General features: G+C 42.4%; 1 protein-coding gene across 1 annotated transcript; it reads left to right on the plus strand.

The window, feature by feature from the left end:
• The first annotated feature begins 2,948 nt into the window (after positions 1–2,948).
• Positions 2,949–81,156, plus strand: NCAPG (non-SMC condensin I complex subunit G). Its single transcript, XM_075858479.1, has 21 exons — positions 2,949–3,176; positions 26,007–26,213; positions 29,171–29,399; positions 30,481–30,626; positions 30,725–30,809; positions 30,890–31,082; positions 32,062–32,211; positions 41,521–41,661; positions 45,345–45,468; positions 48,946–49,035; positions 51,981–52,160; positions 52,236–52,346; positions 54,911–55,030; positions 67,666–67,926; positions 69,702–69,883; positions 72,630–72,804; positions 72,925–73,086; positions 75,241–75,370; positions 77,703–77,774; positions 77,869–77,938; positions 80,904–81,156. The coding sequence occupies exons 1-21, from the start codon at positions 3,066–3,068 to the stop codon at positions 81,022–81,024; spliced, it is 3,060 nt and encodes a 1,019-aa protein (XP_075714594.1). The 5' UTR covers positions 2,949–3,065; the 3' UTR covers positions 81,025–81,156.
• The last annotated feature ends 63,023 nt before the right edge of the window (positions 81,157–144,179 follow it).

Raw genomic sequence — 144,179 nt, forward strand, 5'->3', positions numbered from 1 at the left:
ATTTTTATTTCATAAGTCAAAGACCATTTTCCCCCAGATTGCTGAAAACCTATGTCTCATAGGATTATATGAAAGCACTGGCCTAATTAACATTTTAGAAATTAGACATTTTCAGAACAGCGGTGCTATAAGCGAGCACTGTGCAAGTGCAATGACATATTGTGCTAATTGCCTAATTATGTAATAAACTTTAGACAAAGCTATCGTATTATACAAGTATTTAACATTTTCCATAAGCGATCCAAAGCAGTATGACATTCACACATATTGTGGTAAATCTAGTCACCCACAGGAGCATGAAGATACGCAAACATTTAGTGCCATTTATTTTTAGATATTTCAATATATAGCAACATATTAAAGTTAACATTTTATGTTATGTGCCCATTATACAGCCCAATGATGGAATAAAAAGTATGTAATTAACTGAATAAAACTAACTTTTCTTAGCTATGCTGATTTATTTTCCTGGTTCAGATATAGCTCCAACATATTCTGCAGCACAGCACACAAGTCACTCTCTCTAGCTAATACTCCACTCACCTCAGTCCCCGCTACTTCTTTGGAAAACCGTACAATTTTTACGCCAATATATGAGTTTAGACAAGACTGCATATATTGCCACATTCTCACCTACATGAATGTGATAGCGGTTTTGTGGCCACAGGAGTTGTGCCCACATGCCTAGCCGAGATACAGTGGCTGTGATTGACAGACACTCTCCTGCAGCAACAGCAGGCATTACAGATAAACTCTTTTAACCCTGATCGTGGTCCTATCAAGGGGAGGGGGCTTCCTTTAAAGGACAGGTGTCGCGAAAAAAAAATCTATTTGCTTTTAGTGTTTTATTAAAAAATGTTTTATTTATTTGTGTGTTTGTGTTTTACTTTTTTTTATTTTTGCACTTTTTCTTGTCTATGAGGGCTGCCATTTTTTTTTTCATCTCTGTATGTGTCGATTAACGACACATACAGACATGGAATACGGCACATACAGCCCCACAGAGAATGCGAACGGGACCCGTTCCATTCACTATGCTGTACGCCGTCTGTGTGGGAATGGCGCATGCGCCGCTCCCACACAGTCCAAATGGAAGGTCTTCGGCCGAGCGACGTCCGGCGCCATTTTCTTGTGGACCGGAAGCCGCGGCCGGACAGTAAGATTACTACTTCCGGTCGCGGCTTCCGGACTTGTGTTCTAATGCAAGCACTTGGAGCGGAGGGAGCAGACGGAGCGGACGGACCGGAGGGAGTGGCAGGAGCAGGTAAGTTATTTCTGTGTATGTACGTGTTTTACTGTGTGTGATTACTACTGTATGTAAACCTACTACACTGTGTATTAGCTCAAAAAATGGCGACACACAGTGTAGGAGGTTTGACCGTTCAATCCCCTCCTTTCTCCTGGCACTAGCCAGGATAAGGGAGGGGGGATTCTGTGAGCTCACTAGAGCGAGTGTGTATTCTCAAATTTTGCAGCATAAAGCAATGTGGTTGCTTTACCACATGCCAATGCTGCAATTTTGGGAATTGCTCCATCTAGTGACCAGCACTGGGAAATGTTATAAATTAGAATCTAATTTATAATATTTCCTGACTCGTGACAAAATTAAAAAAATTAGAACAATGTTTAAAGAGGCTCTGTCACCACATTATAAGTGTCCTATCTCCTACATAAGGAGATGGGCTCTGTAATGTAGGTGACAGCAGTGCTTTTGATTAAAAAAAACGATCTATTTTCACAACATTAGGAGCGATTTTGGTTTATGCTAATGAGTTGCTTAATGCTCAAGTAGGCGTATTTTTACTTTCCACCAAGTGGGCGTTGTACAGGGGAGTGTATGACGCTGACCAATCGGCATCATGCACTCCTCTCCATTCATTTAGACAGCAGAATCGCGTTCTTACTAGAACATGATCTGCAGCCACATACACAGCGATTCTGCTTGATTAATGTTAATCCAGTGTCCTGATAATGAATACACATGACCATCCAGCCTGGACGTCATGTGTACTCAGTATCCTGACACTTCTGAATCTTTTCTGTGAGATTTACAGCAACGGATACGAAATCTCGCGAGATCACGGAGGTAAACGAGATTTCGTTTCCGTTGCTGAAATCTCACAGAAAAGATTCAGAAGTGTCAGGATTCTGAATACACATGACGTCCAGGCTGGATGGTCATGTGTATTCATTATCAGGACACTGTCAAACGACGACGCGTAAATGACAGATCGTCTGCACAGTACGTCGGCAAACCCATTCAAATGAATGGGCAGATGTTTGCCGACGTATTGTAGCCCTATTTTCAGACGTAAAACGAGGCATAATACGCCTCGTTTACGTCTGAAAATAGGTCGTGTGAACCCAGCCGATCCTGCGTGTCAGAGAAACCCTGAAAGGTACAGGTTTCTGCACTAGATACATCTGCACTCTATACAGGATACAAAGCAGTTGTATCTCAAAAGGTGAAAATAATATTTAATAAAATGTCATTACAAAGTTGCACAAAACACACTGAAAAAATTATTTCTTTTTAGATAAATTAAAAAAATAAATAAATACAAAATAAATAAACAAACATTTTTTTTATCCCTATACATGTAAATATCATAAACGCTTAATGAGGTAAAAAAACAAACTAAAACTATAGCAGAATTGTTCTTGTTTGTGTTCTTCCATTTTAGGCACCGGCTTTGCCAAACATCTGAAAAAAATGTCATGCAAAAAAAGTGCTGCATATACAAGTCCCCCCCACTCCGGCTACAAAACATTTCCGGTTAGACACTGTTTACTGTACGCTATTTCCGCGCTGGACGGTAATTCCATTGTACGATCGTGCAGAAACAAGCTGCCCGCTGCGCATGCGTACCCTTTCTGCTTCGCGAACTCGCCAGCCGAGCCCGTTCCCCTACGTAGTGCGACGTGCCAGTCACGTGATTCGCGTTTAGCATTCGGCAATGCGCAGGCGCAGATTTTGAAAGCTGGCGGGTTCCTGTGTAGCGGAAGGACGTGTCACTGTGCGGTTGTAACGGGAGCGCTGCCGCTCTAATACACTTACAGCAAAAATGACGGTGGAAAAGAAAGGTCTCCAAATAAAAGAAGCTTTTGACCTGGCACAGAAGCCGCATCAGAATCTTGCCAAGCTGGTGTCTTCTCTCAGAGTCACCTATGACCAGGTGGGTGCGTGCAGCCCGGGTTTATGGTACTGTATATTGATGGGATATTGCAAAATGTGTTGTTATCTGTGGCGCTAGGGCTACATGGCGATATATGTCAACTTTTTTGGGGCGTGATTTGTGTGCCACTTGCGCTTTTATTTATTTTTGCCCTGATCTTATAAAGTTAGAATTCACTGTTTATTTCAGTTTCTTATGCATTTTCCCTAGAATAATTAATTTAGTCACTGATTCATTTCTTTAGGGATATGAAAGGTAAATAGGTAGCGATATTAACTGTATTTAATTCAAACACTCTCTGCCTGTCTGGTAAACAATGCAGAGTGTAAGGGTATGTTCACACGGCTTATTTTCGGACGTTTTATGCCTCGATTTACGTCCCGAAAATGCGCCTCGATAGTGTTGGCAAACATCTGCCCATTCATTAGAATGGGTCTTACGATGTTCTGTGCATACGGTCATTTTTTTTACGCCCTGCTGTCAAAAGGCGGGGTGTAAAAAAGACGCCCGCGTCAAAGAAGTGCCTGTCACTTCTTCAGACGTAAATGGAGCAGTTTTCCATGGACTCCATGGAAAACCAGCTCCATTTAACGTCCGTAAAGGACGCCGCAAAAAGCGCCTGCACATGCCATTACGGCTGAAATGCCGGAGCTGTTTTCTCCTGAAAACAGCCCCGTAATTTCAGCCGTTACGGACGCTGCCGTGTGAACATACCCTAATACTTTTTCCTTTTCTAGTGCTATCAGCATTTACATTGTCACTCTTAACCCTGTGAGTAGGTGTTGATCCGAGTTACTATAACAAGACGAGCCTATTTTTATTGTTAATTGATCCAGATACTAGTATCTATAGACTATAATGTTTTTGTATTTTTAACAATAGATGTATTGTAATGGTTTTTAATAATTTTTATGTTTACTTATATATATATATATAGTACTATTGTAGTCTGGACTTGGGCTCTCTGACCATCCGGGATGTGTTACCCCGTTGGTATAATAGTTTATCCTCGTCCGTGCAGTCAGGGTAAATATCCTGAATTGTATTGCCAGGCTACGAGGTTAAACTTCTATTTGATCACAGTGATCCTTGAGGATGCGGTGATATTTATTGAGCCGGCTGTGCTGTAGATCGATGTATATCAGCATAGGATTGCTGGTTCAGTTGCCAGCTGATAAGCCCTTATAAAGGCTAGTGACTCGTACCAGTCACTCTCAGAGCGTGCCCTACGCGTTTCATTGCTAACACAAGTAACTGACACAAATCATCAGGGGCCTTTGGATTATAATATTATTCATCATTTATTTAGTGTACTGTAATGGCAGGGGGTAGGGAGACGGACAAGTGAGCCCTAATCTACCCGCCACTCTGTCCCTGCCTACTTGCAACGACCCGCCCTAGGCGACGGGGTACAACTGGGCGGCGGTCCCTGCGCTCATTAAGTGCACGACAAACACGACAAACATACAAGGAACACAAGCAAGGAAAAGGGGCCGTTGCCCACGGCAACACCGTGAGCAACCAGAGTGGTGAACGAGCCGAGTCAAGCCAGGAGTGTGCGAGGTACAAAACGAAAAGCAGAAGAGTAGTCGGTAAGCCAGGGTCTGTATGGAGCAGGATCAAAAATAGCAGGAGCTGTAGCTGGGCCAGGAAACCACAAGGAGGGAAACACAAGCAATAACAAGCACCGAGGGACAGGAAGTGCAGGCTTAAATAGACCGAGGGCGGGAGCTAGCTGAGTCTGGCCAGGTTACGATAGGCTCTCCCACTCCTAAGCCTGCCAGCCTGAATGGTGGAAGCAGGAGTCAGTCTCAGGGATGTATTCTCAGGTGCTGACTGATTAGTTCTGGGAGTTAACCCCGCTGTGCCTGGCAGATCCTTTACATGTACAATGCATGAAAGGACATCCTGTCATGTCCAGGGTCGGTCCAGTTTGCTAGCCGCAGTTGGCTATAAAGTGTCCACCCCTCCTTGTGAAGTACAGCCTATCGTGGGGCACAGAGTGTTCAGCCACTCCTACCCCCTCTGTAGTGGGCTCGTCCGTTTTTGCCAATCGAGGCAGTCGTGAGACAGGCTACCCCAGAATGAAAATGTGGGGATGATTGGCCAGGCGGATAGCGCTGTTACCAGCGCTAGGGTCCCTCCCATTTCCTCTACGTGAGGGCCATGGGAGGGGCCTTCGGGGACTGCTCTGCATTACTGTATAGGACACGTCGTGCTATCACTGGAGGTATGTTATGTACGTACTGGACGGGGTGCAATTAAAAGTGAAATTAATCACATTGGTTTTGTGTGAGCAGGTTTGTATTGAATTTAGAGACAAGGCCAATGCATTTGGAATAGAATTCTCGACATATGTTGAGGCAGATGAGCAAAACGGAATAGAAGATTAAAGAGTTAAATTAGCCTGCGGACTAATCGAGAGGGAGGACTATTTGGTTAATAGGCCATATGTAATAATGAAGAAAGCAGATAAGATGCAGTGCGTACGAGTCCCTAGCTTTTATATATAGATCTGTAACCATACTACATAATGATTGTGTATATATATATGTATCCGATCTATGGGGACAATAAGGGGATTAGGAGCATACGTTTCTGGATGTCTGTTTTCAATGTTCACAATCCTCATTTGTCAATTTCATGACTAGCTAGATGTTATATAGGTCTAGATTATATCATTGGTAGGTGTATACTGACATATTTATATAAAGCTGGTAAAAGACATATAGTCATTAATCCCTTGAGGGCTCAAAGAGTGTAACCTATAAATCCATCTACACTCTTTCTGAAGTAGAAATTTATCCAAACTACCTCCTCGGTTAGATGGTCTAATGACCTCTACTATCTGAAATGAGATCTCCATCTCCCTATTGTTATGTATCTCTCTCATATGTCTCGCTAAACAGGTGTCGTCTTTACGTAGAAAATTTCCTATGTGATCCAGGCCTCTTCTTTGGAATTCCCGAATGGTTTTTCCCACATAGTTTAGAGGGCAAGTGCATGTGGCCATGTAGACCACCCCTTTGGTCTTGCAATTACCGAATTCCCTGTTGGTGAAGACTTGTCCGGTAGATGCACTTCGGAAACTGTTGCTTTTCACAATGTACTGACAGTACCACATTGGAAGTTCCCTAACAGGGGGTCGGGTAACCAATCCATTCGTGAGGAGACCTCCGAGAAGTGACTATGCACCAAGCGATCTTAGAGGTTTCTACCTCGTCTAAAAGTAATTAGTGGATAAGGTGCCACGGACTGATTGAGGTCACTATCCGCTGTTAAAATACCCCAGAATTTATTAAAGATTCTTCTAATATCTCGATGTCTATCGTCATAAGTACCCATCACCCTAACTTTGTTTTTGTTATTTTCTTCCCCAGTGGTGGCCTGCGGGATTAATAAATGTGTTCTGTTGTAAGACAACGCATGTTGATATGCTTGCCTAAGAGTTTTGTCCGGGTATCCCCTCATTTGGAATCTCTGCCGGAGATGTCTTGATTTCCCCATAAAATCTCCTAGCTCCGAGCAATTTCTCCTCAACCTGAGGTACTGTCCCTTAGGAATTCCTTTTTTCAAGGGGGTAGGGTGATGGCTATCCCATGCTAGAAGACTATTGGTTGCAGTGGTCTTACGATAGTGTGGTGGTAATGTTGCCTGTTTCAGTTTTATTGATGGTGATGTCTAGAAAGTTAATAGATGTTTCTTGTATCTCTGATGTAAAAAAACAATCCTAGTCCATTTATGTTTAAGATGTCAACAAATCGGTTACATTTCTCAGCTGTATCATTCCAGATAATGAAAATATCATCAATGTACCTCGCCCACAATAAAATGGGCGAGGTATGTGATGCAAGGTTATCTGAGAACACTACTTGGTCCTCCCACCAACCTAAATAAAGGTTGGCGTAACTGGGGGCACAGGGACTGCCCATCGCAGTTCCTTTCAATTGATGAAACAGTTTACCCCCAAACAGAAAGATGTTTTTGGTCAAGATGAAGTCAAGCATATTGAGGATAAGCTCGTTATGGTCCTTGTATTGGGTACCCCGAGTTTTGAGGAAGCATCGTACTGCCTCACATCCCTGCTCATGGGGGATGGAGCTGTACAGAGCCTCAACATCTAAGCTTGATAGCATTGCTCCTGAGGGGATTTCCAAACCCTCTATTCTTTTGAGAATGTCTGTTGTATCTCTTATGTAGGAGGGTAAGGCATGGACAAAGTCCCGTAGGACCCTGTCTACATAAATGCTTGTATTTTGTAGGAGGCTGCTAATGGCAGATACAATTGGTCAACTTTTAAGGGGGTTCGTACGGAAGGCTTGGCCAGACAACATCCGGGCCCTAGCTATAGCAATCCAAAAAAGGGTTCGGGATTTGGACCGTCCCAGAGAGGGAGAGGTAGACGCTCTAGGAGGATTTTCCATGGTAGTAAGGAAACAAATTATGCTCTATGAACAAGATCGACGCAACAGGAAAGGGACTTATAAGTGCACCAGACGGTAACCCACTGCACATGGAACTAGAGAGGCATGAAAATAATACAGACAATGCAAATTATCAACATTTCTCAAAAAACTTTAACATCACACGACATCACTTTACTTAAAAAGGGGCTTTCTTATGTTCCAACAACGCGGTTTCATACTTTCGAGTGGATAAAAGATCTCAACCTTTTTGCCCGCAAATTGAAGTGGGTTAAATTCTACAAATACCATGACCTACAAAAATGTAGGGAATTGGATATTGAAGTAACTGATTATCCTGAGTTCTTAAATCTCATGGGTCTAATTGAGGAAAATGAAAGATTGGAAGGACAGGGACCCTTCACAAACCTCAAAAAGAAAAGCATCAAAGCGGCACCCATGAGTGAAACAAACAACGATATATTTGTGAATCTTGTAACCAGGGAAACAGAACAACTGGGCACCAACAGGGAATTACATCAACCGTTTTGTAATTTGACAACAGTGGAGATCACTACATTGCGAAACCTAGAGGGGGACAAATCGGTTAACATCAAACCCGCAGATAAAGGGGGCAACCTAGTGGTTATGGAGGACAGGTATACAAAACGATGTGTCAACGCATATTACAACTACTGTAAACTGTAGTTTGCTTAACATCAATTGTGGGGAAAATGTTTGAGGGGCTATTGAGGGACTATATACAGAATTATGTGACAATAAATAGTATTATAAGTGACAGCCAGCACGGTTTTACAAAGGACAGAAGCTGTCAAACCAGCATGATTTGTTTTTATGAAGAGGTAAGCAGAAGCCTAGACAGAGGGGCCGCTGTGGATATAGTGTTTTTGGACTTTGCAAAGGCATTTGACACTGTCCCTCATAGACATCTAATGGGTAAATTAAGGACTATAGGTTTAGAAAGTATAGTTTGTAATTGGATTGAGAATTGGCTCAAGGACTGTATCCAGAGAGTTGTGGTCAATGATTCCTACTCTGAATGGTCCCCGGTAATAAGTGGTGTACACCAGGGTTCAGTGCTGGGACCACTATTATTCAACTTATTTATTAACCCCTTCCCGCTCCTTTACGTCATGGCAGCTGTATCGTTCGCGCTCCATGACGTAATAGTACGTCACGGGAGTAACGGCCGTTTCGGCCGTCCTCCCGACACATACAGGAGCTGTGACGCTGCTGTCTTGTTCAGCAGCTGTCACAGCTCCTACAGCGGGGACCGATCGCTGTGTCCCCGCTGATTAACCCCTTAAAAGCCGCGTTCTATAGAGATCGCGGCTTTTTAGGGGTTAAGCTGCCATCGCCGGCCTGCTACGCGATAGCGGCCGGCGATGGTGACTATGGCAACCGGACACCAAACAATGGCGTCCGGCTATGCCATAGACGGAAGCCTAGTGGGTCCTGACAACGTCAGGACCCACTATGCTTGCTGTCAGTGAGTAGCTGACAGTTCTAATACACTGCACTACGCATGTAGTGCAGTGTATTAGAATAGCGATCAGAGCCTCCTGTCCTCAGGTCCCCTAGTGGGACAAAGTAATACAGTAAAAAAAAAAGTTTAAAAAAGATGTGTGAAAATAAAAGATTTAAAAGTAAAAATCCCCCCTTTTCCCTTATCAGTCCTTTATTATTAATAAAAATATATAAACAAACAAATAAACTATACATAATTGGTATCGCCGCGTCCGTAACGGCCTGAACTACAAAATTATTTTGTTATTTATCCCACACGGTGAACGCCGTAAAAGAAAATAATAATAAACCGTACCACAATAACAATTGTTTGGTCCCTTCACCTCCCAAAAAATTTAATAAAAAGAGATCAAAAAGTCGCACGTACCTAAAAATGGTCCTGATCGAAACTACAGTTCGTTACGCAAAAAATAAGTCCTCGCACGGCTTTATTGATGGAAGAATAAAAAAGTTCTGGCTCTTAGAATAAGGAAACACAAAAAGTGAATGATTGTTTACAAAACGTATTTTATTGTGCAAACGCCATAAGACATAAAAAAAACTATAAACATAGGGTATCACCGTAATCGTATCGCCCCGCAGAATAAAGTGAATATGTCATTTATAGCGCACGGTGAACGCTGTAAAAAAAAAAGAAAAAAAAACAATAGTAGAATTGCTGTTTTTTAGTCACCACGCCACCTAAAAATAGAATAAAAACTGATCAAAAAGCCGCATGCACCCCAAGAAAACTACAATGGATTCCTCAAGGGGTCTAGTTTCCAAATTGGGGTCACTTTTGGGGTGTTCCCAATGTTTTGGCACCACAAGACCTCTTCAAACCGGACATGGTGCCTAATAAAAAATGAGGCCTCAAAATCCACTAGGTGCTCCTTTGCTTCGGAGGCCGGTGCTTCAGTCCATTACCGCACTAGGGCCACATGTGGGATATTTCTAAAAACTGCAGAATCTGGGCAATAAGTATTAATTTGCGTTTCACTGATAAATCCTTTTGTGTTATAAAAAAAATGGTATAAAGAGGATTTACTGACAAAAAAAAAAATGTAAATTTCACCTCTACTTTGCTCTAAATTTTTGTGAAACACCTAAAGGGTTCATAAACTTTCTAAATGCTGTTGTGAATACTTTGAGGGGTCTAGTTTCTAAAATGGGGTATTTCATAGGGGTTTCTAATATATGGGCCCCTCAAAGCAACTTCAGAACTGAACTGGAACCTAAAAAAATAAATAAATGAGGCAATACTTCGCTTCTTACATTATACTGATAATGAGCCGTGCCCACCCCGAGATGACCCCAGTTTTGACCGTTTGTATAAACGGAGACCCCTATTAGACCGTTCCAGTGCCCGGTTTTCCCCAGCATACACCCCGAGAAGTGTATTTCTATTGATGAGTCCCTGGTACATTTTAAAGGGAGGGTTCAATTCCACGAGTACCTGCCGGGTAAGAGGGCAAGGTATGGCGTGAAGATGTATAAGCTGCGAGTGCATCAGGGTATACCTACAGGTTTAGGCTATATGAAGGAAAGGCCACCCCCAAACCAGACTGCATCCTGGACTACAATAGGTACATGGGAGGGATGGACTTGTAAGATCAAGTCCTGAAGCCCTACAGCGCTATGCGGTGTGGTAGAAGAAGCTGGCCGTGCACATCATACAGATGGCTTTGTACAATGCGTACGTGCTACGTCGATGTGCAGGCCAGACGGGAACTTTCCTGGAATTTCAAGAGGTGATTATCAAGAACCTAATCTTTAGGGACCAAGAAGGGGGGGCACCCAGTACTTCTGGAAGCGGGGCCACACGCATCGTACCAGGGCGGCAACACTTTCCAGGGGAAGTTCCCCAAACTGGCAAGAAGGGAAAAAGTCAAGAGGTGCAAAGTCTGCTATAAGAGGGCGATAAGGGATGACACAATATATCAATGTGACGCGTGTCCCGAATAACCAGAGCTCTGTATGAAAGAGTGTTTTAAAATTTATCATACATCCCTTGGTTTATAATTTACCCCAATTTAACTTACCCTGATGCACTCCGCACAGCTTATCCCCCCTCGTCTTTCCCCTCTGAGCCCTGCTGTGTGCCCAGGCAGCTGATAACAGCCACATTTAGGGTATTGCCATACCCGGGAGAACCCACATTACAGTTTATGGGGTGTAGGTCTCTGGTCAAAATGCTCACTACACCTCCTAGATGAATGCCTTAAGGGTGTCGTTTTTAAAACGGGGTCACTTCTTGCGGGTTTCAACTGTACTGGTACCTCAGGTGCTTCTGCATACATGACTTCGCACTAGAAAATCCCCAGTAGGCCAAATGGGGGTCCTTTCCTTCTGAGCCCTCCCATGGGCCCAAACGGCAGTTTATCACAACAAATGGGGTATTGCGGCCCTCAGAACAAATTGCGCAACAGAATGGGGTATTTTGTTTCTTGTGAAAATAAGAAATTTTCAGCCAAAACTACATATTATTTGAAAAAAATAATTTTGTTTTCATTCCCAGCCCAATTCATATTAGTTCTGTGAAGAAACTATGGGGTCTAAATGGTCACATTACCCATAAATGAATTCCTTGAGGGGTGTAGTATCCAAAATGGGGTCACTTCTGGTGGGTTTCCATTGCTTTGATACCTCTGGGGCTCTGCAAATGCGACATGGCAGCCGAAAACCAATCCAGCAAAATCTGGACTCCAAAGAACACACAGCGCTCCTTCCCTTCTGAGGCCTCCCATGGGCCCAAACGGCAGTTTATTGCCACAAATGGGGTATTGCTGCACTCAGGAGAAATTGGGCAACAAAATTGAGCATTTTGTTCCCTGTGAAAATAAGAAATTTTGATAAATTACATCTTATTGGAAAAAATGTCATTTTTTTTAATGTCACAGCCCAATTGAAATAGGTGCTGTGAAAAAACTGTGTGCTCAAAATGCTAACAACAACCATAAATGAATTCCTTGAGGGGTGTAGTTTCCAAAATGGGGTCACTTTTGGTGGGTTTCCATTGCTTTGATACCCCTGAGGCTCTGCAAATGCGACATGGCACCCGAAAACCAATCCAGCAAAATCTGGACTCCAACAAACATATAGCGCTCCTTTCCTTCTGAGCCCTCCCATGGGCCCAAACGGCAGTTTATCACCACAAATGGGGTATTGCCACACTAAGGACAAATTGGGCAACCAAATGGGGTATTTTGTTCCCTGTGAAAATAAGAAATTTTGATCACAAATGACATTTTATTGGAAAAAATGAAATTTTTTTTCATTTCACAGCCCAATTCAAATACGTGCTGTGAAAAAACTGTGCGGTCAAAATGGTAACAACAACCATAAATTAATTCCTTGAGGGGTGTAGTTTCCAAAATGGGGTCACTATTGGGGGATTCCTACTGTTTTGGCACCTCAACACCTCTTCAAACCTGGCATGCTGCCTAAAATATATTCTAATAAAAAAGAGGACTCAAAATGCACTAGGTGCTTCTTTGCTTCTTGGGCTTGTGTTTTAGTCCACGAGCGCAGTAGGGCCACATGTGGGACATTTCTAAAAACTTCAGAATCTGGACAATACATATTTAGTAGGTTTTCTCTGGTAAAACCTTCCGTGTTACAGAAAAAAAAATGAATAAAATTGAAATTCCGCAAGAAAAATGAAATTTGCAAAGTTCACCTCCACTTTGCTTTAATTCCTGTGAAATGCCTGAAGGGTTAAAAAACTTTCTAAATGCTGTTTTGAATACTTTGAGGGGTCTAGTTTTTAAAATGGGGTGTTTTATCAGGGTTTCTAATACATAGGCCCCTCAAAGCCACTTCAGAACTGAACAGGTACCTTAAATAAAAGGCATTTGACATTTTCTTAAAAATATGAGAAATTGCTGTTTATGTTCTAAGCCTTGTAACGTCCAAGAAAAATAAAAGAATGTTCAAAAAACGATGCCAATCTAAAGTAGACATATGGGAAATGTGAACTAGTGACTATGGTGGGTGGTATAACCGTCTGTTTTACAAGCAGATGCATTTAAATTCTGAAAAATGCAATTTTTTCAAAATTTTCTCTAAATTTTGCAATTTTTCACCAATAAACACTGAATATATCAACCAAATTTTACCACGAACATGAAGCCCAATGTGTCACGAGAAAACAATCTCAGAATCGCTTGGGTAGGTTTAAGCATTCCCACGTTATTACCACATAAAGTGAAATATGTCATGTTTGAAAAATGGGCTCTGAGCCTTAAGGCCAAAACTAGGCTGCGTCCTTAAGGGGTTAATGATATAGAGGATGGGATTAATAGCACTATTTCTATTTTTGCAGATGACACCAAGCTATGCAATATAGTTCAGACTATGGAAGATGTTTGTGAATTTCAGGCAGATTTAAACAAACTAAGTATTTGGGCGTCCACTTGGCAAATGAAATTTAATGTAGATAAATGTAAAGTTATGCATCTGGGTACGAACAACCTGCATGCATCATATGTCCTAGGGGGAGCTACACTGGGGGGAGTCACTTGTTGAGAAGGATCTGGGTGTACTTGTAAATCATAAACTAAATAACAGCATGCAATGTCAATCATCTGCTTCAAAGGCCAGCAAAATATTGTCGTGTATCAAAAGAGGCTGGACTCGCGGGACAGGGATGTAATATTGCCACTTTACAAAGCATTAGTGAGGCCTCATCTAGAATATGCAGTTCTGGGCTCCAGTTCATAGAAAGGATTCCCTGGAGTAGGAAAAAATACCAAGAAGAGCAACGAAGCTAATAAGGGGCATGGAGAATCTAAGTTATGAGGAAAGATTTAAAAGAACTAAACCTATTTAGCCTTGAGAAAAGATGACTAAGGGGGGACATGATTAACTTATATAAATATATTAATGGCGCATACAAAAAATATGGTGAAATCCTGTTCCATGTAAAACCCCCTCAAAAACAAGGGGGCACTCCCTCCGTCTGGAGAAAAAAAGGTTCAACCTGCAGAGGCGACAAGCCTTCTTTACTGTGAGAACTGTGAATTTATGGAATAGCCTACCGCAGGAGCCGTCACAGCAGGGACAGTAGATGGCTTTAAAAAAGGCTTAGATAATTTCCTAGAACAAAAAAATATTAACTCCTATGTGTAGAAATTTTTTACTTTCCCTTCCCACTTCCCCTTTCACATCCCTTGGTTGAACTTGATGGACATGTCTTTTTTCAACCGTACAAACTATGTAACTGGCCAACAATCCAATTGATAATCATGCCGAGGAACTGCTCCACATGCTATAGAAGGCCATCCGAGATAAATTGATTAGTAAACAGGAATTTGACTTTGTGTCCTAACAATCCGCAAATCCTGACTGTCTACAGTGTACCAAAGATACACAAATGTACGAACCCCCTTAACCTCTTCCCTCTTTGGCCACTTTCACCTTTCTGACAGCCTAATCTTTCAAATCTGACATGTTTCACTTTATGTGGTAATAACTCCGGAATGCTTTTACCTATCCAAGCGATTCTGAGATCGTTTTCTCGTGACACATTGGACTTTATGTTACTGGCAAAATTTGCCCGATACATTCAGTATTTAATTGTGAAAAACTCCAAAATTTAGCAAAAAAATTGTAAAAATTAGCATTTTTCTCAATTTAAATGTATCTGCTTGTAAGACAGGCAGTTATACCACACAAAAATGTTGCTAACTAACATCCCCCATATGTCTACTTTAGATTGGCATAGTTTTTCTAGGACGTTACAAGGCTTAGAACTTTAGCAGCAATTTCTCACATTTTCAAGAACGTTTCAAAATGCTATTTTTACAGGTGCCAGTTCAGTTGTGAAGTGGCTTTGAGGTCCTTAGATATTAGAAACCCCTCAAAGTATTCAAAACAGCATTTAGAAAGTTTCTTAACCCTTTAGACATTGTGCAGGAATTAAGGCAAAGTAGAGGTGAAATTTACAAAGTTCATTATTTTTTTCCAGAAATTCATTTTGAATCAATTTTTTTTGTACCACAGAAGGTTTTACCCAAGAAATGCAACTCAATATTTATTGCCCAGGTTCTGCAGTTTTAGGAAATATCCCACATGTGGCTCTAGTGTGCTACTGGAATGAAGCACCAGCCTCAGAAGCAAAGGAGCACCTAGTGTATTTTGGGCATCCTTTTTATTAGAATATATTTTAGGCACCATGTCAGCTTTGAACAGGTCTTGTGGAACTAAAATAGTGGAAACCCCCCAAAAGTGACCCCATTTTGGAAACAACACCCCTCGAGGAATTTATTTAGGGGTGTAGCAAGAATTTTGACCTGCCAGTTTTTTTGCAAACATTTTTGGAACTAGGCCATGAAAATGAAAATCTACATTTTTTCAAATAAAATGTAGGTTTAGCTAATTTTTTTTCATTTCCAAAAGAACTAAAGTAGAAAAAGCACCACAACATTTGTAGAGCAATTTCTCCCGAGTAAAACAATGCCCCACATGTGGTAATAAACGGTTGCTTGGACATACGGCAGGGCTTAGAATGGAAAGAGCGCCATTTGGCTCTTGGAGCTCAAATTTAGCAGGAATGATTTGCGGAGACCATGTCGCATTTGAAAAGCCCCCGAGGGGACAAAACAGTGGAAACCCCCAACAAGTGACCCCATTTTGGAAACTACACCCCATGAGGAAATTATCTAGGGGTACAGTGAGCAGTTTGACCCCACAGGTGTTTTACAGAACTTATTGGAAATAGGCCGTAAAAATTAAAATCTACATTTTTTAAAAAAAAATGTAGGTTTGGGTATTTTTTTTTTCATTTCCACAAGGACTGAAGGAGAAAAAGCACCGTAACATTTGTAAAGCATCTTCTCCCGAGTAAAACAAAACCCCACGTGGTCACAAACATCTGTTTGGACACACGGTAGGGCTCAGAATGGAACTAGCACCATTTGGATTTTGGAATGGTTTCTGGGCGCCATGTCACATTTACTGAGCCCCTGTAGTACTAGTACAGTGGAAACACCCCAAAAGTGACTCCATTTGGGAAACTGCACCCCCTGAGGAATCATCTAGGGGTATAGTGAAAATTTTGATCCCAAAATGTTTTTTTGCTGAATTAATTAGAATTAAGCCATGAAAATGAAAAATTTTTTTTTTTTTCCAACAAGATGTAGTTTTAGATCAAGATTTTACATTTTTACAAGGAATAGAGAAGAAAAAGCACCCCAACATTTGTAAAGTAATTTCTCCCGAGTACGGTAACACTCCATATGTGGTTATAATCAGCTGTTTACGTATATGGGAGCATTCAGAAGAAAAGGAGCGGTATTTATCTTCTGGAGCGTAGATTTTTCCGGGATGGTTTGAGGACAGCATGTTGTATTTGCAAAACCACTGATGTACCAAACAAGTGACCCCGTTTTAGAAACTTCACCCCTAAAGGCATTTATCAAGGGGTGTAGTGAGAATTTAGACTCCACAGGTGTTTTTCAGAAATGAATACGCCGTGGCTGGTACAAAGTGAAAATTGCAATTTTTCCACTGATCTGCCTATTCACCGCACAATATGTTGTGCCCCTGGAGAATCTTACCCCATAAATTGTTAAGCGGGTTCTCCCGGGTATGGTAATGCCATACTTGTGGACATAAATTACTGTTTGGGCACACTGTAGGGCTAAGAAGGGAAAGACCACCATTATGAGCATGGATTTTGCTTGGTAATAGTTCTGTTTGGGGTTTTGCAGGTATTTCAGTTTATAATGTGGGGGCGTATGTAATCTGTGCGGAGAACATCAGGGCATAATAAGAGGGTATAATAATGGGGTAAATAATACAATTCTCCATAGATGTGTGTTACGCTGTGAAGCGATCCGTTATGCACAGGCCGGTGTCACACTGATAAACTGTTTTCTTTCTTATTCCCCTTTTGTAATGCTCTGCACCTTTTGGGGATTTTTTCTCCTTCGTAGTTTGGGAAATATTGCTGGGAAAGTTTTTCGCTGGTATAATACGGGCGCCCTCGCTTCCAGCGGATGTGCTATGTCCCTTCCCTTTCCTAGTTCCTAAATACTAGAGCCCTGAAACTGAAGAAATGTTCCCCTCCGGCCTGCGCATTGAGATGTTTTTTTCGTCACCGCATTACTAGTGCCATAACTTTTTTGTTTTTCAGTTGATTGAGCGGTGTGCGGGCTTGTTTTTTTGCGAGACGGGCTGTAGATTTTATTGGTACCATTTTGGAACACATACGACTTTTTGATCACTTTTTATTTCATTTTTTGGTAAAGGAAATTACCAAAAACAAGCAATTCTGGAATAGTTTTTTATTGGGTTTTTTTTTCGGCATCCACAGTGCGCCCTAAATTACATGTTAGCTTTATTCTGCGGGTCGATACGATTACAGCGATACCAAATTTATATAGTTTTTTGTATTGCAGCTTTTGCACAATAAAATCACCTTTTTTTATAAAATCATTTGTTTTCTGTGTCGACATATTCTAAGACCCATAACTTTTATTTTTGCGTGCACAAAGCCGTGACAGGGATTATTTTTTGCTGGACGGATTGCCGTTTTTATTAGTACTATAAGTAAATGTGACTTTTTGATAATTTTTTGGAAGGAGATGTGACCTAAAAACAAAGATTCTGGCGTTGTTTTTCATGTTTTTTTTTGTTTTTTTTACGGTGTTCACCGTGCGGGATAAATTACATAATTGTTTTGTAGTTTGGGTTGTTACGTACGCGCCGATACCAATTATTATGTGTAGTTTTTTTTATGTATTACGGCTTTTGCACAATAAAATCACTATTTTTATAAAATCATTTGTTTTCTGTGTCGCCATATTCTAAGACCCATAACTTTTTTTATTTTTGCGTGCACAAAGCGGTGTCAGGGATTGTTTTTTGCGGGACGGATTGTCGTTTTTATTAGTACTATTTTGGAGTAAATGTGACTTTTTGATCACTTTTTCTAGCATTTTTTTGGAAGGAGATGTGACCTAAAAACAAAGATTCTTGCGTTGTTTTTCATGTTTTTTTTTATTTTTTTTACGGTGTTCACCGTGCGGGATAAATTACATAATAGTTTTGTAGTTTGGGTCGTTACGGACGCGGCGATACCAATTATCTATAGTTTATTTTTATTTTTACTGTTTATCCCATAATAAAAGACTTACTATGGGAAAAAGTCAGTTTAGCTTTATTTTTATTTGAAATGTGTGTGTTTTTATTGTTTTACCACATTTTTATTAACTTTTTTTTTTACTTGTCCCACTAGGGGACATGAGGGCCTGATGCCCTGATCGCTACTCTAACACACTGCACTACATACGTAGTGCAGTGTATTAGCGCTGTCAGTTATTCACTGACAGCAAGCCTATGAGGACGCGTCCGATTGCCACAGTAACCCAGCGATTGCGTCACTGGGTTGCCGGTCGGGTTAAAACCGATCAGATTCTGTGCTCTATTGAGCGCAGCATCTGAGGGGTTAATCTGCCGGATCGGAGAATAGCTCCGGTCCTGGCAGTTACAGGAGGGTGCCAGCTGTATAATACAACTGTCACCCAACGTTGATGGTGCCGGCTCTGCTCCTGAGCCTGCACCATCACTGCGCCGTACCTATACGGCGCTTTGCGGGAACACCTTCCTGGCAGCGTCGTATATATATGGCGGATGTCGGGAAGGGGTTAAAGGTCGACCAATTGTATCTGGCATTAGCAGCCTCCTACAAAATACAAGAATTTATGTAGACCGGGTCCTGCGGGACTTTGTCCATGCCTTACCCTCCTACATAAGAGATACAACAGACATTCTCAAAAGAATAGAGGGTTTGGAAATCCCCCTCAGGAGCAATGCTATCAAGCTTAGATGTTGAGGCTCTGTACAGCTCCATCCCCCATGAGCAGGGATGTGAGGCAGTACGATGCTTCCTCAAAACTCGGGGTACCCAATACAAGGACCATAACGAGCTTATCCTCAATATGCTTGACTTCATCTTGACCAAAAACATCTTTCTGTTTGGGGGTAAACTGTTTCATCAATTGAAAGGAACTGCGATGGGCAGTCCCTGTGCCCCCAGTTACGCCAACCTTTATTTAGGTTGGTGGGAGGACCAAGTAGTGTTCTCAGATAACCTTGCATCACATACCTCGCCCATTTTATTGTGGGCGAGGTACATTGATGATATTTTCATTATCTGGAATGATGCAGCTGAGAACTTTAACCGATTTGTTGACATCTTAAACATAAATGGACTAGGATTGTTTTTTTACATCAGAGATACAAGAAACATCTATTAACTTTCTAGACATCACCATCAATAAAACTGAAACAGGCAACATTACCACCACACTATCGTAAGACCACTGCAACCAATAGTCTTCTAGCATGGGATAGCCATCACCCTACCCCCTTGAAAAAAGGAATTCCTAAGGGACAGTACCTCAGGTTGAGGAGAAATTGCTCGGAGCTAGGAGATTTTATGGGGAAATCAAGACATCTCCGGCAGAGATTCCAAATGAGGGGATACCCGGACAAAACTCTTAGGCAAGCATATCAACATGCGTTGTCTTACAACAGAACACATTTATTAATCCCGCAGGCCACCACTGGGGAAGAAAATAACAAAAACAAAGTTAGGGTGATGGGTACTTATGACGATAGACATCGAGATATTAGAAGAATCTTTAATAAATTCTGGGGTATTTTAACAGCGGATAGTGACCTCAATCAGTCCGTGTCACCTTATCCACTAATTACTTTTAGACGAGGTAGAAACCTCTAAGATCGCTTGGTGCATAGTCACTTCTCGGAGGTCTCCTCACGAATGGATTGGTTACCCGACCCCCCGTTAGGGACCTTCCAATGTGGTACTTGTAGAGCCTGTCAGTACATTGTGAAAAGCAACAGTTTCCGAAGTGCATCTACCGGACAAGTCTTCACCAACAGGGAATTCGGTAATTGCAAGACCAAAGGGGTGGTCTACATGGCCACATGCACTTGCCCTCTAAACTATGTGGGAAAAACCATTCGGGAATTCCAAAGAAGAGGCCTGGATCACATAGGAAATTTTCGACGTAAAGACGACACCTGTTTAGCGAGACATATGAGAGAGATACATAACAATAGGGAGATGGAGATCTCATTTCAGATAGTAGAGGTCATTAGACCATCTAACCGAGGAGGTAGTTTGGATAAACTTCTACTTCAGAAAGAGTGTAGATGGATTTATAGGTTACACTCTTTGAGCCCTCAAGGGATTAATGACTATGTCTTTTACCAGCTTTATATAAATATGTCAGTATACACCTACCAATGACATAATCTAGACCTATATAACATCTAGCTAGTCATGAAATTGACAAATGAGGATTGTGAACATTGAAAACAGACATCCAGAAACGTATGCTCCTAATCCCCTTATTGTCCCCATAGATCGGATACATATAATATATATATACACAATCATTATGTAGTATGGTTACAGATCTATATATAAAAGCTAGGGACTCGTACGCACTGCATCTTATCTGCTTTCTTCATTATTACATATGGCCTATTAACCAAATAGTCCTCCCTCTTGATTAGTCCGCAGGCTAATTTAACTCTTTAATCTTCTATTCCGTTTTGCTCATCTGCCTCTACATATGTCGAGAATTCTATTCCAAATGCATTGGCCTTGTCTCTAAATTCAATACAAACCTGCTCCCACAAAACCAATGTGATTAATTTCACTTTTAATTGTACCCCGTCCGGTACGTACATAACATACCTCCAGTGATAGCACGACGTGTCCTATACAGTAAGGCAGAGCAGTCCCCGAAGGCCCCTCCCATGGCCCTGACGTAGAGGAAATGGGAGGGACCCTAGCGCTGGTGACAGCGCTATCCGCCTGGCCAATCATCCCCACATTTTCATTCTGGGGTAGCCGGTCTCACGACCACCTTGATTGGCCAAAACGGACAAGCCCCCTACAGGGGGTTAGGAGTGGCTGAACACGCTGTGCCTCACGATACGCTGTACTTCACAAGGAGGGGTGGACACTTTATAGCAAACTGGACCGACCCTGGACATGACAGCATGTCCTTTCATGCATTGTACGCTAAATAAATAATTAATAATATTATAATCCAAAGGCCCCTGATTTGCGTCAGTTACTTGTGTTAGCAATGAAACGCGTAGGGCACGCTCTGTGAGTGACTGGTACGAGTCACTAGCCTTTATAAGGGCTTATCAGCTGGCAACTGAACCAGCAATCCTATGCTGATATACATCGATCTACAGCACAGCCGGCTCAATAAATATCACCGCATCCTCAAGGATCACTGTGATCAAATAGAAGTTTAACCTCGTAGTTTGGCAATACAATTCAGGATATTTACCCTGACTGCACGGACGAGGATAAACTATTATACCAACGGGGTAACACATCCCCGATGGTCAGAGAGCCCAAGTCCAGACTACAATAGTACTATATATATAAGTAAACATAAAAATTATTAAAAACCATTACAATACATCTATTGTTAAAAATCCCCAAAAAACGAAAACATTATAGTCTATAGATACTAGTATCTGGATCAATTAACAATAAAAATAGGCTCGTCTTGTTATAGTAACTCGGATCAACACCTACTCACAGGGTTAAGAGTGACACTGTAAGTGCTGATAGCACTAGAAAAGGAAAAAGTATTACACTCTGCATTGTTTACCAGACAGGCAGATAGTATTTGAATTAAATACAGTTGATATCGCTAGCTATTTACCTTTCATATCCCTAAAGAAATGAATCGGTGATCTTATAAAGCTGTCGCACATGAGTCGCAGTCACGTGGTTTACATTGCTGTCTGGGGAAAGGGTGTTCCACGTGACCTAAAATGGAGCAAATTTGGACTTTTAAGATAGTCGGTTGCAATGTGACCGCGTAGGTGATTGTCCGTTGCAAGCGAAATGGCGCCCTAAGCTAAAACAAAGGGTCTTCCCAGTGTCCTGCCTATATTGTGTGTGACGCTGTAAGGTTGGCTAGTTAGACACGACAGTCGCATGACATCCAAACACGCTGGATTTTTTGTTGCGGTCTCAGCATCACGTGATCCTACCTGCGATGCAATCGGGGTAACCCAGCTGTGTTGCGGCCAAAGTTGCGAGGTAGTCCTAGCCTTATACTGTAGTCAATTGCTTGACCTGGTGATTCAAATGAAGTCCAGTTTGACAGGCAGGAGCCGCAGGGGTCCAAAAATGTAGGTGGTCGAACCTCTGCAGTGGCATATGCTATCAAAATACTAATATATCAATAAGGCTCTGTTCACATCTGCGTTGGAGGCCCCTTTGCAAATTCTACTGAAAAAACCCAGAAACCATAGCGCAGCATGCTGCGCTAATGTTTGTGGTAGATCCTCGGACGTCCTGACGGAACCCATTAAAGTGGGTGGGTTTCGTCAGGCGCTGGTTGTCTCTGTTGTTCAAGGAAACCTGCACTTCCGGCGTCTTTATTGTTCTGCTACTGTGATGGAGCAGAACAGAAAGCCGAACACAGGTGTGAACAGGGCCTAACCTGTGGCGGGACCAGAAATAGGAAACCAGTCGCTGCAAATATTGTGCTATGCAGAATCTTTATATCCAAATCTAAAAATGATCGTAGACCCAGATAGCCAATCGCTGTTTAACGTGGTAATGTTTTGCCAATAGTGACGTCACGGCTGGGGGTCATCTTGTTGCTATGAATGAAACCTTAAGGTGTAGGCGTGGATCAGAGAGGAATTGGAATAATAAAGGTTACTGGAAACTTTAGTCTTGGGGCCCAATTTTTTTTTTAATTTTCAAACTTTTGATCAGCTCCAAAAAGAGACACCCCACTTCCACCTGTAACCCGAGCAATGCATTTCCTTGTTTCGGGGTACAGTGAAATAGGGACATGTAAGGGGTCCGGAATCTAAAGACCATTACCGGTCAGATGATCTCTACAACTGGGGCAAGACTGAGAAGAAGGTGCAGAAGCGCCCAGCTGATCGTTTTGCTCCTTTGGCTGTGATCGTAGCTCGTTAAGCTGAAGGCGGCTTGCATAGAATTTTAATGTGAGGCGTCTTCAGCTTGACAGGAAGTGCCGATCAGCTGAGCTCTTGTGCGGCTTTGTTTTAGCAATGGTGGGGGGCTGTACCCCCGCCGATCCAATCTTTTAATACGGTATGTCTCTGACCTATCAAAAGTTTGAAAGTGTAGTTACTCTTTAAATGCTATGTACACATCTGAAATCTATTTTTTTTATAATAAAAATGTCTAGCAGTCTCTGACACGCAGGATCGAGCTGTTATCAATCACATGTAGGTTCATAACTTAGATGTGATTGATAACAGGTGGATCTTGCTTGTCAGAGATGCGCAGGACCTGCTGTGACTGAACCAGTCAGTGCCACTGACCTGACAGATACAGGTTTCAGCGCTAGATACAGCTGCTCTGTATACAGGATACAAAGCAGCTATATCTGAAAAAGTAAAAATTATTTTTAATAAAGTATTTAGCCTTTAAAGGGAACCTGTCACCAGCATTTCACCTATTAAACCGACTATACCTGGTGGTAGTGGGTGAAAAATCATTTCTATATAACCTATAATTGTCTTCTTAGTCGGCTCTGTAGCTTTAGTATTTAGCTTTTTAGTGTTCCCGCATCATATGCTAATGAGCAGAAAAGAGTCAGATCTTCATTTGAAAAGAGTCAAATCTTCGTTTGGAAACAGTCATATCTTCATTCCTCAAGTCTTTCCAAGTTTACTTCGCCTCCTTACTTTTGATTGACAGCTCTTCGCTTTCCCCCAGCACACAAAATCCTGCGCTTGTGCATTGATGTCCTCTTTTGGTGTGTGCGCACAAAGGGACACCGCATAATTACGATAAAAGGCGCAAAACGTTTGCAGACCGATATTTACAGTCGGAAGAGGAGTTTAGGAACGGGGATAACGGCAATGAACTTTTTATAGCAGTGGCCAGTGAGGGATAAGTAAAGCTCAATAGGTAAAATTCCGGTGACAGGTTCCCTTTAAGACTCATGCAGACAGCCACATTGCAGGTCTGTGCAACCTTTGAGTTGTACAGAGCTGTAATAGGGTACCCATAAACTTGATTGGAGCCCTACTGTACTTCTCTATGGTTGTCAAGGGTTCGGACAGCACTAGGCGGTAATGGGTGCACGAGTAGGGTCCCAATCCAATATATTAGCAAAAAAAGTACTCGGCACACCAGATTGGAGTGAAATTCTTAAATCTCTTTATTTATGCCAATGTCCATGTGCGACGTTTCGGTCAGGTTATGAACTTCATCAAGCACTTATTGCAAATTGTGGCTTAGGAGCAGAATCAAGACTGACTGCATATGGGACGCGTCCTATATGTGGTCAGCCGCGATACCTACACGCCTTGATTCAGATGCTAAGCCACAATTTGCAACAAGTGCTTGATGATCATAACCTGACCGAAACATCGCACATGCACATTGGCATAGTTACATAGTACAGCTGAAAAAAGACACATGTCCATCAAGTTTAACCAAGGGATAGGAAAAGGGAAGGTAAAAATTTCTACACATAGAAGCTAATATTATTTTTTTGTTCTCTGAAATTATCTAAGCCTTTTTTGCAGCCATCTACTGTCCCTGCTGTGACGGCTCCTGCGGTGACTATTCCATAGATTCACAGTAAAGAAGACTTGTCGCCTCTGCAGGTTGAACCTTTAAAAGATTTAAAGAGAATGTGTCGCTAGAATTATTATTTTTTTTTTTCAGTTAAACAATTACTATTTGAGTGATTACACATTGTTTTAATTTTTCACAAGTCAGGAAATATTCTAAATTAGATTCTAATTCATAACATTTCCATGTGCTGGTCACTAGAGGGAGCAGTTCCCAAAATTGCAGCATGGTCACTGTGGTAAAGTAACCTCATTGATTTATGCTGCAAATTTGGGGTGGACACATTCTCCTCTAGTGTCCTCACACAATCCCCCCTCAATTCTTGTGGCTAGTGCCAGGAAAAGGAGGGGTGTGAAGGTCTTCAAACCTCCTACACTGTCTGCCGCCATTTTCTGAGCGACTGCACAGTGTAGGAGGATTAGATACAGGGCTCAGCAGACAGTATAACATGAACATAATACACACCACCTACACGAACATAAATGACCTTCTTCTGCCTCCGCTGGTCTACGCTCCTTGCGCCTTCCCCTCGTTGAACATATGTCCGGAAGCCGCGGCCGGAAGTCGCCATCTTACTGTCCGGCAGCGGCTTCCGGTCCACTTGAAAATGGCGCTGGATTTCGCTCTACGAACAAGCTTAGTTTTGGAATGTGTGGGAGCGGCGCATGCTTCTGAGAATGGAACGGCTCCGGTTCTTATTCTCTATGGGGTTGTATGTTCCGTATTCCATCTCTGTATGTGTCGATAATCGACACATACAGAGATGGAAAAAAAAATGGCAGCCCCCATAGTGAAATAAAAGTAAGAACACAGTAAAAAGTTTAAAGTCACAACACTAATAAATAAAATTTTTGTTTATATTTTATTAAAAGCAATATAATAAAAAAACTAAAAATAAATCATGACACCTTCCCTTTAAGAATTTAACTCCAATCTGGTGTGCCGGGCACTTATTTTTTGCTAGCACTTCTCTATGTATCGGATTTCATAGGGTGGATTATTTAGACTGATTATTTTGGAATGATTTTTGAAAAAATATTGTCACGTTCATTACATTTGAGTATTATGGAGGTATTCTAGGGGAGGATATTTCTCCCATACAGAGCACCCTTATGGTGACACATTCAGTAGTTCGGAGCCGCAGGTGACTTCTGTACACAACGTGGGTGAGGATTTACTGTAGGATCCCGCTAAAAGCTTTAGTTACCATATTCACTAAGATTTAAGTGATCAGACTTTTTTTTTTTTTTTTCACAGATGGAAGATAGGTCAATTTTTCTGGAAGAATTTATTCATTACTTGAAGTACCCTCTAATAGTCTACAGGAGGGAACCTGCTGTAGAAAGGGTGATGGATTTTGTGGCCAAGTTCGTAACGTCCTTCCACAACAGTGACAGCGAGGAAGAGGATGAAATGGATGAAGAGAACTCCCCTGTCAATTATCTCTTTAACTTCCTCCTTCAGGTAGGTGTGAATCCCTTGCTGCTTAACTCTGTATCTTCATCCCACTACATTGGCCGTAGCCCAGAGAATTGTGTCTTTTATTGGTGAAGGTGTGCGTCACGTAAACTGTTGCATAGTAACATCCGGGTCCATAAGAATAAACCACATTACATAATATCACCTCGCTGGTTTTAACTTTATCAAGAGGATATTTCATCTGCCAAAAGACATCTCGTGCTGCTGCAGGACATCCTTGTCTAGGCTACAGATCGTATGTGCAAAACGCGTGTGATGTGTTTGGTCTCCTGACTTCTACCATTGTGCTTTTTCTTATTTATTTGTAGTTGTGTCTCTAGACTTCTTATAATACCTGTTTTGGGGAAACCTTTTGCACTTTATGACGTTGTAGCTTAGGATTCGTTTACATCTGCAATCAGTTTCCGTTGCTCTGCTCCATCAAAGGAGCAGAAAAATGAAAATATTGGAAGCGCCGGATCCGTTGCAGGGTGGACATCAACAGCATCCGATGTAACATGTTGACTTTAATAGTTCTGTCAGGTTTCCGTCATGGTGTCTGTCGTTTTACCGGACAAAATAGCATAACGTGCTGCGCTATTTTTTGCTGCATTTTGGACCGGATCTGTGATTGAGGCCCCTAATGGGCACCCCCTTTTTAGTTGTATTGACACATACTAAATTACTAAATTGTTCTTGTGCTTTCGTTCAAGTGTGCTGTGGATCATAACATTAAAGGGGTTGTCCAGTCCCTAAAAATTGATGGCCTATCCTCGGGATAGGCCATCAATAGCTGATGGGTCGGGGTCCGACTCCCGGCACCCCGGCTGATCAGCTGTCTTGAAGGGGTTGCAGCGATTTGTACGAGCTCTGCCTCCCCTTCATTTCTACTTGCTCACTGGGAATCGTCGACACGGATGTAGCGGCGATTCACAGTATTGTGAATGTGTTTGTGAAGATATAAAAGCCAGACAAAGTTGCTATTTGGGCAATCAGGATGGCAACTCCTGCTTGAGTTGAATAAAATGTATATAATCTATGTAATATATCATTCAGGTGCATATAATTAACTGGAGTTAGATTATAAACATCCACGGCAACTACATTTTCTCATGGCAACTGAAGGTTCACATTAATGGGCCCGCCACGGTCCAGTGATGTGACCTGATGTTACGATTTTCTTCTGTCAATTTAGTAGTAGGGCTGGGTAATTATGACCTAAATCAAAATCACGATAAATTGAAAATGTTACCTCGATTTGTGATTATTTAGTCCACGCCCCTTTCGTATGCCACGCCCCTTTTGCACGCTATGCCATTGAATTTATATTTATCCCCTGTGCCTGCTGTATACCACTGTATATAATATACCCCTGACACTGCCCTCACACAGTATATTGCCCACCATAGCTCTCCCCACACAGTATAATGCCTCTATAACTGCCTCCGCGCCGCATAATGTCCCCCGCGACTGGTCCGCGCCATATAATGTCCCCCTCGACTGTGGTCCGCAGGAGACATTTCGCTCCCCTGTTCTACCATTGGGTTCAACTGTATATCTGTGTCCTGAAGATGCAGATACAGTATAAACTGGGAGAAAATCATGGTTAAAACTGAAATTCGCAAGATAACGCTGATTGCGCGTTTTTGATTTTTCCGTTAATTGCCCAGGCCTACTTAGTAGTACAGTGTATTATCTTTGTATGAGAGAAAAAGGCAAAAAACCACGGCGCCACTTGGTGTGGATCAAAGAAGGTGGAGGTGAGAAAAAGGAGGATAATAAATGCTCACCGTGAGGTTATGAGAGTTGCATTTGAAGGGGTCCACAAGATAGCTGCTGCCAGATCCGGGCCGGTTACCGGGGTGACCGCTTGGGTATACTGAATGTACGGAGGAAAATATGGATCTGTATTGGCGCTGCTGAGTGGTGAAGACAGGATGAATCCAGAAGTCGGGTGAAAGTAAAATAATTGATATTTATTGCTATGCAACGCGTTTCAACGCCGAACTGGCGTTGAAACGCGTTGCATAGCAATAAATATCAATTATTTTACTTTCACCCGACTTCTGGATTCATCCTGTCTTCACCACTCAGCAGCGCCAATACAGATCCATATTTTCCTCCGTACATTCAGTAGTTATCTTTGTATGGACATTGCTATTAATGGTTTTTCCCAGACTTATTTGCATCTCGAATAACTCATTCTGGTAATTTTTGCAATAATTTTATAGTGGGATTATTCTCATTTCACGCTGCACCCTAACCATGTTTTTTAGGAACTGCTCGGTCTGATGAACGACCTATCTCTTCCAGCTCCTTCTCACTGCTTCTGTAGACCAATATCAGTCTGAGGCTGGCTTTACACTTGCGTCGGTGTTTTAGAAAATACGCTCCAAAAACAGCCGTGAAGAACACGAGTTGGTAAAAAAAAAAGGCTGAAAATCAGGAGCTGGTTTCCCTTGAAACCGGCGCTGTGTTTTCAGACGTTTTTTAGTAAGCGTGTGCACATACCTGAAGACTGCTGCTACGTGAGACTTAAAATACGCATTGCATTATTTATTATTCCATGCAGATTGTGTTTTTTGAGCGTGTGAATATGGACTTAGAAGTGTGGAAAGAGGGATATGGGTGACACTGAATATGGGGGAATTTTAGGATGATAATCAATCCTAACAAGATATCTCTATTTTTGTTTTAAAGGGCCATCTCAGAAAAACTGTCTAGATATGGATCATAAAAGTATTTCTAGTTTTTATATCTGAACGTCTTTCCTCAAATCTTTAAGACTCTCAAGTTGTTGTTGAACTCCTCTCCTGGTTTTATGATGCTATAAACACTAGATGGCGTTGATGATCTAAGAAAGGCATATAGAAAGAACAGACCTTTTATTATATATTATGTTATACATAAATACTTCACCTTTTAAACATCTCAACAGTTCTGATTATTTTTTTTTTTTCCAGTCACATGTTGCCAACAGCATGGCGGTGAGGTTTAGAGTCTGCCAGCTGATCTATAAACTATTGGTAAACCTGCCTGAAAATGCTCTGATTGACGATGATTTGTTTGATAAAATCCATGACGCCATGCTTATTCGCGTAACAGACAGAGTACCCAATGTCCGGATCCAGGCAGTACTGGCTCTGGCCAGGCTTCAGGACCCAAGTGATGTGAACTGCCCAGTTACCAATGGTGAGAATAACATGACACTGTTTTATATGGGTATACCGAAAAACGTCCGACTGCTGCTTAGACTAATAGAAAACCTGTTTTCGAATATCCTCTTATGGCATATAAGTTTATATGGAGTAGGATCTCTCATTGTGTCATGTGATTGACCTTCTGATTGTGACTTTTCTAATAGGCATTTGTAAATTTTTGACTATCTTCCTCCTAGGCATGATATTTCAGCGGGGTAGTAAATTGGCACGTCTGCCGCCACTTATTTTCCTTGTGAATAAGGGATCAGATAGGTTGAAACGCAACATTTGTGCTTTTTCCATACACCCAGGATTATCTGCGTGCGAGTCCAGATAAAATATTTATTTTTTTATTTTTTTTTTAAATGCCAATCGCTGACTGGACTTGGAATTTCCATCTCTCTACTTAGAAATATAGATCGAGAATGTTCCAGATTTTTGACCTTTAAAGGGGTTTTCCCATAATCATTATCACCTGTCCACAGGATAGATGATAAATATCTGATCGGTGGTCAGACCGATCAGACCCCCATCGATCACGAGAATGAGTTTACCTTGTTCCTGGGAGCCCCATAGGAATGGAGCCTGCTCAACCACTGCTCCATTCATTTCTATGGGGCTCCCAGGAATGGCAAGTTAAGCTCGTGATCGGTGGGGGTCACAGCGCTCAGGCCCCCACAGATCAGAAATGTATCACCTATCTTAAGGATAGGTGATGAATATTGATGCAATACTGAGACGAATAATAGACAGGCACTTCTCCGGCTCTTGGAGCACAATACGTCCCAGCACCACGCAAGATCCATTAATTAACAGGTGGGGCTCAGTTGTGTATAAGGGAAATATTTGAATTGCACTGAAGAAAAGTGGGTGCGTGCAAAACTTGTGCTCCACATCCATGCTGCCTTCTCTTGCCTATTAAAGAAGATTTCTTTAACTATATGGTGAGTGCTGTGGAATTTCTCTTCCTTCACTGATAAATATTGATTACGGGGGTACCCCTTTTAATAGTTACGTACTATGTGCGTCGTTGTGTCAATATTGGGCCATTCCTGATACTTTTTGTTTTATAGCTTACATGCATTTGTTGGAAAATGATCTCAATGCAGAAGTGCGGAGAGCGGTGTTATCTTGTATTGCTCCATCTGCCAGGACTTTGCCGAAGATTGTTGGAAGAATCATGGATGTGAAGGAGCTTGTGAGAAAGCTTGCGTACCAGGTAAAGTAGCTGTTGCTGAATGTTTGCCATAGAAGAACCACCTCCATATTACATAAAAGCATTTACCAGGTAACCTCTATGATCCCGGTCTCCCACAGGTTTTAGCAGAAAAGGTCCATATAAGAGCATTAACCATTGCACAAAGAGTTAAACTCCTGCAACTAGGGCTGAATGACAGATCCGGTAAGTGTTGTGAATGATGTAGAGTGGACTTGGTCAGTTTTCTATATAGCTATGTGCATTATTTATTTTTGTTTTTATAGAGGCCGTAAAAGAAATTCTGCAGAAAAAACTATTGCAGTCCTGGCTGAAGTACACGGAGGGGAATGTCCTGGAGCTGCTCCATCGTCTGGATGTGGAAAATTCACCAGAAGTTGCTGTTTCTGCACTCAATGCGATGTTCGCTCTTTCCTCTGTCAATGAACTTGTCGAAAAGTGTAAAAACATTGATGAGAGGTAAACAACGGTTGACGCGTTTTCTGTTGATTGCATAGTGTAGGTTAAAATTGTACATTTTTATTATGGCAAAAAAAAAGTATTTTACCTATGAACACTTAACTTCTATTCACAGGGGACTAAGGTTCTCCATTCTAGCTACCGCTGGGGGTCCCAATGGCCAGTCCCCACTGATCTAAAGGTCCTCGTACACTGCCCAATTATCGGGCAAACGAGCATTCATGAGCTAATCTGCCAGTTTATGCAGCCAGTAAAATGGTCGCTAGTCAGCAGCGCATCTCCCTGTGTAAACGGAGATGTGCTGCCTACATGATGGAATTGTTTGGGGACGAGCGATTGTAGTAACGATCGCTCGTCCTCATACATTACCAATCATGGCTCCTTGTGAAATGCAAATTTCGTTGTTTTATATGGGAATCTGTCAACAGGCTACAAATTGTAAATGAGAACCAGGCTCTAGACAGGGGCTTCTGCGTTTTTTCCCACCAATTGCTTGACTGTTGTAGTCCGTCTCATAGAGCTTGAATGGAGCGGCTTAACACATGATTGACCGTTGCATCTGTACACACAGGCTGACTTCACACGTGGCGGGTACACTGCGTAATAGCACGCAGTGCATCCGCCCTGCCTGCCGCAGGGCATTCCGGGCTAAAATACCCACCAAACTGTGGTGCAGTTTTCCGCCCGGAATGCCCGCGGCGAAAAACTGCAGCACTAAAGCCTGCTGGCTTCATGGGATGACGTCTCATTCAAGGAGACTGCTGCAGCCTGTGATTGGCTGCAGCGGCGGTCACATGGGATGAAGCGTCATCCCAGGAGGCCGACCCTCTGATGTCATCCAGGCCGGTCTAATTCCATTTCTGAAAATTTGCAGTATTTACGCAATGTGTGAACTGGCCCATACGATGCGCTTAGCAACAGTAAGTTTTTACTTTTAGCAAACCAGTGTTTGACTTTTGCATCAAAATTTCTTCCCTAGGAAGCTAATTCCCTTGGACTCTTTGAGTCCAGAGAATGTATTGTACTGGAAAGCGCTTTGTGAATACTTCAAGTCAAAAGGCGATGAGGGGGATGCTGCACTTGAACAGATTTTACCAGAGACAGCTGTGTATGCGGAGTATTTGCTGAGGTAAGGCTTTATTCAGACGAACGTAAAATACGCGCGTGCAACGCGCGTGATTTTCACGCGCGTTGCCCGGACCTATATTAGTCTATGGGGCCGTGCAGACATGTGCGTGGTTTTTGCGCAGCGTTGCTCCGTTGCCAAAAAGGCATGACATGTCCGTTGATTCAGCGTTTTCAACGCATCACGCACCCATTGAAGTCAATGGGTGCGTGAAAACAACGCAGGGCACACGGAAGCACCTCCGTACGCACAGCGTTTTTCACGCAACACTTGTTAAGTCTATGTAAATGAGTTGAGCAGACTAGACAAAACAACTACAAACCAGGAAGTGGCTTTTCACTTTCTGAGCACATGCGCACAGTTTAAACTGACATCTGCAGCAATAGTAGTTTTTTAACCTGTAAAACCACCCAAAAACAACAAACACGGGCCAAAGTGTGAGGTAACGTGAAATCTTGATGCGAACATGTGCTCACAGCAAGCAGGTGTTGGAGAAAGTGTATTTTTGTAGGCTGCCCTCTCCATTACTCCACCCTCCGTTGTTTTGACGCGTGTAAAAAAACGCATGCCATACGCGCGTTAAATACGCTATCACGCTGCCCAAACGGATGCCACACGCAACTCCAACGCAACCGAAACGGCGCGTTTTTCACGCGCGCAAAAGCGCAACGTTCGTGTGAATCCAGCCCAACGTTGTTTTTTTTTTTTCTTGCCCCTTCCGTTTCTTTGTTTTGTTGTTTTTCTTTAAATGGTCAGTAACCTTTCAACAAACTGCATAAATCAATAGGACAAGCGAATATAAGAAAGTTGGAGATCTAGATATATATATATATCGATCTACTTTTTTTATTTTATTTTTTTAAATCCCTCTTTACTTATCAAGCTGTTTCCCCTCCTAGCTGTTCACTCATTCTGAATTTACTGCTAAATCCATCTTAGTCTACACTCACACGGCAGTGAAAAAAAATGGCCATTAAAAACTGATCAACTGTCAGTTTTTCATGGCCATTTTGCGTCGGTGTGTCTCTAAATTTTCATCCATTTCTAGTCAGTCTGTGCATTTTTCATGGCCTTTTTTTCTTTTAGATAGTGCTGCAATGTCCCTGTAGATGGTGCCACGATGCCAACTGTAGATAGCTTCACTGTAGGCATGGAATTCCTCTGCCTTCGGGTTCCGCTCATAGAGGAGCCCCTGACGTCTGTCCATATATGGACAGTGACGTCAGGAGAGCGGAATCTCCTGCTAGACCGGCCCTGGGGATTCCGTTCCAGGAGCAACCCCTTTATATATGTCCATATATGGATAATGAGGCCGGGGGCTTCTCCAGGAGCGGAATCCCCTGCCAGAGCGGGGTCTGGCCACTGGGGATTCCGCTCCTACAGGAAGCTGCAGTGGTGCTATCAATGGGGGGGGGGGGGGGGGTTTGCAATCTTTAGGCAGGGGGTGCTATCTACATGGAGGGGTCCTATCTACATGACTGTAGTGCCCGGCTAGAGATCTTGCGATGCTCTGGCCGGGGATTCCATTGTTGAAAGACCTGACTTCACTGTCCTTATATGGACAGTAATGTCAAGGGCTTCTCCGGGCTCAGCGCTCAAAGTAGTGCTGTGTGCCGTTACAAGGATTGTTTCCTGAGAAACGGCGGGTAAAATCGGATCGATTGACTTCTATGGGAGCCGTCTGGCTGTGAAAACGGCCAAAAATACGACACGTCCTATTTTTTGACGGCCAATGTTCACAGGCCGTTCAAAAAATCGGCCATGTAAATACACCCATAGAACTTGTGGTTCTGAAAACGTCCGTTAAAAAGACTATCGTCACATGGCTGTTTTTCACTGTTGTGTGAATGTAGCCTTAAAGGGAATGTGTTGCCAGAAAAACATGTTTTTTTTTAAAAAATTAAACATTTAGTGTGTGGGTGATTAAACATTGTTCAAATTTTTTTTATTTTTTTCAAGAGACAGGAAATATTATAAATTTTTTCTAATTTATAATACTACCCATTTTTGGTCACTAGATGGAGCTAGTTCCCAAAATTGCAGCATTGCAACATTGGGTTAAAAGCCCTCGCTCTAGTGAGCTCTCAGCATTCCCCCCTCCTTTATCCTGGCTAGTGCCGGGATAAACGAGGGGTTTGAAAGGTTTAACCTCCTACACTGTGTGTCGCCATTTTTTGAGGTAACCCACAGTGTAGTAGGTTTACATACAGTAGTAAACAAACACTAACATACATTGAAATCTCTTACCTGCTCCTGCCGCCGCGGCTCCCTCCGGCCCGTCCGCTCCCTTTGCTGCCGCTGTTCCATGTGCACAAGTCCGGAAGCCGCGACCGGAAGTAGTAATATTACAGTCCGGCCGCGACTTCCGGTCCACAGGAAAATGGCGCCGGACGGCGCCAATTTCGAATAGGACTGTGTGGGAGCGGCGCATGCGCAGTTCCCACACAGACGCCGTACACGGACGTGAATGGGACGGGAGCCGTTCACAGTCCCTATGGGACTGTGGCTGCCGTATTCCATGTCTGTGTGTCGTTAATCGACACACACAGAAATGGAACAAAAAATGGCAGCCCCCATAGGGAAGAAAAAGTGTAAAAATAAGAAACCGTAAAACACAAACACACAAATGAATATAAACGTTTTTATTAAAGCACTAACATCTTTAACATATAAAAAATGTATTTGTGATGACACTGTTCCTTTAAGGTACAAGACTGATTCTCAACTTGCTGAAGGATCAGATTACATGCTGCCCATAGAAATCTATGGGGAGGAGGGAGCAGAGTGGGAGACACAGATGCTGCCGCTGCTTCTAATAAGCGTTTTATCTCACACTGCTTTATGATGTCCTCCATGATGCTGTTGCTTCTGTGTGTGTTCTACAAAGAGATAGGGGAGAATGTTTTCTTGTCTGTGTGCTTTGTATGAAAGACATGATAGCGGTTTGGCTCCATCCACTAGCTTAACCCCTTCATGCTCCTTGACTTACTATTCAGTAAGGGTATGTTCACACGGCAGCCTCCGTTATGGCTGAAATTACGTAGCTGTTTTCAGGAGAAAACAGCTCCGGCATTTCAGATGTAATGGCAAGTGCAGGCGCTTTTCGCTGCGTCCCTTACGGACGTAATTGGAGCTGTTTTTCCATGGTGTCAATGGAAAATGGCTCCAATTACGTCTCAAGAAGTGACAGGCACTTCTTTGACGTGGGCGTCTATTTTAATGACTGTCGGCACAGAACATCATAAAGCCCATTCAAATGAATGGGCAGATGTTTGCAGACGCTTTGGTGCCGTATTTTCGGACGTAATTTGAGGTTAAAACCCCCGAATTACGTCCGTAAATAGGGTGTGTGAACCCAACCTCATGCTGACTGCATTGTTCGCTCTCAGTGACGGTATAGTATGTCATGGGGAAAATACAGCGCCATTTCCCCCCGGCGTTTCCTTAAGCTATGATAGGCTACTGTCGGAAACCGCAGTTATTACAGCTTAACCGGTTAAGGACTAGGCTGTTTTACAGCTAAATGACCAGAGCAAATTTCACAATTTTGCTATGCGCTTCTTTAGATGACTATAACTCTGTAGGTGAATAAAGTTCATCTTTGAATTTTACACTCTTTTTAAAGGACAGATAGGGCTTTGTTTTAGTGGCATTTGTCAGTATATATCATTTTTATTTTTTTCTCTAAAGTGGGCAAAATTGGAAAAAAATGCAAGAATTTAGCAAATGCGTCAGTTTAGGCTAGTATTTTTCACACACGGTATAGTCCACGGACAAAATTCATCTCCTTTCACATTCTTCCACTTCTCCCGTGCATGGGGATACCAAATATGTGTGCCTTATTCGCTGTGCGGGCATGTGCCAGGGCTTGGCATAAAAGGAGGCTTTTTGGCCTTTTCGGTCCAGGAATTTTGCATTTGATTTTAGAGCCGCATACTGTTTTCTGGGGGGCCTAATGCTGCTGAAACATTAGAAACACCCCATAAATGACTTCATTCACACAAGTAGACCCCACAAGGTTTCCTTCAAGGGGTTTATCATATTTTTAGCAAGTCCAGTTTTCTTCTGAAAGTTTCTTGAATAAGATGGAACAAAATAAAATCAGCACTTTTTTAGCAAATGCGTCAGTTTAGGCTAGTATTTTTCACACACGGTATAGACCACGGCCAAAATTAATCTCCGTTCACATTCTGCCACTTCTCCCGTGCACGGGGATACCAAATATGTGGCCTTATTGATCACATAGAGATGTAGCAGGGCGGAGGATAGAAGAAGATTATTTCACATATCGCTTTTTTTCAAAGCTGGTTTTACAAAACTCAACAGAGTTTCTATAACACAAAATATCTGCTCTTGAAGCAGAAATCCCAAAATATTCACTTAGGGGTATAATGGGAATTTATTTTTTGGGGTTTTCTAAAATAAGAAATTGCAGGTTAATGCAAATGGACTCTCCAGCAGATGAACTTTAGAGAATATGCAAACATGACATCCACCCCCCACCCATTCCCTCCCTCACCCTTGGAGTAAAATCATGGGAAAAATAAAAACGTAATGTAGGGCAAATATATTTTCAACAAATTAACTAAAATCTAATAATTCAGAACAGTGTGGTATTTTTTAAAACATGGCTCAATGCACAGGCCTGGTTGCGAGGGACATGAGGGACAGAAATATCGGGAATCTTTGCGGTGCCCGTCTTTTCTGCAGACGCGGCACTTTTTCTGGGGGTTGCTTCTGGTTGCTGTTGGGGGAATCCGACTGATGAAGTGTCTTTCCGTCAGTCGCGTGACATCCTCAGACTGGGGGCATTCTCGGGTGTCCTGAACATCAAAAATGAGGCCTTCAATAATTTTTTCCTGGAAATCCAGGTATGTGTCTCTGCCTCTGTTTTTTTTGTAGAGCACAAATGAATTGTGGATGGCCACCTGTAACAAATAAATGGCCACCTTTTTGTACCAGGTTTTAGTTTTGCGTTTTACTAAATAGGGCTGTAAAACCTGGTCGCTTAAATCCACCCCCCCCATGTACTTGTTATATTCGGACACGCTCACTGGTTTGTGCTTGTCCGATGTTGCCCCTCTTTCCCTCACTGCCACTGTTCCTGCGGTATGAATCGTGCTTAGCACATACACGTCTTTGCGATCCCTGAACTTGACCGCCAGCAATTCTTCAGATGCATAAGCACAGGAGTCCCCCTTTACCATGCGCTTCCCCACTAATTGCTGTGGAAAACCAATTCGGTTTTTGCGCATGGTACCACATGCCCCAGTCCTTGCAGCATGCAAATGCCTAAACAGGGGCACACTCGAATAAAAATTATCACAGTACAGGTGGTACCCCTTGTGAAGCAGAGGCTGCATTATCTCCCACACGATCTTACTGCTGGTGGAAAGATCAGGGGGGCATCCAGGAACATTTATTGTGCGGTCCCGCCCTTCATAAATCCTGAAGGCGGTGGTATATCCTGACCCGCTTTCACACAATTTGTAGAGCTTAACGCCATATCTTGCCCTTTTGGAAGGTAGATATTGGCGAAAGCTAAGTCTGCCATGAAAGTTGAGGAGGGATTCGTCCACACTTACATTCTGCTCAGGGGTGTAGAGTTGCAGAAATAAATTATTCAGGGAATTTATTAGCGGTCTTATTTTGAACAACCGATCCCGGTTTGCATCGGTACTTGGGGGGGCCTGTGCGTTGTCATTGAAGTGGAGGAACCTCATTATTGTCTCATAACGAGACCTGGGCATTACTGCAGAATATACTGGGGTGGCTTGGGCGGGTCTTGTTGACCAGTAAGACCTAATGGAGGGCTTTTTGACAATACCCATATTTAGGGTGAGCCCCAAAAAAAATTTTAATTCCTGCAAATTGGTGGGCGTCCAATCTCTGGCATGGGTGGATGAAGGTTTCTGCCTTATATATTGCGTGGCATATAAATTTGTTTCGTGGACAATCTGATTTAGGATGTCGTCCGTTATAAATAAATGGAAGTAATCCATTTGGACGAAATTTGTATTGTCCACGGTTATGCCAGGAGTGGCCGTAAATCCGTGGATTCTAGGCCCAAAAGATGGGGCAGGTGCCCATACAAGAGCCTGGACTGGAGGGACCAGGCTGTCCCGTGCTACAGCGCTACTTGGCCCTGCGCTTTCATGTTCTGCAGTTTCGACTGCATCAGGGACAACGTCCCCTGAAGATGAACCTGAAGTGACGCTGTCATCGTCACTACCTAAAACAGGTTCCATCTCGGACGCCATCTCTGATGCGGTCTCCGACTCAGACCACAGCATGGCGTATGCCTCCTCGGCGCTAAACAACTTCCTCGCCATAACGTAACTAACACTAACACTAACTAAACAAATTTTTATTTTTTTTTTTATAAAACACACAAACTAACTGCTATATATATCTACACTACCGCTAACAAAAAAATAAACCGCTATTGCTATATATATTATATATATGTGGATATATATATAATTATATACTCCCTACCTGCCTATTCTAATAGAATAAAAGAAAGAAAGGTAGATAGATAGAAAAAAAGATAGATGGATAGATAGATTGTATAGATAGATAGAAATCTATCTATACAGAGAATGTTTTAGAGTGTAACTGTATTTTTTTGTAACTGTAATCTTCTGGCAGCAATTCTCCCGAGTCTCTTCTTCTCCTCAAACTGAAACAATGTTTGAGGAGAAGAAAAGAGGCAGGAGATTTACTGCCAGAAAAGTCAAAATAAAACAAATGTGGTCGCTGTGATAGGTTTTCACAGCGACCACATGTTCAGGGACCATCAGATTGGTCCCTGATACTCTGCCCAGTGCCCAGAGCTGTTGGTAACAGCGAGGGCACAGGGCTGTGTGCACGCGATCGCGTGCACACTGTTTTCTATGCAGAAATGCATGTGATCGCTGTGATTGGTTGTCACAGCGATCACATGTTCAGGGGCCAAAAGATTGACCCCTGACATTCTGCCCAGTGCCCATGGCTGTTAGCAACAGCCAGGGCATAGAGCTGTGTGCACGCGATCCCGCGTGCACAGTCTCTGAAGTGCGGCCGTATATATACTATACGCCGGACTTTAGAGACCCTGACCGCTGGCCGTATAAATACGGCCAGCGGTCGGGAACCTGTTAATGTGCAGGGATTGATCGCGGTGGTCCCTGCTGATTAACCCCTTAGAAGCGATGTTCAATAGTGATCGTGGCTTCTAATTGGGTACAACACCATCTTCGGCCGCGCGACGCAATTGTAGGCTGCCAATGGTTGCTATGGCAATCTGAGGCCTAACAATGGCCTTCGAGTCTGCCATCTACAGAAGCCTAGTAGGTCCCGCCAAAGGCAGGACCCACTAGTAACTATGCATGTTTTGCAGTGTATTAGAATAGCGATCAGGACCAAAAAAAGTTGTTACTTTAAAACTTTTTTTTTTTTTTTTTCCAGAAGTCAAAATCGCCCTTTTTCCCCTGATCAACAAGTCCTTTATTATTTTTAAAAAAAAACAGAAATAATTCATGTCGCCACGTCCGTAACGGCCTGAACTATAAAAGTATTTTGTTATCCCACGTTTTGAACGCCGTAAAAAAAAATTATAATAAACCATACCAGAATCCTTTTTTTCTTTTTTTTTTTTTTTTTTTTGGTCACTTCACCTCCCAAAAAATTGAATAAAAAGATCAAAAAGTCACATGTACCAAAAAATAATACTGATCAAAACTACAGTTCGTTACGCAAAAAACAAGCCCTCACACCGCTTTCTTGACGGAAAAATAAAGTTATGGCTCTTAGAATATGGCAACACAAACAGTAAATGAGATAATATATATATATATATATATTTTTTTTTTTTTTAAATAGTTTATTTTGCAAACGCCATAAAGCATAAAAAAAGCTATATACATTTATCACCATAATCGTACTGACTCGCACAATAAAGTGTGTCCTTTATAGCGCTCGGTGAAAGTTGTAAAAAACAATCGTAGAATTGCGTTTTTTTTTAGTCACCACACTAAAAATTAGAATAAAAACGAATCAAAAAGTCGCATGTACCACCTAGTATAGGCTCTGCTCCGGGACTCTGTGGAATTTCCTGACATCTCTGTCCATATATTGACAGCGATGTCAGGAGCACAGTTGGGGTCCCAGTAGGAGCGCTACTAGCGCTCTGCCCCGGACTGCAGCTCTGGGGGTTATTTATTTCAGTTACTTATATGGCAGCGCTGTACGGACGTCCTTTTTTTTTTTTTTTTCTTTTTTTTTTTTTTCTGTTCCCATTGGGGCTCACAATCTCAATTCCCTATTGGTATGTTTTTGAGGTGTGGGAGTAAACCGGAGTACCCGGAGGAAAATCACGCAAACACAGATCGCTATGTGCAGAGTAAATGAATGGAGAGAAGGTAGATTAGGTAGGGGGCTTTAGCTCATATTCCACATTGAAAATCTGCACCAAATGTGCAAACACAACATCACAGACCTTTCTATAGTTGCACCAATCTCAGGTTTAGCAACAGTAACTAACTTCTTTTGTGCTTATTTTAGTGTTCGACTGGGTTCAGGAATCAAATTTTAAGATAAGTCAAAGTCCATGCCAAAATCTTTAAAAATTAACTTAATGTTGAAGCCCAGGCATTACCATGTTCTGGCTAATGAAGCCCCAGTAGAAGAAGATTGAAAAGCCGTGCTATATGATAAATTAAGATATATATTTCTAAAGTACGGTCTGAATTTTTAAGCGGTATTCCCAGAATCAATATTTTTCACCTATCAAAAGGATAGGAGAGAAGTGTCTAACTGCTGGGACCCCCTCTGGTCATTAGAACGGGGGACCCAAGCCCATCCTAATGCTCCTAACTGTATCCCCACAATGAGGAGGAACTTTAATGGAGCGGCAATCACCGTGATTGGCTACAGCAGTCACATCTCTTTGATGGGATGTCATCGCTACAGCAGAAAGTAAAGACAATCGGGGAACTTATCCGCGTCAGTAGTGAAATGGGAGAGGGTCGGTTGAGGTGTTTTTTTTTGTTTTTTTTTTCTTCCTGCACACCATTGTGAACTATCTTAAATATATTTTTTTAGTCTCTAGACAACCCTTTTAATTGCCTGCTGCAAAACTGCTCTCTTGAACAGGGATTGCTCATGGTGGTAGAAACAGGAATTCTGTATTGGCGCGTTTTTATTTCTATGCTGTCAGTATATTTTAGAAACATACATTTATTTATAGCGTTTATTTGTCTTATCTATAAATTTTACTATTTCTATAACGAAGAGATTATTTCACTTTCATGTCTGTCTGTTTCACTGTAGTTATCTTCGTACACTCCCTGCTGTTACTGAGGAAGAGAAGGCAGATATGGCTAAAATTGAAGAGCTGATGACTAAAGCGTTCATAGGCCAGCAGCTGATTCATATAATAGGCTGCCTGGATACCAGTGAAGAGGGTGGACGGTAGGTCAGAATTGCTCGTTGGGTGTTATGTCACTTTACCTTTTGCTATAGAAACCTTCCCACAAGCTCCTGATCTGTTACTATAAAAATTCACTGTAGTATCCATATATGATGTCCTTCATTAATAGTAGATTCACCGCCTGAAAGAACGATTAAAATAATTTTATTATCAATTAGTTAAAAATGGCTCAACCAGCCACTACTTCCAAGAAAACAGGCATAAGCAAGTGCTAGGCGAAAAGGGAAGTGTCCAGGGTAATGGTATATTTCTAACACCCAGGACTAACTCTCCCTATTTATGATATATTGATTCGCTACACTCTTGCCAAAAATTTCAATGTATCAAGATCCTACGCGTTTCAGCATTGCCACTAAAGCAATACCTCATCAGGGATTGATATACATAGGTAGTTAAATTCTAAAGGTAGAACACTGGATAGCACTGTTTATGTGCTGATTTTAACCTCCAGCCGCGTGTATGGCTCTGATGTACTGGCCGCACACGCGCCGGAGAAATCATGGGCTTTTAAGGTTAGGAGCCCGCCCTTCAGATGTAGTCATCGGGGGCAGCCGCCAATCCAAGTTCAGCACTGCACAGCTGTGACGTGCAGGAGGCGGCTTGCCTCCTTCTTGCCGACCAATCAGGGCGACCGGACAACGAGAGTGTCCATAGTAACCAGGGGACGCTAGACGCGGCTCCTGGTATACCGATCGACAAAACACAGAGTGAATGGATAGCGATCGTGTTCCCCTCCTGTACTCTCCACCACTGTCCCAAGCAAGTAGGCACAGTGAAGGAACATCGGGGACATAGCGCACTCACCAGGGGCAAATCTCGGGGCACGGACTGTCAAATCAATGACTGCGATGTCCAGCACCGTAGATATACATTAAGCCAGGGAGTTCTCGAACAGGGCAACGGCCCTGGATGTCATAGATCAATTTGCCCATACAAGACCAGTAAGGATTGATATTTACTACATGGTAACAACCAAAAGTCACCAAGGGGGCTCTGTTCCAAAAAAGTCACTAAATGACACCCTATAGTTGCCCAGGAATTTGAGGTCTTGAATATTAATGAGCTGGGTCTCTTTTTTACTTCTGAAATCCAGGATACTAAAATTACGTTCCTAGATATTTTGATCTCCAAGACGGATTCTGGAACCATACAGACGAACATGTACCGTAAGGAAACGGCAACGAACTCAGGGCACGCCGAAACTGCTCGACTATCGCTGACTTCAGGGTTTCTGCACGGGAGCTGGAGAACAGATTTAGACACAGGGGATACCCCAGGAATATACTAAAAGGGGCATTTCAGAATGCCCTGGGTTGCAATAGGAATGACCTCCTAAACCCTAAACCGAAAAAAATGGAGGAGGAATCCATCAGGATGATAGGTACCTTCGATTCGGCTAATACGGAGGTGAGGGAAGTCCTTAAACGATTTTGGGGTATCTTAAAAGCTGCCCCTAACGTAGGGGACCTGGTGGGGGATTACCCTTTGATAACATACAGGAGGGGACGCAACCTTAGGGATCGTCTTGTTCACAGCCATTTACAACCGCAGACTCGGGTCAATACTTGGCTGAAGATTACTGAAGGGACCTTTTAGATGCGGGACATGTAAAGCTTGCGAGTCTGTATTGTGCAGTAGGAAATTTACAAGCACTAAAACTGGAAGAACATTTGACAACAGGTCATTCATTAATTGTAAGACGAAAGGAATTGTCTATCTTATCACATGTAAGTGTGGTCTACAATACGTGGGTAAGACTGGCAGGGAGTTCAGGAGGAGGATTCGCGACCACATAGGGGATGTCAGAAGGACATGGCGGTGGCGCGACATGTGTGGTCATGCCATGATGGGGATTCCACAGTTCTGGCCTTTCAGGGAATCGAACACGTTAGAGCACTCCTGAGAGGGGGAAATCTTGATAGAAAGATTCTACAAAAAGAGGCGGAATGGATTTTCCGCATGCAGACCATCAACCCTCATGGCCTGAATGAACAAATTTCTTACTCGTGTTTTCTCTAATTTTGGGTATGACCGGGCGCCCTAGTTTTATTGACGGGGCGCTGCTGGGAAACTATAGGGTGTCATTTAGTGACTTTTTTGGAACAGTGCCCCCTTGGTGACTTTTGGTTGTTACCATGTAGTAAATATCAATCCTTACTGGTCTTGTATGGGCAAATTGATCTATGACATCCAGGGCCGTTGCCCTGTTCGATAACTCCCTGGCTTAATGTAGATCTACGGTGCTGGACAACGCAGTCATTGATTTGACAGTCTGTGCCCCGGGATTTGCCCCTGGTGATTTTGCTATGTCCCCCCTGTTCCTTCACTGTGCCTACTTGCTTGGGACAGTGGTTTAGAGTACAGGAGGGCGAACATGATCGCTATCCATTCACTCTGTGTTTTGTCGATCGGTATACCAGGAGCCGCGTCTAGCGTCCCCTGGTTACTATGGACACTCTCGTTGTCCGGGCGCCCTGATTGGTCGGCAAGGAGGAGGCAAGCCGCCTCCTGCACGTCACAGCTGTGCCGTGCTGAACTTGGATTGGCGGCTGCCCCCGATGACTACGTCTGAAGGGCGGGCTCCTAACCTTAAAAGCCCATGATTTCTCCGGCGCGTGTGCGGCCAGTACATCAGAGCCCTACACGTGGCTGGAGGTTAAAATCAGCACATAAACAGTGCTATCCAGTGTTCTACCTTTAGAATTTAACTACCTATGTATATCAATCCCTGATGAGGTATTGCTTTAGTGGCAATGCTGAAACGCGTAGGATCTTGATGCATTGAAATTTTTGGCAAGAGTGTAGCGAATCAATATATCATAAATAGGGAGAGTTAGTCCTGGGTGTTAGAAATATACCATTACCCTGGACACTTCCCTTTTCGCCTAGCACTTGCTTATGCCTGTTTTCTTGGAAGTAGTGGCTGGTTGAGCCATTTTTAACTAATTGATAATAAAATTATTTTAATCGTTCTTTCAGGCGGTGAATCTACTATTACTGATCTGTTACTACATGCAAACTGAAATGATCTCTGAAGATTTACAGTCAAGAAATGAATCTGCAGAAATAAGACATTCTGCCAATTGTCAAGACCAGATAAAATCATGTGGCGAATAAGTGCAGCTTTGTAAACAATATGCCTGTTTTATATCAGATGTAAATATATAAAATGCCTAAACCGAATGGAGGAGATTCATCAAAACTGGTGCAAGGGGAAGCTGCACTATAGCAACCAATGTAGTGTCTGCTTTCAATTTTCAGAGGGCCGCTAAAAAAATGATTCTGATTGGTAACACTTGGCGGCTCCTCAACGTTTCACTTGCCGTAGTTTTGATCATTTAGTCCCAATGAGCCGATTGTGGAACAACTAGGCAGAAGTAGTTGGTGCCTATTATATCATTTCTATTCTCTTTTGAGGTAGTGGTTTTACACGGAAAGTGATGGCCCCGTATACTTGAATGCCAATTCAGTTTACGGAGGATGGTTGCCAGCCACCAGACCTCCGTCCCAAACAAAAACCCCATGTGAATAATAATATCCGTCTTGCCGACTTTCACAGTATCTGTGTTTTTTGTTTTTTTTGGAGCCTCGGCATTGGTAAGTGCTGGGTTCATGAAGAGGTGAATGATGAAACATGTTTACTTAATCTTTTTATTCTGTATAGGAAGCGTCTTCTTGCCGTCTTGCAGGAGATACTCATCATGCCTAATGTTCCGACGTCCTTTATATCTTGTCTGGTGGAAATCTTGCTGGATATTCTGAAAGATGACGACCGCAGAATTCTAACTGTACGTACCTGACCTGCAAAGTGCTGTATCACATGGATTATTGTGGTCTGGTTTTTGTGTGTAACATCTTCATTTTTTTTGTACATTTTCTGTATTGCATATCTTAACTTTTTTTTTTATTACCAGGAGTTTTTTTACAAATTATAGTTATTTAAAATATGTAACCATCTATACTTTTCAATTTAGGGTTAGGGTCTCTGAACACTTGCGGTGCAGGTATCCAAACCATCGCAGCCTGTTTGGTGTTCTACGGAGGCACGTGGAGGTCTTACGAACTTTTACTAAATCCAAAAGAAATGATTGTGGCTTATCCCTTAGCACACCATATTACAAGTGTATGCCCTTCTCGAAGTATTGATTCTAGGGGAGAATATGGCATCTCTCAGAGAAACCATGAGGCTGGATATGAAGAGCCTGCAACTCCATAGTACAGAACCTTAAAGGGAATGTGTTGCCAGAAAAACTTGTTGTTTTTTTTTTAATTAAACATTTAGTGTGTAGGTGATTAAACATTGTTCAAATTTTTTTTATTTTTTGCACGAGTCAGGAAATATTATAAATTAGATTCTAATTTATAATATTTCCCATTGCTGGTCACTAGATGGAGCTATTCCCAAAATTGCAGCATTGCAAAATTGGGTAAAAAGCCCTCGCTCTAGTGAGCTCTCAGCATCCCCCCCCTCCTTTATCCTGGCTAGTGCCGGGATAAACGAGGGGTTTGAACGGTCTAACCTCCTACACTGTGTGTCGCCATTTTTTGAGCTAACACACAGTGTAGTAGGTTTGCATACAGTAGTAAACGTACACGAACATACATTGAAATCTCTTACCTGCTCCTGCCACCGCGGCTCCCTCCGGCCCGTCCGCTCCGTCTGCTGCCGCTGGTCCAAGTGCACAAGTCCGGAAGCCGCGACCGGAAGTAGTAATCTTACTGTCCGGCCGCGACTTCCGGTCCACAGGAAAATGGCGCCGGACGGCGCCAATTTCAAATTGGACTGTGTGGGAGCGGCGCATGCGCAGTTCCCACACAGGCGGCTTACACAGAAGTGGATGGGACGGGACCCGTTCGCAGTCCCTATGGGACTGTGGCTGCCGTATTCCATGTCTGTATGTGTCGTTAATCGACATACAGAAATGGAACAAAAAATGGCAGCCCCCATAGGGAAGAAAAAGTGTAAAAATAAGAAAAAGTAAAACACAAACACACAAATAAATATAAACGTTTTTAATAAAGCACTAACATCTTTAACATATTAAAAAAATGTTTGTGATGACACTGTTCCTTTAACCGCTTAACGACATGTCACATACGTGACAGCTGTTAAGGGGATGTATGGCGCTGGCTCACGGTCTGAGCTCACTCCATACTCAGCGGGTGACGGCTGTGTTATACAGTCGACACCCCACTTCAACGGGCAGAATGAAAGATCACTTTGATTCCACTCATTTAACACATTAAATGCAGTGGTTAATCGCGACCGCAGCATTTAAATTGTTAGAATCAGGGGCGTCCCCTTAAGCATGCCATCGCTTCCCCTCCGCGATGAGTTCCGCCAGTGACTACCGTTGTCATGGCAACCTGGGGGCCTAATGAAGGCCCCCGGTCTGCCATTTTTGTACTTTTTTGAAGCTCTGCCATGGCTTCAAAGGACTGTCAAAATCACGATATACTGCAATACATTAATATTGCAGTATATCATGCAAGCGACCCAATGATCGCTGGTTCAAGTCCAATAAGGGGACTAATAAAAAAAAAACTGTTTCGTTTTTTCTGTTTAAAAAAAACCGATATTTATTTCCCTAAAACAACGTTAAATAAAATAAGTTAACATAACTGGTATTGCCGCGTCCGTAAAAGTCCAAACTATCTCAATGTAGCGTTGATTAACCCGCTCTGTGAATGCCGTAAAAAAAATATATATATATATATCTCCTTCACTCTAAAAGTAAAAAAAAAATAAATTAAAATATGGATACAACTCGCCCCGCAAAATTTAAGTCCTTATACCACTAAATTGATGGAAAAATAAAGTTATGGCGCTCAGAATATGGCAACACCAAACATTATTTATTTTTAGCAAATAGTTTTATTTTTTTAAAAGTGGTAAAACCTAAAACAAAACATACATTTGGTATCATATAATCGTATCAACCTGTAGAATAAGGTGAATATGTCGTTTTTACTGCCTGATGGACACAGTAAAAACAACCCACACCCCGAAAAAAAAGGCGTAATCGCTGTTTTTTTTTGCCAATTTCTCCCCACAAATTTTTTTTTAGCTTCCCAGTACATTATGCTGTACAATTAATGGTGCCATGAAATACTACAACTTGTCCTGCAAAAAACTAACACAACGAAGAAATAAAGTTATGGCTTTTGGAAGGCACGGAGAAAAAAACAAAAATGGAAGAATTCAAATTGGCTTGGTCTTTAAAGGGGTTTTCCCATGAGACCTTTATGACATATCCACAGGATATGGCATAGATGTCAGATAGGTACAGGTCCCAGAGGTGGGACCCGCATTTATCTCCAGAACGGGGCCCGTTAAACCCTGTTCAGCTGCTGTGTGTTGCAGCTGAATGAGCTAAATTCCGACCATGAAAAAGATTATATGGTCGTGAGTTACGTAAACAGCGTAACTCGCTGAGCTACGCTTTATCCGTAACTCCAATAGTAGTGAATGGCAGATACAGCATCCGCGTAGCATGCGAGCTACGCGATTTCCGGAACTACCATTAAGTTCTATGAGCCTTATGGAAACCGCATAGATGGGACCTGCATCTATCTGACTTTTATGACATATCCTTAGGATATGCCATAAATTTTAGATAGGTGCAGGTCCCAGAGGTTGAACCCGGATCTACCGGACATTTATAGCATATCTTGTGGATATTCCATAAATGTCCAAGATGAGCCAACCCTTTTAAGATTCTGTGTGCCCCTGCTGTACAGGGTCTGTGCACGTGTCTTCGTAATGTGCGTGAGCCCTTATGGAGAACTTAGAATGTGAAAACACCTGTGGTATATCTAAGATTTTTATCTTTATAATATTTTAACATGAACTGAAACACTGGTGCCTTGTGTTTTTTGTAGTTTTTGATCATATTCTGTATTTGGAGTTGGAAAGGATTTATCCCTTTTTTTTTTTATCTGAGGACAAATTAGCATACTCTTTACAGGCGCTTTTAGTTTTCCCTTTTTTTTGGATTGACACCGAAAGAAACATCAAATATTAAAACTAAAATATATACCTCCATGAACTTGTCACATAAAGAAGAGGGCGGTGGCCAGGACCACGTGGGAAAAGAAACCCTGTTACTGAAATGACTGGTCACCCACTTAACCTTGAATGGCGATCCTGAATCGCTAAAATATACTGAACGTTTTTAGGTTTTCTTTTTGCCTTGTAACATTGTTTTTATCTGTTTGTGGAATTGCACAAGTCTGTCTAACTTTTTGAAACCTTTGTTAAACAGGTAGCAGAAATCATTTCTGAGCTCCGAGAGCCAATTGTCACAGTGGATAACCCACCAGATGCTACAGAATTTAGAAAACTTCAAGTAAAGGCATGTTGGGCTCGCATTGAATACACTATATAGTTATAAAACAGATTAATTTGTGTTAACAGTACTAGATATGATTTTTGGTGCAGTCTCTGCTGACTTCGGTAGAAAAGTTATGCTGGTCATGGATGACGGGCCAATCCTTCCCAGCCTAGAATTAAGAGTAAAGTGATGTGTCTATTAAAAAAGGGCCAATATCATTAGTTAAGGGGTAACTATTTAAAAAAAAAAAAAAAAACATCTGACCTGTCATAGTCTTGGAATATCTGATTTTTGATCTGTGGGGCCCGAGTGTTTAGACTTGCCAATCACTCAAATGGCCTGAAGTTCTTGGATCTCCTCAGAAAATTTATAGCCCCCACATGGCTAACCTCGCCCCTCCGATGATCGTTGGGGGCATCCCCTTCCAGGCCCCGCCGATCAAAACCTAAGACGTGTCAGAATTTTAAAGGTTGTAGTAAACGTTTAAAAAAAAAAAATTGCATTTTGGATTTTTTTTTTCAAAGGAAGATCTACTTTAACCCATTAAGCACACTGACAATTTTCGGTTTTTAGCACACTGACAATTTTTGTTTTTTTCTTCCCTGCCTTCCTAAAGCCATAACTTTTTTTTTTTTCTCGTAGATGTAGCCAGCCGTATGAGGGCTTGTTTTTTGGAGGACAAGTTGTAGTTTTTCATGTCCGCATTTAAAGTACCATATAAGGTACTGGGAAACTGAGGAAATTAATTTGGGGTGAAATGGGCAAAAAAAATTTGGGGCCGGCTTTGTTTTTAGGCCTTCAGCGTGTGGTTAAAAACTACATGATCTCTTTATTCCTACAGGTTGCTATGATTACAGCTATACTAAGTTTGTTTGTTTTGTTTTTTAACTGCTTTTCCCCAAAAAAAAAAAAAGAATGTTTTTACTGTCTATTTAGGCTTCGTTCACATATTTGTCGGGACTCAGTTCATGGGTACCGTCGGAGCTTTCCGTAAGGGGAATCCATGAATGGAGTCCAAACGTTTTCAATGGTGACTGATCTGGTGCAAATGGTTTCCGTTTGTCATCGTTGTATAAGGGTTCTGTCATTTTGATGGAAGCAATACCGTAGTGGACTGCTCTGTTCATTCTGTCAAAACGACACAACCCTTACTCAACGGTGACAAACTGAAACCATTTGCACCGGATCAGTCACCGTTGAAATCAACCTGTGGCTTCCATTTGTTTCAGTTTGGTTTCCGTTCATGGGTTCCCCGACGGAGATGCGAACAAAGCCTTAGCGGTGTGATGGCTTATTTTTTGCGGGGTGAGCTGTCGTTTTTATTGGTACCATATTGGGGTACATACAACTTTTTGATCACTTTTTGTTCCTTTTTTTTAGGGGAATAAGATGACCTTTACCTGCAATTTGGGCAGTTTTTTAAAATGTATTTATTTTTTAAATTATTTTATTTTTATGCCGTTTACCGAGACAGTTAAAGTTTTATTGTAAATGTTTGGACTTTTATGGACGCGGCGATACCAGTTATGTTACTAATGTATTGCAGTGTGATTTTGACAGGCTCCTTTTAAACTCTGGAAGGGCTTAAGGGTATGTTCACACTGAAAGTTTTCAAGTGTATTTTGGGGCATAAACACCTTGAAAAACGGTAGCGGCATTTAGTTCAAGAGGGGCGTTTTTTTACGCCGCTGTTTTAAAAAAAACAAAAAACGGTGCGTCATAAGATTTCCTGTAAAAGAGAGCATGTCACTTGGGCCGTTTTTGGAGCTGTTTTTCGTTGTCAAAGGAAAAACAGCTCCAAAATCGGCTCCAAAAAAACGTTTTTGGCTACAAAACGACTGAAATCAGGGGCTGTTTTCGGCTAAGTATGGAGCACACTCCGCCTGCTAGCCCACTCCATATTTCCTCTTAATGGCTGCCATGTTACATGGCATGTTGTTAAGGGGTTAAAGGTAGTGTTTTTTTTTTTTTCTTTTTGTGTACAAAACGATGGGGTGCCGCCATCTTGACTGAGCTGCTACTTTACTCTTAACAGGATTCAGAAATATGCTTTACAGCAGCCACATGGACTATAGGAACCTGTAGTTTGGAGATGGCAGATTGACTTCTGGAGACCTTTCTAGGTATTCTCCTACGACCTATGCAGAGGTCGTTGTTTAGGAGGGGAGCAGTGTGCATCACCTAGTGTCAATGGTGGCTCCTGTGTGATCTCTCCTGTCATTGTAATCCTGCCTCAGATGATAATGTGATGACTGTTGAGAAGTGATCTCTGCAGAACAGGAAGGGTCAGTCTATTGTGAGGATTAATCTAGATAATAAACTGCAATATTGGAAGACACGCAGGACAAGTGTTCACCAAAGCATTCAGTCTTGTAGATCCTTCGAATTCAGCTTTGAAGGCAAGATACAGCTATATATTCAGAATACATAGAAGTTGCATCTGAAAAAGTTTATTTTTATTTTTTTTATAAATACCAATTAAAATAGTTAAAAATTAAAACCTTTATTTAAAATAAAAATACTGGGGTACAAGATTGATGACTTCTCCTTAACACCGGGTCAGCAGTTTGATGGGTGTAATCTAGCAATCAGCAGATGGACCGTTGAGCTTACTAGAGCACCGCAGCCTTTTCACTACAAAACACCGCTCCGCTCTCACCCATGAAGTTGTGTCCGGTACTGCATCTGAAACCCATTAACTTGCATGGGCTGAGCTGGCTGACGTACCAGACACTGCTTCACACACAGTCATTGCTGTGTCCGTTACTGCAGTGAAGGGACCATCGTTCTCCAGCAATGTCTGCAGCATCTTCAATCTGCTGATCCTGGAGTTGTGACCCCACAGATCACCCCCAATAGACATGCAGTCAATCTTATATCCTGGAAAACCGCTTTCATTTTTTGTGATGTCTCTTCCGGGTTAGTGCCTGTGGTTGACGTTGGGAAATGTTTGTTCCATAATGCAGATTGCAGATGTAAAAGTGCAGCTCATCGAAGCTAAACAAGCGTTAGAAGATTCCATAACTGCACAAGACTTCAACTGTGCCTCTGAATTAAAGGAAAAAGTGGGGGAGCTTGAGAAATTAAAAGCCCAGCTAATTAAAGAGGCCGAGGAGCCAGAACTTAAAGAAGTCAGGGTGGAAAAGGTTTGTTTGTGTATTTATTTCCTTGCAAACACCTTTGAACTCTGTTTGCAAATAGTTTTATTTCTTCTCTTACAGAATGACCCTGAAACGCTTCTTAAGTGCCTGATCATGTGCAATGAATTACTAAAGCATATTTCACTTTCTAAAGGACTTGGAGGAACATTGAACGAGATCACTCAATCCCTGGTAATTCTCTGGGCGCTGGCAGTCATTGCCTTTTAATAAAAACATTTACAATGTGGTTGCAAGAATGGTAAACAATTGTTTCTAAATGGTTGTAATATCAAGATTGTTCAGATCCAGAGGGAGGCCTCATGCACACGAACGTAAAAACGTCCGAAATTACGGGCCCATAGACTACTATTGGCCACGGGTACCTTCCCATATGCTTACGTGTAGGTGCCCGTAATAACGGCACGGGCAGGCCCATAGAAGTCTATGTGTGTGTGCACCCGTAATTACCGGAGCGTTGCTAGGCGACGTCAGGGGATAGTCACTGTCCAGGGTGCTGAAAGAGTTAACTGATCGGCAGGTGCTCTTTCAGCACCCAGGACAGTGATTACCGCTGGATTTAATAGTATTAAAAGTTAACTTACCTGCTTCTTCCTCAAGTCCGGCCTCCCGGGATGACGTTTCATCCCATGTGACCGCCGCGGCCAATCACAGGCTGCAGCGGTTACATGGACTGCCGCGTCAACCAGGGAGGTCGGACTGGATGTCAAAAGAGGGACGCACCACCAAGACAACGGTACGTATGAACTTCTTTTACTTTCAATTGCTGCGGAAACTCAGCCCGAAAGGGCTGCCCCTTCTATCTTACCAGCACTGATCGAGAGAAGGGACTGCCGATTAGTGCAGAAAAAACGAAGGTGGAATACTGGTGACACCGGACCCGTATTTACGGGCACGGGTCTGTAAATACTGGTGAAATACAGGTCGACTACGTGTAACAAAGGACCCGTATTTACGGGAGGAAAAAAAATACGTTAGTGTGCATGAGGCCTGAATCCTGTTGGTTGGTAAAGGGGAATGATGCATATTTAACAAAATAGAGAGCAGCTTAATTGCCTGTTGTGTCCGCTTTAAATTTAATTGTACTTAGAGGGATGGTCCACCATTGCAACCATCAATTTTTCTTTCTTTCTAGTATTCAAATGCATGAAAAAATGTAGCAACTTTGCAAATTGTATTGATTTTTAAAAATAGACTATTTTTTTGTGCCAACAGCTTCTTTGCGTACCTCTGTATCCCCATAGAAATACTACAAACAATCCCTGTGTAATCTGATATTCCAATTACACGGTCATATTGTTATCCATCTGTTTCCTATTTCTTTCTAACTTACCAAATATATGTTCGTAAAAAAAAAAGACAGACGGTAGAAGTACAACAGCACTATCGGGTCACACAGGATGTTTGTAGTCTGTAACCATAGAGAATGGTTTTTATTTAACATTACTTTTATTTTTTTATCTTTAAACTTTAATGTACTGGCATATATAATCTTTGATCGCAGCATTCAAGGGAATAGCGGCGGAGATGAGAGGTTTCTCTGATATCCGTTGTTAGAGTGTGACTGTGGCTGTGATACAGACATTGCCCCGCTCCTGACAATAAGTGTGTGCGTGTGGTCAGCATGCGGTAATGCGGCCGGCGCTGCACTAATGAGCGGCGGTGCCGGCACTGAAGACAACATGGCGTTGTTTTGCAGTGCACCAACCATGTTCTATCTGCAGTGCCGGCGCTCATTATTGCAGCGCCCACCGCATCACATAATGCTGACCGTGCGCAGGATTGGGGCAATGGCTGTTTACACACCCGCAGGCCCGCTCTAACTACATTCATGTGTTACAATGCTAAGCAGTGCGGCCGCGCAGCTTAGTATCGAAATACATGATATAACGATATTGAACAGTTTGAGGGTGCACGGTATCGAAATAGTATCAATCTATATCCTAGTAGACCCAAAGCAATAGATATCTAAATTGACTATTTGCAAAGTTGCTTAATTTTAGACGCGAACAATAAAAAACAAAAATGGTTGTAAAGGTGGACCCTCCCTTTTTATAAGGGTATCCCAGACACTCTTGTCATAATCACTTGTTTTAACTTGGCCTATGCTGCAGGGAACGGACCTTTTTTTTTTTTTTTTTAAATTATTTTCCACTACAAGTTAAATCTGTGTTTTGAAGATCCCCGTCCACGTTTATTGTACTATAAAATGTTCACACGGAGGAATTTTGCGGCAGATTCCAACGCAAAATTCCACCTCCCATTCATTTCAATGGGAGTCGGATGCTTCTTTTTTCTCGCTAGCTGATTATTACAGCTAGCAGGAAAAATACGTTTACTGCTCGATCTTCAGCCAGACTCCACCCGAAACTCCCATTGATGTCAATGGGAGGGGGGAATCTTCGTGCCGTTGGCAGGAATAGTTCCGCGGCTGATTTTGCGGCGGGACCCACCACGCGAAATCAGTCGTGTGAACTAGCCCTGAGTGAGACATGACTGAAGTGGATTGTTTGAACCAAATCAATAACATGAGATCTAAAGTTCACTCTGCAAGCCTTAGTGACCATGTCTGTGCTGCACAGGTTTTTCTACGACTCTGATAATAAGATACAGTGCCTAAAAATAATCCACATGCTTCTTAGGGAAATGCACCATTTCCAAAATTTTTGCATTCAAGTGTGGAAAATGTCTATTATGTAATTCCGTTTTTTTTTAAATGTCTTTTTGCCGTGTCCTAGGTCCTACCAGGTATAACAAATGTTCACCCCTCTGTGAGAAATATGGCCGTGTTATGTATTGGATGCTGTGCGTTACAGAGCAAAGAATTTGCAAAGCAACACCTTACCCTGCTGTTACAGGTGAGCTATGTCGTGCTGGGATTAGGGGTTAACCTGCTTGTTGACAAGATTTTTACACTACTTATATTTTGGGAAACTGGTTAAGGCTTCAAATCCTTTTAGGTGTCTCATTTAAATATTTAGTTTATTTTGCGTGTGTGTATAATGGGTATCTCTGTTAACCTCCGCTTCTAGATGGATATTCATTCCACATTTTCTCACAGCCCTGCTATGTTTTTATATACATGTATTTATTTTATTTTCTGCAGCACTGTACAGAGGTTTAGACAATCCCCAATAGGGCTCACAATCTAATTTCTCTAACTCCGACACACACGGCCCAGTTTCACTGGAAGCCAATTAACCAATCAGTATGTTTTTGGAGTGTGGGAGGAAACAAGAAGAAACCCATGAAAATATGGAGAGAACAAACTCCATGCTGCTGTTGTCCTTGGTTGGATTCAACCCAGGAACCCAGTGCTGCAAGGTGACACTACTAACCACTGAGACACCGTAACTGCTGTAGTTCTTGGGAGTCATATAATCCACTACATTGATTCGAATGAAGCCCCCTCATGCCAATATCTCTCCCTATCCTATATCTTCCACCTAATTCATCTCTGAATGGATCGCACAACTGCAGGATGTTCTCATCTTTTGTGTATATCTAGCTCTGTTCTCATTGCTTTATTTTACACTACACTTATACCGATTGCATCTAAAGGGCCCCATTTACCCGACGGATGCCAAGTGTGTCCTTTTGGCATCCACCAGCCAGGTCTGTTTTGTTTCTTTTAACTATAGGAAAGCATAGTCTGCTACTTTTTCCTATACAGAAGCATCCCACAAACCGTTTGTTTTAATTCGGCTACATTGGAGGGTTTTTTTTTTTGTATAAACTCTTTTTATTGAAAGTAGACATACATAACATTTTAATACATATTATTTTACATGTTTTCTTGAGTTACATAGTACATTAACACTGTTTATCAGTGAGCCATCACATCTTATCATCTCATGCCAATTTACATACTATGTTCGCGTAAATAATGTGTTTCTTTTCATGACCAAGCTTGTGTCTACTAGTGTTCTGAACAAATAATGAACGGACATACATACATTAAAAGAACCAAAGAACATGTGAACCACTGTGATCATGTCTCAGATATAAACCGCAGATATCATTTGTTTACGGACCGGATTGCAATGTTAATAAGCAAATAAAGATCTATTTCCTATCTTCTATCTATGTTTACTATTTGCCTCCTTGTGTCCTTTCATATTTCCAAACTTTATTTCTACAATTTGTCCCTATAATCTATCCAGGGCTGCCATATATTTAAGAAGGAACTTCTATTTTTGTTTTCCCACGCAGCTAATTCTTCCAACCTGCAGATCTGGTGTACTTTAATCAAAAGTTGCGCTCTAGTAGGAGGGAGTGTCTTTTTCCATTGAGCTGGTATCAGTAACTTTGCTGCAGATATTAAATAAGTGGGTAGGTTTTTTGTTGAAGGCGAGAAATCTTTAATAGGTAACCAAAGCAACACTAATTCTTTCGTGAGGTTTATTGAGATCGAGCACACATCTCTGATTAAAGTTTCCACTTCTTTCCAAAAATCTTGAATTTTCGCACATAACCACCAAATATGTGACATATTACCTATTTCTTTATTACATCTCCAGCATGTGTTCACTGATAAGACTGATATACTGTGTAAGAATTCAGGTGTTCTGTACCACCGTGTGAGTATTTTATATGAGTTTTCCTGTACTCTCATACATCTCGAAAAACCATGGGAGTGTCTCAGTATAATAGATCTCTCTTTTTCAGAGAATCTACAGTCAAATTCTTTCTCCCAAGCATACACAAAATTCGGAACATTATTTGTCATATTAGTTATTAGTTCTTTATATATTTTGGAAATAGATTTTTTGGGAGTTGTGGGGAACAGTATATAATTTTCTAACCAAGTCGGTTCTGATTTTCTCTCTTTTGCTAACGACTTCAACTTCTGACATGTGTGTGTAAAATCCAGTGTTTGTATATCATTGGGTTGCGGTATGTGTAATTCTCTGTGTAATTGCTTTAAAGATGGTAGCTCAGTTTGTTCGAAGAGCCTCGCTATTTTTATGGGGTGCAGCTGTGACCATGTCTCTGGAATCCGAGAGCAGTTTTTGTCGACTACACATGGTGCTATAGATAAAGGCATCAGAGTTGAGTACATATTTTCCTGTAGATGTAAGGCCGAGGAAGTTTGACATGTCTTAATTAGTCCCCTAGTCATGTCACTCTGAATCACTGTTCTGGGGGGTAATTGTGACTTTACCCACAAATAAGATACCATGTTATTACCTAAAGAGTTTCTTTCTATATCAACATGTGGCAGAGATATATTTTTGTTTGTTAACTGTGTCCATCTCCCTAGTTGTATAGCTCTATAATAAGTATTTAGATCCGGGAATGACAACCCCCCTTCTCCTTTTTTCCTTATTAATTGTGCGTATGCAATTCTAGGGCGTTTTTTATTCCATAAGAACTCCATGAATAATCTTTTGAATCTAGAAAAGTAATACTTTGGTACATCAATGGGCAAGGATTGTAAAATGTAAAGAATTTGAGGTATGACAAAGGCTTTAATCAGGTTTTTCCTACCTAGCATTGTCATAAATGGTATTTTCAATTTTGCCAAAAATTTTTTAATTTTGTAGTATATTGGATTATAATTTCTATCAAACAACATGTTTGGGTTCGCTGTAATTTTTAAACCTAAATATTTTAGTTCAGATTTTGGCCATTTAAAGGGAGACTTTGTACTGACCGCTAGAAACAAATTATGTGGTAGTGATACATTAAGCGCTTCTGATTTGTCATAATTGATTTTAAAGTTAGATACTTGACCAAATTCTTCAAAGATCCGTAAAATGTTTGGAAGCGCTTCTAGGGGATTAGTTATATAAATTAGTAAATCGTCAGCAAAGGCAGCTGTTTTATGTTCAAAATTCCCTACTTGAAGTCCCTTAATTTTAGAAGTTTGTCTTATTTTTAATAATAAAGTTTCCATTACCAGTATGAACAAGGTAGGGGATAATGGACATCCTTGGCGTGTTCCATTTCCAATAGGGAAGGGGGCTGAAAAGACGCCATTCACTTGTATTCTTGCTGAGGGGTTCTTATATAAGGAGAAGATTGCATCAATAAATTGTTGCGGGAAGCCAAATTTGTGTAGAACCGCTTTTAAATAAGGCCAGTCGATCCGGTCAAATGCTTTTTCTGCATCTGTGCCGAGAAGCATTAGCGGAATTTTATGTTGTTTTGCATAGAACAAGGCTTGAATGGTTCTAGTAGTGTTGAACTTCCCTTCTCGTCCAGGCACAAATCCCACTTGTTCCACTCCTATCAGTTTGGCCAGAAAGAAACTTATTCTTGTCGCTAATATTTTTGCCCACCATTTTAAATCTGTATTTAACAGTGAGATGGGTCTATAGTTACCGCATCTTTCCAGGTCCCTCCCCTCCTTAGGGATTATTGTGATATTTGCTGCTAATGTTTGCATTGGGAATTGCGTTCCTTTCAAAACATCATTACATACCGTCATAAAATAAGGTAATAGGATTTGTTTAAATTTTTTAAAGTAGATTATCGGGAGACCATCTGGTCCGGGACTTTTCCCATTTGGAATTGAGCTCAGGCATTTTTCTATTTCCTCTAAAGTGAATGGTGCGATTAACGAGGATTTTTCCTCTTCTGTTAAGGATGGGGTCTCAATTGACTTCAAAAAATTCCCTATCAAATTAGCCCTAGAATCTTCCTTATTTTGTTCACTTGTATCTAGGTTATATAGCCCTTCATAATATTTCCTGAATTCTTGAGCTATTTGGGCTGTCTTTGTGACTTTCTTATTTACGTTGTCTCGAATAGTTGATATAAATGTTTTCCTTCTCTGCTGTTTAATAAGATTTGACATCATTTTATTTCCCTTATCTCCGTGTGCATATGTTTTATATTTTAGTAGCTGCAGGGATTTCGCTGTTCTTACATTCAATATATTCTTCAATTTTTGTCTGAGGTTCTGTAGTTCTATCTGATTAGCTTTCAATTGCGATTTCTTATGTACTGCTTCTAAGTAGGATATTTGGTTTAACACTTCGTTTATTAGTTGAGATCTCTGTTTCTTTACTCTCGAGCCCAAGGCTATTAATTCTCCTCTCACAAACGCCTTATGTGTCTCCCATAATACAGGTCTAGATATGAGAGGATCATCATTAAAAGCAAAGAATTCTTTCATTTTACTTTCAATTGAAGCTACATCTGTATTATTTTCTAATAGTGTGTCGTTTAATCTCCAATTCCACTCCCTGACAGGTAATTCTGTCAAAGTTATCTTAACAGAAATCGGGGCATGATCGGAGACCGTAATGTTCCCAATTGTGGAAGCACATATTTGGGGTAAATATTGTTTAGATAGAAACAGATAATCTAAGCGATGGTACGAATCGTGTGGGTTAGAGTAGAAGGTGTAATCTCTTATAGATGGGTGTTGTAGTCTCCATACGTCTATTAATTGGAATTTGTTTAGCATGACTTTAAGACGTCTCAAGTTTCTATGGGCAACAGGTGACACTTTGGAAGAGGAATCCATAAGCGGGTCTAAAGTCAGGTTAAAGTCTCCCCCTAATACTACTAGACCCTCGAAAAAGGGTTGCAATAAACGCATAATTTTCAGTAACCATTGCGCCTGTCTCACGTTCGGTGCATAGAGGTTTACTAACGTTACTTTCCTACCGGAAATAGAACCTTTTATGAAGATATATCTACCTAATGGATCTACTTGTGAAGTTTCCAGGGTAAATGGTATAGTATTCCGTATTCCAATTGAAACGCCTCTAGAGGCCGCACTATGAGTGCAATGATACCATTTGTCATATGTTTTGGTATGGATTGCGGGGATCTTGTTTGTTTTAAAGTGTGTTTCCTGCAAGAAGACCAAATCGGCATCTTCCCGTCTCATTAAGTTGAATATTTGGCTTCTTTTTTGCGGGATATTCAATCCTTTAACATTAAAAGATACTATTTTGCACGAAGCCATCTATTTACCTCATTGCGAGACAGGCGCAGTATTATCCAAGCACGATCACAGTTTAAACTTAACAACTCATATACAAATACATTTTCAAACTCTTCTTCTATATCCTGCTCTCCTTGTTTAGTTGAGCTTAGTAATATGTCAAGACATAGAGTTAAACATATTTTAATGACCATATAGAGACAGAACTTCTCCCTGGTCACTGTTTGCCTCTCCTCACTAGAACAACAAGAAAGCAAGGAAAAACAGGAGGGGGGGGTAAGCATAGCGCCACCAGATATAAATTCCCCCTCCAGAATCTTTAGTAGCATATTAAACAATCTTTACGGTAAAGAACAGCTTCTCCTCTCTTTATGCTAAACTGAATGCAACATCTTTTTCTACAGGGATATTTTAGTACAGCCATTTTACATTTTCTCATCCACTTATATTTATATAATGCCATGAAATAAAATGGCGTACTCTTGAAAAAGTATGGAAAGAGATAAAATGGGTGAGATATAGATAAAACATATTTTGACATCACTCACGCATCTTCTAATTTCACCGCTTCTGTAGTAATGAGAAAGTTATATTATCACAAAACATCCTTCTGTCCAAGTCAAGTGTCTCGAGGTCTGAAGTCGGACGTTTGTTGTTTCTTATTCCTTGGAGACTTCAATCTAGAGGCTCTCTGCCATTCCTCTTGTGTCGGTAGAACCGGAAAATTTGTATCCATCTGTGCCGGTAGCCAGGACGGGATGTCAATTGGTTGTATTTCCGTCTTCTCCCAGAATTTCGTCAAATCTTCTGGAGCTCGAATGGAGATTTGCCGTCCATCTTTTATGGTAGCTAACCCGAACGGATATAGCCATCTCACAGGTAATTTATTAGCTCTCAATTTATCCGTGACAGGTTTCAAAATTCTCCTCTTTGCAAGGGTACTAGGAGCAAGATCTTGAAAAAATAATAATTTGGATTCTTCGTACTGAAAGTCTCCTTTTTCTCTCGCTGCTTTCAACAAACATGCCGTATCCACAAAACTCAGCAGTCCACAAATTATATCTCTTGGAGGTTCATGCAGCGCAGGTTTTGGTCTCAGAGCTCTGTGTACACGCTCTATCACCATTGTAGCGGCTCTTTCTTGCCCCACTAGTTCCACAAAAATTTGATTCGTCACCTGTTGCAGCTCATCTCCTGTTGTCAGTTCGGAAAGGCCTCTAATTCTTATATTCCGTCTTCTGCTGCGGTTTTCTTGATCCTCTATCATCAGGTGAGTATTATTAATGTGGAGTTGATGTGATGCAAGTGTCGTATTAATCGCAGCACTATGCTCCAAGATGGAGGACTGGGCCTCTTCCAACGCATCCACTCTGTGCCCAATTTGTCTGATGTCGTTTTTGATATCCGCTAATTCTTGCATTATCGGTGAGACCGCCTGTGTCAGGGCTTTCTTAAAATATGACCTCGATAAAGTATCTCTACTTCTTGCCGTATCCGAGTATGTTGTCGAGCTTTCTCCATCGGAGTCGTCATCTCCGGCCTCTTCTGCTTGGCACTCCAGCGCCATTTTAGCCGGGGCCGTGAGTTTTTTCCTCAGAAACTTATCCATTTCAGGTTGTTGTTTCCCCTGTTTTGCCAGACCAGGAGATTCTTTGTATTTATCCTTAGAGGTTCTCACCATTTTGTCGCTGTTTTATCGCTGTATACCGCTTAAAAGCTGTTGTTTCTGGAGGTGAAGTGAGGAGCCCTTAAGTTAAGCGTCCATCACAATGCGCGGTAACTCCGCCCCCCCCATTGGAGGGTTTTTGAGCATGAATTGCCTGTTTTAAGGTCTTACCACAGCATCTCAATGGGATTCAAGTCAGGACTGACTCGGCCAGTCCAAAATCCTCCTTTTTGTTTCTTTTGAACCATTCAGAGCTGGACTTGCTTGTGTGCTTTGGGTCATTGTCCTGCTGCATAACCCAACTGCGCTTGAGCTTTAAGCCCCGAACAGACGGGCAGACATTCTCCTTCCGGATTTTCTGGTAGAGAAGAATTCATGGTTCCATGAATCATGACAAGTCGTCCAGATCCTGGAAAAAGAAAGCCGCTCCAGACCATCGCACTACCATGGCAGACCATCTCGCCACCATTACCATGGCAGACCATCGCACTACCCTGTTAGATGGTTGGTATGATCTTATTGTGGAATGTAGAGTTCCATGTCTTCCGAAAAGTTCCACCTTTGACTTCTCAGTCCACAGAGTGACCTGGAGTCCTCTAGATGTATTTTGGCAAATGCGAGACGAGCCTTTGTGTTATTTTTGGTCAGCAGTGATTTGCGCCTTGCCACTATGACGTTTTTTGCCCAGTGTGTTTCTTATTGTGGAATAGTGTACATTGACCTTAACTGAGACGAGAGGCCTGCAATTCTTTAGTTTATCAGAGTTCTTTTTTGACCTCCTGGATGAGTCCTTGATGCACTCTTGGTGAAATTCTGATAGTTTGACCACTCCTGGGATGGTTCGCCACTGTTCCATGTTTTCTCCATTTGTGGATAATGGCTCTCACTAGGGTTTGCTGGAGTCATAGACACTTAGCAATGACTTTGTAACTTTTTCCATACTGGTAGATTTCAATGACTTGGTTTGGCATCTGTATTTGATTCTCCTTAGGACGTGGCATCATGAGCTGCTTTTTGAGACCACCTAGCCGGCTTTACATTGCCAGACCGGTTCTATTTAGGTGATGTTTAGATTCAACAGGTCTGGCAGTAATCATGCCTGGGTGTGGCTTGTGAAATTGAACCCAATTGTCAATTGAATTTGGCTAACTGGATGATTTAGTAGCGAAGTGGGGCAATTACTCTTTCACATAGGGTCAGGTAGGGCTGAACAACATTTTTCCTTCAATAGATGAAATCATCATTTATAAACAGCACTTTGTGTTTACTTGGGTTATCTTTGTCTAATATTAACCCCTTCCCTCTTTAGCCACTTTTGACCTTCCTGACCGAGCCTCATTTTTCAAATCTGACATGTGTCACTTTATGTGGTAATAACTCCGGAATGCTTTCACCTATCCAAGCGATTCTGAGATTGTTTTCTCGTGACACATTGGACTTTATGTTACTGGCAAAATTTGCTCGATATGTTCAGTATTTAATTGTGAACAACACCAAAATTTAGCGAAAAATTGCAAAAATTAGCATTTTTCTCAATTTAAATGTATCTGCTTGTAAGACAGGCAGTTATACCACCCAAAATTGTTTCTAATTAACATCAACCATATGTCTACTTTAGATTGGCATCGTTTTTTGAACATCCTTTTATTTTTCTATGACCTCACAAGGCTTAGAACTTTAGCAGCAATTTCTCACATTTTCAAGAAAATTTCAAAAGGCCATTTTTACAGGGGCCAGTTCAGTTGTGAAGTGGCTTTGAGGGCCTTATATATTAGAAACCCCCAAAAAGTCACCCCATTTTAAAAACTTCACCCCTCAAAGTATTCAAAACAGCATTTAGAAAATGTCTTAACCCTTTACACATGTCACAGGAATTAAAGCAATGTAGAGGTGAATTTTACAAATGTCATATTTTTTTGCAGAAATAAATTTTTAGTACAATTTTTTTTATAACACAGAAGGTTTTACCAGAGAAATGCAACTCAATATTTGTTGCCCAGTTTCTGCAGTTTTAGGAAATATCCCACAAGTGGCGGTAGCGTGCTACTGGACTGAAGCACCGGCCTCAGAAGCAAAGGAGCACCTGGTGGATTTTGGGGCCTTATTTTTGTTAGAATAAATTTTAGGCACCATGTCAGGTTTGAAGGGCTCTTGCGGTGCCAAAACAGTCAAAATCCCCCAAAAGTGACCCCATCTGGGAAACTACACACCTCAAGGAAATTATCTAGGGGTACAGTGAGCATTTTGACCGCACAGCTTTTTTACAGAAATTATTAGAAGTAGGCCGTGAAAATTAAAATCAACATTTCTTCAAAGAAAATTTAGGTTTAGCTTATTTTTACTCATTTCCACAAGGACTGAAGGAGAAAAAGCACCACAAAATTTGTAAAGCAATTTCTCCCGAGTAAAACAATGCCCCACGTGGTAATAAACGGCTGTTTGGAGACACGGCTTGGCTTAGAAGGGAAAGAGCGCTATTTGGCTTTTGGAGATCACATTGAGCAGGAATGGTTTGCGGCGGCCATGTCACATTTGCAAAGCCCCTGAGGGGAAAAAACAATGAAAACGCCCAAAAAGTGACACCATTTAGGAAACTACACCTCTTGAGGAATTCATCTAGGGGCGTAGTGAGCATTTTGACCCCACAGATGTTTCATAGAATTTATTAGAATTGGGCAGTGAAAATAAAAACAATCCTTTTTCTTCAATAAGACGTAGCTTTAGCGCAAATTTTTTCATTTTCGCAACAAATAAAGGAAAAAAAGAACCCAACATTTGTAAAGCAATTTCTACCGAGTACGGCAATACCCCATATGTGGTCATAAACTGCTGTTTGGTCACACGGCAGGGCTCAGAAGGGAAGGACCGCCATTTGGAGTTCAGATGTTTCTGGATTGGTTTCTGGGCGCCTGTGGGCCCAAAACAGTGGAAACCCCCCAGAAGTGACCCCATTTTGGAAACTACACCCCTCAATGCTTTTACCTACGGGTGTAGTGAGCATGTTAACCCTGCAGGTGTTTTGTAGAAATTAGTGTGAACTCGATGTTGCAGAGTGAAAATGGGATTTTTTCCACAGATATGTGGACAATATGTGGTGCCCAGCTTGTGCCACCATAACGAGACAGCTCTCTAATTATTATGCTGGGTTTCCTGGTTTTAGAAACACCCTACATGTGGCCCTAATCTCTTGCCTGGACAGTCGACCAGGCTCAGGAGTGAAAGGGTACCATGTAAAATTGAGGCCTAATTTGGCGATTTACAAAGTATTGGTTCACAACTGCAGAGGCTCAGATGTGAAATAATAAAAATAAACCCCTGGGAAGTGACCCCACTATGGAAACTGCACCCCTCAAGGCATTTATTAAGGGGTGTAGTGAGCATTTTCACCCCACAGATCTTTTCCATAAATGAATGCGCTGTGGATGGTGCAAATTAAAAATTTATATTTTTCCCTAGATATGCCATTCAGTGGCAAATATGTCGTGCCCAGCTTATGCCACTGGAGACACACACCCCAAAAATTGCTAAAAGGGTTCTCCCGGGTATGACGATGCCATATATGTGGAAGGAAACTGCTGTTTGGGCACGCTGTAGGGTTCAGATGGGAGGAAATGCCATTTGGCTTTTGGAGCGTGGATTTTGCTTGGTAGTAGTTTTGTTTGGAATCTTACTGGTGTTTCCGTTTATAATGTAGGGCATATGTAAACCGGGCGGAGTATATAAGGGGCATAGTCAGGTGGTATAATAACGGGGTAAAAAAAAACAATAAAATAATCCATAGATGTGTGTTACGCTGTGAAGCAATCCTTTCCGCACAGGCCGGTGTCGCACTGATAAATGGTGTCATTTCTTATCCCCCTTTTGGTCCACACTCCGCGCCTTTGTAGTTTGGGGAATTTTGCTGGGAAAGTGTTGTCCTGGTATAATACGGGCACCCTCGCTTCCAGCGGGTATGTTTGGGCCCTCCCTTTCCTGGTTCCCTAATTTTAGGTCCTTGAAAAATCGCCTCTTCAAACAGAAGAAATGTTCCCCTCGGGCACAACTGCATATTTTTTTATTTCCTGACTTATTGGAGCCATAACTAATTTTATTTTTCATAGACGTAGTGGTATGAGGGCTGGTTTGTTGCGGGACGAGCTGTAGTTATTATTGGTACCATTTTGGGGTACATGTGACTTTTTGATCACCTTTTATCCTATTTTTTGGGATGCCAGGTAAACAAAAAAACGCAATTCTGGCACAGCTTTTTTCGTTTTTTTTTTATACAGCGTTCACCATGCGTTATAAATTACATGTTAACTTTATTCTGCGGGTCAGTACGATTCCGGCGATACCTAATTTATAGAACTTTTTCATGTTTTACAACTTTTTGCACAATAAAATTACTTTTGTAAAAAGAATGTATTTTTTCTGTCGCCAAGTTGTGAGAACCATAACTTTTTAATTTTTTTGTCGACGGAGGTGTATCAGGGCTTGTTTTTTGCGGGACGAGCTATAGTTTTTATAGGTACCATTTTTGGATACGTGCGACTTTTTGATCACTTTTTATTCTAATATTTGTAGGGCAAAGTGACCAAAAAACAAACTCTAACGTTTTACGGTTTTTTTTACGCTGTTCACCGCGTGCAATAAATAATATAATATTTTGATACCTCCGGTCGTTACGGTCGTGGCGATACCAAATACATATGGTTTATTATTTTTCAATAATAAAGGACTTGATAAGAGTAAAAGGGGGATTGTGTTTTATTTGATTACTTTTCAAACTTTTATTTTGTGCACTTTTTTTTACACTTTTTTATACTTTTTTTTACACTTTTTCTCAAGTCCCACTAGGGGACTTGAAGTTCCAACGGTCATATTTTTTTTTTTCTAATACATTGCACTACCTATGTAGTGCAATGTATTAGATCTGTCAGTCATTCACTGACAGCAAGCCGATTAGGCTTCGCCTCCCGGCGGGGCCTAAATCGGCTTCCGTAATGGCAGAGCAGGAGACCATTGTGTCTCCTGTTGCCATAACAGCAGTCGCCAGTCCCGATTGCCTGTCAGGGCTGGCGATCTGCGAGTAACCGCTACGATGCAGCAATCGCTTTCGATTGCTGCATCGAAGGGGTTAATGGCAGGGATCGGAGCTAGCTCCGGTTCCTGCCGTTACAGGTGGATATCAGCTGTACAGTACAGCTGACTTCCACCGCTGATGACGCCGGATCAGCTCCTGACCCGGCGCCATCTTGCCGACAGCTACGGAAGCCGATCAGGCTCCGCCGCCGGGCGGATCTTGACCGGCTTCGGTGCTAGGCAGACCGGGAGGCCAGTATTAGGCCTCCGGTTGCCATTGCAGCCACCGGAACCCCGGCAATTTCATTACTGGGGTTCCGATGAGCTGCAAACACCTTAAGTGCAGCGATCGCGTTTGAGCGCTGCACTTAAGGGGTTAATGGCGGGGATCGAAGCTAATTTCGGTCCCCGCCGTTACAGCCGGATGTCAGCTGTAAGATACAGCTGAGATCCGGTGATGATGGGACCGGCTCAGCTTCTGAGCCGGTCCCAAACATTTGACGTACATGTACGGCAAGATGCGGGAAGTCAGTACTTTCCATGACGTACATGTACGGCAAATGTCGGGAAGGGGTTAAAAGTAGTTTGATCTGTAACGTTCAAGTGTGGCAAATACTGGGAAGGGGCAAATACTTTTTCCACAGCACTGTATGTAATATTCCCAACTTATACCTCTAACGGAAGCCTCAAACGTGATGTGAATAGAGCCTTTTATTGTGGAGGGCCAAATACTGTCTCTGTTTTTTGGAAGAAATTTGTCAATTTGGAAAATAGATGCTCCTATGAAGTAATGACAAGTTCTAAATGGTGTAAAATCAACACATTTACTGTGTCCTGACCTTTTTTATTTGCTGTTTTTGTAGATTTCACAACTTGATGAGGTTAAGGTGAGGACCAGCGCTCTTAATGCAGTCGTTGATCTTCTTCTGCTGTTTGGACTTGAAATTTTTTCAAAATCTAAGATCGATGGAGCTGAAAGTCCCCAGAATAATCCTAAGGAGATAAATGAACCGGCTGAGACTGCAGAATCCGACTCTAATAAAAGTGAGGAGGAAGATGCAGATAAAGAAGTGTCCACTGTGAATGCCATTCTAACGCTGTTCTGTGACTTTCTGGACAGTGAGGTTTGTAAAGACTCCACTCACTCTTGCAGTAAATGTTGTGAATCTGATCCAAACAAAGCATTTACTGAATGGACCAAGTGCTAGGAATATAGTCCTGTATCACATCTACCTTCCTGGAATCTAAAGCGTCAGGTCAGACACAGGAAGTCTTTCGTCAGTGGAATGATAGTTGTATCATGTAAAGGGGCCTTAAGGGTATAGTTGTGCTTCTTAATGTCTGATCTGAAATTTTGATCAAGGCCTATGTGATTACACTTTGTTGGCTTTGGCCCCTTATTGCACCAGTATATTATGCCAAACTTTACATAGGAATTACGAGATGGCATGGTGGTTCTTGACCATATTTTCCCTACCACAGACTCATGGACCAGTTCCTTTTGGAGACCACACATTTATCAGTGGAGACTGTAAAAAGTGACTGGCGTACGCCGTAAAACACCAAAGATTGAGTAGTCCGTATATAGATTTACATACCAATATCCAGTTATAAAGCTCTTGGGACACGCAGCTTAGTGTGTAAACTCAAGTTTGTAACCTAAAAGTAAAGCATGACCTATGCTATTTATTAGATTCATTCATGCTGCAGACTATTCACTTCAATTTTGGGCAGAGCAAGAAGAGACTTGTTACTGCAGCCCTTTACTTCCTCCCTGCTGTCAGCTGCAGGCGCAGATAGCGAAATATAGATAGCTAAAGTATCTTGAATATCTTAACTAAACAGGGAATTTCAAGCTACCTGCGTGTCTGTAGAGAGAACTTGCTAATTAATTAGTGTCAACCAAACCGTGCTCAATATTCATCGGGCGTCTTATTGTTACCTTGGTAACCCTACCGCCCAGCGTTCAGGAGCGTGTCTCCAAGCCCCGTGTTGGGCGTGAGGAAGTGTATAACTGGACTGACACCTTAAGGCTGGGTTCCCACATTGCAGATTTGCTGCAGATTTTGCCTGCCTTTTGTAAGCCAAAACCAGAATTGGATCCAGTATTGCAGACCCATAAGGCCTTTCTTTATATATTCTGTTTAGATTCCGCTTCTGATTTTGGCTTAAAAAAACGCATGCAAAATCTGCACTGTGGGAACCCAACCTTAGTCCTGTAATTACAGCAGCCTCAGCACTGAGTCGATTACTGTTTTGAGATGTACAAACAGGAAAGGTGAAAAATGGCAAGTTTTTAATGTGACTTTAAAGGCATGTAGTAGCAGTGACAAGGCTGCTGCTTCACTCTATTTGGAATATGGCAGACAATAACTTCTTAAATAGAAAGGAGGGGTCTGTAGCACAAATGGGTGAGCTTTTAAGGGAAAGGTGCCACGTCACAACGGTATTGCACATCAGGGTTTAAGAGCACTAAGCGTTGTTTTTTTTTCGATTGTAGTTATCCACAGGATATGTCATACATGTCCGATAAATGCAGGTCCCACCTCTAGGACTAAGCCCGATCTCTGTCCTACCTTGTCTGGCTCGAGCTGCTCTCTGACTACTCAGTTACGAGGGTTGCAAGGGGTACGGAAAAAGTACAGCAAGCTACATTGTTTCCGTACTCCCGGCAACTTCGTGCCACAAAAGTCCGAAATGAGAATACCCCTTTAAGTTGCAACCTCTACATGTAGAGAAAATTCACACGCCACGTGGCAAATGCTTGATTGGAATCAAAACCTTATCCCGTCTTTTCCCACTTGGGTCATATCTGTGCGATACAGTTTACATTATTTTAACAAAATCATTACAGAGTTTTAACTGTTCCTTTTTTTTTTTTTTCTCCTCCCAATATAAGATTCCAGAAATAAGGACGGAAACCGCTGAAGGCTTGGCAAAACTTATGTTCTCTGGAAGACTGATCAGTTCCAAGCTGCTATCTCGTTTAGTTTTACTTTGGTACAATCCAGTGACTGAAGAGGATACAAAACTACGCCACTGTCTTGGGGTTTTCTTCCCTATATTTGCTTATTCTTGTCGGTAAGATATATTTAATTTAGTTTTTTCTTTTTAATTTTTTAACCAGATACCTGTAGGAAATCCACCTGCTTAAAGGAAAACTCTTTTAGGCCACTTTCACATTAGCGTAGTACAGGTCCTTTTTTTTTTTTTTTTTTTTTTTTGTGCCCATTTTATGGACCCAGCACCTGAACCTCCAGCCAATCATGAGAAATGAAGTTAGGGCACTATAGAAGCCTGATGTTGAGTCTGTAACATGGCGCAAAAAATAACCCGTATTACACTTTTGTGAAAATGGCCTAATAAAGAGTACAACCCTTTCAGGACCCGATTAATTTTTAGTTTTTTATGCTTTTTGTTTTTTTCCTTCCCGCCTTCAAACAGTCATAACTTTTATTTTTTTGTTGACAAGTCATATGAGGACTTAATTGTTACTGGGACAAATTGTATTTTCTAATGGCGCTACTTAATATCATGTGTGATGAACTGGGAAAAAATTCAAAATAGGTTGGCATTGGAAAAACATCCGTTCCGCCATGTTCTTGTGGGTTTCATTTTTACGATGCTCACTTTACGGGGAAAATTACACATTACCTTTATTCTGCGGGTCAGTAGGATCACGATCATATCAAATTTATATAGTTTTGTGTTTTAGTACATCGGCTCCTGCGATCTTGCCTAGCGGGAGTCGGTGAGCGGCTTCGAAGTGAAAGTGAAAACCCCTCAGATGCTGGTCACATCGGACCCTGGCATCTGAGGGGTTAAATGCTTGCGATCGGAGATAGCTCATATAGACCGATTTCTTTAATGAACTCTAAGGCTGGGTTCACACGAGTATGTTACGTCCGTAATGAACGAAACGTATTTCGGCCGCAATTTCCGGACCGAACACACTGCAGGGAGCCGGGCTCCTAGCATCATAGTTATGTACGACGCTAGGAGTCCCTGCCTCGCTGCGGGACAACTGTCCCGTACTGTAATCATGTTTTCAGTACGGGACAGTAGTTCCACGGAGAGGCAGGGACTCCTAGCGTCGTACATAACTATGATGCTAGCAGCCCGGCTCCCTGCAGTGTGTTCGGTCCGGGACTTGCGGCCGAAATACATTCCGTCCTTTACATACGTAATGACCTCGTGTGAACCCAGCCTAAGTTTATAGCAAAATTATTGGCCAATCGCTTGCAGGGGCTGACTGAGAACTTAATTCACCCAGATCAGGCAGGGTTTTTACCCGGATAGGCTACGTCTAATAACAAACAATATGTAGAAGAAAAGACAGTACGGCACTCAGACGCTTTCTCAAGGCATGCCTTGAGAAAGCGTCTGAAGGACGTGAAACGGTCGGCTCTATTGTCTTCTAATCCCGTGTTGCCTGCCTCAACATAAGAATAAAAGAACCTTTTTTGCAAGTGGTGAGTGCCGTGCTGTCTTTTCTTCTACATATTATTTGCATAATCTGACTTTTATACGCACTGAGCACCGCTAGACAAAGGCTGTCGAACCACAAGTCCCAGTGAGCACAAGCACAGAAGTCTGTGACCTTGCAAGCTACAGGTAGTTCCAACTATTTTTACATCTACATGTTGCACAGTACGTCTAGTAACATACGACAGTGCTTCTTGGCTCTGCAGGGGGCCGACAGGGGTTTGTGGATCCGGCGGTGGTCTCTCCCGTCACGGTCAAATCTTTTAACCGCGTCTAGTGGCCTTATATCTGGGAGGTCTTTATAAATTGATCCTCAAAACCAAATCTCCTAAAGTGGGTTAGGCTCTTTTATGCAGGAGCCAAGGCAAGGATTAGTGTAAATGGGGAAGCGTCCCCGTATTTCTATTTATGGCGGGGAACTAGGCAAGACTGTCCCCTCTTGCCCCTGCTGTTTGCATTAATGATTGAGCCATTGGCACTGCGATTCATATTAGGAGGGTTGGAAGGTAGAGTGCTGCTGTATGAAGACGATGTGTTGCTTTTTTTTGGAGAACGTTCAGGAGTCGCTCGGGAAACTGAGGCATATTAGGAGATTTGGTGAATGTTCTGGGTTTCCAATTAACTGGTCCAAGTCTGCCGTTATGCCACTTGGGGTTATGAAGGACAGAGATAAGTTAGAAGGGCTGAATTTGGTAGAAAAGTTTAAGTATCTGGGGATTTGGGTGGCCCCGGAGGTTAAAGCGTTTGTGGACCTAAATATTGTTCCTTCTATAAGATAAGACAAAAAAGATCTAGAGAAAATTGCCTCTTTGGCAGCAAGTCGCCTTGGTTAGGATGGTAATTTTGCCCACTTGGTTGTATCCTCTGGAATCCATATAGGACTATTCTGTAGATAGGATGTTTAGGGTAATGGACTAAGAGATTTCATTTGGAAAGGGAAGCAGGCGCGTAGAAGTTTGGAGAAGTTGCAGTTAGATAGGAATAAAGGGTGGGTGGAGGTGCAACGTTTCATATTCTATTTTTTTCGCGGGACAGTCTTCTGATAAAGGAGGGAGGATGGTTAGTATACATGGTGCAGAATATACATTTGTCCACGCTTCTAGCTGAGATTTTTGTTTTTTGTCACTTGTAGAAATGAGTAAATTTGTTTTGCCATATTTGCCAAATTATTCTCACAAAAGAAAATCTCAAACATAACATTAATTTTACCAAACGAGCTCAATTCTAAACCCAACCAGGAGTTCACAAGGTCATTCTAATGTATTTAAAAAAATATCTATCTGCTTTAGCCAGTCTTTGATATCCTGGTATCTGAAATGTCCACGTGAACCTTATCCCATAGAACAAATCAGGAGTGTTTTGAGGAGACTTTCCTATCCACCCTACAAACACTGTTCAATGCCCCGGCCTCCTCACCGCTGGCTGATGTTGACGCTGCCAATGTTGCTGAACTTCTAGTCGATCTTACAAGACCAAGTGGATTGAAACAACAAACAAAGAATTCTCAGGACTATCAGGTGATTGTATACTGTGATGTTTAGGGCATCAGTCCACTGATTTTATAGCCTATTTATCCAAGGTTTATGTATATTTTTATTAGGTTTTAATGGATTTTGCATCATCCTGCTTTCTTTCAGATATCCACAGTTCATGACAACCTGGCTCTAAAAATTTGCAATGAAATAATAAAAGATCCCACTTCTCCGGATGTTCGCATATATGCAAAATCACTGTGTTCTCTTGAGTTGTCAAAAGACTTTGCAAAAGACCTGCTTCCCATACTGGATGTTGCCCTGGAGGTAATGTTGAAGGGGTTGGCAAGCAGTCACTTTATATTCATATATAAAATTGATCCATTAAGATATGGGAAATTTCACTGCCTTAGGCCAGATTCACACCAATATGGGGAAACTGACGTGAAAAACGTGCAGTTTTTTCACGTCCAGTGTGCCCCGTGCAGGTTACATTTTCACAGATCCCAATAGACTTGCGTCTACGGAGTGATCTGTGAAATTCGGAACAAAATAGGACATGTTCTATTTTTCAACGAACCCTTCGCTCGGCCCGTTGAAATACATGCATTCGTGTGACGACTATTGTTTTAACGGACGTACTCTACGATCATCTGAATTTGGCCTTCAAGTGAAACCCCCACATTTGTGGTGTTTGTTTTTTAGTGGTTGGAGATCCATGTTTCAGTTGCATTATGTATGATCTAATTCGGTCTGCAGCCGGCACGAAGAGGAGTTCACTGCATAAGGGTTTATACAGCTCCCGTTAAACTAAAAGTTAATCTGTCCTTAAAGGAGTTGTCCCCTTTAGACGATCCCTACTTTTTAGAAGGGTCCCTTGACAGTAAGTTGTAGTCCGTGAGGAAATCTGACAAGTATTCAATTTCCCTGCATCTCTACCACAAATAAGACTTTAGCTGTGTTGCTCCCATCAGCAGTAGGAGCGCTTCAATAATACAGTGGGACAACGTGAGGGAATATACAGCATTCGTTATTCCTATTTTCAGAATACAACCTCATAAATAGTGGTCTTGATTTTGAATACTAAGGCAAACCATAGGGAAATGGGGGCTAGCCTGTTTTAGATTCAGGTTGCAGTAATTCTGTTATTAAAAATTATATTACAAATTGCGGTTTATGCAATCTCCTAATGTTTTCTGTAAGGTAGTTCCCAGCGAAAAGGGGCTATGTAAGAGAATTGTCTGATCAGTCTTTACCTAGACACTTTATTTGTGGTATTACAGTTAAAGGGAATGTGTCACTAGAAATTTTTTTTATTTTTTTTAGTTAAACAGTTACTATATAAATGATTACACATTGTTAGAATTTTTTGAACTTTTTCACAAGTCAGGAAATATTATAAATTAGATTCTAATTTATAACATTTCCCTGTGCTGGTCACTAGAGGGAGCAATTCCAAAAATTTCAGCATTGGCATGTGGTAAAGCAACGTCATTGCTTTATGCTGCAAAATTGGAGAAGATACACTCGCTCTAGTGTACTCAAACAATCCCCCCTCCTTTATCCTGGCTAGTGCCAGGAGAAAGGAGGGGGTGGAATGTTCAAACCTACACTGTGTGCCGCCATTTTTTTGAGCGACTGGACAGTGTAGTAGGATTAAATACAGTGGTTATTACACAAACATGACTTACCTGCTCCTGCTGCCTTCGCTCCGTCCGCTCCTAGTCCTTGCTTCAGAACATATGGACGGAAGCCGCGACTGGAAGTAGTCATCTTACTGTCCGGCCGCGGCTTCCGGTCCTCATGAAAATGGCGCCGGATGTCTCACTGCCGAAGACCTTCCATTTGGACTGTGTGGGAGCGGCGCATGCGCCGTTCCCACACAGACGGCGTACACTATAGTGAATGGAACGGCTCCCGTTTTTTTATTTTTAACAATGTGTATCAGTGTGTTTGGTGCAACTTTCGAAATACTTTTTATTAAAAATTATTTTTACTCTTAAAGATACAGATCTGTATCCTGTATACACAGCAGCTGTATCTCAAAGTAGCATTTTTTAAAAAAAAAAAGTCAAGAGAAAGTTGCATCGCAGGACCCAATGACGCTGAACCCAGACAGATTCAGGTATCAGTATAAAATACAGATGCTCTGCATACAGAATACAAAGCAGCTGTGTCTCAAAAAGTAATTATTTTTAATAAAAATTAATTATAAAGTTGCACCAAACAGACCTTATTAAAAAAAAGTCAATTGTGTACATAGCCTTTAAACAAGGGCTGTATTAAATCTATATTGGGCAGTAAATTTGACTTTTTTTTAAATTTTTACATACTTTAGATTATAAAATTGTCGTAGAATAAATACATCCAGTGTAAATCTGTTAGTGATGTCACCAATAGTACTCAGCGGTTAATGGCTGTCAGTGGTGTCAGAAGTTGAGATTCTTTTTTTATACTTTTGAACCTTGTTTTACTTTGTAGGATATTACTGATAAAGTCTGCTTGAGAGCAATAGAAAAGGTCAAGATGCAACTGCGTATCGGTACGATGCCAAGGGAGGTGGTTAGTGTATCTCAGGAAGCCACCATTACTACTACGGAGAGCGGGGAAGGTAATGTATCACATGAAGTGCATGTTCTTATTATAGGAAACATATGAGATGGTATTAAATGGAACCTCTGATATGAATTTGTAAAGTATTTTTGTAAATACATGAAGCAAATTTATACGTAGAAAAGCTGATGACTGATCTGAAAACATGTAAGTCATTTTATTAAGGATTCAGCTTTGGGCCAGTCACATGGAGCTCTACAGTCCCCACTTCAGTTGGCAGATGGCGTAATAGGAGCCTACAACTGTAAAGTGTCTCATGCCACTCGGTGGTCATGGTCAGCACAGGCTTCAGCTGGGATGTTTTAGAGAGGACAGTGCGTCATTCATGTATTAAAGACTGGGGAGATGTAGAACTCCATGTGACTGGAGTTAGTTTGTTTTTTACCTATTTTGTTGTTTGTTTTTTTTATTGACTTTTGAAAACATAAAAAATACATTACATGCATAATGTAATGACATGCAGGCACATAACACAGCATACATTTAACACATTATATGGAAATATAGTGCAATAAACAACTTAATAAATTATTCCCAAATCCTGCAGCTGTTTTATTGCCGGAGACTAAACATCTTACCAAACCAAATATTCACAATATAGCAGGACTAGCAACACATCTCAGAAAGGGAATGTAAAACCTATCATGTCGATTGTTGTAATGTAACCAGGAATGCTAAGCATATAAGCACTAGGTCATCTTGAACGCACCCAATGTCCCTTTAAGATCCTCCACAAGGTACCATTGTGATAGTAAAAATGGCCCCATGGTGATATCTGAGGTTTAGTGTGTAAGGAACCATTTTCACTTCCAAACTTTTTTTTTTCTTCCTTTTTTAAGTTTTTTTTATTTTTTAAGATCTCTGCCTTATTAAGTTAAAATAGCTGCTTGTTGGAACCACTCATTAAACAAGCATTTTTTCAACATTATCAGGATGGCTTGGGCTACAGGTAGAGAAGCCTCCTCTAATTATCACCGACGTCCTCACATTGTTTTGAATGAAACAGAACCTCCATTGGGCCAAAGTTACCCATAAAATTACTCATCTGACTTAATCATGAGGAAACCTGTTGCCAGTACGACTGGATTCGGGGACAGGCCCATAGACCATGAAACAAATCCGACCGTGGCTCAACACCTCTAGGACAAGTCGTCTTCCAATCTTGTTTCGCGGCTGGCAGGGGAAGGGTAAACTCTTAGGGTATGTTCACACAGAGTTTTTTGCAGGAAGAAAATTCTGCCTCAAAATTCTGTTTGGAATTTTGAGGCAGATTTTGATCTGCATGCTGTTTGTGTTTTTCGCTCGCGCCCATTGAGCGCCACGGGCAAAAACAAAGCGAAATACGCTTTCTCTGCCTCTCATTGATGTCAATGGGAGGTCAGAGACGTAAACGCCTGAAGATAGGGCATGTCCCTTTTTCCTGCGAGACGGTTTTTCCTCTCACGGGAAAAAAAACCGCCTCTGCCTCCCATTGAAATCAATGGGAGGCAGTTTCAGATTTTTTGACGCTTTTTACGCCGCGGTTTCCACATCAAACGTGTAAAAGAGAAAAAAAAACTGAACTGACCCTTATATGGCCAAATCTCGTTTTACTGCCTGGAGTTCTACTTTAAACATGGGAAGCACATATTAAGGCCTAATGCACACGTTAATAGTGATTTTGCGGTCCACACAACCATGGATCCGTTGTCTATATTTGCGGTAATTTTTCCAAAAAAACCTTCCGTAGTGCATCAGTGTGTCATCAGTGTTCACGGCTCCGCCAAAAAAGAAAAGTCTGGAACACACTGAGTAGGTCGTATGATCTGCAAATACAGTCCATAAAATGACGTCCTGTGTTTTTCCATGGATCCTAGAACATCACGATCGTTTGCATGAGGCCATATAAATGAATGGGTCTGTGTGCGATCTGCACGTTTACAGACAAAAAGCCATGGTCGTGTGCATTAGGCCTAATACAACACAATGAATTTACTTAAATTAGCTCTTAGTTGTATTTGTGTTTTGGGATTTTTTTTTTCCTTCATTCTACCTACCCCACATTTTCTGGGGTCCTCATTAGAAAATCTGGCTAGTTGTGCCATGATACATCACTTTTCCCTTGAGGAATTAGGCAGGTTTTGTAGTTCAAGAGTTTGGAAATAAAACTATGCGACAAACCATCTGGTTACTGTAATGGTGGCCATATTGGTTATCGACCATCTTCCCCAAAGACAAATATAACTAAAATGGCTCAATAGAGCTTCGACTAAAGGAGAAAACAAGGGGTAAAATGCTTCTGAAGTGTCTGTAGTTGGTAAAATGAACTTGGTTTTGCGATGTCCTTTTAGGCAACCGGAATGATGAAAACGATGATGTGTTTGAGGATCAAAAGACTGTGAAAAGCAAAACGACCAGAGGTGGTATGTGTTCGAATGCCATAATGTTAGGAGACACTTCCAGGATCCACCTGGTTCAGGTTACTGTACATCGCAATGTTACTTTTACCTTCTGCAGGTCGTAAGAAAACGGCGTCTACAAGTACGAGGAAAAAGAGTAGCCGCTCTGCAGATCCTGTGACTGAAGGGTATGTCCGGCAGGTCTTTCATGTACGGTCTTGTTTTACCTTTTGAACATCTTTTTGGTCTGGACCATCTGCTGCTCTAATCATCCTGTGATCAAATAATCATTTTTCTGTTTTCTATTTTTTTTTATCTTTGCATTACTAGTGTTTAAAATTATGACAATCAGGGAAGATTAAGAAAGTTTTTTACATGTCGTACATTTTGTGAATTCATAAACTTATTTAGAAAGGAGATTCTATTACTAGAGATGGGCTTTAGCTTTATACTGCTGAAAAGCTTTTTAGAAGTAGGACCCAGCCTGGCACTAGTACCGGGATTTTTGTGATACTTAACACATATGTAAAAGGTCTTTTTCACAGTTTACTTTAATAATCGAGAATATGTCTTCTATTTGCTGGTCATGTTGCCGCAGCTGTTTAGCCCAGTAATGTTGCTAATGGTTGGCTTTTCATGTGGTTGGAGTGGAGAGTCTCTGCCTAGAGTCTGCATGTCGCGTCCGTGTCTTGATTGGTTAGGGTACAAAAATCGTTAATCTAAAGCCAAAGACTGTTAGAGGAATGCGGTAACACTGCAGCATTGCTTTTGGTGATGCATCAAGCTTTATTTATAGCCTGCACCAATATCACTGTAGACAGTGGTGGGAGATTTATCGAAACTGGCGCAAGGAAAAATTGAAGCAGTTGCCCATTGCAACCATATTTTAATTTTAATATTTTTTTTAATATATATTCTAGAGGCCCTGGATGCTTGCCATAAGAAAGTTCACCACCTTCCTTTGCACCAGTTTTGATGTCCCCACTGTTTTATCGCGGTGGAAGTATCCATTTAACTTGATGAAATGGTAGAAGAATTTGTTGGAGTGACTGGCCGTGCTGCAGTTCCCTATACCGGTGGTAGCACCGTTGTTGAGTGAAATATTATGAAAAAACTCTGTGCTGTGGCCCCTTTACTCTCAGGATCGATGGTCCTGGCAGTCGTACCCCTACTGTTCAGAAAGAAAACATCCTAGCGAAATGTCATCACTTTGAGATAAGAAAGCTCTTTTAGGGTGCCCTTACACACACACTTCTTAGGAAATACGGCACTTTTTTGTTGCATTTTTCCTAGCGTTTTTGCTCCTTTTTTTTTTTTCCTTATGTTTTTTGGGGAAAAAACACTGACCAGATGTTAGCTGGAAGTTCAGGGAAATATTAACCACCTGCCGGCAGCCCATAGACTATAAACGTCTGGGCGGTGCTCAATTCTACAGGGACGTTTCAGAACGTCCCACAGATTTATACTTTTTTTTCCGCCCTTTAGCGGCATTTAGCTCTGTGATACAGCGGTCTCTAGATAGCTGACATCACAGAGCTCTGCCCAGAGACCAATGATCACAATTCTTTCAGCGCTTCCCTATCCTAACGGCACCCCTCAACCCGCCTGCCCTCCACTGCCCCCCCCCCCTCGACCTATATATGTACAAGAATAGGCAGCACTCCGATTAAAAATGAAAAAGTGGTTTTCTTCACCCTGGTGCAATGTTTCGGCTCTAATACTGGCTCTAGTATTAGAGCCGAAACGTTGCACCAGGGTGAAGAAAACCACTTTTTCATTTTTAATCGGAATGCTGCCTATTTTTGTAATAATCTCTGCTGGACGGTGGATTTATCTATCTCTATCGATCTCTCATATATTGACGTATAGTTTTAGGCTGGGGCTACACTGCGACTTTAGCCGCAACACTAGTCGCACGACCAAAGATCACTATGTTCCATAGCCTACATGGCAAGTAATGAAAGTGAATGTGGTCGTAGTAATTTTACTTGCCATGTAGGCTACCGGACAAAACTAATTTTTAGCCACAAGGCCTGTCGTTGCCAAAGTTGTCATGTAGCCCCAGGATAGAACTATACTATATATCAATATATATCAGAGATATGAGAATACTATCTTTATATATATATATATATATATATATATATCTATCTAAATTGCGATTTTATTTTATTTTTTATATTTATTTGTATACACAAAAAAATAAAAGATTATTATTTCTATCTACCCATCTCTTTATCTATATATTTTATAACATATATATTGAGGTACAGTTTTAGGCTGGGGCTACACGGCGACTATGGAATCTGCTTTAGAAAATTTGCTCTCCAAAAGCCAGTTTGCGCACCATTCATTGTAAGCTCTGTGCCCAGTGTGTAAGAAGTGCGCACACATTTAGTATTGCTGAAGTTGGCAGACATATATTTAGGTGTGTTTAGCCAGTGGCATTCACCAGATGTCAAAAAACATCATTCACGTTTTTTTATTTACCTTTTTTTTTTTTTTCCCTTTTACAGTTTTTAAAAGTGAAATATAGAACTTTTTTTTTTTTCTTTACACAATATGGAAGTCCAACATGTTCTGAGAAAAACAAGACCAAATACATGTAGGTTGGAAGACTAATAGAAGAACAATTTGCTTTTAAATTTGCAGCTGGCTAAAACTTGAAAATGACCCTGGTCAGGAAGTAGTTAAACACACTACAAACAGTGTTTTTTTTCCCGTAACAATGAACAGCTAGGGTTGGTTTGCCGTTTTTTTTTGGTTTGGTTTTTTCACAGCCAGTTTCGTTCTTCTCCAGTAGACCTTAGTTTGACCCCCCCCCCCCCCCCAGTAAACCATGTCTTGCAAAAAGGAATCCATCACATGATTTGCGCTGTACAATGCAGCTCGTAAAATGCACTATTTTTCTAACCGAACGCCAGAAAAAAAAATACAAAGATTACACCGCCAAAAAGTGTGTGAAGGAAGACTTATAGATTTTATTTTTTTTATTGCTTTAATAGTGAAGTTGGAAATCTAGAATATTCCACCACACATTTGTAAATATAATATGGTTTCAAATCATACCTGTATTGTACTTCATGTAATTCTCCAGCAGATGACGCAGCCATGGTATCATGATTTAACGTGTCCATATCAATCTTTTTTAAGGGAGAATAAAGAAGCAGAATCTGTTAGTGTCTCTACAAGGCCATCACGAAGAGCTAAAAGCATAGCTTTGGAGAAAACAAAAATGAATCTCTGTAAGCTTCTCAATGAAGAGGCAAAATAATGCATTGTTGTAATATTCATGTAGACGTACTGTACAGGGAAGTTGTTCTATCCAGGGGAGAAATAAAGCAGCCACCTCTTTGTATCGACAATATGACTGTACTGTAATAAAGTGACTTGTTCGATTTTGCTACTTTGCTTTCATGTTTTTACTTATTCATTTTTCATTTATTTTGTCTTTAACCTAATAAATATTAAGGGTTGAACGTTTCAACTTTATCATGTTTAAAAATATCTAAATCTATTTAAATGCACTCGAAAGCAACCATGCCTATACAGTTCAAGTCAAAAGTTCACATAAACCTTAGCCACATTAATTTAAAACAGTTTTTCACAAATCATGATATTTAATGCTAGTACACATTCCCCCTCTCAGATCAGTTTGGTTATATTTCAAGAATGTGATATGTCAGAATAATACGAGGAACAATAATTTATTTCAGCTTTTATTTCTTTCATCACATTCCCTGTGGCTCAGAAGTTTACATTCACGAGGTTCGCATTTGGAAGCATTGCCTTTAAATTATCTAACTTGGGTGGAAAGTTTTGGGTCGCTATCCACAAGCTTCTCACAATAAGCTGCTGGAATTTTGGCCCATTCCTCCTGACAAAACTGGTGTAATGGAGTCAGGTTTGTAGGCCTACTTTCTCGCTCACATTTTAACATCGCTCATGACCGCACCCATGCGAGGAGATCGCCTTTCCCAGGGCAGGAAACGAGTAGATAAAAAGGTTCACACCCCCTCCGTTTCCGGTTTCCTGTCCACATCTGTTGTCCTGGGGAACTTCTGCTCCCATTGGAGATATGTATCTAATTTTTACCCTTTCACCTATGACCGCACTCCTGGAGAGACATCCCATCTGCTGGACAGGAAACCTAAGGATATAAAAAGGACACAACTCTCCACACACCCAGTCAGGTTTCCTGTCCTCCGGATGGATTGTCCTATAGGAAAAGCACTTCTCCCTGGGTTGCAGACCCCCTAGCAAGGTTCCTACCTTATTTCCCTAGGGGTGCTCTGGAAGGTATTAGTCTCCTTTGGAGGGAGCAACCTTAAGCCTGGTACAGGTACTTCCTCCTCTCCTGGTCCATCACCTCCCTCACTGGAGGTGGTTCAAGGTACACAGGGCGAGTGCTTCCTCTGGCAGGGGAGCAGTCTCCCAGGGTCATACTCTGCTCCCTATTGGGGCCGGATGATGCCCAGCGTTGGCGGCTTCCAGCGCACTCAGTGCAGAACTTCCCGGTCGCCGCGACGCGTCACTTCCAGCGGGGTGACGCATCCTACGCTCCAGGAGGCGCTGGTTCCGGGAGGAGGTGCTCTAAGTGACTGGAGCAGAGGGCCTCCCAGCCAATCCAAGGCCTATTTAGGCCTGAACAACACGGAGCCTCAGTCTCCAGCTTCTTCCATTATGGAAACGCCAGGAGAAGCATCAGGATGCTCTGACCGCTTGGATGCCACCAAATCCTCCAGTCTGGTACTTGAGGGAAAAGTCAGGACTATGGGGTAAGATCAAAAAAACACTAAATGCTGTCCCCATTTCTTGCATATGTTTAGGCCAAGGATTGTCCTAGGGAAAAACCCACAACAAGGAATATGCTGTTTGTAAAAAGAAACTAGCATCCTCCTATAATAAGAGACTTTGTCAAATGTTTAGACAACATTCTCTCAGAAGAATCTACAAACTTGGCCTTAAGTATTAAAGATATTGTGAGGGCAGAAATTAGGAACTCCCTAAAGCCCCTTAAAAGAGAGAAGGATTTACCGCCTACCTCTGCTAGCAAGATAGATCTATCTGATTCCTCAGCTGAAGAGGACTTTCAGCCAGTGGAAGGAGGAGAGTACAGCTCCTTAGACAATACCTCGGACGAAGAAGAGGGAGGGAGAAATTTGTTCCCAACGGAAGACCTAGATCAACTTCTCAAAACCGTAAGGGCAACTATGAACGTCGAGCCCAAAGAACCTCAGTCCGTCCAGGGCATAATGTTTCAAGGTCTAGGGCCTAGAAGAAACAACCTTTCCCATTCATAGGAATATAACCAGCCTCATTAAAAGGGAACGGAAAAATCCTGATAGGAAAGTGGGTATGCCCAAATTCCTCAAGAGGAAATATCCCTTTTGAGGATGATGTATGTAAAGACTGGGATAACAACCCTAGACTTGACGCCCCAGTGGCAAAAATTTCAAGGAAACCTTCCCTTCGAGGATCTAGGCTCCTTGTCTGATCCCATGGATAGAAAGGCCGACTTCTATCTAAAAAAAGGTTTAGGAAGCTTCTATGGGGGCCTTTAGAGACTTGGCCACGCAGGAGGCTGCAATGCCCGTTTTAAAGATATGGCTCGCACAATTAGAGCTTCATCTCAAAGACAAGACCTCTAGGGATTAAATCCAAGGCTGCAGACTTTATTTGCGGATGCCTCCGTAGACTCTGTACACCTTTCTGCCAGATCAGCAGCCCTATCAAATACCGCTAGATGGGCTATCTGGCTAAAAACCTGGAAGCGAGACACTGGGTCAAAATGGAAGCTGTGCGCTATTCCCTGCTCTGGAGATTATCTATTTGGGCCCCCGCTAGACGACCTACTAGAAAAAGCGTCCGATAGCAAAAAAGGGTTCCTTACACAGGCAAGAATGAAAGATTCCTTTTGTCCCAAAAGGCCTAATAACAAAAGACCTAACCCTAAGGGACAGTATTTTAGAGCCTCAAAATTCACAAGGAAAAATAAGGCGTTCCTCTTCAGGCCTCAAAAAGACCCTAAAAACAGAGACCAACAATGACGCCAAAAGTTCCATGGTGGGGGGCTGTCTATCCCTGTTTTTCAAGGATTGGCAGAGAATATCAGCGAATCCTTGGATCTTAGGTATTCTAAATAGAGGATATGTGCTAGAGTTCAGGTTTCTTCCCCGAGACAGATTTCTTCCCACAAGGCCCCTAAGGGACCTAGAGGAGCAGAAAGTCTTAGAATTAGAAATCCTGTCACTTTTATAGAAAAAGGAGTCCTACTTCAAGTCCCAAGGACAGACAGGTCAGGGCTTTTATTCCCCTCTCTTCCTGCTGAAGAAAACAGGAGGAAGACACAGGGTCATAATAAACATAAAAAAAAGAATTAATCTTTATCTGACCTACAAAAAATTCCACATTGCTTAAACTGTAAATCTCCTCTCCAGGGATTGTGTGATGGCATCACTAGACATAGAGGACACTTACTACCACGTACCAATATGCTGTCCTCATAAAAAATATCTGAGGGTAGCAGTGACCCTCAAAGGTCCTTTACTTCACCTACAATACAGAGCCCTCCCCTTTGGCATTTCTCAAGCCCCAAGGGTATTCTCGAAACTAATAGCAGAAGTGATCTGTTAAATCAGGACGAAGGACATCCTCCTGATCCCATACCTGGACGATTTTTTAATAGTCGCAGAAACATCTCAGGCCCTGACCCAACAAATAGAGATAATGTGCGCTATACTAACGAGGTTAGGATGGAACATTAATCTAAAAAAAGTCAAACTTAAACCCATCAAACAGATGTGTATTCCTAGGAATTCTGCTAGACTCCTCCAAGCAGATGTCCTTCCTTCCAGAAGGGAAAAATCAATCCCCTGATACAGTCTCAGAACTATACTTAGACCATACGACCTCTTTCAGGAAGGCCATGTCAGCCCTGGGCCTCATGATGTCATGCATCCCAGCTGTACTATGGGCTCACTTCAGATCCAGGGCTCTACAGTGGGACATTCTAAACCAGTGGGACAGGAGCAGTCTCTCCCTAGACCAATCCCTACACATCTCATCCACAGTCAGGCTGTTTCTCAGATGGTGGTTGAACAGGGAGAACCTCATGCGGGGCGTTCCATGGAAATCAACTCCTCTCAATATTACCACATACGTGAGTCCTTGGGGGTGGGGAGCTCATTACGACTCCTCTTTTCTTCAGGGTCAGTGGTATCAACAGACCGTACAGGGATCCTCTAACTTCAGGGCAATTTCAGGTCGGAACTGAAAAATCTATTCTGACAACTCAACCACAGTGTCTTATATAAATCGTCCGGGAGTACAAGATCGGCCTTCGTGATGGACTTATCTTCCCAGATATTTTCTCTGGTAGAACACCACCTGTTGACCATTTCAGCTGTCCATCTGAAGGGAAAAGACAACCAGGTGGCAGATATTCTAAGCTGAGAAAGGCTACGCCAGTCAGAATGGTCTCTGAATACGACAGTATTTCAGAAGATTGATCCCCTCAAAAGATCTATTTGTGTCCAGGGAAAACAGAAAGACCAAAAGATTCTTCTCCCTAGACTCCTCAGAACACACAACAGCAATAGACGCATTCTCCCAATGTTGAAGTCAAGTGAGGGGCTATGCCCCCCCCCCCTCACTAAACTTCCCAAGAGTAATCAGAAGGGTCAGGGAAGACAAGGCCAGTGTGATATTAATATCCCCCTCCTGGCCAAAGAGACCATGGTTCACATGGTTAAGGAAAATGTCCTCAGACCAACTGTGGATTCTCCTGAACATACTAAATCTCCTATACCAGGGTCCAGTAATGCACCCCGAGATTCAGAAACTCCATCTGACAGCCTGGAAACTGAAAGTATAATCCTTAGACCGAGAGGATTCTCAGAGTTTGTCATTTCCACCCTGCTAGCTAGTAGGAAACAGGTTACCTCAAAAATATTTCTGAGAGCCTGGAAAGCATTTATGAATTTTGCAGGCAGGGACATTAATCCTCTAACCAAACCAGATATCCCACTAATATTGGACTTTCTCCAGGCAGGATTAAATAAGAACCTTAGGCCTAGCACGTTAAAGGTTCAGATATCCGCACTAAGTCCCTTTTTTTATTTTAAATTAGCAGAACACCCCTGGATTAAGAGATTCCTAACAGGCTCCTGCAGACTGGAACCACAGATAAGATCCCCAGTTCCTCCATGGGACTTAAACATCGTTCTCCAGGCTATGACAAACCCACCGTTCGAACCACTAGACTCTATATCCATAAAATGCTGACACTCAAAATGACATTCTTGCTAGCCATTACATCAGCCCGTAGAGTGAATGAGATCCAGTACCTAAAGATCACCAAGGATCTAAGATCCTCAGAAAATTTGTTTGCCCAGTTTCAGGGTCCTAACAAAGGTTCGGCAGCCACTAAAGCGAGATCGATTAAACAGGCCATACAGTTAGCCTATGTAAATCAGAAACTCCAACCTCCAGAGCACTGGCGTAGCTATAGGGGTCGCAGCGGTCGCAATTGCGACCGGGCCCCGAAGCCAGGGGGCCCACAGCCCCCCGCACCACATCAATAAAAAGTTACTATAGTAACTCGGGCCGCGAGCCCCTGTTACTATAGTAACAGACTGTACTTACCTTCCTGGTTCCGGAGCGGAGGTCCTGACGTCACAGCGCTATGCGCCGCGCACAGCATCGAGTGGACAGAACTTCCGCCGCGGCTGAAGAGGAAGGTAAGATTAGCCCTGACTGGCGGGGTCCGACTCCCGGGACCCACCAATCAGCTGTTTTGAAGGGGACGCAGCACTCGTACGAGAGCTGCTTCCCTTCATTCCGGTCACACTGTGAATCGGTGTCGGCGATTCACAGTGTGAGCGAGTAGTGAAATGAAGGGGAAGCAGCTCTCGTACGAGTGCTGCGGCCCCTTCAAAACAGCTGATTGGCGAGTCCCGGGAGACGGACCCTGACACATCAGCTATTGATGGCCTATACATGAGGATAGGCCATCAATGTTTAGGGACTGCACAACCCCTTTAAGCTTACGATCTAGCAGGCTTAGGGGGCCCGTGAGACAGGATCACAGATTGTGTGATCCTGTCTGCTGGGCCCTGTATCTAAGCCAATCACATGGTAGGCTTAGATACATGGCCCATGTGTGATCCTGTCTGATGGGCCCTGTATTTAAGCCTACCACACTGTAGGCTTAGATACATGGCCCATGTGTGATCCTGTCTGATGGGCCCTGTATATAAGCCTACCACACTGTAGGTTTAGATACAGGGCCCCAGCACACAGTAATCTTATACTGTATAAGATTACTGTCTGCTGGACTCTGTATCTAAGCCTACCTTGTGGTAGGCTTAGATACAGGGTCCCACAGACAGTATCACACATGGGCCCTGTATCTAAGCCTAACACATGTGTTACTAATAGTTTTTTTGTGTGTTTTCTTACAGGTTCGGTCGTTGGACTACGTCGGATTCCAGGACTGCTTCGATGACGGCTTTTTTTTTTATTATTAATAAAATGGTTAATCAGGGCTGTGTTTTTTTTTTTTATTTCAATAAAATATTTTTTCTATGTCTTTGTGTTTTTTTTTAGACTATATTACTACTGCCTTAGTAATGGCCGCCGGCTGATTGACAGCGTCCGTTGCTAAGGCGGGGCTTAGTGTTAGCCGATGCAGAGGCTAATACTAACCCCCTTTATTACCCCAGTACCCACCGCCACCAGGGGTGCTGGGAAGAGCCGGGTACCATCCAGTACCTGACCATCTGTAGGGATGGTCGGGCACTGGGCTGGCCGCAGTCTGGTATTATCAGGAGGGGAAAGGCCAAAAACAGTGGCCCTTCCCACCCTGGTGATGCTAGGCTGCTGCTGCTTTATTGTATCTGGCTGGTTATGAAAAATGGGGGGTACCCCACGTCATTTAAAAAAAAAAAAATTATTGGAAAGAATGATGTCGGGTCCCCCCCCAATTTTCATAACCAGCCAGATACAACACAGCAGCAGCGGGCAGCATTACCAGGGTGGGAAGGGCCACTGTTTTTGGCCTTCCCCAGCCTAATACTACCAGCCTGCGGCCACCCCGGTGCCTGCCCGTCTCTACAGATGGTCAGGTACTGGTTCGTACTCGGCTCTTCCCAGTACCCCTGGTGGCGGTGGGTACCGGGGTAATAATGGGGGTTAGTGTTGGCCTTTGCACCGGCTCACATTAAGCCCCGCCTTAGTAATGGAGGTTGTCAATCAGCCAGCGGCCATTACTAAGGCAGTGATAATAAAGTTTAAAAAGATACAAGCACATCGAAAAAATATTTTATTGAAATAAAAAAACACAACCCTCATTAACCATTTTATTGAGAATAAAAAAACGCCGTCATTGAAGTCCTCATATCCGAAGTCCAACAACCGAACCTGTAAAAAAACACAATCACACAAAAATAATCCAAATTGGGAAGAAAAACTGCTCTGAACGGGTGGTCAGGTGTGAATTGAACTAGTATCCTCACAAAATCGTCAGAGTGCCTGATGAAGACCACAGTGCGTGGTTGAAACGCGTTGCAGCAACTGAATTTTTATTGTTTTAATAGCATATTGAATAAAATCGTTGAAACAAACTCCGACGATTTTGTGAGGATACTAGTTCAATTCACACCTGAGCGCCCGTTCAGAGGAGCAGTTTTTTCTTCCCAATTTGAATCACTTCAAAACCGCGAGGAGATGAGTTCCTGATACGAATTCACCCCATGCGGTTATGGCTCCAGAGGGAAGCACAGTGTGATCGAGTGTGTACAAGCTACAAAGTCAGATTTAAATATAAAGACTCAACCGGTTAAGTAACTGGTTAGGTGCCACTATAAAGTATTTAAGCACCTCCACTAAATATTACAGGCAAGCTTCATGTATACTGAGAAAACTTATTTAGAACCAGGAAGACAAAAAGCCACAAAAGTAATGGAAAAAATAAAAAAATTTATTAGGACATACAACACAAAAGTTGAAAATATTAAAATTCAAGGAGATCTAAAAGAACAATGTGGGATATAACGCCAATAAATTTAGGGTGTCCTACAATGATTGTATTCCATAGCTTAGTTGTACCTGACAAATGACCATAAATATGTCAAAAAAGTCTCAATGATGGATAGAGCATATATAAACAGTCTATCGATATTACAATAAATGTATTTGAACACAGGCACATTTGGAGCATCATATCAACAGGTATAATAGGAGTGCCCAGGGTCATAGAGTTCCAAACCCTGTGTTACCAAGATAAAAGTAAATGCAATAGAGACCGTCAAAGACAGATACAACAGGCCAGAGGGAAAGAATGGGATAGATGTTGAGAATACAAGTAGGTCCAAAGGGATCTACTAGACATGCGACTAGCTTGTATAGCAGGCTTACCCATGGAAGTTAGTGTATGTGGTCCCACACTGCGGCCCGAAGTGATAGCGCCTCGACGCGCGTTTCGCCAAACTGGCTTCCTCAGGGGATAATGTGTGACAATGTTGCATTCTGTAAGCTTATATATAGCTCAGGTGGATAGTGACTCACTGTGTTCCGGTGTGTTTTGCTCCATTACCGGTCCACGGCGCATGCGCGGGAGTTCGGCTTGAGCCGCGGGATCCCGACCATCTGTCGTCACGCTCCTGCCGCGCATGCGCGCCCCCACGGAGACGGGATCCCTGGAGACGAGGCAGGCGCAGCACGAGCGTGAAGACAACAGAAAGCCGGGCGAGGCTCCCAGACTCATCCACGCATGCGCAACCCCGGAAAAAGACGATGTACATGTAAGTATAGTGATCCTAACTATGATCCCATTCAAGAAGGATAAATAATGTATTATGTCCCCAGTGTGATAAGGCAAGAAGGGGAAAAGACAAAGGACGGAAAAACACAAAAAAGAAGAAAGAAAAAAAGAGAAAGAGAAGAACGCACGCAGACACAAGAAACCGGGAAAACAGAACAGAGCATGGTGAGTGAAGCAGAGGTGTGCACTACAGACTGTTAGCTCATACAATGTTATTGTAAACATGATAATAAAGACATAATAATACAAAGTGATAGATACATAGGTGCCACTGTTAATATTCCAGAGTATAACGGATTATAAGTGAACCAAAAAAATAGTAATAAGGCCGTGAAACATAAAAACCAGCAAAAGGGAATAAATGATGAACAGGAGTATAAGGCACAATAAATAAGTGAGAATGGAAGATCATGAAATAATCATGAATGGAAAATACAAGCCAGTGTGAATACTGGCGGTAAGTGACAGTAAAAAGAAAGAAACAAAGGTAATACATTGTTGAGAACATGAAACCAAGGGAGACGGGAAAGGAGACAGAGAGAAGTTGCCACACAATGGGAAAAGAAAGAAAGAAAAATCCTAAACATATAATCAACATTTAGGGTGAGAGTAAAGATCATGAACAATCATGAATGGAGGACGCGAGCCAATGTAGATGCCGGCGATAAGTGACAACAAGGAAAGAGAATAGTGACAAATTATAATATGCATGGGACCGCGAGAAAACGGAAGGAAGACAGAGCGGGTTACCCCCATTGTATAACAAAAAAAGGGGGGGATCATTTGGAAAGGATAAAAACACCAACAATATTAGCACATGGTAAGCAATAATGAACTCGGTTAGTTTTCATCTTGTCTGATGGGGTTGGTTGGTATATAGAGGATACAGATGCCTGTTCCAAGAGCAGCGGATTGGAGTCACCCAGTCATCTAAATATAGCAATGCGACAGAAAACAGGCATTAGCAACAGCTAAAAATTCTAAAAAGTAAGGGGAATACAGATAAAAGAGAGAAGCTAAGATGGTATAGGATAAATTCCATAACAGAGAAGGGTTCTCATAGAAATGCTGAGAAACTCAAGTTTTCATTAAGACCAATGGGGGTCATCGTGCCTAAAGTAACGATCCACCTGCACTCTTTTTGTGCAAGTGTCCTCTTGACATCTCCACCTCTGACACCACAATGGATTCGATCAATCCCCCGTACACGGAAGGTTTTAGGGTCACATCCATGTTTTAATTTGAAGTGTCTAGGGATGGTTTTTAAGGTTGTCAGATCGTCTATGTCTCTAGCTGCAATGATGTCCCTTACATGTTCCCGGACCCGCAACCTAAATTGTCTAGAGGTTAAACCCACATACACCTTGGGGCAGTCACAGGTGGCATAATATATCACGTGAGTAGTACTACACGAAATATATTGCAGAATTCTGAAGCGTCTGTCACTCCTGACAGAATCGAAAGTTGTAATACGTAGGATATTAGGACATGTCACACAGTCACCACAAGGGAAACATCCCTGGGCTGGACCTCTGGTTGAAAAAGGATTTTCTCGTCTTGGGACATAATGGCTCTGAACCAGAAAATCTCTCAGATTCCGGCTTCTTCTCGCTGTCATTTGTGGATGAGGAGCTAAGACTGGAATAAATGTTGGCTCTAGTTGTAACATGGGCCAGTGTTTTTGTAGAATATCTCTCATGGTCTGCCATTGATTGTTGTGGGTAGAGATGAACCTAATCACCCCGGGCGTCTCGTCTTTTTGTTCTGACGGCAATGGGTTAAGTAAGTGTTTCCTTTCCACTCTCTTAGCCCTGTTGTAGCCCTGTTTAATACAACGGTGGCTATAACCCCTTTCCCTGAAACGTTCCTTCAGATCTAATGCTTGATTTTCAAACCTGGCCTCTGAGGAGCAGATCCGCCTCATCCTCAGGAATTGACCAACCGGGACAGCTTTTACGGTGGAATATGTGTGCGCCGATGTCGCATGTAGTAGGGAGTTGACCGACGTCTCTTTCCTAAAGACGTCGGTCTGTAGTCTCCCATCATTATCGGCTTCAATGGTTATGTCCAGAAAGTCCACCTTTTGCCTATCATGGGTGAATGTCAATTTTATGTTCCAGGTGTTGATGTTTAAATTATGCATAAAATCGGCAAGGTGTAATTCAGTGCCCTGCCAGATGATTAATACGTCATCAATGTAACGTAACCAGCACTGTACATGGTTGGCGGCACAGGCGCCGTCGCCATGCACAACCTGCCTCTCCCAGAGGCCCAGAAACAGGTTGGCATACGACGGCGCGCATGCCGCCCCCATGGCAGTGCCTTGCTTCTGGACATAAAAGGTGTCCTTGAAGACAAACATATTATGAGTCAAAATAAATTCCAACAGATCAATTATCAACTCACACAATTGGCTGTCCCGGTTGCTCATCCCGAGAAAAAAGCGGACCGCCCTGATGCCGTCCTGATGTCTAATGCAAGTATACAGAGATTCCACATCTACTGTGACCAGTATCATGTCTGCTTCCAGAGATATACCGTCGATTCTTTTGAGCACCTCTGTGGTGTCCCTGACATATGAAGGCAGACACTCCACCAGAGGTTTCAAATAAAAGTCAATGAACTTGCACACAGGTTCGCATAGACCTCCGATCCCTGACACTATCGGGCGGCCTGGTGGGTCTTTGATGTTTTTATGAATTTTTGGGAGGAGGTAGAACATTGGAATTTTAGGAAATTCCACGCTCAAACCATCCAATGTTTTTTTAGAGATGATCCCTGTCTCAAAGGCTCTGTTCAAGATTTTAAGTAGCTCCAAAGAAAAGGAGCTGAGGGGGTTATAACTTAATTTGCAGTATGTCTCTTTGTTTCGTAGTTGGCGAAAGGCTTCTTTTTCATATTGTTTAGTTGGCCAGATCACAATGTTCCCCCCCTTGTCCGCTGCTTTGAATACTACATCCTTAAGAGATTGTAAAGATTGCAACGCGATGCGTTGTGCAACTGTGAGGTTATCAAATTTCTTGTTGATGGAGATCTGCTTGAAATCCTCCATCACAAGTTTTGTGAAAATCTCCACTTGTGGACACAGGGACAAGGGGGGGAATTTTTTGGATCTGGGGGCAATCCAATTCAGAGACCCACCTTGCTCAAGGGGAATTTGTTCCCGTAAAAGTTCCTCCAAGTTTCCTGTTCCAAGGGACTATCCAAGCCCATGTGGCTATCACCCCTCCCATGGAGTTTACGTAACACCAACTTCCTTGAAAATAAGTATAGATCTTTTATCGCTGTGAAGAGATCGAATGTATTACTTGTGGAGAATGTCAACCCTTTACTTAAAATCTCACATTGCGTGTCAGAGAGGATGTGTGTCGATAGATTAATTACCTCTAGATTCCTAGGTTTTTTACCCCCTGAGTAGGGAGATGGTGTTTTTCGTTTGGTCACTTGTCTCTCCCTGTTTCTCCGGGGGAGGCTTAGTCCTTGTCCGGGTACTGTGTCCCCATGCCACCTGACTGCAGTACGTTCGTCGTTAGAGGTCTGGGAAGATATGGACCCTGATCTGGATCGAAATCCGGAGCGTTGTCTACCACTCCTCCATTTATAGACCCTACCTTGTAGGTAATCATTATTATCCCTCTGGAATTTTTGACTTTTAGTTGCGCAAATCTCTGTTTCCCACTTTTTAAACTCTATCTCTAGGTCAACATTTAATTTATCCAGGGCCTCCTGAGAGAGGTCTTTTTTGAGGGTCGTGTTAATGTCATCTATCTCCTTCTCTATTACCCTCAACGATGAGCTATTGGACTGGATCAGAAGGTCCATGTAGCCTCGTGAGCAGGTGGGGGATAATTGTTCCCATTTATCTCTAAAGGTCTCATCCTCATTGGGAAAGGTAGGGAATACCTGAATCCTCAGACCTCTTGGGATAAAACCTTTAGTTAAATATCTTTCTAGGAACGCTTTGTTCCACCAGATTTTAGTCCTCTGTTTAAAAAGGCTTTTAAGCCTAATAGTTAGATCTCTCGTATTTCTCCCATTGCTGTCTAAAAACAAATTCAGATCTTCCTTAAAAACATCGTTAAGTTGCGAGATCCAGGACTGGTCTCGCACTCGAAAGTCCATGTTAGGCCCAGAGCCTACAGCTGTGAAAGACACAGAAAACGACAAATTTAAATATAAAGACTCAACCGGTTAAGTAACAGGTTAGGTGCCACTATAAAGTATTTAAGCACCTCCACTAAATATTACAGGCAAGCTTCATGTATACTGAGAAAACTTATTTAGAACCAGGAAGCCAAAAAGCCACAAAAGTAATGGAAAAAATACAAAATTTTATAAGGACATACAACACAAAAGTTGAAAATATTAAAATTCAAGGAGATCTAAAAGAACAATGTGGGATATAACGCCAATAAATTTAGGGTGTCCTACAATGATTGTATTCCATAGCTTAGTTGTACCTGACAAATGACCATAAATATGTCAAAAAAGTCTCAATGATGGATAGAGCATATATAAACAGTCTATCGATATTACAATAAATGTATTTGAACACAGGCACATTTGGAGCATCATATCAACAGGTATAATAGGAGTGCCCAGGGTCATAGAGTTCCAAACCCTGTGTTACCAAGATAAAAGTAAATGCAATAGAGCCCGTCAAAGACAGATACAACAGGCCAGAGGGAAAGAATGGGATAGATGTTGAGAATACAAGTAGGTCCAAAGGGATCTACTAGACATGCGACTAGCTTGTATAGCAGGCTTACCCATGGAACTTAGTGTATGTGGTCCCACACTGCGGCCCGAAGTGATAGCGCCCCGACGCGCGTTTCGCCAAACTGGCTTCCTCAGGGGATAATGTGTGACAATGTGGCATTGTGTAAGCTTATATATAGCTCAGGTGGATAGTGACTCACTGTGTTCCGGTGTGTTTTGCTCCATTACCGGTCCACGGCGCATGCGCGGGAGTTCGGCTTGAGCCGCGGGATCCCGACCATCTGTCGTCACGCTCCTGTCGCGCATGCGCGCCCCCAGGGACGCATATCCCTGGAGACGAGGCAGGCGCAGCACGAGCATGAAGATGACAGAAAGCCGGGCGAGGCTCCCAGACTCATCCACGCATGCGCAACCCTGGAAAAAGACGATGTACATGTAAGTATAGTGATCCTAACTATGATCCCATTCAAGAAGGATAAATAATATATTATGTCCCCAGTGTGATAAGGCAAGAAGGGGAAAAGACAAAGGACGGAAAAACACAAAAAAGAAGAAGAAAGAAAAAAGAAAAAAAGAGAAAGAGAAGAACGCACGCAGACACAAGAAACCGGGAAAACAGAACAGAGCATGGTGAGTGAAGCAGAGGTCTGCACTACAGACAGTTAGCTCATACAATGTTATCGTCTTTTTCCGGGGTTGCGCATGCGTGGATGCGTGTAATGGAGCAAAACACACCGGAACACAGTCAGTCACTATCCACCTGAGCTATATATAAGCTTACACAATGCCACATTGTTACACATTATCCCCTGAGGAAGCCAGTTTGGCGAAACGCGCGTCGGGGCGCTATCACTTCGGGCCGCAGTGTGGGACCACATACACTAACTTCCATGGGTAAGCCTGCTATACAAGCTAGTCGCATGTCTAGTAGATCCCTTTGGACCTATTAGTATTCTAAACATCTATCCCATTCTTTCCCTCTGGCCTGTTGTATCTGTCTTTGACGGTCTCTATTGCATTTACTTTTATCTTGGTAACACAGGGTTTGGAACTCTATGACCCTGGGCACTCCTATTATACCTGTTGATATGATGCTCCAAATGTGCCTGTGTTCAAATACATTTATTGTAATATCGATAGACTGTTTATATATGCTCTATCCATCATTGAGACTTTTTTGACATATTTATGGTCATTTGTCAGGTACAACTAAGCTATGGAATACAATCATTGTAGGACACCCTAAATTTATTGGCGTTATATCCCACATTGTTCTTTTAGATCTCCTTGAATTTTAATATTTTCAACTTTTGTGTTGTATGTCCTAATAAAATTTTGTATTTTTTCCATTACTTTTGTGGCTTTTTGGCTTCCTGGTTCTAAATAAGTTTTTTCAGTATACATGAAGCTTGCCTGTAATATTTAGTGGAGGTGCTTAAATACTTTATAGTGGCACCTAACCCGTTACTTAACCGGTTGAGTCTTTATATTTAAATTTGTCGTTTTCTGTGTCTTTCACAGCTGTAGGCTCTGGGCCTAACATGGACTTTCGAGTGCGAGACCAGTCCTGGATCTCGCAACTTAACGATGTTTTTAAGGAAGATCTGAATTTGTTTTTAGACAGCAATGGGAGAAATACGAGAGATCTAACTATTAGGCTTAAAAGCCTTTTTAAACAGAGGACTAAAATCTGGTGGAACAAAGCGTTCCTAGAAAGATATTTAACTAAAGGTTTTATCCCAAGAGGTCTGAGGATTCAGGTATTCCCTACCTTTCCCAATGAGGATGAGACCTTTAGAGATAAATGGGAACAATTATCCACCACCTGCTCACGAGGCTACATGGACCTTCTGATCCAGTCCAATAGCTCATCGTTGAGGATAATAGAGAAGGAGATAGATGACATTAACACGACCCTCAAAAAAGACCTCTCTCAGGAGGCCCTGGATAAATTAAATGTTGACCTAGAGATAGAGTTTAAAAAGTGGGAAACAGAGATTTGCGCAACTAAAAGTCAAAAATTCCAGAGGGATAATAATGATTACCTACAAGGTAGGGTCTATAAATGGAGGAGTGGTAGACCATGCTCCGGATTTCAATCCAGATCAGGGTCCATATCTTCCCAGACCTCTAACGACGAACGTACTGAAGTCAGGTGGCATGGGGACACAGTACCCGGACAAGAACTAAGTCTCCCCCGGAGAAACAGAGAGAGACAAGTGACCAAACGAAAAACACCATCTCCCTACTCAGGGGGTAAAAAACCTAGGAATCTAGAGGTAATTAATCTATCGACACACATCCTCTCTGACACGCAATGTGAGATTTTAAGTAAAGGGTTGACATTCTCCACAAGTAATACATTCGATCTCTTCACAGTGATAAAAGATCTATACTTATTTTCAAGGAAGTTGGTGTTACGTAAACTCCATGGGAGGGGTGATAGCCACATGGGCTTGGATAGTCCCTTGGAACAGGAAACTTGGAGGAACTTTTACGGGAACAAATTCCCCTTGAGCAAGGTGGGTCTCTGAATTGGATTGCCCCCAGATCCCAAAAATTCCCCCCCTTGTCCCTGTGTCCACAAGTGGAGATTTTCACAAAACTTGTGATGGAGGATTTCAAGCAGATCTCCATCAACAAGAAATTTGATAACCTCACAGTTGCACAACGCATCGCGTTGCAATCTTTACAATCTCTTAAGGATGTAGTATTCAAAGCAGCGGACAAGGGGGGGAACATTGTGATCTGGCCAACTAAACAATATGAAAAAGAAGCCTTTCGCCAACTACGAAACAAAGAGACATACTGCAAATTAAGTTATAACCCCCTCGGCTCCTTTTCTTTGGAGCTACTTAAAATCTTGAACAGAGCCTTTGAGACAGGGATCATCTCTAAAAAAAATTGGATGGTTTGAGCGTGGAATTTCCTAAAATTCCAACGTTCTACCTCCTCTCAAAAATTCATAAAAACATTAAAGACCCACCAGGCCGCCCGATTGTGTCAGGGATCCGAGGTCTATGCGAACCTGTGTGCAAGTTCATTGACTTTTATTTGAAACCTCTGGTGGAGTGTCTGCCCTCATATGTCAGGGACACCACAGAGGTGCTCAAAAGAATCGACGGTATATCTCTGGAAGCAGACATGATACTGGTCACAGTAGATGTGGAATCTCTGTATACTTGCATTAGACATCAGGACGGCATCAGGGCGGTCCGCTTTTTTCTCGGGATGAGCAACCGGGACAGCCAATTGTGTGAGTTGATAATTGATCTGTTGGAATTTATTTTGACTCATAATATGTTTGTCTTCAAGGACACCTTTTATGTCCAGAAGCAAGGCACTGCCATGGGGGCTGCATGCGCGCCGTCGTATGCCAACCTGTTTCTGGGCCTCTGGGAGAGGCAGGTTGTGCATGGCGACGGCGCCTGTGCCGCCAACCATGTACAGTGCTGGTTACGTTACATTGATGACGTGTTAATCATCTGGCAGGGCACTGAATTACAGCTTGCCGATTTTATGCATAATTTAAACATCAACACCTGGAACATAAAATTGACATTCACCCATGATAGGCAAAAGGTGGACTTTCTGGACATAACCATTGAAGCCGATAATGATGGGAGACTACAGACCGACGTCTTTAGGAAAGAGACGTCGGTCAACTCCCTACTACATGCGACATCGGCGCACACATATTCCACCGTAAAAGCTGTCCCGGTTGGTCAATTCCTGAGGATGAGGCGGATCTGCTCCTCAGAGGCCAGGTTTGAAAATCAAGCATTAGATCTGAAGGAACGTTTCAGGGAAAGGGGTTATAGCCACCGTTGTATTAAACAGGGCTACAACAGGGCTAAGAGAGTGGAAAGGAAACACTTACTTAACCCATTGCCGTCAGAACAAAAAGACGAGACGCCCGGGGTGATTAGGTTCATCTCTACCCACAACAATCAATGGCAGACCATGAGAGATATTCTACAAAAACACTGGCCCATTTTACAACTAGAGCCAACATTTATTCCAGTCTTAGCTCCTCATCCACAAATGACAGCGAGAAGAAGCCGGAATCTGAGAGATTTTCTGGTTCAGAGCCATTATGTCCCAAGACGAGAAAATCCTTTTTCAACCAGAGGTCCAGCCCAGGGATGTTTCCCTTGTGGTGACTGTGTGGCATGTCCTAATATCCTACGTATTACAACTTTCGATTCTGTCAGGAGTGACAGACGCTTCAGAATTCTGCAATAAATTTTGTGTAGTACTACTCACGTGATATATTATGCCACCTGTGACTGCCCCAAGGTGTATGTGGGTTTAACCTCTAGACAGTTTAGGTTGCGGGTTCGGGAACATGTAAGGGACATCATTGCAGCTAGAGACATAGACGATCTGACAACCTTAAAACCATCCCTAGACACTTCAAATTAAAACATGGATGTGACCCTAAAACCTTCCGTGTACGGGGGATTGATCGAATCCATTGTGGTGTCAGAGGTGGAGATGTCAAGAGGACACTTGCACAAAAAGAGTGCAGGTGGATCGTTACTTTAGGCACGATGACCCCCTTTGGTCTTAATGAAAACTTGAGTTTCTCAGCATTTCTATGAGAACCCTTCTCTGTTATGGAATTTATCCTATACCATCTTAGCTTCTCTCTTTTATCTGTATTCCCCTTACTTTTTAGAATTTTTAGCTGTTGCTAATGCCTGTTTTTTGCCGCATTGCTATATTTAGATGACTGGGTGACTCCAATCCGCTGCTCCTGGAACAGGCATCTGTATCCTCTATATACCAACCAACCCCATCAGACAAGATGAAAACTAACCGAGTTCATTATTGCTTACCATGTGCTAATATTGTTGGTGTTTTTATCCTTTCCAAATGATCCCCCCCTTTTTTTGTTATACAATGGGGGTAACCCGCTCTGTCTTCCTTCCGTTTTCTCGCGGTCCCATGCATATTATAATTTGTCACTATTCTCTTTCCTTGTTGTCACTTATCGCCAGCATCTTCATTGGCTCGCGTCCTCCATTCATGATTGTTCATGATCTTTACTCTCACCCTAAATGTTGATTATATGTTTAGGATTTTTCTTTCTTTCTTTTCCCATTGTGTGGCAACTTCTCTCTGTCTCCTTTCCCGTCTCCCTTGGTTTCATGTTCTCAACAATGTATTACCTTTGTTTCTTTCTTTTTACTGTCACTTACCGCCAGTATTCACACTGGCTTGTATTTTCCATTCATGATTATTTCATGATCTTCCATTCTCACTTATTTATTGTGCCTTATACTCCTGTTCATCATTTATTCCCTTTTGCTGGTTTTTATGTTTCACAGCCTTATTACTATTTTTTTGGTTCACTTATAATCCGTTATACTCTGGAATATTAACAGTGGCACCTATGTATCTATCACTTTGTATTATTATGTCTTTATTATCATGTTTACAATAACATTGTATGAGCTAACAGTCTGTAGTGCACACCTCTGCTTCACTCACCATGCTCTGTTCTGTTTTCCCGGTTTCTTGTGTCTGTGTGCGTTCTTCTCTTTCTCTTTTTTTCTTTTTTCTTTCTTCTTCTTTTTTGTGTTTTTCCATCCTTTGTCTTTTCCCCTTCTTGCCTTATCACACTGGGGACATAATACATTATTTATCCTTCTTGAATGGGATCATAGTTAGGATCACTATACTTACATGTACATCGTCTTTTTCCGGGGTTGCGCATGCGTGGATGAGTCTGGGAGCCTCGCCCGGCTTTCTGTTGTCTTCACGCTCGTGCTGCGCCTGCCTCGTCTCCAGGGATCCCGTCTCCGTGGGGGCGCGCATGCGCGGCAGGAGCGTGACGACAGATGGTCGGGATCCCGCGGCTCAAGCCGAACTCCCGCGCATGCGCCGTGGACCGGTAATGGAGCAAAACACACCGGAACACAGTGAGTCACTATCCATCTGAGCTATATATAGGAAGCCAGTTTGGCGAAACGCGCGTCGGGGCGCTATCACTTCGGGCCGCAGTGTGGGACCACATACACTAAGTTCCATGGGTAAGCCTGCTATACAAGCTAGTCGCATGTCTAGTAGATCCCTTTGGACCTACTTGTATTCTCAACATCTATCCCATTCTTTCCCTCTGGCCTGTTGTATCTGTCTTTGACGGTCTCTATTGCATTTACTTTTATCTTGGTAACACAGGGTTTGGAACGCTATGACCCTGGGCACTCCTATTATACTGTTGATATGATGCTCCAAATGTGCCTGTGTTCAAATACATTTATTGTAATATCGATAGACTGTTTATATATGCTCTATCCATCATTGAGACTTTTTTGACATATTTATGGTCATTTGTCAGGTACAACTAAGCTATGGAATACAATCATTGTAGGACACCCTAAATTTATTGGCGTTATATCCCACATTGTTCTTTTAGATCTCCTTGAATTTTAATATTTTCAACTTTTGTGTTGTATGTTCTAATAAAATTTTGTATTTTTTCCATTACTTTTGTGGCTTTTTGGCTTCCTGGTTCTAAAGAAGTTTTCTCAATCTACAAAGTCAAGTTGTGCTGGCGACATTGCACAACTCACCAAGGTGAGCTCTATTCATAGCTACTTTCTATCCAACAAATATCAGAACGATATCACCTTAGAGGAGCGCCGTTTTCTCTCTTTTTTATCTTTTTTACAAAAATAATCCGTAACACATAAAGAAGCAAAATTATTATTCTTACCTTTCCTGGGTCCAGCGCTGGAGCCGCAATGTCAGTGAGCTGAGTCCTGTATTTAATCCGATCATGTGTGATACTGTCTGCTGGGCCCTATATCTAATCCAATCATGTGTGATACTGTCTGCTGGGCCCTATCTCTAATCCTATCATGTGTGATACTGTCTGCTGAGCCACTGTATCTAATCCTATCATGTGTGATACTGTCTGCTGAGTCATTGTATCTAATCCTATCATGTGTGATACTGTCTGCTCAACCACTGTATCTAATCCCATCATGTGTGATACTGTCTGCTGAGTCATTGTATCTAATCCTATCATGTGTGATACTGTCTGCTCAGCCACTGTATCTAATCCTATCATGTGTGATACTGTCTGCTGAGTTATTGTATCTAATCCTATCATGTGTGATACTGTCTGTTGAGTCATTGTATCTAATCCTATCATGTGTGATACTATCTGCTCAGCCACTGTATCTAATCCTATCATGTGTGATACTGTCTGCTCAGCCACTGTATCTAATCCTATCATGTGTGATACTGTCTGCTGAGCCACCGTATCTAATCCTATCATGTGTGATACTGTCTGCTGAGCCAATGTATCCAATCCTATCCATAGTTTATAGGGTCGTAGTGCTATAGATATGCTATGCTGTCTCCTATACACACATTTTTTTTTTGGGCGGACACATATGTATTGGGGCTATTTCCCCTGACATTTTAAGCCCTGAGGGTATGTTCACACGGCAGCGTCCGTTTCGGCTGAAATTGCGGTGCGGTTTTAAGGAGAAAACAGCACCGTAATTTCAGCCATAATGGCATCTGCAGGCGTTTTTCGCTGTGTCCATTACGGACGTAGTTGGAGCTGTTTTTCAATGGAGTCCATGGAAAACGGCTCCATTTTACGTCTGAAGAAGTGACAGGCACTTCTTTGACGCGGGCGTCTTTTTTACGCGCCGCCTTTTGACAGCGGCGCGGAAAAAAAATGACCATCGGCACAGAACATCGTAAGACCCATTCTAATGAATGGGCAGATGTTTGCCGACGCTTTTGAGCCACATTTTCGGACGTAATTCGGGGCTAAAACGCACGAATTACGTCTATAAATAGTGTGTGTGAACCCAGCCTTAGTGACGGCCCTGGCTGCTAGTGCTGCATTGTTGGGTCACTTAGGAGACCCAGCGATGCAGCTGAAAGCTGCGGACCGTCGGCCATGAGAAGTTTGCGGGGGGGGGCCCAATAAGAACTTTTGCATCGGGGCCCATGAGCCTTTAGCTACGCCCCTGCTCCAGAGTGCTTCGGAGCCTACTCCACCAGAGCGGTGTCCACTTCCTGGGCTGAGAGAGCAGAGGCATCCTTAGATCAGATATGCAAGGCTTCTACATGGAGTCCTCCTCGCACCTTTCTCAAGCATTACCGATTACAACTGCATACAACCTCTGACTTGGCCTTTGGTAGAAAGGTACTACAAACTGTGGTCCCACCCTAAATACTGATTTCTATTGTACATCTCCAGGGGTGCTGTCATAGGTGAAAGGGTAAAAGATTGATTACTTACCGGTAATCCGTTTTTCAAGAACCTATGACAGCACCCCTCTGTTACCCTCCCTATTTCTTGTAGCATATAGAGCCCTTATAAGGTAGATTGCCAACATGTATACAAAGGGATTCCTTGTGAATACTGTATATATGAAGGTGTGAGGTAATTTCACTTGGGTGGCACAAAAAAAAAATAACAAAAAATAAATAAAATATATATATATAATAAACTAATTCTCTCAGAGTTCTTCCTAAAGACTGGTTGTGTGGAGAGGTGTGTCCCTTTTTATATCCTCAGGTTTCCTGTCCAGCGGATGGGATGTCTCTCCAGGGGTGCTTTCATAGGTTCTTGAAAAACCGATTACTGGTAAGTAATCAATCTTTTTCTTCACACCCGGGGCTGAGGACTGGAAGCTGGAATGATTTTGCCTTCCTTTCCTGGTATGGTATAAATCGTTGTAAAACGCAGTCTATTTATCTAGTCTGCTTCCCTGTGTGCTGCCTCCTGTCTGCTGCGGCAGGTTTGGGCAGCATGCTTGTCCGGTGACTTCCCTTCTTGGAAGGGGGAGTGTTGAATGCGTTGTGGGCTGGTAGGATTCTCCGTGTGGGCTGGACATTGTCTGAGATGCGTCTCAGGCACTTCCGGTGACGGATTGGGCACTTCCGGTTTCGCTGACATCACTTACTGTGGCATCTGACGTGCCGGTAACAGGTGGAAGGAATCGCAGCACTCCTGGGTACTATATAAATAGGCAGCAGGGAGGCAGCCAGCTCCTGCAGATGCTCTGCAAAAACTAGTTTTTCAGCCTGTAATTACTGTGAGCTGTAAAACCAGAGTCATCAGTGGTGAATCACCATTTCTGATACTGGTGATGTCCATTCAAGAAGCGCTCACCCATCAGAAGCCCCCAGGCTTCAAGAGTCTGGTATTTGTCCTGTGGGATGATGGGATCCACTGAACATTTGGTATGCATTTTCCATTATCTTAATGGTTTTCTATGCCTTATGTTTTTATAGACTACTAAAGTGGTTAACCCCTTAGTGACCAGCCTATTTTTTTTTTTTTTCGTTTTTCTATAGTCGCATTTAAAGAGCTGTACGTTTTTTATTTTTTGGTCGACATAGCTGCAATAGGACTTGTGTTTTGCAGGATTAGTTGTACTTTTTAATGGCATTTTGGGGTACATATCAATTTTTGATTAACTTTTATTAACTTTTTTTGGGGAATAGAAAAAAGACGTGAAATTCCGACAATGTTCTATGCGTTTTAAATTCACGCCGTTCACTGTGCGGCGTAAATAACATGTTGGCTTTATTCTATGGGTCGGTACAATTATGACGATACCACATATGTAGAGGTTTTTTATTTTGTATTTTGTTTTACGACTTTTGCACAATAAAAACTTTTGAACTAAAATTATTTGTTTTTGCATCGTCCCATTCCAAGAGCCATAACTTTTTTTATTTTTTAGTCAATTTAGTGATATGAGGGCTTGTTTTTTGCTGGTCAAGACGTAGTTTTGATTGGTACTGTGTTGGGGTACATGGTCTTATTGATTAACTTTTATTATGACTTTATAGGGGGGCGATGAAAAAAATAGCAATTTCGCCATTGTTTTTTGCGGTTTTTTTACGGTATTCACCTTGCGGTTTCAATTACATGTTAACTTTATTGTTTGGGCCATTACGGTCGCGGCGATACCATATATGTGTACTTGTATTTTATGCACATTTACTAAATAAAATTGTTTTATTTATTTTTTTACTGTAATTTTTATTAATAATTTTTATTTCACATTACTTATTTTATTAGTCTCACTAGGGGACTTTACTATGCGATCTTTGGATCGCTGCTATAATGCTTTGGTATACTTAGTATACCAAAGCAATATTGCCTGTCAGTGCAAAACTCGCAGGCAATCTATTAGGACGTGCCTCTGGCATGTCCTAATAGGCATATGCCCAGGGCAGACCTGAGGGCTTTTATCAGGCCCCCGGCTGCCATGACACCCCATCGGATGCTCGCGATTGCATTTGCGGGCCGCCGATGGGTGAAAGAGGGATCTCCCTCCCTCTGCAAACAAGTTAAATGCAGCGGTCGCTTTTGACCGCGTCATTTAACAGGTTAAACGGCCGTTGGAGCAGGAGCCCGGCTGTCATCAGACTAGGGATGCACGATGCATCAGAACTTCGATACTGTTTTGATACCGTGCACCCTGAAACGGTTCGATGCTGTTATATCATGTATTTCGATACTAAGATTTAACAATTTTTGGGGTGTGTGTCTCCAGTGGCATAAGCTGGGCACGACATATTTCCTACTAAAATGGCATATCTAGGGAAAAATTGAAATTTTTACTTTGCACCTTCCGCAGCGCAATCATTCATGGAAAAGGCCTGTGGGGTGAAAATGCTCACAACACCCCTTAATAAATGCTTTGAGGGGTGCAGTTTCCAAAATGGGGTTACTTCTCATCAGTTTCTTTTATTATTTCAAATCAGAGCCTCTGCATTTGTGATCCAATACTTTGTAAATTGCCAAATTAGGCCTTAATTTTACATGGTACACTTTCACTCCTGAGCCTGGTCGAATGTCCAGGCAACAGATTAGGGCCACACGTAGGGTGTTTCTAAAACCGGGAAACACAGCATAATAATTAGAGAGCTGTCTTGTTATGGTGGCACAAGCTGGGCACCACATATTGGCATATCTATGGAAAAAAAAATCCCATTTTCACACTGTAACATCGAGTGCACAACAATTTCTGCCAATCACCTGTGGGGTTAATATGCTCACTACACCCCTAGGTGAATTCCTCAAGGGGTGTAGTTTCGTGAATCGAGTCACTTTTGGGGAGTTTCCACTGTACTGGTACCTTAGGAGCTTTGCAAAAGTGACATGGTGTCAAGAAACCAATCCAGCAAAATCTGTGCTCCAAAAGCCAAATGGCACTCCTTCTCTACTTATCCTTTCAGTGTGCCCAAACAGCACTTTCATTTTCACGGCCTACTTCCAATAATTTCTGCAAAAAACGCGTGGTGTCAAAATGCTCACAATACTCCTAGATAATTTCCTCAAGGGGTATAGTTTCCAAAATGGGGTCACTTTTGGGGGATTTCCACTGTTTTGGCACCGCAAGAGCCTTTCAAACCTGAAATATTTTCTAATAAAAAGTAGGCCCCAAAATCCTTTAGGTGCTCCTTTGTTTCTGAGGCCTGTGCTTCAGTCCAGTAGCACACTAGGGCCACATGTGGGGTATTTCTAAAAACTGCAGAATCTGGGCAAAAGATATTGAGTTGCATTTCTCTGGTAAAAGTTTCTGTGTTACAAAAAAAATAGATGAAAAATGAATTTCTGAAAAAAAAAAAAGAAATTTGAAAATTTCACATCTACTTTGCCTTAATTCCTGTGAAACATCTAAAGGGTTAAGAAACTTTCTAAATGCTGTTTTGAATACTTTCAGGGGTAAAATTTTTAAAATGGGGTGACTTATCGAGGGTTTCTAATATATAAGGCCCTAAAATCCGCTTCACAACTGTACTGGTCCCTGTAAAAATAGCCTTTTGAAATTTTCTTGAAAATGTGAGAAATTGCTGCTAAAGTTCTAAGCCTTGTGATGTTGTCAGGGTTAAACTTCCTTCTCCCTGTTATTCCACACCGATTAACCACCTCTGTATATTGGAACTGAGGGCATGCATGGAGAAAATATACCACGCAGACAAGTTGGTAGATGTCCTCCCTCAGTAAGGTAGGAAGTGAACTGAACTTTTTTATTGAACAAAGAAAGAAACACAAAACTCCTCCCTAGAGATGTGGGACGTGCTTAAGCCCCATTGGCTCCTCAGCTGTAAGTTCTTCTGTACACTCCTCTTGCATTCCAGGGGCGGTGTCTCCATAGGCGTTTCCCTCATGCAGACTCCTTTGTGTTCCATAGATCCAATTTCTTTGTGCAATATACTGATATATACATATATATATATGTAAGGATCGATTCACACGAGCGTGGCGCTTTTGTGCACGCAAAAATGCGGCGTTTTGCCTGCGCAAAAGCCACTTAACAGCTCCGTGGGGCATCAGCAGATGATGCGTGGCTGCGTGCTTTTCGCACAGCCGCCATCATAATGACACTCCGTTTGGATGTTTGTAAACAGAAAAGCACGTGGTGCTTTTCTGTTTTCATTCATCCTTTTGACAGCTGTTGCGCGAATCACGCAGTTCGCACGGAAGTGCTTCTGTGCGGCATGCGTGGTTTTCACACAACCATTGACTTCAATGGGTGCGTGATTCGCGCAAAACGCCAAAAGTACGGACATGTCGTGACTTTTTTTCAGCGGACTCACGCTGAGTAAAAATCACGCACATGTCCGCACGGCCCCATAGACTAATATAGGTCCGTGCGACGCGCGTGAAAATCACGTGTGTTGCACGGATGTAATTCCCGTTCGTCTGAATAAAGCCTAAGGATAATATTTTTGCAAACAATATACATGGTAATGATCCCTGACAGTCCCCCCTAAAAATATTATTACTCTATTACTCTATCCCTGAGTCTTGCCTATCAACCTACCACTGACCACTCGAACCAGGCGGGTAGGAGTTTTGGATTTCTTCACCAGCTTGAGACGAGCTACTCCTTATGAGTAACCCCCTTTTGTACCTGGACTTCCAAGGTTTCAGAGTGGTCCTAACTTTCCCTATTCTCCTCAGGATACAGGATGGTTGTCTTGGTATAATCTACAAACCGCTGCTGGTTGTAATATATATAATTAATCCAGTCTACATTTTATTAATGGTAATAATTGTCGCACTGTCACTTACTGTCCTAATGGGACTTCTACCCCTGCAGATATAACAGGTCATGGGCAGCATCTTCCCCAAACCTAAAGACACCCGGGTAACATAACCTCCGGGCTGTCATTGCTGCCATGTACTTCTTACATATGAGTGACAACAACCAGTGACCTTCACCTCACACCTCCACATAAAACTCCTCAGATTGTAATTTGCACTGCCGTGGCATATTTACACACATTATAATTATAAACCTCAGACAATATAAACAATAGGGCCTCAACTAATAATATAATGCTATCACCAATCTCATGCTATCACCATCAGGTTTTGGTTCCCATCAGTTCATTGCCAGTCCTGTACATCATCGTTCTCTTCTTCTCCTTCTTCTGCTCTTCTGTGGAGTCAGACTGCACAGTGGTGTCCAGTGGGGGATTTATTACTATCCTCCACCTGGTCACTTACTTATTAAAACACTTGATACTGCTGACGGATTCACTCAGATCTTTGGTCTTTACCTTACTGATGTCATCAGGACTTGGTTTGGTTCTTCTCATCTGTCAGACACCGTCTCTTTTAGTATACGTCACCGGGCTGTACATAGCACCTCATGCTGTGAGCCTGGGGTGAGATCCCACGTAGACGGAGTAGTGGAGTTTTATTGTGACTACCACAAACCCTCCGTATCTATCCTCTTCTTCCGGTAAGTTACTTGTCTGGGCGGCTGCTTAGAATTGTGACACTGCCGTCAGTTCATGACAATGGCGTTGTACTGGCTCAGGCTGCGCCTGCCGCATCTCAGTGATGGAGTTCATTATATTAACCCCTTCCCGACATCCGCCGTATATATACGGCGCACGCCGGGTGGGGGAATATGGAGCGGGCTCACGGGCTGAGTCCGCTCCATAGAGCGAATCTGTCGGCTGTGTGTTACAGCCGACACTTCCGGGTTACGAGCAGGATCGCGCTTTAGCGCGATCCCGCTTGTTTAACCCGTTAAATGCCGCGTTCAATAGAGATCGCGGCATTTAAATGACTAAAAACAGGGGGGCGACCCCCTGTAACGTCTCAACGGCCCCCCTGCGGCGAGATCGGGGGGAGCCGTTGGTTCACACGGCTGCCTGGGGGTCTGACGAAGTCCCCCAGGTCCGCCATCTTGGTACTCCTAAGAAGCTCTGCCTCCGGCAGGGCTTCATAGGAGACTGTCAGAATCACGATATACTGCATTACATTAGTATTGCAGTATATCGTGCAAGCGATCTAACGATCGCTGGTTGAAGTCCCCTAGGGGGACTAATAAAAAATGTAAAAATTAGTTAAATAAAGTTGTTTTTTTTGTGTAAAAAAAAATAAAATATTAAAAGTTCAAAAAACCCCCCTTTTCCCATTTTCCCCCTAGAGCATAGTAAAAAATTAAATAAATAAACATAATTGGTATCGCCGCGTCCGTAAAAGTCTGAACTATCACAATATATCATTATTTAACCCGCACGGTGAACGCCGTAAAAAAAACAAAATTGTAAACGCCAGAATCTCTATTTTTTGTTCACCTCATCTCCCACAAAAAATGAAATAAAAAGTGATCAAACCGTCAGATTTACAACAAAATGGTATTATTAAAAACTACAGCTTATCCCGCAAAAAATAAGCCCTTATACCACTTATGGAAAAAAGAAAAAAAGAAAGATGATCCAGGAATATAAATAGGCACTCTTGGGTTAAGTAAAATTAAATATAATGTTTTATTTTTGATTCCAGATAATACCGGCAAAATAAATTTTTACAACAACAAGAGTATATTTTTTATAAAAAGAACCTCCTGGCCAGGAAAAGAGACATACAATGGCACCCTTAATACATTAGAGAAATTACCATATATTTATACAACGTACTATGTATGTACAGAACGGTTTTGAAAAGATAGAAAATTCCAAATGAAAAACCGCTGGGTAGTGTTCACACTTGCGGTTTTCAACCATATCTGTTATTTAAATCACAAAATAGCCAGAGTTCCTATCAGGAGTGACTGGTACTGATGTTTTTTGAAAATAATCTTTTTATACGCATATAACTCCAAAGATAGGAAGGTAGCCCCATGTATTAAGGGGATGTGGTTTAGAGCGTGTTTTTTCCTCTCTTAAGTGGATCCTTAGTTCTAAGGAAGTCCTTACACAGCCCCTTGGGGTCAAGTGTGTAGCCCTCGTGATCTTGAGCTTTAATGCAAGGCACTCTTATAATTTGTATAGGGTTTTTACCTTAAAAATCCAGCGAGTGCCGAGAAGCCAGTTGTAGAAGTAGTCAGCCCAAAGATGGAAAATGGTAGATCTCCAAAGAAGCAAAGTTCGTCTGTATGGCCACACAATTAATTCAAAGCCTCCAAATCTCTACCATCACATCAAATGACGATCTCCTCCCTTGATCCATGCGGATATTTCGCCACTGCACTCAGAGAGACACGGACCTGAGAGGACAGGATCACATGCCGGCATCAAGGTGGATTGGGCACACTTCGAGAGACACAGACCCGACAGGGCAGGATCGCACGCTAGCAACCAGGTGAGTTGAAATTCCAGAGTAGGTTATACCACTTAATCGACGGAAAAATAAAGACGTTACGGCTCTCGGAATTTGGCGAAACAAAATAAATTTTCTTTTTTACACTTAGGTTTTTACTTGTAAAAGTAGTAAAATATAGAAAAACCTACACATATTTGGTATCGGCGTAATCGTATTGACCCATAGAATAAAATGAATATGTTGTTTTAATTGTACAGTGAATTCCGTAAAAATGGCGCGCAAAAAACCATGGCGGAATCACTGTTTTTTTCATTTTCTACCCCACAAATAATTTTTTCCCCATTTCCTAGTACATTATACTGCAAAATAAATGGTGCTACGAAAAACTACAACTTGTCCCGCAAAAATCAAGCCCTCATAGTACTATATAGACGGAAGAATAAAGGCGTTATGGCCTTTGGAAGGTGGGGAGGGAAAAACGAAAATGAAAATCTGAAAAAGGGCTGCGGCGGGAAGGGGTTAAAAGTCTTTTGGTTCATGTTTACTGGCACTTGCCGAGGACCCAAACCTTGTCAATTGTTAAAATAAATGCTAATCTGGTGATAACATCATCCGCATACACTATAAACGTTGTTAGTACATACAATAATAATGTCAGGCCCTTAAACTACATCAAACACCTGTATGTAAGAAAAACTTCTCTGTTCCACTGGACAGGGCACCTAGAAGATGTGTAATTACTGGGTACATTATATTTGCACTTGGTTTTTACACTTTCCAGCAGGATTTATACCTTGATCTCAGCTGATTACCTGGAACATCTCCTATTCACAGAAATATACACAGATTCCACATGATTATCTGACAAGTGTCTCAAACCAATTTTTCTCCCCCTACTCTGGTTCGTTCTACCTGGGAAGACCTCTCAAGGTCTGTTCTCTTTGTGGGAGGCGGGTATGATAAGGTTGGCACCGGTCTGCCAAGACTGTTCTGTAGGCAAATCAAACAGCTCTAACAGAATTTAGCAGCATCAGCTGTAAAGCCTGGGACATACCAATTAGATCTTACCACATCGAAACTTGCAGTCTTGGAGCATATGTGAGGTCATACACCATCAATGCAAGTGCCATCAAGAGTGCCTTGGGTGGTACCGGTTTACCTTCCTTTATCCGTCCACATTCTGTTAGAATCTGGTTCTCACGCCTTCCGCTCCCAGTTGGACACTTCCTGTGGAGAACAAGCTTTTCATCGCATAATCAGTAATTGATCTTAATCAGATAATTAATTTGAAGAAAAACATTAACAAATAACATCTTTACATTAAACGTTCACATTGAGCAGTAACTAGAAGTGATACATGCAAACTCATTTTAGTTCTTTATATATATCTATACATACACACACATATACACTGCACAGAATTCTCTGCTCTAAAATTTTCCTTTCACAACAAAAATATTTTCAAATGGGAATCTACTTACACCAAGAAGTTATCATTTAGGCCTGATTTACACGAGCGTGTGCGTTTTGCGCGCGCAAAAAAGGCTGCGTTTTGCGCACGCAAAAGGCATTTGACAGCTCCGTGTGTCATCCGTGTATGATGCGTGGCTGCGTGATTTTCGCGCAGCCGCCATCATAGAGATGAGTCTAGTCGACGCCCGTCACTGTCCAAGGTGCTGAAAGAGCTAACTGATCGGCAGTAACTCTTTCAGCACCCTCGACAGTGAGTTCTGATCACAATATACACCAACCTGTGAATCAAAAAAAGACGTTCATACTTACCATGAACTTCCTGCTTCCTCCAGTCCAGTCTTCCGGCCGTTGCCTTGGTGACGCGTCCCTCTCTTGTCATCCGGCCCCACCTCCCAGGATGACGCGGCAGTCCATGAGACCGCTGCAGCCTGTGATTGGCTGCAGGCTGTGCTTGGCCTGTGATTGGCTGCAGCTGTCACTTGGACTGAATTGTCATCCCGGGAGGTCAGACTGGAGGAAGAAGCCGGGAGTTCTCGGTTAGTCAGAACTTCTTTTTTTTTTACACGTTCATGTATATTGTGATCGGAAGTCACTGTCCATGGTGCTGAACCAGTTTAACTCTTTCAGCACCGTGGACAGTGACTGTCTCCTGCCGTCGCGTACCCGAACATTTTTTGCCGGGTTCGATCAAAACGAGTTCGGCCGAACCCGGTGAAGTTCGGTGCGATCATCTCTAATTTGACACTCCGTTTGGATGTTTGTAAACAGAAAAGCACGTGGTGCTTTTCTGTTTACATTTATCCTTTTGACAGCTCTTGCGCGAATCACGCAGTTCGCACGGAAGTGCTTCCGTGCGGCATGCGTGGTTTTCACGCACCCATTGACTTCAATGGGTGCGTGATGCGCGAAAAACGCACTATTATAGACCATGTCGTGAGTTTTACGCAACGCACTCGCGCTGCGCAAAATTCACGCATCGTCTACACTGCCCCATAGACTAATATAGGTGCGTACGACACGCGTGAAAAGCACGCGCGTCGCACGCGCGTATATTACGCTCGTGTAAATGAGGCCTTACACAAACATAATACTGACGCCTCCAATAGTCCAATGCTGAGGCTGGTCCAGAACTTTACATAAAACTTAACCTCAGTATTTAATATTCCCACAAAACTTTTTGAATATCGTTATTAAACTAACTTTGGGACAACATCTGGAGAACTTCTGACATCTTATCATTGTACAAACACCAGGTCAATACTTGGGATAACACTGTTCCCCTGTCACTACACACAACGTCTGCAGTGGGGAAGATACCGGCCGGGCTTCAGTCCCCCCTGAGAACAGGTCTACACATACGAGCACATTGTCATACACTTCTACCTCGGGTAGTTGTATGTTCTGCAGTCGCTGGGACGGGTAATCTGTCCGGGCTGCACTTCTCACAGGTACCTTTGCTGTTTTACCTATGTCATGCCGAGCGCACATCATGCCGGCTGCTACAAACCTAGCGGTGGCATTATTGTATCCAGGGACAAGCCAATTTACTGACACCTGGCTGCACATACTCTTGTCAGTTCTGTCTTCTCTTGCTCTCTCAATTGGCTTACCCGATCATCCAATAAAGTTCCTACTACCAATGGGCCCATAATTGTGGGCGATGCCAAAAGCGTACCTAGAGTCAGTGTAAATGTCGGCCGTCTTACCTTCTGCCAGGTTACAGCCTCAACAAGCACCTCCAGCTCCGTTCCTTGAGATAAACAAGAAGGTGAGAGTGGTTTCTGGATGATTTACCTGGTGCCTCGTATCCTGTCTTGTAAATACTGTATGAAGTATTTATGCATTACAAATTTACATTAAAAACCCATGTCACATATAGATAGAACATTTCAAAGAGGTGGCGTCTTCATTCTCTAAAATAAAAACAAATGTTATACACTTCTCCACACTCATCTGATAATCCAGAACACTTTGAGAAACTCACTTTATCAGGTTCTGTAAATACTTGATTAATACAAAAACAAATAAAAATTACTAAAATCTTTACATAAAATTAACAATGTTCAGATAATTTTCACCTCCTTCCCCCCTAAATCTGTAAAGACTCATCTGTGAGTGACTTCGGCCTCTTGGGTCAATTTGCTGGAGGGGGATGGTCTCTTACACAATACCTCATATTGGGTGGAGACTACAGCACAGCATACCCAGTGCCATATTTACTGTTCTGGAAGGATCTACACAGAAAAACCTCAACATTTAGGTTACTCTCATACACATTTAATCTGGATTACTCATTGGGGTCTCATACACATTTTGTAGATCTCCTGGAAATAAATTCATTAATTCAAAACAAACCAAAATTGTACCTGATCAGTCCCTTCACCATTCTCCCCTTTGTGGACTCAAAACTACATGTCAACATAATAATAGATAAATAGACTCCAAGCATATACTGGTTACAGGCTAGGCAAAGTTTGAAAAACCAACTTCCCCCCATATTACATCAGGTAGACTGCTCCATGATTATAGAACCATACCGAAGAAAAGAGCATAACGTCTGAGTATACAAGAATATATCGATTTTATTTATAGAAAATAACATACATTTAAAAGCACATCATAAGAAGACTCTAGTACTAATACCGTGGTACATCATACAGCACAGGACAATATTAGGTAACAGAATGGTACACTAGGGCAAACCCATATATACTACCCACACAGTTAGATATATAATGTATCTCATCCAAGTGGATCATATACTGATAGTCCACAATGTCCTCTCGGTTATGTGGCAACAATGGATATTACCTGGCCACAATGGGGTCACATAGGGAGAATCAGTAAATATACGGTGAGCAGTTATAGTGATGCTGTCTTACCCATTGAAAAGTATCAGAATACGTCCGTGCTGAGAGGTCCACAGTACAACCCCAACGCGCGTTTCGCTATCTTTGGTCGCTTCCTCAGGGGGTACATCAACATATGGGGTATGTCAACATAATAAGGTCGGGCGCTCTATCTGGGGGGCGCTAGTTTAACCCCCTGTAATACACAACAGCCTGGAACAAAAATGACTTTCTCCTGACAAAAATATATTTTATCTTTAAAATGACTTGCAACCATTTACCTGTAAAACATCTCACATTTTCCAAAATAACATTTAGGCAGAGCATTATAGCATGTGTCTCATGTGTGAAAACAAAAACAAAACAATTGTAATTAGTTATTCAATAAAACGGAAAATAATATATCTGGAAATATTAATTACTGTAAACCAATAAACTGTATATAAAAATAGGGAACAGTGGGGGCACATACATTTTCAAGACCCCGTGTCTCACAATATCGGTATTTTAATACATTTGAATTAACATCAAAACACATTAAATCTTATCACATCATAGCACATAAATCTGCAGCGTAACTTTTATCAACAACAGCGCATGCGCAAAGATAAGAAACTTTCCTGTACACAGAAAAAAGAAACTGATTTTAACCCCATACACAAAACACTAAGAATTTTTGTTTTTAGACATTACTGCTGTTAAATATAAGAGCATACAATATACTGTAGATCTAAAATCAGTGCAATATTGTAATCCCCTTGTCTCATCAGTCTACGCCCTGTATACCAATCAGTCTGCTTTTCACACTGCACACAGCACACAACCTCCCTCCCCCACACCATCGCATTCTACAGGAGGGGGTCACACACTCACTCCTCACTGCTTCTGTTCTCACAATCTTAACAATTTCAATGCCGGCAAAACAACGTACGTATCTGCAATCATTCATCACACTATTGTATAGGAATTTTCTACGTTCAAAACATCAAACACATAATCTGTAACAGTGTCCAATCTGTCGGCCACCATCTCTATATTATGATGACGTGTCTTCTCACCGGTGCACAGCGTCCTGCACACTGGGACGGAATCTAGAATAGAAAAAAAAAACTACAGCATGTGTTACTGAGGGAAATGAGAAAATTAACAAGGCTATCATTTCATACTGATTTGATTGGGCCGGGCGTGACCTCATCAGGGGGTGGGGGGCAGCCTCTCCCACAGGAAGCACATTGCTCAGCTGTGAGGGGGGTTTTGCTGCCCACAATGAGGACACACTCAACATGAGGTACGGACGCCATTACAGGGCGGCGGCTGGTCCTGTGTTTTCTAATACATATAACATACAATACCTTTCTTATTCCTAACTTCCATTCGCTTCACCAAATCATACGAATAGGATCGTCCGGGTACGGGTGATCCTGATGATTTGAATATGGACCGTAAACCATCCATTCTAACAGTCTATATTATACACGTAATTTATATAACAATTTTCGGTCTACAACTCTCTAGGTCTAGCCGGAAATATTACAATTTCGCAGTCTGCAACTCTCTCTAGGTCTCGCCGAAATATTACAATCTCCCAGTCTGCAATGTATTACATATTGCTGGAATATTACAATCCCCCAGTCTGCAATTTTATTAAATCTAGCTGGAATATTACAATCTCGCTGGAATATTACAATCTCCCAGTCTGCAACTCACAGGTCTTGCTGGAAAATTACTCACGACTTATCGTGCCCCTGTATAAAACAGGTTATATTTTCTATCTAGTCCCTAATTACCCAGAGGATGGTTAGTCGGGCGCGACTAATTTCTTATGGGTTCGTGACCACAAAGCGGGGATGTCGCCTCTGTCGCCTGAGATAATCTAGCAAACCGACCAGGGTTCTATAGACTACCAAAAGACCGTCCACTAACACAGATAAGACAAAGATTTATAAAATCAACTGACTTACCGTGTTATTGTGGAGGTGATCAGTGTCCTTCAGTGGGCAGTCCTGGGTCGTCTGTTTCACCCTGTGATTGTCAGTTGTCCGGATTCCGAAATCCCCTCGAGTGCAGCCACACGCTGGGCGCAAATTGTCAGGGTTAAACTTCCTTCTCCCTGTTATTCCACACCGAATAACCACCTCTGTAAATTGGAACTGAGGGCATGCATGGAGAAAATATACCATGCAGACAAGTTGGTAGATGTCCTCCCTCAGTGAGGTAGGTAGTGAACTGAACTTTTTTATTGAACAAAGAAAGAAACACAAAACTCCTCCCTAGAGATGTGGGACGTGCTTAAGCCCCATTGGCTCCTCAGCTGTAAGTTCTTCTGTACACTCCTCTTGCATTCCAGGGGCGGTGTCTCCATAGGCGTTTCCCTCATGCAGACTCCTTTGTGTTCCATAGATCCAATCTCTTTGTGTAATATACTGATATATACATATATATGTAAGGATAATATTTTTGCAAACAATATACATGGTAATGATCCCTGACAATGTCATAGAAAAATAAAAGGATGTTCAAAAAACAATGCCAATCTAAAGTAGACATATGGGTGATTTTAATTAGTAACAATTTTGTGTGGTATTACTATCTGTCTTACAAGCAGATACATATAAATTTAGAAAAATGCTAATTTTTGCAATTTTTCGCTAAATTTTGGTGTTTTTCACAATTAAATACTGAATGTATCGAGCAAATTTTGCCAGTAACATAAAGTCCAATGTGTCACGAGAAAACAATCTCAGAATCTCTTGGATAGGTAAAAGCATTCCGGAGTTATTATCACATAAAGTGAAACATGTCAGATTTGAAAAATTTCTGCGTCCTGAAGGCCAAAACAGGCTGTGTCCTGAAGAGGTTAACCTCCATGTTCCTCACATTAATAGTAATTAACCCCATCATGTACCTTACACATTAACCCATTACGACTGAGAAACATGATGGGGTTAATCATTATTAATGTGAGGCACATTCAAAATTCATCACGCCCCATGCGTCACATCAGAAAATGGAGGAACTTATTTATTTATTTTTTATTTTTGTTGGCAAAGTATAGTTTTGGTATCGAAATCGCAATACTACACAAAGTATCGGTATCGAAGTCCAAATTCTGTTATCGTGACAACCCTACATCAGACAGCCGAGCCCTGGCTCCAGCCTGCACGGGACACCCGTCCAGGACTTAGACAGGGCTGCTGTGAAAAGGCGACAGCCTAGCCTAAGGCCCCTTAGCGACCTCCGTAAAAAGGCGTATTGGTGGTCACTAAGGGGTTAAGAAAGCTAAAAGAGAAAAAACAACAATGCACTGTGCCACATGGTGCAGATCACCCAGGGAGGGATGAATTCGGATGAGAACAGGAATGTGCTCACCTATGGATGTTGTGCGGACACGGGCACAACTCTGGTATCGCATGAACAGCAATCCACGGTAAACAGCTGCAGCCGAGGTCCAAACCAGCAACAGAAACTGTTGCCAATATGCTTAGAAGATATAGGTAGGTAGGAAAACTGGACTCTAAATTGGCGCTGCTGTTTTTAAAGAGAATTATCCGGCAAGATAATGTATAAAATGACTATTAGGGGCTACGCGTTTCAACGCTGGACCAGCGTCTTCATCAGGCCATATAGTTAATGCAAGAGACATCTTTTATATAATGAGCAGTTGCATAAAACAGAGGGGAAAAAAAATAGCCAAATACAGGTCAGAGATCATCTTCTTTGCAAGGACTTAATGCACCTACGTTTATAAGTAGTTAGTCCTAGCACCACTATTGATAACCTATCAACAGTTTTGAAATCATTACTTACTAGTGTTGCAAAGGTTTCAAGTGCCGGCCCTCGATGGTGTGCTGGGTAAAACATCGATTTGGGATGTACATCAACATTGACGGGCACAGGGGAAACGTGGGTGACAGTGGCCTTAGATGAGGCAAGTGTGGGGGAAATGACCTAGTTATGTGAGCTTCCTGATAAATTCGTTCAGGTCCATAAATAATTCAAACCCATCTGGAGGGGCTGTAGGGCAGAAGGAAAGGCCTTATGACGAGACTGATTTCATTAATATTCCCCAACAATCGGTAATTTAGTTGTGTAATATGTTTGTTTTTTATATTTCCCAATTTATCCATCCCTCCCTTTTTTTTTTTATCCCACACACACATATGAATATAATCACTCTTTTAATCTATTATCCTTGTGGGTCCCTTCTAGAGGGGAAATTATTGGGTCCGTTTACATACCTCGTCATTATTACAACTTTGCATTCTGTCATTAACCCCTTAAGGACACGGCCAATTTTGGCCTTGAGGACAGAGCAATTTTTTTTACATTTCCCTCTTTACATCCCGACGCTCATAACGCTTTTATTTTTTGTACGACGTAGTTGTATGAGACTTTGTTTTTTTGCGGGACGAGTTGTACTTTATGTAGGTACCATTTTTTGGTACAAATACATTATCGTTTAATTTCTATAAATTTTTGATTCGATTAAAATGCAGAAAAAAAGCAGTTGCGCAGCAGTTTTAATATTTTTTTTTTTACACCACACACCGATCATCATAAATAATGTCATACATTTGTTGTACAGGTTGTTACGGTCGTGGCGATACCAAATATGTCTATATTATTTCATGTTTTGGGACTTATATTTTAAAAAGTTTATCTATTATAAAAAATGTGTGTTTCTGTGTATTTTATTTACTTTTTATTTACCATTAATTTTTTTTTACATTCATTTAACTTTTTTTTTTAATCCCATAAAGGGATTTATCATTTAGATTTTGATTTTGTAACTGTAATGTACTGGCATAGATCTATATGCCAGTACATTAGCCTGTGTACTGATCGTACACAGGCAGTTGTTAGGGCATACCACAGTATGCCGTAACAACAGGAAATATGTTCAGACAGCCATGGGGTCCTTCACTGGACCCTGGGCTGTCTGGCCATACGAGTTGTGGGCTTTGATCGCGTCACAGTTATTTTCTGTGACGCGATCAATGTGCAGTCCCCCCTCTTTGAACGCCGCGATCAGCTGTCATCGCGGCGTTCAAAGGGTTAACAGCGGAGAAAATATGTTTCTCTTCTCTCCGCTGTCAGAGCGGGGCCGTGGCTGTGTATTACAGCCATTGCCCCGCTCTCGATCGCACAAACAAAGACGGCAGAGACTGCTGTCACACAGGACGAGTATGCTCGTCCTAATGCGCGAAGTGCTCGCCGCTCAGGACGAGCATACTCGTCCTGTGTCGGCAACCAGTTAAGCTGACTACTTCCTTTCCATAAATATGTAGGGTTACGATATGTTTAAATTGTAAACCTTTTCCTCCCATGTGTGTGTGTGTGTGTGTGTGTGTGTGTGTATATATATATATATATATATATATATATATATATATATATATACTACCGGTCAAAAGTTTGGGGTCACCCAGACAATTTTGTGTTTTCCATGAAAACTCACACTTATATTTATCAAATGAGTTGCAAAATGACTAGAAAATATAGTCAAGACATTGACAAGGTTAGAAATAATGATTTTTATTTGAAATAATAATTTTCTCCTTCAAACTTTGCTTTTGTCAAAGAATGCTCCATTTGCAGCAATTACAGCATTGCAGACCTTTGGCATTCTAGCTGTTAATTTGCTGAGGTAATCGGGAAAATTCCACCCCATGCTTCCAGAAGGCCCTCCCACAAGTTGGATTGGCTTGATGGGCACTTCTTGCGTACCATACGGTCAAGCTGCTCCCACAACAGCTCTATGGGGTTGAGATCTGGTGACTGCGCTGACCACTCCATTACAGATAGAATACCAGCTGCCTGCTTCTTCCCAAAATAGTTCTTGCATAATTTGGAGGTGTGCTTTGGGTCATTGTCCTGTTGTAGGATGAAATTGGCTCTAATCAAGCGCTGTCCACAGGGTACGGCATGGCGTTGCAAAATGGAGTGATGGCCTTCCTTATTCAAAATCCCTTTTACCTTGTACAAATCTCCCACTTTACCAGCACCAAAGCAACCCCAGACCATCACATTACCTCCACCATGCTTGACAGATGGCGTCAGGCACTCTTCCAGCATCTTTTCAGTTGTTATACGTCTCACAAATGTTCTACTGTGTGATCCAAACACCTCAAACTTCGATTCGTCTGTCCATAACACTTTTTTCCAATCTTCCTCTGTCCAATGTCTGTGTGCTTTTGCCCATATTAATCTTTTCCTTTTATTAGCCAGTCTCAGATATGGCTTTTTCTTTGCCACTCTGCCCTGAAGGCCAGCATCCCGGAGTCGCCTCTTCACTGTAGACGTTGACACTGGCGTTTTGCGGGTACTATTTAATGAAGCTGCCAGTTGAGGACCTGTGAGGCGTCTATTTCTCAAACTAGAGACTCTAATGTACTTGTCTTGTTGCTCAGTTGTGCAGCGGGGCCTCCCACTTCTCTTTCTACTCTGGTTAGAGCCTGTGTGTGCTGTCCTCTGAAGGGAGTAGTACACACCGTTGTAGGAAATCTTCAGTTTCTTGGCAATTTCTCACATGGAATAGCCTTCATTTCTAAGAACAAGAATAGACTGTCGAGTTTCACATGAAAGCTCTCTTTTTCTACCCATTTTGAGAGTTTAATCGAACCCACAAATGTAATGCTCCAGATTCTCAACTAGCTCAAAGGAAGGTCAGTTTTATAGCTCCTCTAAAGAGCAAAACTGTTTACAGCGGTGCTAACATAATTGCACAAGGGTTTTCAAGTGTTTTCTAATCATCCATTAGCCTTCTAACACAGTTAGCAAACACAATGTACCATTAGAACACTGGAGTGATGGTTGCTGGAAATGGGCCTCTATACACCTATGTAGATATTGCATTAAAAAACAGACGTTTGCAGCTAGAATAGTCATTTAGCACATTAACAATGTATATAGTGTATTTCTGAATAATTTAATGCTATCTTCATTAAAAAAAAAACTGTGCTTTTCTTGCAAAAATAAGGAAATTTCTAAGTGACCCTAAACTTTTGACCGGTATATATATATATATATGCGCATTGGGCAGTCCCCATTCTTCTTGCCATACCTTGGCTTACCGTCTTCCGGTTGCCATGACTCCAGGGACGCTCTCCTAGTGCAGCCTGTGTTTTATTTCTCCGCACCATTCGCTGGACCTGCCACGTAAAGTTCTAGTGCCTGGATTATGATGGCTTCATTTATTTATCCTATCTATAGCCCCTGCTGCAAACCTCTGATCCCGGATTGTTGATGTTAATCAGCACATTTCTGCCGTAACTATTGTCATTTCCATCCCCTCCTCCAATGTTTATTGCTTAGTGTTTTAGTATAATTATTTTGTATAATTACTTTCTTTGCTTTTCGTTTTAACTAGTCATGTTCATTTATTATATGTCAGAGTATTTTAAATATGAATTTTAACCTCCTTAATTGATTCAGTTAACCCCTTCCCTCTTTGGTCACTTTTGACCTTCCTGACAGAGCCTCATTTATCAAATCTGACATGTTTCACTTTATGGGGTAATAACTTCGGAATGCTTTTACCTATCCAAGCGATTCTGAGACAGTTTTTTCGTGACACATTGGACTTTATGTTACTACCAAAATTTGCTCGATACATTCAGTATTTAATTGTGAAAAATACCAAAATTTGGTGAAAAATGTCAAAAATTACAATTTTTCTAAATTTTAATTTATCTGCTTGTAAGACAGGCAGTTATACCACACAAAATTGTTGCTAATTAACATCCCCCATATGTCTAATTTACATTGGCATCTTTTTTTGAAGATCCTTTTATTTTTCTACGACGTTACAAGGCTTAGAACTTTAGCAGCATACATGTGGCCCTAATCTTTTGCATGGACATTTGACAGGGCTCAGGAGTGAAAGAGTACCATGTAAAATTGAGGCCTAATTTGGTGATTTACACAGTATTGGTTCACAATTGCAGGGCTCTGATGTGAAATAATAAAAGAAACTCCTTAGAAATTACCCCATTTTGGAAACTACACCCCTCAAGGCATTTATTAAGCGGTGTAGTGAGCATTTTGACCCTACAGGTCTTTTCCATAAATGATTGCGCTGCGGATGGTACAAAGTAAAAATGCTAAATTTTTTCCTAGGTATGCTATTGCAGTGGCAAATATGTCGTGCGCAGCTTGTGCCACGGGAGAGACACAACCCAAAAATTGTTAAAAGGGTTCTACAGGTATGGCGATGCCATATATGTGGAAGTAAACAGCTTTTTGGACACGCTGTAGGCTTCAGAGGGGAGAGAGCAGCATTTGGCTTTTGTAGCGTGGATTTGCTTGGTAGTAGTTTTGTTAGCATTTTGCTGGTGTTTCCGCTTATAATGTGGGGGTACATGTAAGCTGGGCAGAGTACATCAGGGGTGTAGTCAGGTGGTATAATAATTGGGTTAAAAAAAAAACAGTAAAATAATCCATAGATGTGTGTTACACTGTGACACGATCCTGTCTGCACAGGCCAGTGTCGCACTGATAAACGATCTTCCTTATCCCCTTTTGATTCACACTCTACACCTTTTTTGCTGGCAAGTGTTGTCCTGGTATAATACGGTCGTCCTCGCTTTCAGCAAATATGTTCATGGTTCCCTAATTTTAGGGCTTTGATATTTCGTCTCTTGAAACAGAAGGAATGTTCCCCTTGGGCCGGCACAACTGCATATTTTTTATTTCCTGACATATAGAAGACTTAACTAATTTTATTTTTTCATAGACGTAGTGGTATGAGGGCTGTTTTTTTGCAGAACGAGCTATAGTTTTTATTGGTACCATTTTGGGGCGCATGCGACTTTTTGATCACTTTTTATCCTATTTTTTGGGAGTCAAGGTGACCAAAAAAACAGCAATTCTGTTTTTTTTTTATATACAGCGTTCACCACGCATCTTAAATTGCATGTTAACTTTATTCTGCGCGTCAGTCTGATTCTGGCGATACCTATTTTATAGCCCTTTTTTATGTTTTTCAACTTTTTGCACATAACGTTTACATTTTTTAGTCGACGGAGCTGTATGAGGGTATTGCGAGACAAGATATAGTTTATATAGGTACCTTTTTTGGATACATGCGACTTTTTGATCACTTTTTATTCCAATATCTGTAGGACAACGTGACCAAAAGAACTGAAATTCTGGTATGGTTTTTTACGTTTTTTTTACGCTGTTCACCGCGTGCAATAAATAAAATAATATTTTTAAAGCTCTGGCTGTTACGGTCGCCGCGATACCAAATATGCATGTTTTTTTTAAAATAATAAAGGGCTTGATAAGGACGATTGTGCTTTATTTTATTACTTGAAACTTTTATGTTTTAAAACTTTTTTTTTGACACTTTTTTTTTGACACTTTTTTTTATACTTTTTTTCAAGTCCCACTAGGGGACTTGAAGGTCCAACTATCTGACTTTTTTTTTTCTAATACATTTCACTACCTATGCAGTGCAATGTATTAGATCTGTCAGTCATTCACTGACAGCAAGCCGATTAGGTAGAGCAGGTGGCCATTGTTAGGACTCCTGTTGCCATAGCAGCAGTTGGCAGCGCTGATTGCATGGCAGGGCTGCCGATCTGTTAGCAACCTCTAAGATGCAGCGATCTATTTCGGTTAATGGCAGGGATTGGACCTACCTCCGGTTCCTGCCGTTACAGGTGGATGTCAGCTGCAACATACAACTGACATCCACCGCTGATGACGCCGCCTCAGCTCCTGAGCCGGCGCCATCTTGGCGGCGGCTACAGAAGCCTTTCAGGCTCCGCCTACAGACGGGACCTGAACTGCTTCCATGCTAGGCAGACCGGGAGGCCAGTATTAGGCCTCTCGTTGCCATTGCAGCCTCCGTAACCCCTGCAATTTAATTGCTCGGGTGCCGATGAGCTGCAAACAACTTAAATGCAGCGATTGCTTTTGACCACTGCATTTAAGGGGTTAATGGTGGGGATTGAAGCTAATTTCGGTTCCCGCCATTACAGTCGGATGTCAGCTGTAATACACCGCTGACATCCGGTGATGATGGCACCTGAGCCAGTGTCCACCGTTTGACGTATGGATACGGCAAAATGCAGGAAGCACTAGTTTTCCATGACGTATCCATACAGCAAATGTCGGGAAGGGGTTAAAGTATTCACCTTTGTTTTTTGCATCACGATGACCCTATGTGACATCAGAGGTGATCTCTAACCTGTATTTGGCGTTTCTTTTCTTCTGTTTTAAGCAACTGCTCATTATATAAGAGAGGTCTCTTGCATTGTTAACTATATGGCTTGATTAAGACTCTGGTATCTTGCCTCATAATTGTCTTTAAAAACAGCAGCGCCAATTTAGGGTCCAGTATTTCTCCCTACCTATATCTTCAAAGTGGTTAAGAAGTCCCGCTCTAGTAAAGCCAGGACTTGTGGAATCTGTAAAAATACTTTATCATCCTCTTACTTTAAACCCCTTTGTCAAGTCTGCCTGGATAGGGTCATTGCTGAGAAGGCGCATTCTTTAATAGTCCGTATCAAAGAAATTGTGAAGGATGAAGTGGCTTCCTCATTGGAAGCTTTCAAATGGCAGACTTCTCAGGTTAGTGCCTTGGGTTCACCCTCTGCTCCCTTTAGTGCTGATGACTCTGGCTCAGCTTCAGATGAGGGGGAAGTAGCCTCTGGATTAGACTCATCTAATGAAGAACAGTCTGGTAGTACCTCCTTCCAGGCAGAAGATTTTAAATTGTTAAAAGCAGTTAGGTCAACAATGGGGTTAGAGTATGACAGGGAATCTAGATCCGTGTCAGATTTAATGTTTGAAGGATTAGTTCCTAGACAGAAGAGAGGGTATTTCCGGTACATCTGAATGAGAAAGCCCTCATTGACAGAGAATGGAAGAATCCTGACAAAGTTCTTCCTTCCTCCATAAAACCGAAATATCCCTTTAGTGAAAAGGACTCAGCTACTTGGGATAAGGTCCCTAGAGTGGATGCCCCAGTAGCTAAAGTGTCGAGAAAATGGGTCCTCCCCTTTGTAGATTTGGCGAGTTTATGGGATCCCCTGGATAGCAAAGCAGAGACATACCTTAGGAGGTCCTGGGAATCTGTGACAGGTAGCTTTAGACCTACTATTGCTGCTACTTGTGTGGCTAGGTCTATGAAGGTCTAGTTGGGGCAACTCAAGATATACCTAAAAGATAAGACCCCCAAGGTAACAAATTCTTGCCTCTCTCCCTTTGTTTGCAAAGGCTGCAGACTTTTTGGATCAGCTGATGCAGTAAAATAAGCTAGGGTTGCGGCTATGTCTTACTCCGCCTGCAGGCCTTTGTGGGTTAAAACACTGATAAGGGGAGATCAGGGATCCAAAAATAGGCTGTGTGGGATTACTTTTGAGGGAGATATATTATTTGGCTCCGGTTTGGATGATATCTTAGATAAGGCATTCAATAGAAAGAAGGGGTTCCCTGTCCCTCAGGTCCCTTTGTGGGGTTTTTCTGTAAAATAGATCCAGACTGTCGGGGGGAGGGGGGTTCCCTTTAACAAATAGGGTAGAGGCTCTATTTTTTCCCAACAGGATAAAAATAAAACCAGCCAGCAATGATGTCAGGCCTCCAGTGGGGGTGGGAGGAGACTCTTTATTTATTTCTCAGGACTGCGGAAACCTCTCAACAAAGCCCTGGGTACTAGTTAGTATAAGTTTATGTCAGACTAAAGTTTTTCTCAACCCCTGGGGAAAGATTTATCCCAACAAAAAATCCAAGGGATATTTTCAACAGACAGGCTTTACTAGGGGAAGTCCAATCCTTGATTCAGAGGGGGTGCTAGTCCTGGTTCCCCCGGCAGAGATTGGAAGGGGTTTTTACTCTTCCCCCCCTATTTCTAGTAAAGAAACCCAATGGCAAATTGAGGGTTATTATCCACCTCAAGTCCCTGAACAAGTTTTTAACATACAAGAAATTCAGAATGGAAACTATTGCCCAACTATCAGTCTGTTGTTTCCCCACTGTGTAATGTCCACATTAGACCTGGAGGATGCGTATTACCATATGCTGATGCATCCTGCCAGAGGTTTTTAAGGCTGACTGTCTAGATGAACGGAAGATTCTCCATCTCCAGTACAAGGCTCTTCGCTTTGGGGTCTCTCAGGCCCTGAGATTTTTCACGAAGGTAATTTCAGAAATAGAGGCCTTTGTCAGAATCCAGGGGTTACTTCTAGTACCCTATCTAGACAATCTTTTACTGATTTTGTCCTGTCACCAATCTTTGACCAACCACTGTCAACTCTTCTGCTCTACCCTCTGGGACCTGGGGTGGAATATAAGTGAAAAAATCAGCTCTAGCCCCCTCCAAAATCAAGATTTTTTGGGGGAAATTCAGCTAGACTCCACTTGTCACAAGTACTCCCCCCCCCCCCTCCCAGAAAGTCCAGTCCCTAAAGAACAGGGTAATGGATCTCTTTCTTTCCCACCAGTGCTCCCTCCGGGAAGCGATGTCCATTCTAGGCCTTATGACCTCAGCTATCCCAGCAATAAAGTGGGCTCAGCCTCACTCAAGGCCACTTCACGGGGAGATTATTGCCCTTTAGGATTGTTCTCCCCTCTTTGGACACCAATTTTCACTTTTCTTTAGAAGTGAAACTCTTTCTTCTGTGGTGGACAAAGGTTGAGAATCTCCTGTCTGGGATGCCCTGGTCAGTTCACAACCTGGTCAGCCTCACCACAGACACAAGTCCATGGGGTTGGGGTGCTCATTTGAGGGAGGATCTTTTGACCAGATCGTCCTCCTCAAATCTCAAGGAACTGATGGCCATAAAGAAGGGTCTCCTAGCTGCAAGTTCCCTATTACGGGGAAAGGATGTCAGAATTTATTCTGACAACACAACATCCGTCGCTTACATAAATCGCCAGGGAGGTACAAGAGCTCCTCACCTCCAAGCACTAACACAGTAAATTTTCCTCTGGGCAGAACTCCACCTCAACAGCTTATCTGCAGTTCATCTCAGGGGAAAGGACAATTATGTTTCAGACTTCCTCAGCAGGGTAAGAATCAGGTAAGGCGAGTGGTGCTTGAACAGAGATATTTTTCTGCAGATTGTTTCCAGATGGGGTCTCTGTCTGATAGATCTCTTTGCCTCCAGGGAGAACAAGCAAGTAGGGAAATTTTACTCTCTGAACCCTGTAGATCATCCCCTAGCTGTGGACGCTTTCAGTCAGTACTGGGGTCAGGAATTGTGATTTGCCTTCCCACCCCATTCCCAGGGTATTAAAGAAAATCAGGGAAGACAGGGCTGCAGTGATTCTGATTGCTCTGAGGTGGCCCAGGAAAGCCTGGTTCACTTAGCTCATGTCCCTGTCAGTAGCTTCTCCTTGGGTCCTTCCCATCAGGAAGGATCTTCTCTTTCAGGGTCCCCTTTTCCATCCGCATCTCAACAAACTTCAATTGACTGCATGGAGTTCGAGATGTTAATTCTGTCTAGAAAGGGTCTTTCGGACATGGTAGTAGACACACTTCGCAGGTAAGAAGAAAGTGACATCTAACATCTACTTGAGAGTTTGGAACACCTTTACTAAGTTTGTAGGTTCAGAACAAGATCCTCTGACAGATCCTAACATACCAGTCATTCTAGATTTCCTACAGACAGGTATAGACAAACTACTTAGACCCAGTACTCTGAAGGTCCAGATCGCAGCATTGAGTTCCTTTCTTGGTGTTAGGCTAGCTGAACATCCCTGGGTGAAGAGGTTTATACGAGCATCATCAAGTCTGAATCCCACTCAGGTCTGTAGTACCACCTTGGAATCTAATTACTGTCCTTTCGGTTCTTTCTCAAAGTCCCTTTGAGGCTATTGAAAATATTCAGACTACTAACCATAAAATTTACTTTCCTTATGGCGATTAGATCTGCCAGGAGGATTTCAGAGATTCAGGCTTTCAGCTCACCCATTATAAAAACTTATTGGATGAGAGAGTGATCATTAAACCTCTCCCCTCCTTCCTTCCAAAGGTAGTGTCAAAGTTCCATACTTCGCAGGATGATGTCATTCTACCTTCCTTCTTTCCTGACCCAAAGAACACTCAGGAAGAAAGATTCCACTGCCTGGATGTCAGGAGATTTCTTCTGAGATATCTAGAAGTTACTTCTCATTGGAGGAAAGATAAAAATATTCTCCCACAGGTTCAAAGTGGTAGTAAGGCTTTTACAGTATCCTTTGCCAGGTGGATTAAGCAGGCAATACATTTAGCCTCCTACAGCAGCTGGCGGTGCTTACTCCATTCTCCCCTTCAGGATCTGCCCATTTTATTTCCTCTCTTGCGGCGTTTTGGTGCCGGGGTCCGGTAAGCTAGCCGTACGGGCTATTTTATTTATTTTCACCAAGTTGCCATCTTCACACTTCAGTCAGTAACCCCTCCCCGCTTCTCTTCCTGCAGCATACCTTCCTCCTGGAAGGATTCTAAAAGACAGCCAGGTCCTGTGGCGCAGTAACAACACACTGCTTATGGTTTCCTGAGTCGGCCCATTTTGCTGCCTGAGCAATGGCAAACTCTGGTGCTATTTGCCGTTCTAATTGGCCTAAAGCATGGGCAGCCTTACTGGCCTTCCTTTTTTATGGTGGTAGAATTGTTAAAATTCTCGCCAAGGCCACTGTCGAAAAAAGTTTCCTCCTTTCGCAGAATCGTCCTGGTCTTCAACAACCTTCTCAATGCCCTGAGATTCAGTTCTTTATGCAACTTTTCCTCTCGGAGAACAGAGAAGTCTGATCGTCCCGTTGAATCTAGACGTCCATCCTTCAATCCAAAGAACTCCTGGCATGGTCACTCTAGACCCCAAAAGTGCTCCACCTCTAAATCCTCTTCCGCCTGAAGGTGTCTCTCCAATCGAGTCTTCTCCTTGGGTGGGGTAGTCACTTCTTTCCTTACAGTCAGCACGGATTTCCCATGTAGACAGCGCCAGAGTTTGAGAGGGCATGTTGAGAGGTAACAAAATCATGTTCTTGTCCCTACCTCCCAGATGATTTTTTTTTTTTTTTCGATTGACTCCACCTCGACCCACAGCTCGTGTGTTTGCTTTTTTTTTTTTTTTTTTAAAGTTATTCATGCTCCCCTTCAGGGAGTAGTGATTCCCGTTCCACAATCAAAGTTTTAAAGGGTTTTACTTGAACCTCTTCACAGTCCTCAGAAATTATTCTTCTAGCAGGACTATGCTGGACCTAAAGAGTCTGAACTGTCTTGTGCGCATTCAGAGGATCCGTATGGATCTCTGTTGTCAGTGGTTGCCTCGCCAGAACATACGCGATGCCTACCTTCAAGTCTCTTCTGCCAGGGTCCACCAGCATTTCCTTTGTTTCGCAGTCTGTTCTCATACATTTCTCAACATTTTCCGTTTGTCGCCCTCCTTTTTGGGCAAGCTACTATCACAATGGTTTTTACTAAGGTCATAGCGGCTCTCATGGTGCTCCACCGTGCCAGGTGAGTCACTCAGTTTACTTATCTCTTGGTGAAGGTTCCCTTCACGAAAGACCATCTTTCAAGTCTCCGGGTCACGCTGGACACCTTGCAGAGGTCCAGTTGGATCGTCAACCGAGATAAGTCGTGCCTTGTCCCAGCTCAACAGGCGAAGTACCTAGGGATGATTTTCAAAACCAGGGCAGCCAGGATCTTCCTCCCGGTGGACATGGTCAGATCAATCCAAACCAGAGTAGCTCTTCTTCGCAGCACTGCTCCTTGATTAGTCCGCTTTTGCATGCGGGTCTTGGGCAGGATGGTTTCACCTTTCGAGGTCATCCCTTATGCCTAATTTCACACACCTCCTTTCCAGCGGGTGATTCTCATGCGTTGGAACAAGACCGGTTACCTTGGACAAGACAATCCTCTTGCCACTACAGGAAAGTGGGGAAATGCTCTGGTGGGATACATCCCCAGCCATTCTCCAGGGACCTTCACGCCTCTCTATTGCCTACTCATCTTAATGAATGCCAGCCTCATAAGTTTCAGGGGGGGGGGGTGAAATTCGACGATCTCACAGTTCAGGGACAATGGTCGAAGAAGGAAGCCTTGCTACAGATTCATCTTCTGGAGCTGAGGGCTATGTTCCTAGCACTCTCTTACTTGGCTCCCCTTCTCCAGGGTCATCCGATCAGTGGTTTCCCCACTCACAAAGGCCGGCATCTGTAGTCCGGTTGAAAACGTCTTTTATTTCAGGGAATATCTGCTTTCAAATTTTCTCTCTGTCCAAAAGAAAGGTGAATTTAAAGTCTGAGGGGACAATAATCTAAGCTCTATATCTGAGTAATCCCAAGATTCTGAAGAATCTGAGACTGTAGCCTTCTAAAAATGGTACTAAGTCCACTTTTTCATAAACCCCCAATACGGACATGGCATCTTTTAAAGGGACTACTATTTCTACCATCAACTCCTAAACTCTCGCTCTGATGTTATAAGCTTTCTGAAGAGAGAGAAAAAAGCCCTGCTTGTATTTTTTTTTTACGGTAACTGACTCCCCGTTTATCTCCCAACCTAGTCTGAACAGAATTCCCTATACTGTCGTGATCTGATGAAGTAGACGGAAACCAGAAGGAAATTGTCACAGTCGGAAAATATAACCATATCCGTTTGTCGTATTTGAGCCGTCATTTCCGCCACAATCTTTGTAAATACTCTCGGAGCCTGGGAGAGACCAGAAGTAAGGCTTTTATATTGTAGTTGGTGCATAGCTCCTTCCCGGAGAACCACTACTCTCATAAACTTCTAGTATTGGCTGTGGATTTGGTCATGATTGTAAGCGTCCCTTAGAGCCAATGTGGCCATGACAAGCCTGCCAAATAGGCTATTCACTGCACAAGGAATGGACTACGTCAGAAACTTCATGTAAAATAGGTTTAAGTTCAGCTGTTTTAGATTAATAATGGTATGAAAAAAGCCATTGGGAGTGTTGAATAAAAACTTTTCCCTATTTATTTATTTGTGGCTTGAACACTTCTTTTTCCAGGAGGGAGTAAACATTTTCTGAGAGAGACTTCTGCTTTACTGGATCTGAATGAAAGTCTGCAATGACAAATCTTTCTTCTGCAAGGGACAGATAAAAGTAGACTTAAAATTACATTTTAACATTCTTTATCCATGAGCTGGCAGATATATTTTGCCATTGGTGGGAAAGAGTGGTTTCCCCGAGAGCTCATCATGCAAAGAGAAGCCATCTTTTGAATCTAATTCCCCCTCTTACTGACTGGACGACTTTTACTCTGGAAAATATTGAAAGCCTGGGGCTCCTTGAAAAGGTACTGGGGCGCCCCTTATTTAACCCCTTCCCCCTGCTTGCATTCTGGGCCCTAATGGCCAAGCCATTTTTTCCATTTTTCCATTGTCACATTCGAAAAGCTATAACTTTTTTATTTTTGCGTCGACATAGCTGTATAAGGTCTTGTTTTTTGCGGGACGACTTGTAGTTTTTATTGGTACCATTTGAGAGTAGATGCGACTTTTTGATCACTTTTTATCAGGATTAACAGAAAACAGCAATTTTTCCATTGTTTTTTATTTTATTTTTTACGGCGTTCACATTGTGGGTTAAATAATGTAACAGCTTTATAGTCTGGGTCGTTACGGACGCGGCGATACCAAATATGTGTAACGTTTTTGCTTTATTGTGTTTTTTTTTTAATAGTAAAGCATTTTGTAAGGGTAAAAAGTGGGTTTTAAATTATTATTTTTTTCACATTTTTTTAATTAACTTTATTCAACTTTTTTTTACTTTTATACTAGTCCCACTAGGGGACTTCACTATGCGATCCTCCGATTGCTATTATAATACACTGCAATAATTTTGTATTGCAGTGTATTACTGCCTGTCCGTTTAAAATGGACAGGCATCTGCTAGGTCATGCCTCTGGCATGACCTAGCAGGCATTTACTATAGGCAGACCTGGGGGCCTTTATTAGGCCCCCGGCTGCCATCGGAGACACAGACACTCGGCGATTTTATTGCCGGGTGTCAGTGGGATGAGAGGGAGCTCCCTCCCTCTCTCCAAAACCACTCAGATGCGGTGCTCGCTATTGAGCAGGGACGCCCCCAGCCCTCAGCTGCCTGACAGATTTGACAGCTCCCTGCTCTGTTTACTTTATTCTAATGCAGCGCCGTGGAATGGCGGCGCTGTAGAATAAAGCCCATTAATGACCGCCGTGAAAAGGCTTATCGGCGGTCATTAAGGGGTTAATGCACAGATAATTTTCAACAAAGAGCGAGAATCTTCCTCCAACACCTCCGTATTATTTTATGGGCCGCCTTCTCTGGGGGATCTATAGAACCTAAGATACAAAAATCACTGGAAATAATCTTGCTGTAGGATCAATGTGCCATCGTGAGAGGGGAGAGCTGTTGGGACCCATGTACCAGGATGAAAAAAAAAATGCTAATAATTTTTTTTGCCATCTAGGAGGTTAATGGGTCTTGATTTTAGTGGGTAAGGAGAGATATATCAAAACTTATGTGCCACTCCTAGAAGAGACTATCGCCACCAGGGGAGCGGGTGGAGTGCCTAATGAATAAGACCATTGGGTTTTGTACTCACCATAAAATCCTATTCTGTATTAATTTATTGGGGGACACCACACCATTGGTATAGGAACCAGAGGAAGTCAACTGTCCAATTGTCCACTCCTGTCACGTGGACCGCTGAAAGAGCTGGGATATTCTCTGCTCAGTGCAAAATCCGAGAAGACTCCCGCATTGTCGCATGGCTCCTAGTGCCTCCTTGGTGGTTCTGATAGGTGACTGCCAAGAAATTGTGGATCTGAACCCTCAGAGCTTCTTCTGCTCCAGGGGTCTTGGGACATGGTGATTCAGAATCAAAGAACTGCAGGAAGTTGACAGCCGTATTGCCAGCTCTGATTCGGCCCTTTAAAGTGATCAAGAACTGCAATATAAAAATCTACTCCAACAATGCCACGATGATAGCGTATTTAAAGAGACAAGGCGGCACAAGGTCTCATGGATCAGGCTCATCTACATTAGTGGTGTAGACAACCAGAAGGAACATTTTTTTCTAGGATTTGTACCATCAGATCATCTTGGGAGAATATTGTTCAGATCTGCAGGTCAATGAAACCACGGGGCTATGGAGAGTACCCTAATACAATTTTGCCTCCTGGATCAGTAAAGCAGAGCAATTATTTTCCTTTTTCCCTCAAGATCATCAAACAGAGTTAGATGCTTTTTCCCAGTCCTAGAGAGGGCCTGTTATATGCCTTTCAGATGCAGGCGCTTGGTTAATCCCAGAGACCAGACGACCTATTTCAGGGCCCAGTTTTCCAACCACAGGGAAAAAAAACAAAAAAAAACAGGCCATTACCACTACTCTTCTAGCTAGTAGAAGATGTTTAGTTTGGATATCTACCATAGAATCTCAGGGGAGTTTTTTTTTACTTGTAGATTAGCCCCTGACTATCCTTGGTTCCCCTAATATTCGTCTGATTCTGACATTTCTTCAGGAAGGGCCTAAGAAAAGCCTAAGACTTATTTCTGCCCTTAGTCCCCTTTTTGACTCCCATATATCCAAACAAACTTGGATTTAAAGGTTTCTGACCTATGTCGTGGAAACAGTTTCCTTTCTTTGCAATAATGAAAGTAGAGGGAATGAAACACCTTTGTCCTCATTTTGTTTTTTTAATATGTTCCAAACAGGCTGATAACATAGTGAACAAAAATTCATCTTGGACACCCGAGCAAGGTGTCTTGCCATGTTGGCCAAGGCCAGATTCTTGGATCCCAAATGCAAAGTAGAAAGTCACCTGCCATTTTCAGAGTAGTAATTTTATACAAAATTTCCTTCCTAGGAACACCTTCTGCCAAATCTCTTCTTGGCTGATTCATAGTCTAATTGCCTGAGCAGCAGGAACTGTTGCCAAGAAAGCTTTACAAGTGGCATCAGAGGCCTGATAGCTGCGTCTAAACATGGTGTCGGCTTTGCAGTCAAGTGGATCCTTCAAGAGAGAATATTCTTCAGCTGGACAAAATCACTTTCTGCAATAGTTTTGCTACAGGCAAATCTACTTTTGGAAGGTTTTCCTAATCTTGAGATTCTTTTTTTTTATCCAGCAGGTAGGCCAATTTGAACAAAATATGAGGGGGGAAAAAAAGGGAAAATCCTGGATTAAAAAGGCACTTGGCTCATTTGGCTATGAAAATACAAATTTATTGATATATAGCTAAAATTTCTGATCTTGCAAAAATAACATATAAACAAACAAACAAACAAACAAACAAACAAACAAACAAACAAACAAACAAACAAACATCACAAGCCGGGTAAGTGTAAATATAGTTCACCAACTAAGGAAGCACAGTCTTGCTCACAAGCCGTATACAGAGGACAAAAATTCCCCTCATGTGGCTATGCAATAAATTGGTGAGCACTATGGTACAGATAAAGTAGAAATCAAGAATAATAGTCACACAGTAGTTTTAGATAACTAACATAGTACCATAGGCATGTTTTAACTGCAATATAATGGACCGGAGAGTCAAGTATTGGTTCAAATAAACGTAATGAACTTGAACACCTGTAGCACACATATAATAGAATTATGCTGGTTCATAGAGGCTACATAAGCAGAAATAGATCTTTGCAACAGACAGAAGAAATTCAGCGCATCAAGTAAGTATATAATATGGTGTACTTATCCCGCGGGTAATGCACGGCAACCAGGTAGAGATAGCTTTAAGATATTCCTCTCATGGTTAGAGACCACGGTTCAGCAAAGTTCCTTTCAAATGCCGGAAATGAGTAACAGCTGAGCAGCCACCTATCCACTGTCAGGCAGTAACAGGAAATCCCGTTAATTTACATGAGTAAAGTTCAATGGCAGATGGATGTGCAATTGATGAAAGTGCTTAATGCCGAAAGCTCGTCTGCATGGATTCTCAGGCAGGTATACGCTATTGTAGCCGATGAGTTCCGTTTTCCAGTTGTATCCAAATTGTGTCCAAGTTACATGCCAAGAATGAATTCAATCTCCAGGCCGGAACAGCAGTTTCCGGTATGTGACGTCACACAGCATGCTAACGCATTTCGTCACTTACGTGACATCCTCAGAGCGTATGATAAGACATCGACACAGGTCCTCTATATCAGAGGAATCCGAGCCAATGGTGTTAGTCGAAGAATCAAGCCGCTTGTTAACCTCAATGATTCAGAAACGGACTGAGGTAAGTAATTGCAGCTATATATGGTATACAATTCATTACACAGAAATCAACTCAATTAGGTTTATTTCAATGGTTTAAAGAATTTAAATGATTCTTCCCCCCCCCCAGAAGCTGACTATCCTCACTAAATAAATAAATAAATAAATAAATAAATAAAATAAATAAAAATAAAAATAAAAATTACAAATAAATATATAAATATAAATTAAATATAAATATGAAAATAAAAATAAATATAAAAATAAATATAAAAATGAAAATAAAATATATAAATAAAAATGAGGAGATGCGAGCCAGGTCCCAAGAGACAGACCACACGTGTAAAGGATCTGCCAGGCACAGCTTCGGGGTTAACGCCCATAGATAATCAGTCTGCACCTGCTTCTATGTCTGTGAGACTGACTCCATCTTCCACCACTCAGGGTGGCAGGCTTAGGAGTGGGAGAACCTAGCACAGCCTGGCCAGACGGAGCTAGCTCCCGCCCTCTGTCTATTTATACCTGCCTTTCCTGTTCCTCCTTTGCTTGTGATTCTTCTCGTTTGGTTTCCTGGCCCTGCTGCAGCTTCTTGTACCATTGTCCTTGCTTCATATTGACCCCGGCTTGCTGACTACTCTCCTGCTCTGCGTTTGGTACCTCGTACACTCCTGGTTTGACTCGGCTTGTTTACTACTCTTCTGCTCTGGGTTTGGCACCTCGTACTCTCCTGGTTTGACTCGGCTTGTTCACTTCTCTTGTTGCTCACGGTTTTGCCGTGGGCAACTGCCCCTTTCTCCCCCTAGCTCTGTGTACCCTTGTCTGTTTGTCTGTCGTGCACTTATTGAGCGTAGGGACCGTCGCCCAGTTGTACCCCGTCGCCTAGGGCGGGTCGTTGCAAGTAGGCAGGGACTGAGTGGTGGGTAGATTAGGGCTCACTTGTCTGTCTCCCCACCCCCGTCATTACATAATCACAAGCCAATACCTAGTCTACCCTGGTCCCTGACACCACTATGGACCCCCTTGAGACCCTGGCTCAGCAAATGCAGGGTCTCTCCCTACAGGTCCAGGCCCTGGCTCAGAGGGTCAACCAGCCTGATGCTACCATGGTAGTCCCCCTCACCTCACCTCTTGAACCCCACCTCAAGTTGCCCGACTGGTTCTCAGGGGACCGGAAGACTTTTCTTTCCTTTCGGGAGAGTTGTAGGCTCTATTTTCGTTTAAAGCCCCACTCCTCAGGTTCTGAGAGCCAGCGGGTGGGTATAATTATGTCCCGGCTCCAGGAAGGGCCCCAAGAATGGGCCTTCTCCTTGGCTCCTGACGCCCCTGAACTTTCCTCCGTTGATCTTTTCTTTTCTGCTCTCGGACTCATCTATGACGAGACTGACAAGACTGCTTTTGCCGAGAGTCAGCTGGTAAGAGACCTGTTGAGGAGTATTGCTCTGACTTTAGGAAGTGGTGCGTAGCTTCTCGGTGGAATGACCCTGCCTTAAGGTGCCAGTTTAGGTTGGGTCTGTCGAACGCCCTGAAAGATCTGCTAGTTAGTTATCCCTCTTCTGACACCCTAGACCAGGTTATGGCTTTAGCGGTACGACTGGACCCACGTCTCAGGGAACCACGACTTGAACGTCTTGATGTTTTCTCCTCTGACTCCCCCATGATGCATCCCGAGGTTCCGTTGCTTCGTTCCTCCCCGGAAGACTCGGAGGTACCTATGCAACTCGGGGCCTCCGTGTCCCCCCAACAACGTAGAGATTTCCGCAGGAAGAATGGTCTCTGCTTCTACTGTGGGGATGACAAGCATCAAGTGAACAACTGTCCTAAGCGTAAGAATGCAGCCGGAGAATTTCCGCGCCTAAGTGATCATCGGAGAGGTCACTTGGGCGCACAGGTATTTCACGTAAATATGAAACATAATAAAATCTTGCTTCCCTTTCAGGTCTCTTTTGGTGGTAGGTCTGCTACCGGCAGTGCCTTCGTGGATTCAGGGTCTTCTGCTAATATCATGTCTGTGGAATTTGCTATGTCTCTAGCTATGCCTTTGATTGACTTGCCTAAACCTGTCCCGGTAGTGGGTATCGACTCCACTCCTCTTGCTAATGGTTATTTTACACAGCATACCCCTGTTTTTGAACTCCTTGTTGGCTCCATGCATTTGGAGCAGTGCTCTGTACTGTTAATGCAGGGATTATCGTCCGATTTGGTTTTAGGCCTTCCCTGGTTGCAGTTGCATAATCCCACGTTTGACTGGAATTCTGGGGACCTTACCAAGTGGGGTAATGAATGCTTGACTTCATGTTTTTCTGTTAATTCTATTTCTCCCCCTGAGGTGGTGAACACGCTACCTGAGTTTGTTCAGGACTTCGCCGATGTTTTCTCTAAGGAGGCCTCCGAAGTGTTACCTCCTCATAGAGAATATGATTGCGCAATCAATTTGGTACCAGGTGCTAAGCTCCCTAAGGGTAGGATATTTAATCTCTCTTGTACCGAACGTGAAGCCATGAGAGAGTATATCCAGGAATGCCTGGCCAAGGGTTACATTCGCCCCTCTACTTCTCCGGTAGGTGCTGGCTTCTTCTTCGTAGGGAAGAAGGATGGTGGTCTTAGGCCATGCATTGACTACCGAAGCTTGAATAAGGTCACTGTAAGGAACCAGTATCCCCTTCCTCTGATTCCTGATCTCTTTAATCAGGTTCAGGGGGCCCAATGGTTCTCTAAGTTTGATCTACGGGGGGCATATAACCTTATCCGCATCAAAGAGGGGGATGAGTGGAAGACTGCGTTTAACACGCCCGAAGGTCATTTTGAATACCTCGTCATGCCCTTTGGGTTGTGTAATGCTCCCGCGGTCTTCCAGAATTTCATAAATGAGATTTTAAGAGACTACCTGGGGTTATTTCTTGTAGTGTACCTTGATGACATACTTGTGTTTTCCAAGAACTGGTCCTCCCACATTGAGCATGTCAGGAAGGTGCTCCAGGTCCTTCGAGAAAACAAACTGTTTGCTAAGACCGAAAAATGTGTGTTTGAGGTGCAGGAGATACCATTTTTGGGCCAAATCCTCACTCCTCATGAATTCCGCATGGATCCCGCCAAGGTCCAGGCTGTGGCCGAATGGGTCCAACCTGCCTCCCTGAAGGCGTTACAGTGCTTCCTGGGGTTCGCTAATTATTACAGGCGGTTTATTGCTAACTTCTCGGTCATCGCTAAGCCTCTTACGGATCTCACTCGCAAAGGTGCTGATCTCCTCCACTGGCCTCCTGAGGCTGTCCAGGCTTTTGAGGTCCTTAAGAAGTGCTTTATCTCGGCCCCGGTGCTGGTTCAGCCCAACCAAATGGAGCCATTCATCGTGGAGGTTGACGCGTCCGAGGTGGGAGTGGGGGCTGTCTTGTCCCAGGGTACCAGGTCCCTCACGCATCTCCGTCCCTGTGCCTACTTCTCCAGGAAGTTTTCACCCACTGAGAGTAACTATGATATTGGCAACCGCGAACTCTTAGCCATTAAATGGGCATTTGAAGAGTGGCGCCACTTCCTGGAGGGGGCTAGGCACCAGGTAACGGTCCTTACCGACCACAAGAATCTGGTTTTCCTAGAATCTGCCCGGAGGCTAAACCCGAGACAAGCTTGTTGGGCGTTATTTTTTACCAGATTCAACTTTATGGTTACCTATAGGGCTGGGTCTAAAAATGTTAAGGCTGATGCACTGTCACATAGCTTCATGGCCAGCCCTCCTTCGGAGGAAGATCCTGCTTGTATTTTGCCTCCAGGTATAATAATTTCCGCTATTGATTCTGATTTAGTCTCTGAAATTGCGGCTGATCAAGGTTCAGCTCCCGGGAGCCTTCCTGAGAACAAGCTGTTTGTTCCCCTGCAATTCCGGCTAAGGGTACTTAGGGAAAATCATGACTCTGCACTATCTGGCCATCCAGGCATCCTGGGTACCAAGCACCTCATTGCCAGAAACTATTGGTGGCCTGGGTTGCCTAAAGACGTTAAGGCCTACGTCGCCGCTTGTGAAGTTTGTGCTAGGTCCAAGACTCCCAGGTCCCGACCAGCGGGCTTACTACGTTCTTTGCCCATTCCCCAGAGACCTTGGACCCATATCTCCATGGATTTTATCACCGATTTGCCTCCATCTCAAGGCAAGTCGGTGGTGTGGGTTATAGTAGACCGCTTCAGTAAGATGTGCCACTTTGTGCCCCTCAAAAAACTACCCAATGCTAAGACGTTAGCTACCTTGTTTGTCAAACACATCCTGCGTCTCCATGGGGTCCCTGTCAATATTGTTTCTGATAGAGGGGTACAATTTGTTTCATTGTTTTGGAGAGCCTTCTGTAAAAAGTTGGAGATTGATCTGTCCTTCTCATCTGCCTTCCATCCTGAAACTAATGGCCAAACTGAGAGGACTAATCAGTCTCTAGAACAATATTTAAGGTGTTTTATCTCTGACTGTCAATATGATTGGGTCTCATTCATTCCCCTCGCCGAATTTTCCCTTAATAACCGGGTCAGTAACTCGTCAGGGGTCTCCCCCTTTTTCTGTAATTTTGGGTTTAATCCACGGTTCTCTTCCGTTTCACCTGGTAGTTCCAACAATCCCGAGGTAGAGGTCGTTCATCGAGAACTGTGCACAGTCTGGGCTCAGGTTCAGAAGAACCTAGAGGCGTCCCAGGGCATACAAAAAACTCAGGCAGATAGAAGACGTTCTGCTAACCCCTTGTTTATGGTCGGGGATCTGGTGTGGCTATCGTCTAAAAATTTGCGCCTTAAGGTCCCGTCCAAGAAGTTTGCTCCCCGGTTTATAGGGCCGTAGAAGGTCATTGAAGTACTCAATTATGTCTCCTTCCGACTGGAGTTGCCCCCATCTTTTCGAGTACACGACGTGTTCCATGCCTCCCTCCTTAAACGCTGCTCCCCGTCCTTGGCTCCCTCGAGGAAACCTCCGGTCCCTGTTCTCACCCCTGAGGGGGCAGAATTCAAGGTGGCCAAGATTGTGGACAGCAGGATTGTCCAAGGCTCCCTCCAGTACCTGGTCCATTGGAGAGGGCTTGGGTACCCGCTCGGGATGTTCACGCTGGGATATTGGTCAGGAGGTTTCACCTTCGTTTCCCCAGTAAACCAGGTCCACTTAGAAAGGGTCCGGTGGCCCCTCATAAAAGGGGGGGTACTGTAAAGGATCTGCCAGGCACAGCTTCGGGGTTAACGCCCATAGATAATCAGTCTGCACCTGCTTCTATGTCTGTGAGACTGACTCCATCTTCCACCACTCAGGGTGGCAGGCTTAGGAGTGGGAGAACCTATCACAGCCTGGCCAGACGGAGCTAGCTCCCGCCCTCTGTCTATTTATACCTGCCTTTCCTGTTCCTCCTTTGCTTGTGATTCTTCTCGTTTGGTTTCCTGGCCCTGCTGCAGCTTCTTGTACCATTGTCCTTGCTTCATATTGACCCCGGCTTGCTGACTACTCTCCTGCTCTGCGTTTGGTACCTCGTACACTCCTGGTTTGACTCGGCTTGTTTACTACTCTTCTGCTCTGCGTTTGGCACCTCGTACTCTCCTGGTTTGACTCGGCTTGTTCACTTCTCTTGTTGCTCACGGTTTTGCCGTGGGCAACTGCCCCTTTCTCCCCCTAGCTCTGTGTACCCTTGTCTGTTTGTCTGTCGTGCACTAGACTTTTTTCGTCGCTGCATCGGAATAAGTAAACAGAGCAGGGAGCTGTCAAATCTCCCTGCTCTCAGCTGCCAGAGGTAGCTGAGAGCTGGGGGCGTCCCTGCTCTAACTTGTGAGATCGATATTAGTATCGATCTCACCCGTTTAACCCCTCAGATGCGGTGCTCAATAGCGTGCACCGCATCTTAGTGGTTTTGGAGAGAGGGAGGGAGCTCCCTCTCTCTCCCACCGACACCCGGCGATAAGATCGCCGAGTGTCTGTGTCTCCGATGGCAGCAGGGGGCCTAATAAAAGCCCCCAGGTCTGCCTGTAGCGAATGCCTGCTAGGTCATGCCGGAGGCATGACCTAGCAGATGCCTGTCCGTTTTAAACGGACAGGCAGTAAAATAACTGCAAAACAAAAGTATTGCAGTGTATTATAATAGCGATCGGAGAATCGCATATTAAAGTCCCCTAGTGGGACTAGTAAAAAAAGTTTAAAAAAAGTTTAATAAAGTTAATTTAAAAAAAAAGTGGGAAAAAAAAATAAATGAAAAACCCACTTTTCCCCTTACAAACAGCTTTACTATTAAAAAACCAAAATAAAGTAAAAAAGTTACGCATATTTGGTATTGCCGCGTCCAGAACAACCCCGACTATAAATCTATAACATTATTTAACCTGCACGGTGAACGCCATAAAAAATTAAATAAAAAACAATGGAAAAATTGCTGTTTTCTGTGAATCCTGACTTAAATTTTTTTTTATAAAAAGTGATGAAAAAGTCGCATCTACTCCAAACTGGTACCAATAAAAACTACAAGTCTTCCCGCAAAAAAAAAGCCCTCATACAACTGCATCGGCGGAACAATAAAAAAGTTATGGCTCTTCAAATATGGAGACACAAAAACAAATAATTTTTAAAAAAAAGTGTTTTTATACAAAAACTATACAAATATGGTATGGTATCTTTGTAATCGGAACAACCCGCTGAATAAAGTTATTGTGTTATTTATACCACACGGTAAACGGCGTAAATTTATGACGCGAAAAAGAGTGGCGAAATTTCAGGTTTTTTTCTATCCCCACCCCCCCAAAAAAAGTTAATAAAAGTTAATCAATAAATAATATGTACCTCAAAATTGTGCTATTAAAAATTACAACTTGTCCCGCAAAAAACAAGACCTTATACAGCTATGTCGATGCAAAAATAAAAAAGTTATAGCTCTTGGAATGCGACGGTGGAAAAACTTAAAAAATGGCTTGGTCATTAAGGTTTAAAATAGGCTGCTCATTAAGGGGTTAAAGCGTATCATTAGCTCCCTAGCCTCCTGCTTACAGGTACCCAGATTAGAGCAGTTCCTGTGCAATCGCAGGAACTGACCCACTGGTCTGCCCCGCATGAGAGATTTAGGGTGATGGCTTTGTGCTAATAATAGAGTGTTCCCGGCTGTGGGCTTTCTAAATGTATTTATATCCAACCCATCTTTGTTCTTCCGTATCATAAGATCTAAAAAGCTGATCTCCTGACAGCTCATTGTGTATGTAAGATGTATGTTGTAATTGTTAACATTCAGTGAGTCAACAAACACTTGTAAGTCCCCCTCCGTGCCAGTCCACACCATAAAGATGTCATCGATATAACAGAGTCACAGGGAGACGTGTTTATTACAACGCTCACAAGGATAGACACTGACCATCTCCCAGTACCCTAGATGGAGACATGCATATGACGGAGCGCATGACGATCCCATGGCCGTTCCAGTCACTTGTAAATAATATTTCTTGTCGAAGCAAAAATAGTTGTGAGTTAGGACAAATTCTAACATATCTATGATGAATTCATTTTGATGAGAAAATTCAGATCTACTGTATATCGAACAAGATAATATTCAACAGCTTTTAATCCGACAGCATGTGGGATCGAGACCAATTTGAACCTTGATCCAACATCTGGTTATTTGTCTGGAGAATCCCAATCTGGCAACAAAACAGCTTTCAAGTCAGGACGACTCAGTAGCACTCTTGCCCTCTTTTTAGCGAAATAGAACAGAGATTCTTTGTTGACTGTATCTTCACATTATTGAATAATCTAGTCAAGGCGACAAAAGGCATAATTGAGACTGATAGTCTTGTCATGATGGCACAAGAAGTAATCTTCTGAAACAACCACTCCCGAAACCTCTGACCTAACCTCACTATCAGAGAGTGAGCTAAATTTAGATGATGTGTTGTTGGAAAATTGAAACCACTGTCTCTTGGATCTCCTATGATGACCGCGAGATCGCTTTCTCTTCTTGGAGTTCTTAACCTCCTCCATGGTGGCTGACAATTGGCCTTTAAACAATTAAAAAAATATTGGGTATCCTTGGTTAAGTCATCCACAGGATTTGTGCAACTTATGCAAATATCTGATGAATAATCATCTGGCAGGGGTTGATGACATGAAGAACAGAGCCTGTGATAAGACTTGCACAAACCTTTTCCTCCAGCAAAGGATGAATGACTTGACGTCTGGAAACCGCATAATAGCTTTCATTAGGCATAGGCATTCGTTTAAGCATAATCCCTTTAACAGTGCACCACTGTATTAAAGCGACCCTCCAGTCCCCACAAAATAATAAACTATCAATAGTAGAATGATTTTTAACTTATCTCTCCATTGACTCCATCTCTGTACCCATTGTCTTCCATCCAACATGGCCGCCGCTCTTTCAGACTTGCACAGGGAGCGTAGTCTGCATGTCTGAGATACGCCCCCTTCTCCTCCTTTACTGCCCTCTAATGGACCAGCATTGATGACGTCAGCGCTGGTCCATCGCTACTGACACTTCAGAGGGCAGTGAAGGAGGTGGGCGCGTTTCTCAGACATTGAGACTATACTCCCTAAGCAAGTGTGAGGCAGCAGCGGCCATATTGGATGGAAGACACTGGGGGTCAAGATCAAGGCAACGGAGAGAGAGAAAAAACAACGGGATGGACACCAAATAAATTAAAAATCATTCTATCGCAAATTTTTTTTTTTTTTTTTGTGGAGACTTGAGGGTTGCGTTAATGGTAAAGAAAATAATTTGGTTTTAAACCATACCGAATAGAAATTCTCAAAATATGCAGTAAATATATTGCACGGTGCCATTTTAGAAAAGAACTATGTACACAACAAAAAAGAAAAAAAGATTCCAGAAACAAGACAGGCACT

This window comes from Rhinoderma darwinii, chromosome 1, assembly GCF_050947455.1.
Source record: "Rhinoderma darwinii isolate aRhiDar2 chromosome 1, aRhiDar2.hap1, whole genome shotgun sequence".
In the NCBI taxonomy this organism is placed as follows: Eukaryota; Metazoa; Chordata; class Amphibia; order Anura; family Rhinodermatidae; genus Rhinoderma; species Rhinoderma darwinii.

Excerpts from the sequence above, each read along its gene's own strand:
- NCAPG (XM_075858479.1), top strand. The coding sequence starts at position 3,066 with ATGACGGTGGAAAAGAAAGGTCTCCAAATAAAAGAAGCTTTTGACCTG. Across the intron at positions 30,627-30,724 it reads TGAGAAAGCTTGCGTACCAG|GTTTTAGCAGAAAAGGTCCA; the intron begins GTAAAGTAGCTG and ends GGTCTCCCACAG. Across the intron at positions 72,805-72,924 it reads AGAATTCTCAGGACTATCAG|ATATCCACAGTTCATGACAA; the intron begins GTGATTGTATAC and ends GCTTTCTTTCAG.